Source organism: Oryctolagus cuniculus, chromosome 3 (assembly GCF_051225735.1).
Source record: "Oryctolagus cuniculus isolate XC-2025 breed Fujian yellow rabbit chromosome 3, ASM5122573v1, whole genome shotgun sequence".
NCBI lineage: Eukaryota > Metazoa > Chordata > Mammalia > Lagomorpha > Leporidae > Oryctolagus > Oryctolagus cuniculus.
The window spans coordinates 8,321,927-8,464,520 of NC_142869.1; the positions used below are offsets into that span (position 1 = coordinate 8,321,927).

The window sequence follows — 142,594 nt, forward strand, 5'->3', positions numbered from 1 at the left end:
GTGGAGCCCACCAAGAACACAGGAGCACGCCCCCTGCAGCCTCTCCTGTCCCGGCATCCAGGGCGTGCGCCCCCGGAAGGGGCCAGGGCTCCCCTCACAGTAGACCTGGCTCAGGGCTTCCTTCTCACCGTAAACTTTTCCTCCTGGGACCCTGGAGGGCTCATCCTGCCCACATAAAATTCCCGAACTCAGTTCCTCTTTGGTCTGGGTCTGGCTGACCTTGACTGTGCGTAGGGAGGGGTGCAGCAGGACTTCTGGGGACCCTCCAAAGCTTTGATTTACTTCGCTAACCTTACCTTTAAACCCTAAGGAGGTCGTAAAGGGAATTTGCAGCCTTTGGATTTCGAGAATGTGCAGGCCAGCGAGAGCAAGGGCGTGAAATCAGCTCTTGTAGGGGCCAAGCGCTTGTGGAGCAGAGCCCTCGCAGGGGTGCGGTGCCCACGTGGCTGGGCCGAGTGCCCTCTCCTCCGTCAATTTCTGTTTCATGTGTTTTGGACCTGTTTTAGGTGTAGACCGCGTAGGGGTGTTTTCTTCTTCGTGAAAATGTTCACTTATCATTAAGAAACAGACCTGGTAATGCTACTTGTCTCAAAGTCTACCCTACTGTTGTTCTGATAACTAGTGGTAGCACGTTGTTATTGAATCCGTCTACGTCTAGCTTATCTGTGTCTTTAACGTGCATCTATTGCAAGCAGAATATAGCTGGATCTTGCTTTCTTGTCTAGTGTGGCAATTTTTGCCTTTTAGATGGACTATCACTATATATATACAATGAAGGAGAGAGACACTCAAAGAGCTCCCAAGTGCCCACACTGGCTGGGCTGGCCGGCTGGGCAGTGGCTGGGGACATAATTCAGGTCTCCCATGTGGGTGGCAGGGATCCAACGACTTGCGCCACCACCTGCTGCCTCCCAGGGTGTGCACTGGTGGGAAGTGGAGTCAGGCGCAGGAGCCGGGGCTCTAAGCCGGGCACTCCGGGAAAGGACGGGGCACGCTGGCCGGCACGCTGAGGCAGGCCCACGTACACGTGCATGTTCATAAGCTGAGCCCGCGATCTTGCTCTTTGTTTCTGTGTGTCCTATCTGTCCTCTCTTCCTGGCTTCTCTTTGTCTGTCTGTGTTGGGATTGAGCAGGGATGCTGTGCTGCTCTGTTGTATCGCCCCTGTCGGGTTTTCAGCCACGCATTTTTGTTTTGTTCGTCTTAGCTGTTGCTTCCTAGCGACCCAGGCCATAGCAGAGAGCTGGATAGAAGTGGAGCAGCTGGGGCTCAAACCGGCATCTATGTGGGATGCTGGCACTGCAGGCGGCAGCTTTACCCACTGTACCACAGTGCTGGCCCTGGCCAACTGCTTTTTAAAAAAATTAAAGACAGAAAGAAATTGTCTTTGATGTAAACCCACATGTTTGTGTTCTGGATCTCCTGATTCCACATCCCGTTTCCCAGAGGCGAGTGAGCTTCCAGCAGCATCTCAGTGCAGAGTCTGCACGTGATACCTTCTCTCGGCCGTAATTCACCTGGAAATGTCTTTATTCCAGCCTCATTTAGTGTAGTAAGAATGAAAGCCGCTTCTTTACTTCCACATCACAGTGATCCTTTACCACTACTTTGTGGTAGGAAAAATGCATTATCAATTACTACTTTATCTCACAATGGATGATATGTAGTCCATAGGAAAAAAATTAATTTTTTAAATACTGATGTGTTTGTAAACTCTTTAAAAAAGGTTTATTTTAAAGGCAGAGTTGAGAGAGAGAGAGAGAGGAAGCTTCTTTGTCATGGTCCACTCCCCAAATGCCGGCGATGGCCTGGGTTGTGCCAGGCTGCGGCCGGGAGTCCTGGCTGCAATCCAGGTCACCCACACTGGGAGCAGGAACCCAGAGTCCTGAGCCATCACCCGCTGCCTTCCAGTGTGCACACTAGGAGGAAGCTGGCATTGGAAAGGGAGCTGGGACTTGAACTCAGGTACTCTGATAGGGGATACAGGTGTTCCAAGCAGGGCCTAACCACCATGTGAAATGCCCACCCTGGTTTACTGCTTGCATGGTTTATTTTTTCATTCTTTTATTTCTAACTTATTTGGTTTAGGATTCGTCTCCTGTAGACAGAACATAGCTGGATTTGGTTGTCTACACAAATAGCATCTGCTTTTTGACTTGGGTGTTTTGACTATTGACATTTATTGATGCCTGGATCTTTATTTACCATTTTGCTATGTATCTTCTGTATTTCACCCCTAGTTTCTCATTAGTGCTTTCTTTTATGTTAAATAAATGTGTTTATAATGCCATTGAAATTCTTTTGTGAATTTCTAAGCAACATGTTGAGTCTTTTTTCCTTGGTGGTTGCTTTAGGCATTACAGTATGCATCTTACCACGATTTACTGCGGGTTGACACTAACTCAATTCTACCAAAATCTAGAAACTTGCCTTTAGCATAGCTCAGTGGCATTCCTCCCTATCTTGTACTGTTTTTGTCATCTACATATTCTAAACACAACGGCACAGTGATATACTTAATGCTTTGTACAATGCACGTATCTTCTAAGTTAAGAGAAGAAATTGGCGGGAAGCATAGTTTTCTGCTGTATAAACGGACACATTTCCTCTTTCCAGTACTTTGACTTCTTCTGTGGATCCAACTTCATGCCTGATGTCATCTCCTTTCTCTGATACAGTCATGCGCTGCTTTATGACATGGATACTTTCTGAGACAGGCATCATCAGATGATTCTGTCATTGTGCAAACATCATACTTCATACAACTGAGATGGCTGTGCTGTCGTTAGGTGACATCATCTTACAGGGCCAGCACTGAGTCTGGGGTCGGTGCTGAGCGACGTGTTGTCATGTGGGATGTGACAGTGTTTCTTTTGAGGCAGGCCTGCAAGTAATACCTTCTCTTCTTTTGTGGTAAAATGTCTATTTCACCTTCAGTTCAGAAGGACAGTTGTTCTGGGTATAGAATTCGCCACGGGCAGTTTTCTTCTTTTCTGAATATGTCAATCATCTGACTTCCATCCTAAGAGAGACATAAGCTGTTAACTGTATTCTATTCCCCTGACTAATCTTGCTGCCCTCAGGATTTCTTCCTTATGCATTCAACATATGGATCCCTTTTCATTCAATGTATGGATCCCTTTGCATTCAACTTGGAACTCACTGGGTTTCCTGGGCGTGTGGAATGATGCCTCCATGGAGCCCATCACATGGGCGACTGAACGCCCTCCCCTCTGGTGCAGGGGTCCCTTCAGATTTCTCCCAGAACAAGATGAGCTTTGGGCAGCAGCTTTCATGAGAGCCCAGCTCCCATCTCGTGAGCCATTGCCTTTCCATCTTGTCATTGGGATCGGAAGCTGATGGCCTCCAGTTTCTGCTGTGTTTGGTTCACCTTTGGCTGCAACTCCGGGCTCCAGCCACCATCTGAGACTGTGGTTTCCCTCACTGACCATCCGCTGCCCTGTCGCTGCTTTCTCAGCAAACTCAGAGGAGGACGTTTCTGTCCTTGTGCCTGGCTTCCCCAGATTCCAATCTGCCCCACGGAGCTGCTGTCTGCGAGGTATGGTTCACTCCCACTGTCCTAGCCAAGTCTCAGCAGCCTCGGCAGGCTGTTTGCATGCAGGTCAGTCTTCACCTCGATGTAGGAGCTGTGCTTTCTTTTTTTAAAGGCAGAGTTACAGAGAGGCAGAGCAGAGAGAGAGAGAGAGGAAAGAGAGAGAGAGGTCTTCCGTCTGCTGCTTCACTCCCCAGATGGCCACAACAGCTGGAGCTGTGCTGATCCGAAGCCAGGAGCCAGGAGCTTCTTCTGGGTCTCCCACATGGGTGCAGGGGCCCAAGGACTTGGGCCATCTTCCACTGCTTTCCCAGGCCATAGCAGAGAGCTGATCAGGAGTGGAGCAGCTGGAACTCATACCGGCGCCCATATGGGATGCTGGCACTACAGGCGGTGGCTTTACCCACTACACCACAGTGAACATACTGTTTTTATTCTGTTCATTTTATTCTTGTTACATCAGGAGGAAAGTCTCTTGGCTGGGGGCAGAGGTCACAGGTGGTGAGAAAGACAACCCGTCACTACCTTGCTGTATTGACTGGTCAGCTCTGACCTCATGGGGCTACTGTGAGGATTCAATGAGCTGACACCCAGGCACACTTCGCCCCAAACCCAGTGGGTGGTCAGCGTCCAGCAGGGAGTGGCTCCAACGGCAGTTACAGAGTCCGGGTGGGGAGGTGCCATGATGCTCCCAGCACAGCCAATGCCAGCGAGAATATTTGCTTTTGTCTGTCTTGTGGGGGTGATGGGTCAGGGTAAGGCAGGATTCCCAAGGGCAGCACTGACCATGCGACACCTGATGGATTCTCCAAGTGAGTGGGCACCAAGGACCTGCTGTGTGCCGGGTGCTCTCCAGGGTCTGCGGAGCTGACCTCCCGAGGCCTCGTGGAAAGCCTTAGAGAAACTAGCACTGGGGAGGGGGCAGGGCATGGCACTGCCTTCCACTTGGACTCCAGGATGTACTTGACAGTCCTCACATTTCAAGTTCGGTGATATTTAAAGTGACAGATGGACCAGTGAGACGGTGCTTCCCATGTGCAGGTCACTGTGGCTCCGTGGCAGCCCACTGGTGGCAGGGAGATGCAGCTGTGGTGTCCATGGGGGTGGCCCCCTCACCCAGGTCTGCTGACCTCTGGCGGAAGTTCTCACCATGCGAATATTCCCAGTGGGTGTGTCTGGGTCTTGGACTCCGTCCAGAAAGGCTCCCAGGCTCTCCATCCCTTCCCTGTGGCCTAGGCATCAGTGGGGCATGGACGCTGGCCTTGTGGGTTCGTCCCCACATCTGCAGGTGAATCCCACAGAACTAGCGATTCCCAGGGATGTGCACAGCCCTGATCCAGCCTCGCCCCAGCGTGGGCACCACGAGGGGCCCAGGGGGCTGGAGGGGCATTGCCAGCCAGCAGCTCGCTCTCATGGAAGTGCCGCCCGTGTTTCGGGGGGCTCACTGAGGGCCCTCAGCTACTGCTGCCCCTCCGCACTGCTCCCCAACAAGCTAGCGCTTGGGGGGAAGAACCAAGCCTGCAGGGGTCCCCACGTGCCTCTGTGTCCCAGCTCCACCTGCATCTGCCTGCACGCCATACAGCACATGGAGGGCATCACACTGTATTAGCAGGGAAAGCAGGTGCCAGCCAGACTCCCACCCCCAGCCCGGCCCACCCCCCGGCAGTTCTGGAATGTTCTCCTCGAAGGCCCAGTCTCTCTGATGGGTGCAGGCTCCCTCGGAAGATCTGAGAGCAGAACGGTCCCCAGGGTCCTCACTGCCCCCAGGGCCTGAGCTCTGCTCCCAGACCCGTGCCTCCCTCCCCTCCCCAGCAATTCTGAGCACCCTGGCCCCACCCTGCGGGTGGGTGTGGCTCAGTCACTCACCCGAGGTGTTTGCAGGATGCTGACATGCAGGTCTGCTTCCCCGGGGTGTCCAAGGCCATTCACTAGAAGAATGTCCTGCAAAATTAGCAAATCAGGAAGCGGGTTGAATGTGAGGACGCCCCTACCACAACGCAGGCTTGGCCACCCTGCAGCTCACAGCTAAGCCCCGAGTAGGTGCTGAGGGTGTCAAGGCGAGGGGGTACCAGTGAGAAGCTCAGGGCAGCAGGGGAGGGGGCACCACAGGCACGGTGTTGCCGACACCCCCGGGGGCACCTGGCATGCTCAGGATCCCCCCTGAGTGCTAGCCCAGGTCTGACTCAGCAGTCAGTTGGGCTGCGCTGTGGCCAGGGCTCTCTGAGACCTGGCAGCTGTGCCCGTGTCCCCTGCCAGCCCTCATCCTGGAGAGGTCCCCCTCAGGCCTGGCACAATCCTGGCTCACTCGTGCTGCCCGCCAAAGAGCTGGCAACCTGGCTGTGCCCGGCAGCAGTGTCGGGAGCTCTGGGCGTGAGTGAGGACTGCTGGCATTGATGGAGAAGCTGATGGGACAGGGGCCGGCTTGTTAAGACGAGTAGGGACAGGTGCACAAAGGTTCACCTGCCAGTCGCCAGGAGCTTTAAATGAAATCCAGACCTGCTCTGCTTTGCTTCCGCATAAATGTGATCTGAGCCTGCTCCCCAAGACAGGGAAACAGCCATCGTGTCATTTTGGCCGCTGGCTACAATCGTGCCAAGGACGCTGGTGGCTTGAGAAGGCGGGGGCAGGGACCAGTGCTGAGTATAGTGGGGTGAACATCCCCACGTCAGAGCACCGGTCAAGTCCTGGCTGCGCCACTTCCAATCTCACTCCCTGCTGATGCGCCTGGGAAGGCAGCCGAAGATGGCCCCAGTGCGTGGGGCCCTGCACCCACGTGGGAGACGGGGATGGAGTCAGCTCAAGCATGCAGACGGCTGGAGGGTTTCACACCATGGCGGAGAAGGCACCAACACCTGCTGCATACGCAAGTGCCGTGCAAAGCGACTCCCTGCAGGCTCTGACCTGAACAAGGGGGGACCGCGGAGCATCCTGGCAGTGGGGAATGGGGGCGCAAACAGGTCTTCGCCCCTCTGGTCGGCTCCCCAGCGCCAATCAGGAGAAAGCATCAGAGGCATCCCAGTCCCGCGAGTGTCTCCAAAATGCCTGAGCAGCACTCTTCTCAAAGCTGTCATTCAAAACAAGGGCAGGGGACATCAAATGCCTACTCCTTAAAGTATAAACTTCCAAAGCTTCCAGAAAATGCAGTTTATTAACAAACGAAACAAGCAAATACCACCACCACCACCCCCCACCTAGGTTCCGTCGTTCACTCACACACCTGCTCCTCCCTCTCCCCTCTGTAAGCCACTGGATGAGCCCTGGCATCCGGTACCCAACTGTCACTCGGATCTGTTCCCTTCTCCACCTCGGCAGCTGTTGCTGCACTCAAGGAACTCTACTGCCACCCAGTGGAGCTTTTGGGAATGAGCACAAGCCGACCACAGGGGAGGGAGACCCAGGTGCGGCTGGCCTGGTTCAAATTCTCATCTCCACCAAGACAGCTCCTTTAAACGTTGAAACAGAGTTGGCAGGAAGGATGCTCCCAGACAGGACAGCAGCCAGAGACGGGAAAGACCCCCGAGGACAGGTCTGCATCAAACTGGCTGGTGTGCTGGGCGTGGGGCTCCGAGGGCAGGAGCACTGGCTGTTACCATCAGTGGCCCCAGTTAGCAGAAGCGTGTATGAGGGGGCACCCCAGGACCTGGCGGCAGGTCCCCAAGAGGGAGAGCCCCACGCCGCAGAGGGACTTGGCTAAGTTCGAGAGGCTGCCACGTGGGTTAGCAGTGGTGGCCTGACTTGGTGGGACCCCGCCACCATTTTCTCCATGCAGGTAGACTGTACCATGGGAGGGAATGCCCAGGTACCCTGGTGGGGAGGGGCCTTGGCTCCCCGGGACCACACCCACCCGGCTCCAGTGCCCCAGGGGAGAGAAGGAGGGGGCCAGCTGTGAAGCCTGCCCCGCTGGCTACTGGCACCAGCTGCCAGCTCGGGTCGTCCATGGAGAACAGCCAGAGACTTGGGTGCCGGGAACCTGCAGCCAAGTGACAGGGCACCTGGCAAGCTAGAGCTCATGTGTGAAACCCTCCTAGGCCTGTGGAGAACCCAGGAAATGTTCCCCAGAAAGCCCTGGGATCTGGTTTTGAACTTCACACCACCTTGGAAGGAGATTTTGACAAATGGCAGAGGACGCCATCTCCTGCCTAGAAACAGCCCCGATTCGGTGGAACAGTGCCAGGTGCGGGAGGGCAGACTGACCGTGACCGCCAAGGCCTCCTCCGCCCGTCTCAGGGGAACGCAGGGAGGGGACCGCCCTCATCAGATCCTGGGCCGCACTGGCAGGTGCGTGGCGGAGCTGTGGTTGACGGAAATGAAATCCTGGTGGTCGCAGCTGATGGGCGTTTTAGGGCCGTGTTCAGATGGCTCCTCCTGGGGGGCTGCTGTAACGGGACCCAGAGGGAGGATCTGGGTGCCACGCAGGCTGAATCTGACCTGTCCGTCACACCTGTGGCCAGGGGGTGGGCACCAGGCTCTCAAAGACCACACTCTGCCAACCCAGGAGCTCCTGGCAGGGCAGTGTGCCTCGAGCCGCCCTCTGCTCCCTGAAGGTCACCTTGGGCTCCTGTGGGATTCTTCCTTATCTGCGGTGACCCCAGCGTCTGGCACAGAACGGTGCAGAGCTCTGCAGCCCTCAGAGTTCACGTGACCTTGTCTGACCTTTGCAAATCAGGATGATGGGGTGGGAAATCACCCTCCAGGGCGCCCCTGGATCTCAGTGTTTTGTGGCAAGGGGAAGTGGGCTTTCAGCTGGTGACTGGTAGGAAGTAGAATGGGAGCTGATGCATGAGCACAGCCCTTGGGGTGGCCATCCAGTGACACTAGGACCCAACAGGACCCTGCCACTGCTGCAGCAGCACAACACACAAGCAGACTGAATTAGCTGGCAGAGGTGAGGTGTGGTGGAATGAGAAGGCCATGCCAAGATGGCTGCTGGCAATGGAGCCTTCCTGGCAATAGGCTGTGATTGGATGGCTCCGGAAACTGCCTGGCAACAGGGTGTGATTGGTTAGGGCATAGACTGCCCCTTGACCAGATTGGCTGCCTTGGCTATATAAGCTGCTGTACCAACTGAAATAAATGAGTCTCAGGCTGCTCGCCTGCTTTCACTGACTCCTGGGATCTGTGTGGTGACTCCGCGCCTCTTGCCCCCACCACGCTCCTCAGAAGAAATCCACAGCAACAGTGAGGTGGCACCACTGGCCAGGGCACATCCCCTGCCCTCAGCAGAGAATGGAGATGCTGCTTACAGACAAGGGGTTGAAGGAAACAGGGGGGTGCACATGCCCCCCAAAACAAGGCAGCCCGGCAGACAGGGCCTTTGTCCACCTCGCCTGCATGGTTCTCTCACCTTTGCTGTAGTTTCGTGGTGGTAAGCAGTAAACACTTTTTTGGGAAAGGTAGAGTTAACAAGAGAGGCAGAGGGAGAGAGAGGTCTTCCATCCACTGGCTAGTTCACTCCCTAGATAATCACAATGGCCAGAGCTGAGCCTACCTGAAGCCAGGAGCTTCCTTCGGGTCTCCCATGCAGGTGCAGGGGCCCAAGGACTTGGGCCATCTTTTTTTTTTTTTTTTTTTTTACAGGCAGAGTGGATAGAGAGAGAGACAGAGAGAAAGGTCTTCCTTTGCCGTTGGTTCACCCTCCAATGACCGCCATGGCCGGTGTGCTGCGCCGATCCGAAGCCAGGAGCCAGGTGCTTCTCCTGGTCTCCCATGGGGTGCAGGGCCCAAGCACTTGGGCCATCCTCCACTGCCCTCACGGGCCACAGCAGAGAGCTGGCCTGGAAGAGGGGCAACTGGGACAGAATCCGGCGTTGGGCCATCTTCTACTGCTTTCCCAGGCCATAGCAGGGAGCTGAATCGAAGTGGAGCAGTTGGGACTCGAACTGGCACTCAGCTTTACCTGCTAAGCCACAGCGCCAGCCCCAGTACACACTTCTGCCCAGGTTGGACTGCTAATAAAGGGTCAGGGACCAAGAAGGATCCACTCACCACTTCACAGTCTACATGCATGGTGTAGCACTGACACTGGGGGGAGTGGGGCGGGCCCCTGGCATCCTGTATCAGAGCACTGGTTTGAGTCCTGGCTGCTCTGCTACTGCTCCTGGGAAAAGCAGCAGAGGCTGGCTGAGGGGTTTGGGCCCTTGCACCCACATGGGGGACCCAGAGGAAGCTCCCGGCTTCTGTCTTCAGTGGGCTCAGCCCTGGCTGTTGCAGACATTCGGGGTGTGAACCATCAGATGGAAGATCTCTCTCCCTTTCAAATATATAAATCCATCTTTTAAAAGACATAGTAACGACTTCACTGTGACACCAGGCAGAGCAAGGCCAACATGAGTGTGGGAGTGGGGAGGGAGAAGACAGGTGACTTCCAGGGCAGAACTCAAGGGGAGTGGGCGTTAACTGTTTCCTGCCCAGGCTGTGAGAGCACACGTACCTCTGTGTCTCCCGACTGGGCAGTCCAGTGACACAGACGCAAGAGTCTACAAGGTACCAAAAAGACAGACAATGCTGTTTCTCCAAAATTTTTATTTTAATTTAAATTACAGGGCCAGCCAGATATTCTAAGAAATTCACTTTTCCTCAGGAGAAAGGAAATGCTCTCATGGCATTGCTAACAACTGTATACATCTCCACTTTTTTTCTTAAAGGGTTAAAATCACATTAAGTAACTGCCAAATGTAATTAAACCTTTAACACAAAAGAAACCACTTTTGATATAATAGTTTTGGTAATATGAATATATTAAATGATCATAGCTTCAAATGCAACTGTTCCACTTTGAATGTTTTCACATTGCTTTGTTTAGAAACCAACAGAGTGTGAAGGACCCTCAGCCCCCGCCCCCTGCCCCGGCAGGGCCACCGAGGCCACCCCTCCTCACAGAGCAGGCCCCAGCGCTCGAGTGGGAGCGGCCGCGTTGTCCGAAGCCCCGAGAGCTCTCTGGCTCGGCAAGGAGCGCTTCTTCTACTTGGCACCCGTCACCGCAGGATGGCTTCACACTAAACCCAGGTGCCCGGCATTAGCCTGTGGGAGCAGTGCCACGGTCCGGCCACGGTGTCTTCCTAAGCAGCCCAGAGTGTTCTGTAGGGCTGCTTTCCCCACGTCTGGCAGAAAAACACGACTCCCTTCCCACAGGGTGTTACAAAGATGGGCTCGGGACAACCAGTTACAATGCAGACTGCTATTTTCATGAATTTGAATTCGATGGGTATTTCGGGAACCACTTTCCTACCTGGTATTCCTTGGAGGGGACCTAGAACCTGCTGGAACATCTGTTTACTGGCTGATAAATCATTCAATTAGTAAGAGAGGCTAGCGAAGAATAATTATATGAATTTCTTGATCAGCTACAGCCATGCTGAATTCGAACGGGCAAACTCTGATTGGTAAGTTGTTAGTTGTGATCTTCGTATCTCTAAGATGAACAGATCCCATTCTAATAACTTGATATAGATAAGAGTCTAGGAGACATTGTTCTGCCATGGTCACAGTAACAAAAAAGTGGTGCAAAATCAGTTACTTTATAAATACTGGTAATTTGCAGCATTAAGGAACAGGACATTAAAAAAAATACATTTCCCACAGGACACCTCTGCCCGGAACTCTTGTCCTGGAGAAGCCGAGGTGGTCACCACTCAGCTTCACAACCACGGGACGGGTCAGCTGCTCTAAGCAAGAAGAGGCGCCCGCTCCACGGAGTCTTCCCCGCACGGAGCCCCAGCCTCACCCAGAGACCTGGCAAACTCACAACTCCGTTTTCCGAATGAGGTCGATATTGTGCAGGCGTAGCTGACCCAGTTCCAGGTCTAGAGTTCAGCCTGTTGATGGCACCCCACTAGGGAACTAAATACAAAGGATTGGTTTACTTTTTGTTTCTTTTAATGCTGTGATATTTAAATGTTAAATCAGCATTTTCATGTGATCTGAAGTATTTCAATTACATATGAGCATTCATTTTTTTGCAAAAACTCAGTATTAGGTAATAGTTACATACTACTACAATAACATTCCTCTGCTGTACAAATTAAACCATTTAAAAGAAATGAGCATTCTAAGAATTATATACAAAAGAAACCTGTGAGCAGTGTTGAAATGAAATGCAAGGTGTTGTTGCTAGCTCTACTGTTTTAAAATACCTGCAAAAAGTAAAATCAACAAATACCCTCAACATATCCAGGTTTACAAGTCTCAAGAAAACCAATGTCAGAAACCCTAGAAAGCCGTGAAAAGCATATGTACACTTCCCTCGTGACCCCAGGAAGCTTCACACTGTGAGAAGTTGCTAAGTGTATCAATTTATTCGCACACCACCTTCATCCTCCCCAGAGCCTCCCGCCTGGGACAGGGCTCCCCTGACTTCCTTCGGCGAAGGCCCAGGAGCTGCCGTGAGGGTCAGGTGCGCGCGCCATGCCGCACGCTGTCTTCCACAGGGCAATGCCTACACACAGGTCTAGGTGGACGGGGTCGGCGCCCGCCCCCCTAGCCACCCTCGGCTGCGTGCTGGCCTCCAGGAAGCCAGCTGTGTCCAGCACTCCCACAGCAGTGGAGTCTTTGAGCTCTGAAATGACACAAAGATCAAGGAAAAGCCCACGTGTGCTCTAGTGTGCAAGCAGCAGCAGCTACGCGCTCCAACCTGGACTAAGAACAGAAAGGTCAAACGAAAACCGTTCACTTAACAGCAGATTAGCAGTAATGTTCCTCATGGATCGGGAAGAGTGCCTGACGCTGAACAGCTAACAGCAGGTGCTGAACTTGCATTTAACATTGAGGGTTACTGGAAATCAGGCTTCTTGCTGGGCCGGTCTCTTCAGATCCCTGATCTGTTTGACCAAGTAGGTCTTCTCGTCGTTGAACTGCTCGTCCTCCGTCCTGTCGTTCTGGAACCTGCTGAGGAACTCGATGAGCTTGGTCTGGTTCTTGAGCAGGATGTCCAGGATGGGCTGCGTCTTGTTCGGGTTGGCGACAAACACCTGCACAGGGAGAGGCCGCGTCACTCACAGCACAGAGCGGTGCCCTCCCGGGGCAGGCGGGACATCAGGGAATTGGACTTTGCTTCAGAAGCTCTGATTTTACAACTTGGAGAAAAAACGTTCAATGTTTTAGCACAGGAAGAGTGGACTAGCTCATCCCGCTAGCCTGAAACAGTGGTTGGTGCTGACTACAGATGTGCACTGCAGAATAAAATGAGCAGAAATAATTCCTGGGCACGGGAGGGCTAACTGGATGCTTCTTTTCTTTTACTTGAAAGGCTGAGCGAGAGAGGGCTTGATCTTCCACCTGCTGGTTCACTCCCCAGATGGCCTCAATGGCTGGGGCAGGGCAGAATGAAGCCAGGAGCCCAGACTTCCATCCAGGTCTCCGTGTGAGTGGCAGGGGCCAAGTACTCAGGCTATCCCCTGCTGTTTTCCCAGGTGCCTTAGTAGGCAGCTGGATGGGAAGTGGAACAGCTGGGACCTGAACTGGTGCTCCAATACAGGATGCTAGCATTGCAGACAGGGGCTTAACCCCCTGTGCCACAGTACAGACCCCAGATTTTAAGACCAAGATCCAAGGGGCGGACGTGTGTGGGGTGCAGTGGTTAAGACGCCGGCCGGTGTACTGGCATCCCATCTCACAGTGCTTGGGGATGAGTGCTGGCTCTGCTCTCGATTCCAGCTTCCTGCTGAAGTGCACCCCAGGAGGCAGCAGGAAACGGCTTAGGGAGTTGGCCTCTTGTGACCCATGGTGGAGACCAGGACTGAATTCCTGACTTGGCTTTAGTGGGGCTGGGCCCAACCCTGGCTGCTGCGGTCATATGGGGAATGAACCAGTGGATGGGAGATCTGTATGTCCCTCTGCCTTTCAAATAAATAAAAAGCTTCAAAGAAAAAAAAAAAAAAAAAAAACAACAGAGGGGTAGGGGAGGGGATAAAAACCCCAGGGCGCAGGCATTTGGCCAAGTTGTTAAGGTGCCTGCATCTAACTCCTGGCTCTGGCTGACTCCAGCTTTTCTGCTAATGCAGACCAATGATGGCTCGAGTAATGGGTTCCTGCCGCCTACCTGGAAGTCCTGGCTTGGGGTCCTGGCCTAGCCCTGCTGTCGCAGGCATCTGGGGGGTGAGCCAGCGACAGGAACCTTCTCTATCTTACGGAAGGGGAGAAGGAAGGAAGAAAACTAGCGTCTACAAAACCACTAAGAAGTGGTTTTGCTTTGGGGCCAGCACTGTGACACGGTGGGTTAAGCTGCTGCCCACAGTGCAGGTCCATGTGGCTGCTGGTCCGAGTCCTGGCTGTCCCACTTCTAATCCGGTTTCCTGGTAATGTAGCTGGGAGAGCAACGGCAAGGCCCTGCCACCCAGGTAGGAGACCTGGATGCAGCTCCTGGCTCCTGGCTTTGGCTTGGCCCAGCCCCGCATGCTGCAGCCACTTGGGGAATGAATCAGTGGATGGAATCTCTGTCTCTCTTTCCCCCTCCCCTTTTAACTATGCCTTTCAAGTAAATAAAAACTTAAAAAAATTAAAAAAGAAGAAATGGTTCACTTTGTGATAAGCAATCCTCTAATGTGGAAGATAAACTTTCTTGCACTCAAATTCAGTATCCCACATTTCTAGATCTTTCTGCTTAAATGTTACATATACCACACGAACATGAACACTGAAGACACGGAACTCCATCACTCAGACGACCAGAGTGAGGCTAACACCTGCAATCTGTTTGAAGCGCACTGAGCAGCTCTGAATGAAGGCTTCGTCTTTGTACTCTACCTTAAAAACGTGAAAGGCCTCAAACTGGATGTTGCGACTTTTGTCTCGCAGAAGGTTCATCATTAACTTGAGGTTCTCAGGTTTACTGATGTATTTCGTCATAATTGTGAAGTTGTGTCTATCTAACAGTAGTTCACCGAGAAGCTGCAAAGACATTTAAACAATCATTCTTACATTAGGATTTAAAGAAACAAACATCTTGTAACACCTTTAGTAAGCATATATGAGCAGGGACTCGGAGGACTGGCGAACTGCAGTGGCTGTGAGAGCCACAGGCTGCGAGGCCGGTGGGAGGAGCAGGCGTTGTGCGGCGCCTGGGGATGGGGGCCCTGGGCAAAGCTGGCCTGGCCTCGGATCTGGCTCCCTACTCCTTGTCAGCGCTGTAGCCCTGAGCATGTTGTTTAACTTTCCCGTGCCTCAGTTTCTCATCTGTGCACTGGGAGTGGATAAAAGGTGCCTGCATCTCAAGACAGCGCCGTGGGCGACCAAAGTGTGCGCATGTACAAGGGGCACGGCGGGCCTGAGAGGAAGAGGCGGGGGTCTGCGGGAGAAGCGCCCACGCACAGCTGCTGTGCCGTGGCTCCGCTGCTCCTGGCTGCCTTCTACCCATCTGAAGTCCCCAGGTGGCTGACTTCTAGCTAAGCAGCCTGACATCGTGTTATCAGAGGAGGCCTGCCAACGGCTCACTTCACTGAGCCCCAGGTCCCTGAAGGACTGGTAGTTCTTCAATTTCTTTAGACACAAAATTGAAGAACTGAAAGTCTCAGGCAGGGAACCAGCTACTGACAAAAGACGACCTGCTTCGTGTCTACGCCCAGGGTGCACAGGTGGAGTGGCCACCTCCTTTTCATGCTGGTAATTCTGAAAGCCTTTCTCCTTAACCAACGAGCTGCAATTTGGTCACAGTTTATTGATTTGTGAAACATGGCCACCCTCTGCTCTCGCACACCACAAGGAGGCGCTGCTGTCCTGGCAGTTCTGTCTTGCTGCTGTCTCAGAACGCTGGGGAAGAGCACTATGCCCTGGCCCTTTGGGGCCGAGTCAGAGGAGCAGGGACACTGAGGTGTCCTCCTGTCGCATGGATGTGCAGGGAGGAAGTGCCTCCAGCAGCTCCCAGAGTTCTGCAGAACACTGAGGTGGGAGGGTCCTCACGCACCATCAGAGTCATGGTCAAGTCGGAAGCCCTGGGGCTGGGGCCCAGGCTGAGATCAGGACCCTCAGCACTGACTGAGATGGCCTGGGCGAGAGCAGTCCTGGCAGGTGCTGAGCGGGCGACTTGTGCAGCGACCGCAGGGTCAGCAGACAGCATTGCTGTCGAAGGCTCCTGATGCCCTTCGCTGTCTTTCCAGGGAAGACAGTCCTCGGGGGCCTTCTCCTCAGGGTGGGATGGGGAAGGCAGGCATAGGGCCCTCATCGACATGAACTCCAGACCTCGGAGGGGAAGATCTGAGCAGAGCAGAAGGTATGACGAACCTGGCCGGCAGCACACACACAAGCATGCGCCCCCGTGAACCCTTCATGATTCCCATGGCAGTTCCTGTTGGGCCCACGCACTGACAGAATGGGGCGCAGGCTTTCATTAACTAGCCTAAGAATTTTCTGGAGCAGGGGTCAGCAAACTGTAAAGGGCCAGTGAGTAAATACTTTAGCCTTCGTAAGCCATTCAAATATGCTGTCAAACCTGGAGCAGCCGTGGACAACAGAGAAATAAACGGCTATGTCTGTGTTCCTGTAAGACTTTATTTACAAACATGGGCACTGGCTGCACTTGGGCCACGGCCTGTTGTTTGCCAATCTGTTCTAGAGTTTACATCCTAATTGTGACATTTTTAAGTTCCTGAAGGACCTGTCCATCTCGGATTTGACACGCAGCAGCCAGAGCTGTCCACGAGCCACAGCCGCGCTGAATGCTTATTTAGTTCATGTGAATCCCAGCCTCAAGTCTGTGCCCACTGCCTGTGGGGTCTCTGCATACAAGGGGCTGGGCACATGCAGTGCTGCTGAGCCCACTGCTTTCTGTGGAGACCCTGGCCACAGACACGTGTGTTCCAGCCCATGCCAGCCCATTCCCTTTCCACAAGGCCAAATGCCAAACATGTGTGAAGAGAAATAAACTGCACAAAATAATCTCTCATACCTTGAGTGACTGTCTCTTTGTCACATAATTTTCTGAATGGAGTAATTTCTCATATTCACTGAAAAACTAAGACAAGAAAACATTTATCAGTGTTATTAAAGACTGGCAGCTAACATTATAAAATTCAAATACAAACATTTAACACCATACAGGCCAGCGGCTGCCCCAGCTCCCCTGTCCTCTCACGCTCAGGGAGCCCCAGGTGATGCCCGATGGTCACCTGTGGAAAGGGCCCTTGGACCATCTTCTCTTGGCACCAGCTAGGTCCTAGTGCAGATCCAGTGTTGTCACCCCAGACTTCGCATCAGCTCTTTTTCTTTTTAAATTTATTTAAAAGGCAGAGGCACACAGAGATCATCGATTTGCTAGCTCATTCCCCAAATGCCTGCAACAGCTGGGGTTGGGCCAGGCCACAGCCAGGAACCCCAAACTCAATCTGAGTCTGGAGAGCATCACTGAGGGCATTGGGAAGGTGAATCAGCAGATGGGAGCCTTCTCCCTGCCTCACACACACACACACACACACACACACACGATAATGTGCATTTCCACAACCTTCTTGAAGCTTCGCCCTCTGTGTGTGTGTGTGTGGGCATATGCGCGCTTGTGTATACATGTGTGGGTGTGTGTCTGTACACATGTGTGCTGGCAGGTGTCAGTGTGTATGCAGGTATGTGGACGTGTGTCAGTGTGTGTGTATACATGTGTGTCTGGGCGACGATGAGTTGGAGATGTTCCAAGATTGCAGAGCTGTGACTTTTCGTGCAGGTGGCAGGTCCTGGGGGACGCTGCTTTGTCACCTGTCCCCGTGAAAAGTATCTGTGCTGATGTGTCAGGACGGGTCCTCATCTGCCATCCATCTGTGATACACAGCAGGGAGTGACAAGCTGAGGTCCGTGTGCCAGACCTCGCCCTGCTGTTTTTATAAACGGTCCTCACTGGCCCACAGCCCTTTGTTTGCTGTAAATGGATTTGCTTATATCTTTCGCCCAGAGCTGCTGTATACCACTTCCACGTGGAGGACAGGAGGCTGCCCGACGTGCTAGCAAGCTGGAGCTTCTCAAATAGTCATCAAACTGATGCTCCAAATAATCGGCTCTGCCTTCAACGGGCAACACAAAATACACCTATTTCAAGTTCCTGACGGAAAACGCAGGTTTTCTGCTGCCCCTTGGTCGCCAGGGATGCTCTCCTATGGAGCTCCGTGGGGGCACACTCAACACTCAGTCCGTGCCTTCCTCAAGAATGCGACTGCCCCTCGGGGCGGGCACGGGCAGATGCTGGGGAACACACCCGGCCACGCCCGCACCCACGTCTGCGGCCCTCCTAGATGTCACTCAGGGAATGGCACTTCTGTGGAGCACTGTGCCACTGCAGTGTCACCCTAGGCGATGGTGTCACTTTGTGACACTGAACTGCACTTCCCTTGAAGAACGCCAGTGGGACAAAGCTGTCCCAGGTTCTGTGCCAGAAAAGGCTATATTCTTTCTTAAGAAACCATTTTGCTTTAGAAGTGTGAGTATTGTGGTCTTTGAAAACCAGAGCCAAAGTACACCTCAATGCAAGACTTTCTTTGACTCACCCACACCTCTGCCTCCTCTCCCTCGATCTCACTGCTCCATACACAGGCCTGGGATGTGCTTCAGAGTCTTCTAAAACCCTGTTACCTGTGTCACCCACTAGTACCATGTAGGAAGCTACTGTATAACAAAATTTAATAAAAGACTCCCTGCTTATACTAAGTGTCCTGGAATGTAGCTCATCTGTGTCTTTGGTGGCCTCTGATGTCAGTATGCTGAGAAACCTCTGAGACTGTGTGACAGGACAACAAATGGCTGCTGTTGATCAAATGCTTACCGAGCTGCGTCCCTGATGACACAGGAAGGCTGCTGCTCCCATTTCAAACCAACAACACACACAGAGAAGCACACCCGCACCCAAACACACAGGGGCAGAAACAGAAACAAGGGGCCGCAAGGTCGAAGCCCTTACGAGGGCCGAGTGTGCACTCAGCACTGTTTAGATGCTGCTGGTGGGCGGGAGATGGGGAAAAACACAGAAGAAAGCACAGGCTTTTGCCTACTAGAACCTTATGACTGAATCGAACAGCAAAGAAAACAACGGAGTGCACTATTACTCTAAGTTCCCTAGACATCCTCTCCGATCTTAGACGATGTGTACGTGAACCACAGGGCGGGGGACAGCCGTGCCTCAGGAGACAAGCACAGCTGGCAGAGGTGGAGGACAGGCTGGGGCTGGTATTGTGGTGCAGCACTGGTTGGAGTCCCGGTTGCTCCACTTCTGGTCCAGCTCCCTGCTAACATGCCTGGGAAACAGCACAAGTCCTCGGGCCCCTGCAGCGACGCAAGATACCTGGACGAAGCTCCTGGCTTTGGCTTGGTCTAGTCCTGGCTGTTGAGGCCATTTGGAGAGTGAAACAGCAGATGGGAGATCTCTCTCTCTCTCCCCCTCTGTAACTCTTTCAAATAAATAAACAAATCTTTTTAAAAAAACAAATCTGTCCTCTAATGTGGGGAGCAGCCCGGACTGGACTGAGTTACTGGAATTAAGACTTATTCTATGCATCTGCTCTCCCACAATATGGCGCTGGGAGAGAAGTAAACAGCTTCCGCACAGCTGCCTCCAGTTCAGCTAATAAACTGTAGGACTTGCTCCTGATTGGAGGAGAGCAGCGTACTCGGCGTGTGGGCAGCCGAGTTGGGATTGGCGGAGGAGGACTATAAAGGAGGAGAGAGACGGCATGCACGAAGAACATCTATGGGGAACATCTAAGGGGAACATCTGAAGGAACGCCTGTGCAGCCCCCAGAAAGCCGGCCGGCGGTGTGCCGCTCCCCTGCGGAAGTGGGGAATGTGGCCAGGGGGAACTGCCCTTCCACGGAGGTGGAAGGGATAGTAGCCAACCCGGGAAGAACCAGCAGCAAACCCGGGGAGGGCCGAGCAGACGAAAGAACAGCGCAGGGTCCTGTGTTGTTCCTCCACAAAGAGGGGGAGCGACACTCTAACTCGTTCAAATAAATAAATATTAAAAAAAGAAAAAGAAAAAGCAGAGGACAGGCGACACTGCAGCCCGCGGGGTGCTGGTGTGGCTTGAGGCAGTAATGCAGCAGCACGAGTCCTACACAGCTCTGGGGACACTCACGCCACGAGTGTGACGCTAAGAGCTGGAAGGCACCTTGCCGACGGCTCACTCCAAAGTCCTCCCCTGCACACAGCAAAGGACAGACCTGTAACAGCCCAGCACTCACTCCTGGCCTCGGCCCCAGAGGCGTCAGCACAGCTGGTGCCCACCCACCCCTCAGGGCTGCTCTCATCCTAGCACTGCTGCCCCCTTCTCGCTACCTGTGGGCAGGAACTGACGAAAAAGGAAGAAACGGGAGGGAATCAGGTAACGCGTTCATCTTCCTTTCATCTTAACTATGGTATCACTGGGCAGCAAAATGCTCTCTCCTCCTCTTCCGAAGAAAAGATGCCGAGAGCAAAGCGCTGACCGCAAAGATCCAGTTCTGCTTCTGACGAGCAACACCAAGCCAGCATTCAGAGACAAGAAGCAAGGTAAATATCCTGGAACGTATCATTCTAATCACTCATTTCTGGGAAGAAAGTTGTAATTTGTTATCTGAGTACATTTCATATACTTACTCTATCATAATGCTGTTCCAAAAATTCTGCACTGAGCAACTTGTGTCTTGTAAGTAAATCCTAGAAAAAGAAAATACTTTTATAGTGGTTCTGCACTCAAATTCTTTCAGAAAAGATAATCCTAAAACATTCCACGCCATTTTACCTGATAAAAATGTTAAAAATTACCATATTGAACACTGTAGCATGAACTACACTGAAAACATTCACTCCATACAAAGGAGTGAAATTACAACTCCAATGAGTACTAGTCATGGATCTATAGCTCTTAAAAAAACATTAAGAAACAAATATATAAGGCAATGGAAATATAAAAAGAAAGAGAACAAAACAGTGGAATGGAAGTTAGCGTTAATTGTTGGGGTAAACCATCAAACGCAATCCTGCGCCGAGTGCTCACGGTAGAGAAGGGAAATGTCTTTCGTTAGAAAAAGTTTTGGTGCCGGCGCTGTGGCGTAGTGGGTACAGCCACTGCCTGCAGTGCCAGAATCCCATATGGATGCCAGTTCAAGTCCTGCCTGCTCCACTTCCAATCCAGCTCTCTGCTGTGGCCTGGGAAAGCAGTGGAAGATGGGCCCAAGTCCTTGGGCCCCTGCATGCTTGTGGGAGACTCAGAAGAAGCTCCTGGCTCCTGATGGCACAGCTCCAGCTGTTGCAGAAAATTGGGGAGTGAACCAGCAGATGGAAGACCTCCCTCTCTGCCTCTCCTTTCTCAGTGTAACTCCTTCAAATAAATAAATAAATCTTAAAAAAAAAAAAAAAAGTACTGGAGGCTCTACTTTCTTCCCCCTGAATTCACTCTATTCAGTTTTGTATCTAACGCAATCTTTTTTCAGACAGGATGCTTTTTTAAAAGCCGCAACACATTATAAACTTTGTGCCTAAGTAAGCAGAATGACAGTGCAAAAAATGTAGAATTACCCATCAGTTTAACCAAAAGTCTACCCCGTATTCTCGGGACCAGCCCAGACCTCACCCCAGCTTTCCCAGAGACAGGAATCATAAGCCCCTCCTGTGAGCCTACGTGACGCTCCAGGAGCAAAGACAGGATCGGCTGCTGGGACGGAGAAGTTCGGAATGGATGCGCCCTGGTGAGAACGGCAACTTGGAGTTTCTTTCCTGTTCCTGTTCAAAGGTTGCCCAGGATACAACGAAGTGGTGTATCCTGAAGTACGTTCAAGTTTAACACTGGTCGTAAGCAGCGCTCAAAACTGTTCCATGGTAAATGTGCCAAGTGTTAGAGCTTGAGCGCATGTGGAAACCCGGGAGTCTGAGACCCCGCAGGGAGCTCCTTGGCCACCCGCCTCCGGTTCACATTCTCCCCCAAGGGCCGTGTGCAGTCTGCCCTCCCCTCTGCCTGGTTACCCACCTCCGGTTCACATTCTCCCCCAAGGGCCGTGTGCAGTCTGCCCTCCCCTCTCCCTGGTTACCCGCCTCCGGTTCACATTCTCCCCCAAGGGCCGTGTGCAGTCTGCCCTCCCCTCTGCCTGGTCACCTGCTACTCATCACTCACTCAGGGAGCACTTCTAGGGAACCCCTCTTGACTGCTCACCAGCCTGACAGAACCGGCCTCAGCTGTGACTTGACCCTGTTTGTGCGGTTATTTGATTCAAGTCTCTCCTGTACTCAATTATAAGTTGCATAGGTCACTGGCCCTTGAATTCCTAGCACCTATATGCAGTGTCCAGCATACAGCAAGATCTGAGTACTGAACCCATTCACGAATGAATCATAAAGCCAGGGAACACATCTGCAAATGTCACACGTCACATCAGGCCATCTCCAAAGTGCATTTTTTTTTTTTTTTTTGACAGGCAGAGTGGACAGTGAGAGAGAGAGAGAGACAGAAAGGTCTTCCTTTGCCGTTGGTTCACCCTCCAATGGCCGCTGCGGCCGGCGCACTGCGGCAGGCGCATTGCACTGATCCGAAGCCAGGAGCCAGGTGATTCTCCTGGTCTCCCATGCGGGTGCAGGGCCCAAGCACTTGGGCCATCCTCCACTGCACTCCCGGGCCACAGCAGAGAGCTGGACTGGAGAACCCAGTTTGCTGGCGCCACAGGCGGAGGATTAGCCTAGTGAGCCGCGGTGCCAGCCCAAAGTGCATTTTTATGAAGGCTCCTGATCCCACCCCAAAGGTTTGTTCAAGCTGCTAGGGAGGGCCTGTGTGCTGCAGCTCCTGCCCAGAACAGTGGTGCCTAGGAAGCACTTACCCAGTTTTATTCCACATGCTCCTTGATTAGAAAACCAGGAGGTTGAGTATGCTCCAGCTCAAGAATTTGGCAGAGCGCTACAAGGTTCCCCCAGGGGAAGGAGGAGCTGAGGGCGGGAAGGGAATTTCCAGGATGCGAGCACCTGGGTCCATGGGTCAGATGCCTGGGAGAGGAACGTGTGTGGACTTGACACAGCAGGCATAGAAGGCGCGAACACACATACTCCCACGGCCTCTTAACGTGCTGTGCTGGTCTGTTTGCGGCTGATGTCCCCCTGTGCAGGTGCTACAAGGACAGGCACTCAGAACCTGCTGACCTGAGCAAGGGACTCTGTCGCTTCTACTTCTTTGTGGCCAAACTGTTCTGGAGGCCAGCACAAGGAAGCACAAAAAGGAAGCCACTGCTCACTGTGCTGACATCATCTGTTGAGACAGAATGCCAAGGGCAAGGAAGGGTCTGGGGCGGCTCTGGCTCTCAACCTGGGGTGGTAACTCGAGACGTCAACACGCTATGCAATAGGTTTTTACTGCAGATTTGATTAAAGTGACCACTCACTCTGAAAGATATATTTTAAGTTTTATTTACTTGAGATGGGGAGAGGGGAGAGGAGGAAGTGAGGGACAGGGTTGGGGGGGAGAGAGAACTAGACGTAGATATTCCTCCCATCTGCTAGTTCATTCCCCAGATGCCCAGTTTGGGGCTGGAGGCAGAAGCTGGGGGAATATATTACACATTCCAGGTCTCCCACTGCGGGGCAGGAACCCAATTACTTGGGCCATGACCTGCTGCCACCTAAGGTCTACACTGGCAGGAAATGGGAAACTGGGAGTTGGAGGTGTGAATTAAATCCAGGCACTCCAACATGGGACATGAATATCGTAACCGTCAGGCTAAACACCCTCCCCGAAGAATACCGTTCAAGCAGAAGCAAGAGGCTCTCGGCTGGACACACAAAGGGCACCTCTAAGATCTCCCCATCTATTTGTTATCATCTGGAAACTCAGGAACTGGTTACCAATCTGGCAATCAAGTGTCAGCGGCTTTGAGGTAGAGGAGACTGAAAGGGACACTCTCAGGGCAGTGCAGCAGGTTAAGCCATCACTTGGGAACACTAGCATCCCCTACCAGCCACACTGTGCCTTCAATTCAAGCAGGTACCGGCTGAAGTCCCTGGGTTCCTGCCACCCACATGGGAGACCCAGACGGAGTTCCTGAACCCTGGTTTCAGCCTAGTCTGTCCCTGACTACTGCAGGCATTGGGGAATGAATCTGTGGATGGAAGATCTTTCTCTCTGTCTCCCCTTATCTGTTGGTTTTCAAAAAAAGCAATTAAAAAAAAAAAAAAAAAAAAGAGGAGGACACTCTTTGATGTTAAAATAGGTTTGGAGCCCCAGTGCCATTTGTTAAGGATATTCCATGGTCTGGGGATGAGGGTCAAACATTTGTGGGAAAGATGCAGCAGCGAAGAGCCAGCACCGAGAAGGCCAATTCCATGCTGGGAAAGGAGGTGATGGGGGTTGGGGCTGGCGCTGTGGTATAGCGGGTAAAACCGCTGCCTGCAGTGCCACCATCCATATGGCTGCCGGTTCAAGTCCTGGCTCCTCCACTTCTGATCCCATTCTCTGCTGTGGCCTGGGAAAGCCGTGAAAGATGGCCCAATCCTTGGGGCCCTGCACCTGTATGGGAGACCTGGAGGAAGCTCCTGGCTCCTGGCCTCAGATCGGCACAGCTCTGGCTGTTATGGCCAATTGGGGAGTGAAGCAGAGGACGCAAGACCTCTCTGTCTCTCTGCTTCTCCTCTGTGTAACTTTCTCTCTGACTTTCAAATAAATAAATAAATGTTAAAAAAAAAAATAAAGGAGGTGATGGGGACTTGGGCAATGCCTCTACTTGCAGAGAGATGAGAAGAATCGTAGCTTGAGAATGTGCTAAGAGCTCTGGAGAACAAAAAGCAGGAATGGGTAGGAATCAGAGTTGCAAGTGAAGGGGAAAGGGCAGCAGTCAGCACCTGGTCAGTGACCTGACAACCTCACAGACACACGTGATCCTAGACCAAGTCCAGGAGCTAACAGGGTTTCCGATCTCCTGCCTCTCTGGATTCTGGTGTATCCACAGCCCTGGTGCAAACCAGAGAAAGGCAGCGATCACCTCCCCAGTCCAGCAGACAGAGCAGCCAACTTTTACAGTGAATGATTTTAACGACGTATGTCCTACTTGAAGCCTGCCTATGTCTAAGGACAAGGTACTCAGTCCTTACAGCCGTGTAGTTCCTTATTGGAGCTCAAAGTTAGACAGCTCTTCCTGTGCTAGAGTTAAAACATATCCCAAGTCATTTCCAGAAAATCTCAGTCCTGACCAAAAAAAAAAAAAAAAAAATGGCCACTGTGGCCATTTGGGGAGTGAACCACAAGATGGAAGATTTTTCTCTCTGCCTTTCAAATCTAGCTCCCTGCTAATGTGTCTGGGAAGCAGGAGAGGATGGCCAGAATAAATCTGCAGAACCATTCGATATCCAGCAAATGTTCCTTGTCCTGAAGGAGGCATGCACACAGCTAGTTGTTCACGGACACAGACGACATGAAGGCACAGAGCTCTTTCCTTGGTATTTGGCTTTTAACAGATGGAGAGACGCGGGTCCCTTTATCAGCAGAGCATGGCTGGAGCCAGGCAGCCACATCCAACCTCCTGACCTGCTGGCACCTATGAGACTAGGATGACTGAGCGCACTCCGAGCGAATCCATGCTGGCTGTGGGTACATGCTTTCCTTTCCAAAATGCTTGGGAATCACCTGAATCTCTCTGGGGATTCTACCTTCTTTTATTCTGGAAACTGGAAATATATTTGTTGGCCTCCTAATGCTCTTCCCCATCTCAATCCCTCAAAAAAAAAAGAAAAGAAAAGAAAAAAAATCACAAATATTTGGCCATCTGGTTACTATCTCAGTATCCATTCATTCAAGCTATGACTGACTGACTTCAGGTGCATGTTTAGAGCAGTGTTACTGTCTTCGTAGGATTTAGCAGGCGCTTTACTCCAGGGCTACAGACGAGTCGCATCTGTGTGAGGAGTGCATTCTCTGGGGGCGGGGAGGGCAGGTTGGTCCCACGCTCTGAACAGACAGCGGCCTCTGAGATCTTTCTCCCTGCTGACTGGCGTTTCTCTTGGGGAGGCATGGTGCCACCCTGAGGTGACAGTGGTAGGCCTGTGCCTCTCTCTAGGAACTGTCACAGCTGCAGGCTCTACACTTTGTTTCCTGGACAGCTCTTTGTTTAGGGGCCTCTGTAATGAGTGCTCGCTTTTCCATGTGATGAGAACATGAGAGACACTGAATCCCAAACGGCTCAAAGTATTTCTTCTAACGTCCATCCTTAGAACCCAAGTGCACTTTTTCCAAAGTTTCCCTCCTTCGGGGTGGAGGCTACCATGAAGCAACAGGGCTGCTTCGCTCACAGGGCTCCATCACCACCATTTTCTCCTTGGTGAGAATTACCAGAAAGAAGCAACTAATTGAGACAAAATGATCAGTGAGCCAGTCAAGACCGCCAGACACTGAAAGTCACATTTCATGATGCAGTCAGCACACCTCTCTCACTGGGGAGTCAGTCTGGCCACCCAGGAATATGTCCTCCACGTGGCAGGGGCCGAGCTCTCATTGCTGCTCTTCCATCCTCTCCTGTGAGCCTCCTGCAGGCAGTGTTGCCACTCTCGGGGTCCTGGCTGTCTGACCTTCACACATGGTGCCACTACCTTACCCTTCAGCTGGGTCTGCTGCTTCAGACCAGGGCACCCTTCCATCCACAGAAGCTAATCATGGGCCCAGCCCACCAACTGCAGTGCCACCTAAGACATCATGCTGGCCACTCTGTGTTATAATCCCTAATTCACTTATTTTGCTTTGTAAACTGACATAAATATACCTGAGTCTTACCCTAGGATTCTGACATCATGCTTAGTGGTTCTGGGAGATTAATCCCTGGGCATCTCTCACGTAATGGGCGACTTTATTCTCATTCACTGTGAAGCCCTAACGACCAAGTCCCCAGGCTTTCATTCGCTACTAAGGGCATCCATTCATTCTGATGCAGGTATTCCACCTGGTGTGTGCTCATATCTCACGGGCTCCGCATCACCGTTAAGACCACTTCTCACTGTTCATGGTAGCCTGTTAAATACTGGTTATGTTAAAATAGTCCTGAATAGTCACTTATACATTAAGACATTTTATAAAAGAAAATGCAATATACAAAGGCTTGTCCTCACTGTGAGAAAATAAAGACTACTGTTTATTTACACATTATGTAACACAACACTGAACTACTAAAAATAAGTCTGCCGTGTGTTGTAGAATGGCATCACATGACAGGTGTGTAACACCAACCTACAACACGGGAGGTAAGGCACACAAGGGGATTTAACAGACATGTTCTGGCATGAGCAGAGGGTGGCGGGGGGAAGTGACTCCACTGTCCCCGCAGGTCTGCTCACAATGTGGGTGTCTCCGTCTTCGGTGTGGTTCTAGTATTTGCTAACACGTATTTTCCAAATTAATATGGCCCCTGAGCAGAAGCCAGTGACAGCACCTGGTGTTTAACAAAGAAGCTGATACAGAGTGTCCCAACACAGGAGACAACCTGGGGGCTGAGTGCCCTGTATTTCATGTACCATACTTAGTGAGTAATTTAACGCAAAAGGGGAATTTTGGCCATGTAGGACATGTCTTTTAGACAGACTTTAGAATCTAACTTTCCCATTCTTTCTAAACTGTGACACTACTGCATAGTCTTAAATCACACGTATAAAAAATACTCTCTTCTTTCTTCCCACTAGAGGGCAGCCGTGCGGAGGATGTTAAGCAAAAGCTGCGCAGGCGTCCACCGGACTTGAAAGTACACTGAGAGGTTGAAAGCTTTTGTTACCTTGAATGTGGCAAACGCATCTGAAGCTATGTCAAATGTTGACATTTCGACATATCTGAAGAAATCATAAAACTGCTCCGACCACAAAATGATTTTTGCGAGTGGTTCATGTCTGATGCATTCTCTTAACATTATTCCACAATTCAGAGCTATTTCTGGAGATTCATATCTGCAAAAACAAAAGAGAAAAAACCCAAAAGTGATATCTCTTTTACAACCCCAACATTGAACAGCTTAAGCTTTCAGAACAGGAAGTGTCAGAGCCACGTCCTAACTAAGTGGCTGCGGCAGGTTACAGGGGCCTTTCCCTGGGCGCGGAGCCTGTGCGGGTCAATTTCCCTGCACAGTGCACAGGCGCTGCCTGGTGACACAGCCTTCAGCCCAGGGAAACAGTCACGAGGAGACCATGTGACCACAAGTTCATTATCTAAGCTAAAACAGGTGGAAAGAAGTACTTAAGGTCACAGCGCTTCATATAGGGGTTAGTTTTTACACATGGTGCCCTCAACACTAAGACAAACCCAAAGCACAATAAAAACAATAGAAAACAAAATTCAGAAACCCAGTATTTAAACAGGTCTATTAAATATTTAGCATTGATCTCACTGCTTCAACACTCAAAGCAGTACCTCACGCTGGAGGCAGCTTGTAAACAGGACAGGGCTGAGGGCTTGGTACTAGCGGAGGGGATGCGGGGGCTCTGCACAGCCTCATCTGCTCTCCACACACAGCATCTCTCACCTCTCCCCTCCCCAGGCCTGGAACGAACACCTCAGGGCTGAGCGGGCAGCGTGGTCCCTCCCACAGGCACCAAGTCTGGGCTTCCCTGCTCAAATCCTCCCCTACCTCTTCTGCTTCCTTTCAAACCACACACATTGGCTTAATTTCTTCCCACGCAGATGCTCCTCTGGTTTTGTACAGTCAAATCCTCCATAACTCCAATGAAACAACAAATAGGTCTCTTGGCTAAAAAAGCACTCTTTACCTCATAATCTATTCTAATGAATGTCTGGACAGTGCCTATCTTTGTATCTGTCTTAAAAAAAAAAAAAAGAAAAAAAGAAAAGAGGGAAAAAAAAAAAAAAAAGAAAGGAAAAAACCCTCCCAGTTCTCCTTTCTATCCCCCTGTTTCTATTTCTTGCGCGGGCAAGTCTACCTGTCCCCTCCAACCAGCTGCGAGCATCCACGCAATCCCACCTCCCACCCTGACGTGACGCTGGCTACCCCTCCCCAGAGGCCTGCTCTGCAAGTACTCAGGCACTTCCATTGCCTCTGCATAGCTTCAGCTAAAGGTCTCAGATCAAACCCTGTCACCCTCCACAAAAGAACTTCTCTGAAACATGGTTTCATTTCTATGTATCCATCCCCAATGCTGCAGTAACTTACTCCTGGAGACTTGCAGTCTTTGTTCAAGATCTCTTTTAACAAATATACCCAACTCACAAGTATACCAACAGTATTTCCAGTTTAGGATCTTGCTAATCAAATAAAGGGCACATGTCTGGGCGTAATGGCCACCTGCCCTTGTCAGGTCTACCATTCTGTGGACCCACCAGCCCCCCACCCTGCCATGAAACGTGCAGATCCCTCCTCACTGCTGCCAATCATGTCAGGGCCAGTCCCGTTCCTGCACCTGTGCGCCTGACAACATGCTGTCAGGACACCTTCTTCCGTTCTTCTGCCTACAGAAACACTAACCACCTGAAGTGCCATTCCTTTGACCAATCCCTGTCTTATTCAGCAGCCTCTACTTCATCCTCTGAAATCCTAGAGCAGTAATTTCTTATCTGGTAGTTTTACCCTCCCATCGCAGAAACACTCATCGTAGATCCTCACCAAGATCAGCTCTACATTCCTTCGTAGGGTTGTGGCACGGCGGCCAGCATGACCTGCTCTTGCTGATTGGAACGCCTGCCCCCAAACGGCTGACTGCACACTTCATCTTCGCTGATCTCCCAGAGGCAGCAGAGGACGAGGGCATGAGGGCTCGGGATAACAAGTTGGGCAGGTTTTGACGGAGGCTTGTCAAGATTGTCTGAATGATTAAACCATAACCCAAAGAGTACAAGGCAAACAGTTATGCTGTACAACCTGTTAGCACTAGAGTGGAGAGCACATTAACATGTAAACTGCCAGTAACAAAACCTCCCAATGCAGACTAGCACTAGCAGTAAGACTGCAAATGCAGCATAATTCCCCCAAAGTCTCTAACATTAAAGTACTTTTAGTCTCAGAAGATAATCACGTCGTATGGAAGTAGTCTAAACTCATGAATCTACGAAAGTCTTTGAAAAAGCGGCTGTTTCCAGGCCTGGCAGGAGCCCTCTGAAATCAGCATGGTAGTCTCCTATGCCAGAAAGCAAGGAAGCTGGCACAGACCAATCAGGCCTTAGGAGGAGGATACAGGAGCAAACTGAAAGGGGGCCCAAGAAGGGCAATCTGGACATAAGGAAGTAATGACTGCAGTGGACTGAGAAACATCAAGTATCTACTTTTTAAAGAAGAAAACCTGAGGCCAGTGTTGTGGAGTAGTGGTCAAGTACCGGCTGCTTCACTTCCAATCCAGCTCCCTGCTAATGCGCCTGGGAATGCAGCAGAGGATGGCCCACGTGCGTGGCCCTGAATCCAAGTGAGAGACCCAGATGAGGTACCCGATTCCTGGCTTCAGCTTGGCCCAGACCTGGCGGCTGCAGCCATTTAGGGAGTGAACCAGCAAATGGGCGATCTCTCTCTGTCTCTCCCTTTCTCTATAACTCTGCCTTTCAAATAAATAAAAAAAATCTTTAAAAAACAAAAACCTGCATTTGTAATGTTTAAAACAGCAGCAATTCAATGCTTATCTAAGGAAGTGTTCAGGACACCAAATGATTATACTTAAAAAAATGATGCCTCAGCCCAGCTCCGGCCGTTGCAGCCATTTGGGGAGTGAATCAGGGGATGGAAGACCTCTGTCTCTCCCTCTCTCTGTCTGTAACTCTGCCTTCCAAATAAATAAATAAAATCTAAAACAAAAACAAAATCAAAAGATGCCTGTCCTTCTACAGACAGTATTTTGGAATACGGAGGCCATCATTAAGGAAATGTTCTTCCTTATAGAAGAAACACATTTAATTATGTGGATAAGGAACAGAGCTAGGAAAATGCCACTTTAATCTAGGCAATGATCCTCAGAAGATGCTAAAACCACATGGCAAAAGTCTGATGGAGAACTTCAGAATGGGCAGATTACAGGTTAACAACACCTGCATCCACCGGTCAAAAGCAGGACAACCAGTGCCACCCCTGGAGAGCTCTTGTCCCTAAAGAGAACATGACTCTTACCAAACCATCAACTTACGGTGGAACTTGTTAAAGGAACACACAGAAATGTAAATCCAAAATGAGATTTTTCTAAAGAAATGACCCAGTGCTTAAACAAATACATGGCACGGCATTCTTTTAAAAAGGGCATTAACTATTATAGATTAAAAGACAGTTAAGAACTATATCAATCATATTTAGTTTGTGAACCCTGTTTGGAACCTGACTTATACAAATTAACTGTAAAATGATATTTTTGTGAAAATCAAGGAATCTAGGCCTGTAAATCGTACCATGACTACGTTATGCTGTGTTACATATGTGACGCTGTGCCTGGTGTGTTCTGCCGTGGCGTGTGTGTGATGCTGTGTTGTGTATTATGTGCTGGGGATGCATACTAAGTGCCATCACATGTGAAGAGGGTGAAAAACAGGTAAGGAAGAGAGGAAGCCAGAATGACAGAGCACTAGTAACCCTGCGGTGGGGGGCTGGGGGGTGGGACGTTAGTGACATCATTCCAGCTAGCTGCATGCACAGTTCCTGCAGCAAAGGGTGGGGCGGGTTCTGGCGGACCCCACACCAGTCACAACCTCAGCTTCCCCTTTTCCTCTCTGGAGGAGGCTTCTGCTTTGACCTCTAAATTGCATCCCAAAAGTCTTTAAGTTACTCAGTGTTTAACAATGTTCATGACATAACCCTGGCTACTCTGAAACGAAAACACAGAGAGAGTTAACTAATTTATGAATTTTAACAATCACTGGTTTCTATGGAAAAGGAAATAAAAAAATACACAAAGGCATCTGGAAGCTGCTCTAAGAACATCAAAATTTCAGGCTACTCACTCCATGTTTACACACTCAACTCTGGATTGATACAAACAAAATCAGAAGCCAAAAGTTCTGTATGGCAATATCTGAAGAAGCAACAGGGAGGTCAGAAATAGAAAGGAGGAAGCAAGATTGCTGGCATGCAGCACACGCACTGACTCATGCTTTGTCTAAACAAGTCTGAACTTGGGGGAAGTGTTAAACCACAGAGACATGAATCAGAGCGAGGAAGCTAGAAAGCTGGGGTGGGAGAGCAAGCTGATTCACGCCGCCAGTCATGCCAGTAGCATGCTTGTCCGCCAAGCGAACAGAACACCGCCAGGCCCGGACAAACACATGCACTTCGTCCCCGGGGCTGGTGAACAACTCTGGCGTGAGACAACGGGAGGTTCCCTTGCCAGGTGGGGAGGCTAGGTGCTCAGGAGAAGAGGATTTGGGTTTTTTTTTTAAGTTTTAGTTTTTGGGCTTTTGTTTGCTTTTTAAGCTGACAGTCTAGCCAAACACAAATGCCTGTTTAGTTCTGAAGTAACTCCAGGAAGATGCGCCATGACTCACTAAGGAGAGGGGCTAATGAGTGGACACAGGTAAAAATCAAAGACATTGCATCATAAACAAGTCCCTTGTTGAAACAGAGTGAAGCCACACAGCAGCCACACTCCACTGACAAGGCGGCTTTTCCTGCCACTCCGGGTGAACACATATCCAAAAGAGGGATTTTTAATGCATAACCAATACTTCAGTAGAATTCAACTTTTTCATCTCAGAAAACAGAAACAAAGACAACGAAAGACGTATTTTTTACGACAGACATGTTAGATTTGTGAATTTGGAGGCTCACTGAATTTTACACTCCCCATGTACCGGACATTTTCAAACTCAACTTAGCTCAGACACTGAAGTTTCAGGAGGGAAGTACGTTCAAGATCCAAGGAAAATGAGCTGACTGAACTACAGAGACATGCTTCCCACATTCACCATCCTGTTTTCTCCCAAGGCGAAACTTCCCTTTTTATTTTCAGCTAAGAATATAAATTTTATTACATTGTACATACCCTTTCAATAACATGAACAAAATATTCTGTTGGGTGCAGATGTATTCAACAGTAGGAGTTCTTGTACCAATTTGTCTTCTGAGAATATTGTTGAAAATTTGAGCCACGTCTTTTTTGCCCTATTAGGAATACAATCATTAAAATATTTACCTGACTAAACATTAAAATGCCCATCCACCCACCCAAATAAACTCAAATAAGGACACTACATATTCATAGTTAGGACTGAATATCTGAATTAAAAACAATTAGAGAGAGTGCATTTTCTTATTTTACTGCTCCCTTTAGAACCCTGGATCCTAAGTTTTAATGGTGTACTCTTTAAAATGAACAACGTGTTGGCACTGATACCTCACTACATTCCACATATCATTGCAATCATTTCTAACCTTCAGACTCATGCTGACTTGGAGATGAAAAACAAAACTGTGCTATATGCTCACAGTCTACAGGGATCTGAATCCCACCCTACCGGAACAGCAGCTTCAAAGAGGACGCCTGTGCTGTGCACAGCACATACACTTTAAGGAGGGGACGCTGTGCTACGTTAGTATAATGAGCATGACATGACTGTAAGAAGCTGAGCTTTAATATCAAGTAGACATATCCCCCCGTTAAACGAGATCTGCTCAGAAAGAGTGCACAGATTGAAAGTGAAGGCAATGAGTATTATATAATGCAGTGGTTCAGAGATCAAAACTTTGTTACAGCACTGTACAAAATCAGATGGACATTATTATCATCTAGTGAACTTCACAATCAAGAAGTTGCACAAGAAATTAACAAACGGAAAACTGGACCCCAGGAGAGGCTTCAGAGCAGCCACTTGTTTCAAGGCTGACAAACGCGTGGGAGAGCGAGTGACACGCTAGCTTTCCAGGGCCTACCTAAAGCACACACAGAGATCACCCTGGGGCCTGGTTCGCACAGAAACAGGAACCGCAATCTCGAAGAACGAGTCTCAAGGGCACACGCTCTCTTCAGCTGATATCCCTCAAGTCCCAAATGAATATTCAGCTCTGTGTCCAGGCTGAGGAGTGGGACGGGTGGAGACAAATGAAAAGAACTAGATGTTCCAGTGCGTCCCCAACAATAAAAACTGTTGTTGATGGAATCTGATACAACATTAAAAATACATGAGACCAGCTGTATAAATGGAAATACCCCAGTCTATCTGCTCCACAGTGAGGAAGACATTTTTGTTGTCTTTTGTGATCACCATCACAGCCACATAACCTGGGCCCCAGGTCCTCTCACCCTTCTCCAGCACTCACTCTGGCTTTCTGGCTGCAGTTTCTCCCCTGGGACATACACCTGCCTTCCAAGTGCCTGCACAGACATCCGATCTCTTAGGTTGATAAACACAGGGGCTTAAAACAAAGCACACTTGGAAAAGAAAGTCAAAGAGAGGCTGCCCATGACCTTGCCACGGAGCTTCATTGCCATACATGCTTCTCAGACTAGTATAAAGGACCGTTATTAGCCTACTGTTAGAAGTCACTAAATATCTGACATGACATGATCCAGCTGTGTAAACTTGAGCCACAGTCCCAAATGGTAAAGCAGGCTCCGAGACAGAAAAGCCAGCTGTGCTGTCCACAGCAGCCCTGGTGAGGACTCCTGCGAGCTGCTCTGCTCCAGGTGACAGGCCTAGTAGGACCACAGGCCTAACACTGCCAGAGTCAAGCTTCCTGAGAAAAAACAGAACTTCAGAATCGCCTATAAAATCCCCTGCTATTTCAGTGTTATACTAATTAAAAAATGTAAAAGCTGTGCTGAACAAACGTAATGAATTCTTAACAAGTAAAAAGAGAGACAAACCTAGACATTCTCTGAAAAGCTTTCTATCTCTAAAACTCAAAAACATTCTATAGCTTTCTTCTTTAGATTGTTGATTCCTTGAGAGGCCAGGGCCAATGAGTTATATAATCTACTACAGGCTCTGAAGGGCAACTACTTACTATATACAACCTAAATGAAAAGGCACAATGAGCACCCAAGAAACTCTATAGTGAGGTGAAACGGAGGGAAAACTGGCTGGGCCTGAGACGCACTTGGGTTCCTGCCTGGCCCTGCTAATGAGGTGGGCGGCTTGGGCATGCTCAGCGCAGTCAGGAGCCCTTGAGCCAAGAGCCCAACAGGAATCTTCAGATGCTCCAAAGGAGAGAACATATAGAAAAAGACTATGATTAGTGCACTGTTTTTGAAAAATAAGGAACTGATTTCTTACCTCAAAGTCAATGAGCTGTAAGTCAGCTACCAGGGTGCTAAGGAGCCCACTATTATACAGTTCCTGTGCCAGCTGCGCCACTGCTTCAGTCTGTGGCTCTTTTTCATTTGTGCCATACAGAATTTCTTTCATGGCAACCAGATTTTTGGATACTTCTTCTGTAGCCTGGATTTGGAGGCAGGGTTTGGGTAAGAGGAGAAAAACAAGTCATTTTAGCAAACATAACACACTCACACTTGTTAAATAACTTTTCTGTGTATTACATGCCTGCAGAACCATGTACAAGAGGCAGAGGTGGGCAAGCTCCCTTCCTGCCCTTAGGAGCTGCACACTGTGAAGGTGGGCCGACAAGCCTGCTCCACAGGGACCAGCCAGTGCACTGAACACCGAAAACCCTGCGAATGTGTTGGGTTTCACAGAGAAAAGGGCCAGTCCTTCTCAGGTGGGAGACAGACATCAGCAAAGAGGCACCTGAGCAGAGCCTAGAATGAAGACACTCGGACAAGCAAGGATCAGGGAAAAGGACCAGCATGAGCCAAGGATGAAGGAGTGGGAGAAGGCCAGGGCCTGTCAGGGACGAGGTGTGGAGGGAATGAGGCGGCAACAGCAGAAAACGAAGCTGATGAAGGCTCTAAGTGCAAAGCTAAGGCATTAACAACTAAAAAGCTACTGAAGGGGCTGGCGCTGTGGCATAGCAGTGAGGCTGCCGCCTGTGGCACTGGCATCCCATACGGGTGCTGGTTTGAGTCCCGGCTGCCCTGCTTCTGATCCAACTCCCTGCTAATGTGCCTTGGAAAGCAGCAGAGGATGGCCCAAGTGCTTGGGCCTCTGCCCCCATGTGGGAAACTGGCTTCCGACTGTCTACCTCCAGCCATTGTGGCTATCTGGGGAGTAAACCAGTGGATGGATGACCTCTCTGTCTCCGCCTTTCAAGTAAGTAAATAAATCTTAAAAAAAAAAAAGTGATTAAAGAGCCTCCACTTCTGGCCAAAATGGAGGAATAGGGGTCAGGCCAAAAACTAGCAAATGGGGTAAACCCCATGAAGCAATAATTTTTGAACCCAGGCAGCACAGGACAGCAATCTCCAAGAGAAGGGAAACAAACGAGGGGAGCTCAAAGGCCCGACCTGACTGCCAGGCCACAGCAACGCGCAGGGAAAGCCAGCAGAACAGGGAGTCTCTGCGAGTTGAGAAGGCAGGGCTGGGAACTGGTGATGGGACAGGGCAGGCAGGGAGGAGGGAGCTGCAGAGTGTGTCAGAGCTCTGCAGGCAGTAATGACAGGCACGTCCCTGAGGGGAAAGCTGCCACGGGCGGCGAACAGAGCAGCAGAGCTCCCGCGGGCTGCAAGCTAACTCTGCTCCCATCAGCTGCAATGGAAAAGCTGCTATGCAAGGGGCAACAGGCAGAGCACTGGGAAGGTTCTGCTCCAGTTTGTAGAAAATTAGCCCTAAACTAATGATGGTTCACAGTGAGCCTGGAGAATCCAAACTGGAAAATACCACCAAGAATGGGAAGAACTGATCAACAGAAACAGCCACAGAAATGACAGATGAAGAAGGACAGTCACACCTAAGAGCGCTAATTGTTAAATCAACAACAGGAGTCACTGTGCACCAGCTTCCCAGGCAGGACATTTCCTCAAAGAATGGTATTGTAATTACGGCTAACTGCTTGCAAAAGATGCATCATTCTTGGGTGCTTCTTTAAGTTTAAAAAAAAAAAAAAAGTGAAATTAACTTCGAGAGGCAATGACTTTGAACATCCATTGTCTTGACTGTTGAGGAACAGTTTTTTTGTTTGTTTTGTTTTGTCTTTTCTCTCCATGCAAACTGTTGAACTCTACTTATTATAGAGTTGGTCTTCTGTGTATAAAGTTAATTGAAAATGGATCTTAGTGGAGAATTGGACTGGGAATGGGAGAGGGAGGAGGAGGAAGAGTGGGAGGCTGGGTATGATGGGAAGAGTCACTATATTCCTAAAGTTGTACTTATGAAATGCATGAAATCTTGTATTCTTTAATTAAAAAGGTTTCTTGGGGAGGGGGGGTTAAAAAACAGCACATTAAAAGTTACTACAACTATATTCAATATGTTCAAGAAAAACTGAGCACATTAAACAGAAGAATGGAAGACATAGACTCAAATCAAGCCCTCAGAAATAATAACCACAACGTCCGAGATGAAAATCACCCTGGAGAGCATTGGCAGAGTGTACACACTGCAGAAGAAACAGTTAACGAAGACAGAGCAGTAAAACTATCAAAAAAGAAACAGGGAGGGAAATAAAGATATCACTTCACTGACTTGCAGGATGACTTTTAGCAGTTAAGTGCAGTCCCCAAAGAGGGAGAAGCGTACACAAAATATCTCAAGACATAATAACTGGTTTCCCCAAGTTAAAACTACAATACCTTACAGCCAAAAAGTTGAAAGATCTCAAGCACAAAAGCGGGCAAAAGATTTTACATCAAGGTAAGGAGTAATCAAATTATTTAAATTCAATAATAAAGAGATTATTATTTTAATATTTTATTTTATTTATTTGAAAGAATTACAGAGAGAGGCAGAGAGAGGGAGAGGTCTTCCATCCTTTGGTTCACTCCCCAAATGGCTATAACGGCTGGAGCTGAGCCGATCCAAAGCCAGGAGCTTCTCCTGGGTCCCCCAAGTGGATGCAGCGGCTCAAGGACTTGGGCCATTCTCCTCTGCTTTTCCAGGCGTGTTGGCGGGGAGCTGGATGGGAAGTGGAGCAGTCGAATTCGAACCACCAGCCATAAGGGATGCAGTGTTGCAGGCCAGAGTCTTAACCCACTGCACCATAGCACTGGCCCTGAATCGTTATTTTTTTGTTTTAAATATTTATTTATTTGAAAGGCAGAGTTACAGAGAGAGAGAGATAGAAAGGGGGGGGGAGGGAGAGGGAGAAATAAAGGGAGAGGGAGAGAAAGAGACAGAGACAGAGACAAAGAAAGAGAGAGACAATCTTCCATCCACTGCTTCATTCTCCAATGGCTGCAACAGCTTGGGCTGGACCAGGCTGAAGCCAGGAGCTTCTTCCTGGACTCCCATGTGGGTGCAGGGGCCCAGGCACTTGGGCATCTTCCACTGCTTTCTGAGGCACATTAGCAGGGAGCTAGATGGGAAGTGGAGCAGCTGGAACTCAAACGTGCATCCGTATGGGATGCTAACACCGGGCCACAGCACCAGCCCCAAGAGAAAATCTTAAAGAGCCATTACAGATTAGAAAACAAGAAAAAGAAAAACAACAAACTTCTTGGCACAAATGGCCAAAGTCAAAAGTAGAACACTGCTAAAATACTGAAAAAAAGACCAATAAACTGTCACCCTAGAATTTTATACCCAGCAAGAGTATCTTTCAAAAAATGAAGATGAAATAAAGAGAAAAGCAAAAAGATTTTTATTCCAGCAGACTTGTCCTACAAGAAATGAAGTCTTACTGGCAGAAGGAAAATGATTCAAAATGCAAATCTCATGGGAGACAGTGATACAAGTAAATATAAAAGATTTTACCTATTAACTAATAAAATTCTTTAAAAGAGAAATGGCTAAAGCAAAAATAACAATGTTTTCTGGGGTTATGACATATGTAGAAAGAAAATGTATGGCAACAATGGTTCAAAGGGGGTTAAAGGAAGCACAGTGGCATAAGGTTCTAGCAAGTGTAGATGCATATCCCTAAAGACAACCCAACAAGGGGGTTATAAAACCTAAAACAATCATTAAAAAAAAAAAAACAAAAAACAAAAAAACACACCAACACTCATAAAATAAGCTAGGCATAAACCAACAAAGGAGACACACATGAAATATTAAAGATATATTGAAGCCACAGTGGCCATTGGAGGGTGAACCAAAGGCAAAGGAAGACCTTTCTCTGTGTCTCTCTCTCACTGTCCACTCTGCCTGTCAAAAAAAAAAAAAAAAAAAAAAAAAAGAAAGAAAAAAAAAAAGAAAGAAAGAAAGAAAGAAAGAAAAAAAAAAGATATAGTGAAAACATAAAGGTTGTGAAAACCTATATAAACATTTTTCACCAGAAATACACTTCAGGAAGGTTACTTAGCACAAATTCACAGAATATAAGCATTTTAATGGTACTTAAAGAATCCCTTTATAACCTTCTCACCAAATGATCACATTGCTTCACCTTAAATATTTCCAGTGTCAGTAATGCAGTATTAGCAGATTTCAGGATCAGATAGCTGCCAATTTTATAAGGAGACAAACATTGCCTCACTACACTGTTGGCCCTGGGTCTGTACTGCGAATCAGCTAGTAGCCTAACTTCTCTTGCAGGTGCAGGCTGTGGGTGAAGCAGTGTGCCTATCTACCCTAATTTGTCTTCTCCAGAAAACCCCCTTTCAATTTCTGTAACTATCCTCCTAAGAATGGTAGGGCTAACGTTCTAAGCGTATCCAGAATGGTTATAAGACCACCGAGTCCCCATTGCAAACGTTAATGCAGCCCTAAGGCACCTTTCAGAATTTTTCCAACTATGTCATATAATTGATTCACAGAGCATTTAGGGTAAACTGAACCTCTGACTTTCACAGGCACGGCTTGTTAAAATCCTATTTCTCCAAAGATGTTCTTAAACTGGGATGAAGGATACTACAATGAAGGCTTTAACTCATCGCACTATTTAATCTTATTATCACTCAGGATTATGGAGGTATCTGTGACTTCTGAAGGGCATTCAATACCCCAGCTATTGCTCTTGCATTTGCATCATCTGAAAAATTTCATGGGTATGCTTTCCAGAGCCTACCTCCATCACTGATCAAAATACTGCAAAAGAAAGAGCCATGAATATAACCTATCATGCCTTTCACATCACCATACCCTTTTCAGTGGAGATCTTAGGGCATAGCTGCTCGGTCAGACACATGTATCTATTTCCAAATCATATTCATTTCTGTTAAACATCTTGATAAAAATAAAAACATGCTAGTTCTTCCATATTTTCCAACTATATGAAAATGAAATGAACTTGTTATAACCTTTTTACTCTGCCTATGCTGATTTCCAGTAACTTCGCTTTCTTGCTGAAATGCCAATAACCAGTAACCTCATCACGAAGTCTTATTCAGTACCATGTTAAGGAGTCCTTACCATTCCAAATCTGCTGTTATCTAAGAACATTATTCTCTGTAATGCCTTGAAGATTTCTGATGGCAGTTCATCACCCCATAGGAAAATTTCAAATAATCCAGAATGCAATTTTTCTGGGCAGGAGGCAGCATTTGGCAAGAGTTAAGTTGTTCCCTTACAATCTATTTCCATGTGTTGTGCTTTCAATCCTATTTCACCAACCTTGACCCTTCAGATGACTCTCTCTGACGAGGAAGACTGAGACAATAGGTTCTGTGAACGCATACCTTCTGGCTCTAAGTAGAAGGTCTCAGCCTCCTTTGCTTCTCCAGGTAGACTAAGATTTTAAAGCTCATAGTTACCCTTCATACATCTCCATTTACACTCTTCTTTGAAATCATTCCATGATTTTAACTTTGGATTCAGATCATACTCTTATGCTCTCTTCTGACAGAAACAGACCACTGAGAAATAAGAGGAGACAGCTAAAGGGTACAGATTTCTTTTTGAAGTGATCAAATGTTCTAAAGTTGACTGCGGTGATGATTGGACAAATCTGAACTGAAAACCACTGAATTTTACCCTTTAAATGTAGGTAAACTTTAGGGCATGGAGTTGCATCTCAATAAAGCTGTGCTTTTAAAAAAAAAGAAAAAAAAGAAAAGACGACTGGCAGGAACACACTTAGGAAGAAAGCTCTTTACTGTATTTCTGCCCTGAACAGCAACTGGACTCACCTAGGAAGTCCCTTCCTTTTCAGAAAATAACACTGCCACCCAGCACCAGGCAGACCATTCCACTCTCCTCACCTGCTCTGGATCTCCCCTTGTCATCCTCTCCTTCTCATTATAACCAGCTCCTCCTCTCACCTGACTTTCCCTATCAGTTTTTAAACATGACCAAGACATCCCTTAACAAAATTAAATGAGCTCTACTTTGACCCCACAACTCCCTCCCAGCTACTACTGCCCAGCCCATAATTAAACTTCCCAGAGCATCTGCCTGTGTTTATTAAAGTCCAGGTCTCTTTCCTCACTTCCTCCTCAGCCCAACCCCCTGGGCTGTATGTCATGATGTTTGGCCAATCACCAATCAACTGCACGACACTAAATACAATTTCCAGTGGTCATTGTACCTGGGCTTTTGGCAGCATCTGGAGTTGTGGGTTACACCCTCCTTTCAAAACTGCTCCTCCCTCATCCTCTGACTCAGCACCACCCTCTCTCCCCTCCCATCTCTGTACTTGCTCCTCCTGTCTCCTTGGTTCATCCTCCTTGCCTAGGCCATTTAAGTTTGGGGCAATACTGAAAGCAGGACCAGGCCTTCCCCTTCGCTCTCTCTGGTTTGTATGATCTCATCCACACCCACTGTTTTAATTAAATGCAGATGCTTCACAGATTCCTATCTCATATCCAGTTCTCCTCTCCCAGGCCTAACCAGCACATTCATCAGCCTACTCAAAATGTCTCCACTTGGTTCGTCCCAAGGCACTTCAAACCTAATGCATCCAAAACAGAACAAAAGATCTTACTCCAATGCCTGGCACCCTTCCTTTGTTCTCTACTGCAGATAATGATACCACTGTCGCTGCTGTATTTCAGAACTCTTCCCTTGTCCTCATCCAGCCCCTTAACTAACTTACCACAAACTCTCCCAACTCCATTTATCCCTGCAACCATTACCACCCAAGCCAAAGTTGCAATAACTCCTGGCTAGACTATTAAATAACCTCTGTCTGAGTTCCTTGCATCCCTGTTAAGTCCTCTACATTCTATTCTCCACATCATAATTAGCTTGATCTCTCCATAACACAAATATAATTAAGACATCACCTATGCTTAAAATTAAAATGTTTCAGTGGTTACCTATCGCTTCTTAGGATAGAGAAAACTTCCTTCTTAACATGGTCCGTAAAAGTCTGCAAGGTCTGGCCCTGCCTCTGTAACTGCACCTTATGTACTGCAATCCCTCTCCACCGTCGTGCACTGAGGCTCCAGCGACACTGGTCTTCTCTCGTGTCCCTGCACATGCAGCTTCCTGTGCCCCACGTCCTGGCCAACTCCTGCTCTTCAATGGACTCAGATGCTCAGCTTAACGATTCCTCAGAGAAGTCTTTCTAAGTAAATTCTAGCAGTACAATGTCTTACCATCACGTATTTCTTCATAGTATCCCTCACAACTGCATGTAATTCTACTTTTCCTTGAGATTTCTAAATTACTGTTTCCTTCTGTTTCAGTAGGATCCTGGTGCTTGCAGGTACTCCATGCTGCCCGATGAGTAGTTGAACATCAACTCAGCTAACAATGCGCCATGGCTCACTAGGCTAATCCTCCGCCTGTGGCGCCGATACTCTGGGTTCTAGTCCCGGTTGCTCCTCTTCCAGTCCAGCTCTCTGCTGTGGCCCAGGAAGGCGGTGGAGGATGGCTCAAGTCCTTGGGTTCTGCACCAGCACGGGAGACCAGGCGCCGGCCGTAGCAGCCATTTGGGGGGTGAACCAACAGAAGGAAGACCTTTCTCTGTCTCTCTCTGTCTAACTCTGCCTGTCAAAATAATAATAATATAAAAAAAAGAAACTAAGGACAGAACCTCAGCAGTCCCAGAAACAGACGCTGCTACACCAGTAAGAAACATTTAATTCTAGCCAGAGGAAGAAGGGGGCAGTCCACTTGGTTACTCCTGGAAACAACACAAATGGGGAAGAAAGAAACCACTTTGGACTCCTACCTCTTAACTCCCTGCGAGGCTGCTGGATCATCAAATGGGCAAAGCAAGATCACAATCGAGCTAACCTTTTACCATTGACAAAGGAAAGGGCAGGGAAACATTAAAACCAGAAATCAAAATCTTGGGGCCGGCGCTGTGGTGTGGCAGGTAAAGCCGCTGCCTGTAGTGCTGCCATCCCATATGGGCACCAGTTCATGTCCCAGCTGTTCCACTTCAGATCCAGCTCTCTGCTATAGTCTGAGAAAGCAGTAGAAGATGGTCCAAGTCTTTGGGGCCCTGCACCTGCGTGGGAGACCTGGAAGAAGCTCCTGGCTCCTGGTTTCAGATTGGCGCAGCTCCTGCCGTTGGGGCCAATTAGGGAGTGAACCAGCAGGTGGAAGACCTCTCTCTCTCTCTTTCTGTGTAACTGACTTTCAAATAAATAAATCTTTAAAAAAATCAAAATCTTAGTGCAATATTGGGCAAGAATGGGCCTTCCTCTAAGAATGTACAAAGAAATGTCACCCAAGAGGTAGAAAGGGTGACTGCATTTCAAAGGAGGCGGGCAACCCATGGACGACAACGACTCACAGTGGTGAGCAGAGACGGCTGATGAGCACAGTTAGCACGCACCTGAGCGTGGGCCATCTCGCCCCTGCTGGCCTCACGGCAGCCAGCTACAGCACCTCGTCCCCCACGGAACAAAGGGAAGCCTCTTTCCATGCTCGAGGACACACTGCTGTGCTGGAAATCTTAGGTCGCCCTGTGCTCACGCGGTGTTTTGTTCTGTTTGGGCAACTTAGGGGTTTACAAAGCTAAGTTTGGTTGTGATCTGTCTTGAGATCTCAGAGAAAACTGGAAGAACACACACAACACTGATACTGCTTACCTATGAAGAGAGTAAGAAAAGCACTTTCATTTTCCATTCACTCAATTTCACTTGTTTGAATGTTTGTAAGTCATTTTCCTTTTTTTAAGAGAAAAAAATAAAGAGGATGAAGGATGAGATAAGTAGACCAAAATGTTAACTATGTTGGTACTAACTGCTTCTTATTTCTTCTCTTATTTGAAAGGCAGTTAGAGGGAATGAGGGAGAGAGAGAGAGAGATATCTTCCATCCACTGGTTCACTCCCCAGATGGCTCCAACAGCCGTGGCCAGGCTGAAGCCAGCAGCCCAAGTACGTGGGCCACCTTCTACTGCTTTCTCAGGTGCATTAGCAGGCAGCTGGGTAGGAAGTGGAGCATCAGGGACATGAAACAGTGCCCATATGGGATGGCACTGCAGGCGATGGCTAAACCTACGGCATAAGAATGCCGCCCCTATTTCTTCTTTTCCATCTCTCACCAAACTTTAAAAATTTATCTCTACATATGTAAGTAAGTCTACCAACCACAATGAAAAACTGCCACAAACAACATCGATATAAACCCACACTGGAATGGGATTAACAGTTAGAAAGTGCTTAACTATTCAGAGGCAGATAATGGGAGAAGCAATTGCTAAACCTGGATACTTCCATGGCTAGGTACCATCCACACAGGTTAACTAGCATCATGACAATGACACACACACACAAAAAACTAAACTAAACCTAATCAACCTAACAAAGTCATCCTGATAAGCAGAGATTATAAAAGCCATTTCAATGGATGAGTTTTCGTTTACATGTTTTTCAACTGCATGTGTGACTTCTGTTCCCCATTATAGGGAGACCACAAGCGGATAAAACAAAGTGTAAGAAAGGGGAGGGAGGGAGGAAAGGTGGGAAAGATCACCAGTAAAGTTAAGAAGTAGTTCACAGGAAGGGCAGTTCAGCAGACATCTATGAACAAACTTGGCCATTCCGGTTCTAATTTGACCGTGCCTGGTTCTCTGTCTCCGGCCTGCGTGCATTATGTCAGTGTGCTCTCTGCCTCTCTGACCACATCCTCCTTATCTGCCACCACCCATCTGCCTCTTCACACCTACTGAGTAAGCTGATCACAAGCACAGCCCCTCCAAACTCTACCCTTGGCAAGCTGCTCAATCAGCATATGTCACCTAATCCCCTGGTCCCTTAATAACTATGTTGCCTGTCCTCTTAAGACTGCTCGTTTCAGCACTGCGCAGGCTGGTGGCTCCGTCTCTGGCTGCCCTGCACAACCTCGGGTGTGCTCTACCGAAAATGTTCCCTTTCAGCTTCCAGAGCTGCGAGTGCGGAAGGAAAGGCGACGATTCACTAATACTTCACGCTTCCAACTGCCTCCAGTCCTTCAGTGCAGCTGAGAAACATTTCTTCAGTGGGATGATTTCAACCAGGAGTCCCAGCAGCACGCCTTTCAAAGCCGCCCCATCTTCCTCACGAGAAGTTAGTCTTTGTCGACTCCACATCTGAACATCTAGGTTTACTGCTATAAGACTCTGATTAATCAAAACTTCCTCAACTTCCTTGCTCCATCTTGATATATTTCTGCCTCAAGTCTAGCGACACACTTAAGGAGCTTTTGGAAAAGATGCCCAGTCCCCAGGCTTATTACTAACAAAAGGAGGGGACACACCCTCAGCACGTGATCAAGCGAGCATCACCAGTACTGAGACTGCTGGTGTCATGTGCCCCTGATAGGATGCCCTCACAAGGACACAGCATCATTGCTACCGCAGTACTTCTGCCCAACATGTATAACCCCCACTGAATCAGGCAACACCAGTCAAGTCCAAATCAAGCAACATTCCAAATAACTAGCTCCAACTTTTTCAAAACTGTAGCCATTAAAAAAAAGGAAGCTGGAGGAAAGTTCTAGATTAAAGGAGATGTTACAGCTGAAGGCACTGTGGGATCCTGACCATTACTAGGACAACTGATGGTATCTGGAAAAGGCTTGTGGCTTAGTTCATGTTCAGGTTCTTTGCTGATTTGAATCACTGAGCTCTGGCTGTGTACAATGTTAACATCTGGAGAAGCTGGAGGAAGGAGCCTCTTTGCAGGCATGTTGTAAATCTGACAAGTTCATTAGTCCTCTATTTCGCCTTTTCTCACAGGCAAGGGCCAATTCATGTTAGTTCCAAAGCTGATGGCTCTACCTCTGTGTGCTACAGACAGGGCTCCTAACCAAGAGAAAATGACCTTGACTCAAGTTTCCCCTAGGCAATTCTCCCAGCTGTGTGGGCTCATGGAAACTCTCTGGATTTCTTCTAATTAAGGAGGCAGGGCCAGATGACCCTTGAGATCCATTTAATTTCTTAAGATCTCAAGTTCCAAATAAAGCCCTTCAATTCTTTTTTGTCCTGTCTTGCACTCAACACTCTCCCCCTGCTCAGGCTAACCTGAATGCCTGTCAGCCCTCCCCCCTCTCCACCCAGAGCCTCTGTGTCCTCAAACCTCCCCTCTACCCTGAGCCCACAGCAGCTGGGCCTTCCTTCATCACTGGCTTTAGAGTTCTCTTTCGTCTCCCTCATTTCTCTAACGTACTCAAGAGCTTGGGAAAGGGCTTACTTACATGTCTTTATTATATTCCACCTCCACACCAATGTCAAAGATGACAATTTACACACAGTATGACTCTGTGGTTCTGTTAGCTGAGTGAATTGTTTGGGAGGTGTCTGTCAGCTGAACATGGTGTTCTGAGACAGAAGCACTTGTATGGGCCAGTTAGCCTCATATTATGTTTCATGGGCACAGACTGCTTTCTTAATAGCAGCCAAATGTTTTATAAATACACGGGCAAGAGGAGAACCACGTGATAGAAAAGTCCCCTGTATGACAAGCCTACTCGCTTGACTGGATAATATGGACTGTCCATCACTGCTGACTTGTCTAGGTGAGAGGTAGAGAATTTTGTTTCTTGTTTTCTCACAGCATTTAAGTCATTTGCCCTGTATGTCTCTACAAAGCAGCTACATGTAGTGGGAGTCTAGAGATACCCTAGCAGAGCAGAGCCACAGAGAGTCTGGGGGCTTGGCAGAACTTCTCAGAATCAAGAGTCTGAACTGACAAGTGCAGTCCCTTTGTCACAAGGGGGCAGGCATACTGATCTGAAGCTTCAAAGCCCCACTCATACAACTGAATGATCACAATTTGTTAATTACCTTTAAAAATATATTTAAATTTTCTTAGCTCAGAGGGAGACAAATGAGTATCTATTTGAGAGAGAGAGAGATCCCATCTGCTGGTTCACTCCCAAAATGCCCGTGCAGGGTCAAAGCTGAGAGCTGGGAACTCAGTTTCTTCAGCTGTCATTCCAGCTTCCTAGGTTCTGCATTTGGAGGCAGAGGTTGGAGTCAGGAACCAGAGGCAGGTATCACATCCAGCTACTCTGATATATGACACAGCTTTTCAACCACTAGGCTAAATGCCCACCCTAAGAAATAACTATATGAAAGTATTTAAGCTATAAGGTCAACTTAAACAGTACCCAATATCCCAAAGTCACAGCTAATACTCACCTCACTAATGGCAACGTTAGCACTAACTTCTTTCCCTCCCAGGGTAAGGTAGGAGAGGTAACTATTTCAAAATTTTAAGAGTAGCATCCCTAATAACTTCTCCAAGTCACACCAAGGCTATGAGACTTTATACTGTGTGCTTTTTCTATAAATAAATAAAGAAAAAACAAAGTGGGAAAACAGGGGCTGGCACCATGGCATAGTAGGTTAATCCCCCTCCTGTGATGCTGGCGTCCCATATGGGCGCTGGTTCTAGTCCCGGCTGCTCCTTTTCTAATTCAGCTCTCTGCTGTGGCCTAGGAAAGCAGTGGAAGATGGCTCAAGTCCTTGGGCCCCTGTACCCATGTGGGAGACCTGGAGGAGGCTCCTGGTTATGGATTGGCACAGCTCTGGCCATTGGAGTCATTTGGGGAGTGACCCAACAGAGGGAGGACCTTTTTCTCTGTCTCTCTCACTCTCTGTAACTCTACCTCTGAAATAAATAGAATCTTGAAGTGCGGCATCCCACATGGGCGCTGGTTTGACTCCTGGCGGCTCTGCTTCTGATCCAGTTCTCTGCTGTGGCCTGGGAAAACAGTAGAAGATGGCCCAAGTCCTTGGGCCCCTGTACCCACACAGGAGACCTGGAGGGAACTCTAGACTCCTGGCTCCGGATTGGCCCAGCACCAGCCTTTGTGGTCATTTGAGGAGTGAACCAGCAGATCAAAGACCTCTGTCTCTGTAACTGCCTGTCTCTGTAACTCTGCCTTTCAAATAAATAAATTAAAGAAAAAAGTAAACACCTTACAAAAATATTCTATTTCATCATGATAACGTAAAGCTGCTTACTATTTTTTTCCCCTCCTATCAAGGGCAAATACTTTTAGAGACACTGCTGGTGAGAATATAAATTTTACTGTAAGCAAATTGGCAAAATATATTTAAAAATTATATTTAAAAAAGGTGAAATCCCTCTATTATACTTTCAGGAACTTAAACTATGGAAAGAGATCACAGGCAGTGCCAGTTACAACAGCAATGAATTCAAAATACAATGTATCACGGTTCGGGCGCTGTAGTGCAACAGTTAAAGTTGACACCTGTGATGCTGTTTGGAGTCCCGGCTGCTCCACTTCCCATCCGCTCCCTGCTGATGCGCCTGGGAAAGTAGCAGAAGACGGCCAAATGCTTGGGCCCTGCACCCACCTGGGAGACCCAGAAGAAGCTCCTGGCTCCTGGCTTTGATCTGGCCCAGTCCCAGCTGTTGTGGCCATTTGGGGGATGAATCAGCAGATGGAAGATTTCTCTCCCCTCTGTCTTTCCCTCCCTCTCTCTCTGTAATTCTGCCTTTCAATTAAGTAAAATACATCTTTTTTTAAAAAATAAACTGTATCCCACTGAAGAGGTTAAATCATGATACAACCATAAAATGGAAGACCATGAGAAGCTTGAAAAATAAGTATATTTATACTAACAGGCAAATAACACTCAAAAAAACAAAGCCGGTTACCTAATAGCACAATCCTATACTCATTTACATGTCTGTCCCAGAGTTGGGGGACAGAGAAAGACAGAATCCATAAGGGCATCTCAACATGTTAATGATAGTCATTTCATGTGGCAGTGAATTAAGAATGAGTGTTATTTTTTTCTTTACACTCTTCTGTCCTTCCTGAATTTTTTTGAATGAACATAAGGGTATGTTAGAATATGTTACTTTGTATAGACAGATTTAGAGCTAAATTTAAACGACTAGGCTTAATGAAGGAAATGCAGGTCTCAAACACAGGCCCACATTACAATTTTATGTTACCTAAAAAGCTCTTATGAAAAGAGAAAGAGGGGAAAGGTCCATGTTTGCGCCCCTTCCCTAACCACTGATTTAAAATGAACAGATGTTGACGTAAGAAGAAAGAGTGTGATGACTGCAAAGTTTAGGCAAGGATACCGAGGCAGCACTTCTTAAAGGAGTCAGGAAGAGGGACCAGTTCTAGGGAGGAGAAAGTTTGAGTTGAACATGCTAATTGAAATGCTGCTGCAGCACAGCACCACCGCGTCCCAAGTGTCGAATGAGATGTCTGATGTCAACCAGGTCAGTGATTTCCATACTTTTCTGGGGGTCACTGATGCCCTACTCTCCATTCCTGCGTGCTATCATTTTCAAAGTAAAAAATGTTACACAGATTCCCGATATACAAATTAGGATAAAGTAAAACTTAAAAAGTACACTACGGGAGAAAGAGCGCCTGAGCCATGACTGATTTGTTTCTTCTGAGTATCCTTTGCACATATGTGGACCACTAAGTTTAAAGGAAACACACAGGCACACTCCATACTCCCCATCCCTGCCCCAACTTCTAACTAAAATCCTATCTGCTATAGTGCAGTTCATCAGAAGGATGGACCACATCTCTCTAGAAATGCAGGTAGCAAAGCTTCATGGCTGACAGGGTCTGTTGCAATTGCTCAACTCCACACTGCAGCAGGGAAGCAGCCATAGACCACATGTGAATGGATGGGCCTGCGGTCCGGCACAGCCCCACTTAGGAAACCCGGCAGGGGCCACCTGGGCTGCAGTCTGCTGACTCACGCCCTGAGAAACGTCGGGTGGGCAGCAGATGTGAACCCGGACTGAGTGTGCACAATCACTAAGTCCTCTCAGTTCCCTCTCAGAAATCGAACTTTACATCTCCTTACCAAGTTCATCTTCTGCCCTATGGAAGTCTAACTTCCCAGACAGACAGTCACTCCTATCCCATCTCTGACCTTGCTTCTAGGAACGTAAAGTGATACAGGAGCTCTGGAAGGTCTGGCAGTTTCTTATAAAACTAAATATGCCCTTGCCATATGCCCAAGGAACCGTACTCTGAGGTAGTTATCCTAGAGGAGCGGAAACACGTTCACACAAAACCTGCACAGACATGTTTTAGAGGTTTCATAATTTTGATGTTATTCTAAATGGAGTTATTTATTTTTATTTTTAAAAAAATCTCATTTGAAAGCAGAGTGACAGAGAGTGAGGGAAAGACAGAGACACAAAGAAATCTTCCATCCCCTGATTCATTCCCCAAATGACTGCAAGGGTTGGGGCTGGGCCAGGAGCCCAGAACTCCATTCAGGTCTCCCATATGGATGACAAAGGCCTAAGGACTTGGGCCATCATCCACTGCTTTCTCAAGCACATTAGGTATTGCAGGCAATAGCTTAACCAGCTGCATCACAAAGCTAGCCCCTAAATGGGATTTTTAAACTGTTCAAACAATTTTGAATTGTTCATTGCTACTATATAATTGTCCTTTGTATAGTGATCTTGTAACTTGTGATTTTGCTAAATTCAATTATTCTAGGTTTTCTTTTTTTGAAGATTCCTTCAGCATTTGTTTGTAGATAATCGTTGCCATCTACAAATAAAAAGTTTTGCTTCTTTCCACTCTGAATCTCTCTTAATTCTTCTTGCCTGATTGTACAATCTAGAACCTCCAAATACAAAGATGAACAGCAGTGGTGAAAGTGGACATCTCTTATTCTTGCTTTTAGCAATAAAATGATTCAGCTTTTCATGCATAATGCTAGCTATGAGGTTTTTTTACATACCTTTATTAGAAAGTACTTTTTTATTATTATTAATAGAAAGTTCCTTTCTATTCCTAGTTTGCTGAGTTTCCTTTTCTTTTTTTTAAATCAGAAACAGAGGCTTTTTTCCCCACCTATTGATAGTTTAAAACAGTGAATTATATCGAAGGATTTTTTAACTCTGGACCAGCCTTGCATTATAGGAATAAAATCCAGGTGGTCATGATGCTCATATTATCCTACAGTTAGATTCAGTCTGCCAACATTTAGTTTAGAATTTTTTCATCTATCTTCATAAGGGGTATCAGTCTGAAGTTTTCTTTTTCTTACAGTATTGTTGTCTTAGTTTGGTGTCAGGGTAATGCTGATGGGACAGACCGAGGTAAGAACTATTCCTTTCTCTTAACTTTTCTGGAAGAGCTTGCATAGAAATCCTTAGCTGTTCGAATCCCATGAAGTCTTCTGGGCCTACAGTGTTCTTTACGGGAAGGTTATTAACTAAATATGTAATCACTTTTATATAGGGCTATTCAGATTATTTTTTTCTGAGTATGACAATTTTTGTTTTTTTTTTTTAAGGAATTCATCATTTTCACCTAGAGTGTCAAATTTATTTATATAAAATCTTTCATAATATTCTCTATTATTCTTTTAATATCTGTAGGATCTGTACTGTTAACTCTATCACCCCAGATATTGGTAATTTTTGTCTTCTTTCTCCTGATGAGTCTTAGGTAGAATTTGTATTATTCATCTTTTTATTTTCTTCTGCTGCCGTTGTTTTTGAATTAATAGGTTTCTACTTTGATAGTTATTTCCTTTCTCCTGTTTACTCTGTGTTAAATCTGCTATTCTTTTAGTTTCTTAGGGCGAAAGCTTAGACTCAGCTGATTTCCTAATACAGATATTTAGTGCTATCAATTTCCTGGAATGACACTTTAGCAGCATCCCACTAACTGAAATGCTTCCATTTTTATTCCAATCTATTTTCTAGTTTCTTTTTGGATCCATGAGTTATTCAGAAATAGGGTAGTTAACTTCCAAACATTTTGGGGATTTTCCAAGGCTCTTTCTGTTACTAATTTCTTTTTTTTTTTTTTTTAAGATTTATTTATTTATTTGAAAGTCAGAGTTATACAGAGAAAGGAGATGCAGAGAGAGAGATCTTCCTTCTGATGGGTCACTCCCCAATTGGCCGCAACAGCCAGAGCTGCGCTGATCTGAAGCCAGGAGCCAGGAGCTAGGAGCTTCTTCCGGGTCTCCCACATAGGTGCAGGGGCCCAAGGACTTGGGCAACCTTCCACTGCTTTCCCAGGCATTAGCAGAGAGCTGGATCGGAAAAGGAGCAGCCGGGACTAGAACCAGCGGCCAGATGGGATGCCGGTGCTTCAGGCCAGGGCGTTAATCCACTGCGCCACAGCGCGGGCCCTCTGTTACTGATTTCTAATTTATCTGTAGTCATGGGAAATATGTCATATAACTTTAGCCTTTAAAATGCACTGTGAGGCCGGCACCGCGGCTCACTAGGCTAATCCTCTGACTTGCGGCGCTGGCACACCGGGTTCTAGTCCCGGTCGGGGCACTGGATTCTGTCCCGGTTGCCCCTCTTCCAGGTCAGCTCTCTGCTGTGACCTGGGAGTGCAGTGGAGGATGGCCCAAGTACTTGGGCACTGCACCCCATGGGAGACCAGGATAAGTACCTGGCTCCTGCCATCAGATCAGCGCGGTGCGCTGGCCGCAGTGCGCCGGCCATTGGAGGGTGAACCGATGGCAAAGGAAGACCTTTCTCTCTCTCTCTCTCTCTCACTGTCCACTCTGCCTGTCAAAAAAAAAAAAAAAAAAAAAAAGCACTGTAACTTAGTTTTATAGCCTAGAATGTGATATATCTTGGTAAATGTTCCCAGAATTCTTCAAAAGAATGAGTAGGTGTGTTCTGCTGTTGTTGAGTGTTCTATAAATGTTAATCAGGTCAAGTTGGTTGATGGTATCCTTCTGGTCTAACTAGAAAGTTGATTTTCTGCCTACCTGTTCTATCAGTTATTGAGAGTAGAGTATTGATGTTTCTGACTATAATTGTGGCCATGACTTTTTTTTTTTGCCTTCTCTCAGATTAATCACACATTTCTAGTGATGCTATTTTTATGGTGCTATCTATACTCCGTTTTCTTGGACTGACACAGAGCCATAACTTTATCTATATGGTATATTTATATTAAGATTCCCTTCAACCCCCCTCTCCCCAGCTAACTAACTGACCATTCTTTGATGCCTAATTCAGTCAGGTATAGAATTTTCTATCTTTTTTTATCTACAAACTCTTGTTGACTAAGTGATTTAAGTCTCCTCATGTAAGTTAACCAACAAATAATAGTTCAGACTTGAGTACCATGTCGAGAAACAGAGCACTCAGATCCTGCTACCAAGCTCATGGTGAGTCATCACCAGGTCCATTTGTTATGACTGCTTGACTACTCACGAAAAAACATCCTTGGGCCAGTGCTGTGGCACAGTAGGTTAAGCCTCTGCGTGCGGTGCCGGCATCCCATACTGGTGCTGTTTCTAGTCCTGGCTGTTCCTCTTCTGATCCAGCTCTCTGCTATTGCCTGGGAAAGCAGGAGAAGATGGCCCAGATGCTTGGGCCCCTGCACCTGCGTGGGAGACCTGGAAGAAGCTCCTGGCTCCAGATTGGTGCAGCTTCTGCACTTTTGGCCAACTGGGGAGTGAACCAGCAGATGGAAGATCTTTCTCTTTGTCTCTCCCTCTCACTGTCTCTAACACTACCTCCCAAATAAATAAATAAAATCTTAAAAAAAAATTCCTCTGATCATCCTTAACTACAGGCTAAGGTAATGAACACAAAACTATTTGGACTGTGCCAGGGCCACCAGGACAGGTCTCTTGAGAAATTTCATTTATCTTACTACTTCTCTAACGGCAGCAATGATACTTGGCCACCATCATAGAAACCTGGAGGTACTTGCTATGGTGCCCCTCCTTAGTCACAAAGTCAGTATATACATTGTTACATTACTTACAGCAGTATCTGAGTGAATTTAGCAGAAGAGAACAAGGTGACAGTGTTTCATGTTAATGGTGCTTTCTATTTCATGTTGAATAAATACAAATACTGGGGGCAGGGTTTGTCACAGCGGTTCAAATGCTGGTTGGCACACCTGCAACCCATATGCCAGCTCCTCCATCTCTGATGCAGCTTCTTGCTGAAATGCACCTTGGGGAGGTAGCAGATGATGGCTCAACCTGGTTTCCTGCCACTCACTTGGGAAACCTAGATTGAGTTCCTGGCTCCTGGCTCTGGTCTGGCCTATCACAGCTATTGGAGGCACTGGGGGCGGGGGCAATGTGCTGTGGTGGTGAATCAGCAGATGGAAGATCTGTCTTTCTCAAATGAAGTTAAAATAAGTAAATAAAAACTTAAACAATACAAACACTTGCTAAGCCATGTTTTTGGAAGGCTTCTATTCTAGGAGGAGAAAGAAATAGTAAACAAATACAAACTTCATTATACAGGAAAACAGAGCAAGATAAGGGGGAACAGGGATGCCACAGGGTGCAGCTGCATTTCAAATAGGAGCTGGGTGAGAAGTGGCATCTGAGCTAAGACTTGAAGGTGCCAGGGAATAAGCCAAGTCACGAGCTGCTCCAGGCCAAGGGAACAGCCAGATGCAAAGGCCTAAAGGCAGGAGTACGGCTGGAGCAGAGGAGGCAAAGACATGGATGCCGGGAAGAACAGGAGGACAGAGACCACTGAGTCATAGGCCTGATCGTCTGCGACAGGGGTTGGCATTTATTTTTCTGTAATAGGCAGCGTGTAAGTATTTTAGGCTTTCCAGACTACTTAAGGTCTCTTTCACATATATTCTGCTTTGATACATAAAACCACCTGTAAAGAGCCTTCCATGCACCCAGACACAATCCATCCACAGAACTTCCTTGAGGCCCAGGTCGTTACTCTAAGGAGTGAGAAACGAGCCAACGAAGACGCTCGAGACTTCTGGTCTGAAAAACCCAGAAGGATGGCATTCTGCTAACCACGACCACAGAGACTCAAAACAGTAGGAATGGTACCTGGCGAGTACACAAAAGATCCTGCTGTGACCTGAATGGAAGTGCTTTAAACCTGAAGATTAATTCGGGAGGAAAGGACATCCTAACGATATCTTATCTGCCTGATAACACAGGCCAAGACCAAGTATTCTTTGAGCTTCTGAAGAAAGTTCCCACGGCCTTTTCATACAGTCCAGCATACTTCTTGATAAAACTATTTGTACACTTTTTAAATTAGACACTGTTTTAAAAATTTCATTCTCAAGTTGGTTTCATTTAGCATTTAGGGAAGTTATGAATATTCTATTCATTTATTTACATACTATAATAAACTATTATTTTCCACTGATTCTCTTATGTGTTGTAAACATTTATGAACATATCAATACTATAATTTTCTCTAAAAGAGCTGAATTTGTCATTTCCTTTTTTTTTTTCCCTAAGATTTACTTTATTTATTTGAAAGGCACAGCTACAGAGAAGGAGAGATGGACAGAGATCTTCCATCCACTGGCTCACTTTGCAATGGCTGGGTCTGGGCCAGACTAAAGCCAGAAGCCAGCAGATTCTCCCTAGACTCTCAGTGGGTACAGAGGCCCAAGCATTTGGGCTGTCTTCTGCTGTTTTCCCAGGCACATTAGCGGGTATATGGATTGGAAGTGGAGCAGCCGGGAATTAAACGTCAATAATGGATGCTGACATTGCAGGCAGTGGCTTACACCTGCTGTACCATAACACCTACCCCAGTATTTGTCATTTCTAAGCCATTTTTTAATGTACTGGCCAGAATTTCAAAAACAAAGCTAAATATAACAGGTCACAGCATGCACCTTAGTTTAACAGGACTATCTAACATCAGTTTTCCAGTATGATACTGACATCTACGTCATTTTTCATGGTTTTAAATTCAGTGACTTGATTTTCATCTTCTCATTGTTTTCAGAACTTGGGTCCCTTCTCCTTCTCCACTGCATTAACTGATACTTCCTTTAGAGTCCTGATAAGAAAGAGAATCAGGGGGCCAGCACCCGCGTAGGAGACCTAGAAGAAGCTCCAAGCTCTTGGCTTCAGATTGGCGCACCTCCAGCTGTTGCAGCCACCTGGGGAGTGAACTAGTAGATGGAAGATCTCTCTCTCTCTCCCTCTATGTAACTCTGTCTTTCAAATAAATAATAAACAAATAATAATAAATAAATCTTTAAAAAAAGTGAATCAGAAATTCCAGATTCGTCAAAGTAGTTTGCAAGGACTGCTCTTCAGAGCTGCCCTTCCTTTAAACAAAGATTATTTTTTCCTAAATTTAACAATTTTTTCTTTGCTTTGTTTTTCCAAATAGCAGGAGGTTTGGAGCAGCAGTTCTCAAGCTCGGCTCCACTGACATTTTTGGTCAGGTAATTCTCTGTTGCATGTATAGCATTGACTGCAGCCTGAACTGATTAGGCGACAGCAGCATTGCTCCCTAATGTTACAACCAAAAATGTCTCCTGTCATTCCAGGGGACACCTTGGAGGGCAAAATCATCCCGGGTAGATGATAAGTAGACAAGGATTTCATCAGATCCCAGGAAGGCCTTCCGCCACTTCAGAACTCAGCCCTCTGCCAGCTTCCTGGATCACTGCCACACAGACCTTTCATGAATCATCAGAGTAATTTCCAAGTGTGGATCCTGCGTTCCTTGAGACGTCTTTGAAGGGTCTGTGAGGTCAAGGATAACTTTCTATCGATACTAGGACATTATTTTCCTCTCCCCACTGGATTGCTATTTGCCAGCATTCACGATGCTGGCACCCCGGCATGATTCGGGATGGTGATACCAAACTGAACCAGCAGCCACTGTGTATCAAGATAAAAAAAAAAAAAAAGCCAATTTCAATTAACAATGCCCATGAAGAAGCAGAAGAAAGTTATTAATTTCATTAAATTCTGACCTTTGAATATGCATACATGGGTGTGACAAACAGGAAGTATATACCAAGTTCAGTCAAATTCTTACTGAATATGGCTGATTGGCTGTCTTATGGAAAAGCACTTATATGATTGTTTCAGGTGAGATGAACTAGCTGTTTTTATAGGACACCATTTTTACTTGGAAAAAAATCTGACAAATTATTCAGAACTGAGTATTTAGCAGTTTTCTCAAAATGAATGAAGTGGGACAGGCAGTAGGACAGTGGTTACGATGCCTCTATGACAACCCCTGGCGTTGGCCCCTGATCCAACTGTCTGCCCATACAGATCCCAGGAAGCAGGGGGGATGGGTCCCTGACACCCACATGGAAGACCTGGACAGAGTTTTAGCTCCTGGCTTGAGCCTAACCCAGCCACAGCCCCAGCCCTAGCTATTCTGGGCATTTGAACGAGCAGATGGGAGATCTCTTTGTCTTTCTCTTTGCCTCTGAAATAAAATAAATACTTGAAAAGGCTTATTTTATGTTACTAAATATAATCTATATATTTTACTATATAGGTATGCAAAAAACTAGAATTTGCACAGAAAATCTAAAGGTAGAATTATAAAAACTTTTACAGATTGTGTATTACTTCCAATAAAAGAAAAGAAAACACATCTTCATGCCATAAGTACGAATTTCCCTGCCTCATCAGAACACAGGCAGGGGCCGGCGGTGTGGCTCAGAAGGTTAAGCCTTTGCCTGCAGTGCCAGCATCCCATATGGGCACTAGTTTGAGTCCCAGTTACTTCACTTCTGATCCAGCTCCCTGTTAATGTGTTTAGGAAAGCAGAGGAAGATAGCCCAAGTGCTTGGGCCCCTGCACCCACGTAGGAAGCCAAGTAGAAGCTGCTGGCTCCTTGCTTCCGCCTGGCCTGGCCCTGGTCATTGTGGCCATCAGGGGAGTGAACCAGCAGATGGTAGATCGGTAGATCTCTGTCCCCCTCTTTCCCTCCCTCCCTCCTTCTATCTCTGCCTTTCAAATAAATAAATCTTAAAAAAAAAAAAAAAACACATGCAAACCACAGTCTTAGACTTAAAAAGATAGTAGTGAAGCAGTCTAACCTTCATCTCAGGACAGAAAACAATCTTCTACATAAAAGGGTGGGAGATTTATTCTAATCAAAGATTCATTCAACAAACAACAAGCTACCCAGGCCATGGAAGCAAGTACTATGGAAGACACAGGTATGTCAGAAATGACACACTGGTCGAAGGGCTCATGATCTAGAGTAAGAGACCAAAGTACATCACCAACAAAAACAGGGAGAAGACAGCAGCAGTTCTGGCATTTTCCTAACAGATTCCACAAATGGTGAGGATCTGTTTCAAGGTGCAGGGCTGGGACAGAAGATAACCCAGACAGGCTGGGATAGGGTACTCGATGAAGCCATCAGGGAAAAAGAAATGTAGGAGAGAGTATGGAAACATGAATGGGGCTTTGGTGGAAATGGGCTGTGGGGCATAAGACTCCAAGCAGAGGCAACAAGACAAAGGCACTAACACAGGACATCTGGTATTTAACTTGGCAGTGATTGCTGTGGCCTACAGAATGCCAGAGGGAGGGGCTATAATTCACCAGATCACAAAGGGCCTTGTGTGCTGGGACAGGAGCCTGCTCTGAGGGGCTAAGGCAGGGATGCAGTATAGGAAGTACAAGAAGGTGACTGCCAAGCACCCTCAGGAAGATGACCAAGGTCATCTTCAAAATGGAAACAAAGTTAGAATCGATTCATAACCTTCTAGGAAGTGGAAAACACATATTTGGGGAAAAGCTTCGTTTGAGGGACAAAGGACAAGGAGAGATTGGGGTGAAAGTCGGGTTCCAGACCATGGCGACTGGGTGGATGAGGTACTGGCATAGGAAGGGAGAACCTGGGACACACTCGGGAGAAGATGCTCGCAGGGAGGAGGCAGGCAGAACAACCGACTTCAAAAACAAATAAAATAGACACAACGGAAAGAAGTCTGCAAAGCTCAAATGAAAACTGAGAACAAATCTGGGAACTTATCTGTGAGATGAAGTATAGGAGGAAACGAATGTTCCAGCAGCAGCAAATGCCACTTAACCATATTTTAGAAACCCCAAATGAACTCACATTTGGACTTAATGATGTTCAAAATCACCTCCTCACCACTACATCCACTCCTAATGAAAAGGCTCGGGTGGGAGTGCAGCCAGACACATACCTTCTCTGCCTTTTTGTCAGAGATGTCCTGCTTCTCGAGCACGGCCATGCTCTCCTTCAGGTTCTTCACAATGTCTGCTGGCGACTTGTGAGACTTCCCGAACGGGAACGGCATGGCGGCAGCGACAGAGGCCCGTGCGGCGCTCTGCCTGCGTGACCTGCAACAGAGCATGCGGCTCCCGTGAGACAAGAGTGGGGGCAACCAACAGAAGACAGCCAGTGCTTCCGAAGCCATTTTTGTAAGACTTTGAAAATCAGTAGGAACTGGGCAGCCCACTAAGGTGAGACGCGATCATACAGCGATGTCTCCGAAGGACAGGGCATTCTGCACCTCTCAAATCCCCCAACACCGGGTGAGGATTCTGCTCTTGCTGCTCCCGCTCACAGGCAGCCACTGTGCCTGGCCCAATGCTGAGTGCGTTAGTTCATCATCTCATGGACTCCTTCCAACAATCCCTGAGGGACATGACTGCTCCCATTTATAGGTGAGGTTGAGCAAGGCTGAGAATGCAGCTCAATGTACCAAGCACAACAAGCTCAGATCTGTCCAGATCCCAGCATCCTTAATCCCCACCGAGTACCTCCCCATCAGTAAGTATCTCTATTTCACAGCTGAGGAAAACTGTGGCCAAAAGTTACCTAAGAAGCTTGGCCATACAACACTTAGCAACAGGCCTGTTCCATAGGTCTCTCCACATGCTCCTCTCCCAGCTCACAATGTGCCCCCTAAATACTCCAGTGGGCCACTGCCATGTGCAGCACACACCCTCGTCCTATTCAGCCAGTCTCAGATCTCAGGGCTAGAGGCAGTGCTTTGGACAAATCTACTAGATCCTCAACTTCCTTATGTGATAGTTTCAATACACAGTCTTTCAGCTGAACTGGATAAAACCATGAGAACAATGAACTTCTAGAAGTTTTTAATTTTTTGTGGGTAACAGAAAACAACATTTCAGCAACATAAACCACAATACCGCATTATGCAAAAGGAAGACATACGATTATACTACACTACAAAGATACCATGAAAAACTAAAGTGAACCAGACAGACAATGGAAGGACTTGAGAACAGGCCAGAAGTTAAAATTTCTTTTATTAAATAAAGAAGTCAAACTCACAGGCATTAAACAACTCCATATCAGATACCAAAAGATAACACTTTTCAGAAGAATGTTCAGCATCATTTAGATCAGTGATCTGCTCTCGTGTTTGTGTGTGTGTGTGTGTGTGTGTGTGTGTGTTTTGACAGTGAGAGAGACAGAGAGAGAGGTCTTCCTTTTCCATTGGTTCACCCCTCAATGGCCGCTGCGGCTGGCACACTGCGCTGATCCAAAGCCAGGAGCCAGGTGCTTCTCCTGGTCTCCCATGCGGGTGCAGGGCCCAAGGACTTGGGCCATCCTCCACTACACTCCTGGGCCACAGCAGAGAGCTGGCCTGGAAGAGGAGCAACCGGGACAGAATCCGGCGCCCCGACCGGGACTAGAACCCAGGGTGCCAGCGCCGCAGGTGGAGGATTAGCCTATTGAGCCGTGGCACCAGCCAAGCTCTCGTTTTTTAACTATACCAGATGTCTTCTCCTGAAGTCCCCACACCAAAGGGAGACGAGATAGGTCTCAGATGTACTAACTCTACAGAACTCTTGACTTCATAACTCCCAGGACTTTCTTTGAGCTTTGCTAAAGACTTCATTTGAAGGAAGAACCTGAATTTTTTCCCTTAAGGTTTGAGACACAGTGACTTACATTATCTGTTAACAAACAATAAGTATTTAGTGCAAAAACCATGTAAGTGAATGCCAAAGTCAAGCCTATAATTAAATTATAATTAAGCAAGTATATTATTTCTCAACATGATTTGATATGATCTGTTCTGATCAATCTCTATCCCCAAACATTATCTATACCACTTCCTATAATCCTTTTTGGATCAAATTAAAACCATAGTGTTTGGGGCCGGCACTGTGGCATAGCGGGTAAAGCCGCTGCCTGCAGCGCTGGCATCCTATATGGGTGCCGGCTGCTCCACTTCCAATCTGGCTCTCTGCTATGGCCTGGGAAAGCAGCAGAAGATGGCCAAGGGCCTAGGGCCCCTGCAACCCTGTGGGAGACCTGGAAGAGGCTCCTGGCTCTTGGCTTCAAATTGGCCCAGCTTTGGCCATTGCAGCCATTTGGGAAGAGAACCAGCGGATGGAAGACATTCTCTCTCTCTGTAACGCTTGACTTTCAAGTAAAATAAATAAATCTTTTAAAAAAAAAGAAAAAAAAAAAACACAAAAAAACCCTTACATCTTCATTCACCGAAGAGAAATAGCCTAATACATGTCTTCAATTACTGGTTCTCAAAATTTATGTATGCTTAAATCCACTGTTAGGTATCTTCTGTGATGAGAGGTCTGGAGTGGCTGAAGGAGAGGCACCCCAAACCAGCTGCTGCGTTATTTCTGAAGTCCTCTGGAAACATCCCCTTTCCCCTCTGCGCCTGCACACCACAGCAGTGATGCTGTGCACGGTACTGCTGGGTGCTGGCGGCACTGCCATTTTGCAGGAAGTGTTACGGTGCTACGCAACAAAGATATTTTCAGTTCTGACTCAACAGTGGAAGAGGTGACTTTCCAGGGTAAAAGAGGCTTAAAAAGTCCTACCACACACCAGTGCTGCTCACAACAGAAAGAGTAGAGCTGCCAAAGAGAAACCCAGATAAACACTTCTGCGAGGGGAGAGGAACACGGCACAATCATTCTTCTTAGTGCATCAGGTGGCTAAGACTTCATAGAACACATACTTGTAAACTGAAAGACTTTACAGTTAGCAACAAGAACCCGAAATGAGAAGTGGGCATTCCTCAGGAGGATTCAATCACATGTGTAAATTGACTCATGACATGGTCATATTCTCCCCTCCCTTCCTCACAAATTTTTTACATGTACATTCTTTAATGAAATAGTTAAGTAATTGACTGGGGGCAGGCACTCAGTGCAGCAGTTAAGATGCCCCTTGTGGTGCCCACATCCCATACTGGAGTGTCGGGTTTTAGGTCCTGACTCTTCTGACCCCAGTCTCCTACTAATGCACACTCTGGGAGGCATGCAGATGACAGGTTAAGTACTTGGGTCCCTGCCACTCTGGCTGTTGTGGGCATCTGGGGAGGAGGATTTCTCTCTGCCTTTCTTTTATTTCCTTTTCTTTTTTAAGATTTATTTTATTTTATTTGAACGGCCGAGTTACAGAGAGAGAGAGGCAGAGGCAGAGGCAGAGGCAGAGAGAGGTCTTCCATCCACTGGTTCACTCCCATATGACCACAATGGCTGGAGCTGCACCAATCCAAAGCCAGGAGCCTCCTCTGGGTCTCTCCCACATGGGTGCAGGGACCCAAGGAATTGGGCCACCTTCTGCTTTCCCAGGCCATAGCAAGAGCTGGATCAGAAGTGGAGCAGCAGGGACTTGAACCGGCGCCCATATGGGATGCCAGCACTGCAGGCGGAGGCTTTACCTGCTACGCCAGTGGCAGCCTTTCTGCCTTTCAACTAAAATGAAAATAAATACAAATGCTTTAAAAAAAAAAAAAAAAGAGCAAGAACAATCACATTTCAAAAAATAATTTAGGAAAATTACATAGTTCTTATTTTAAAAAGTATGAGTGCAGTAATTCTCAACATATCCTTCTGTTTCCTTCTAAATGCCCCCAGACTCACTTCTTAACATAATACCTCTGTTTAAGATTGCAGTGGGCACAAAAAAAGAAATAACATTCCCCCAAACTGCTACATCAGAGAATTCTGTTTCTTATATCTAGGTTTGCTAAGTATTAAATATATCAATGTTGTCTGTCAGTTAGTGATCCAACTTTTTAAAACATTTATTTATTTATATAAAGGGAACAAATATCATGTATTTCATATTGCGACCCAACCTTTACAACAATTAACTGGAAATACAGAAAAGTTTAAAATTCAAGAAGTGTGGTGTGATGACCAAGTAGACAGTCAGCAAATGTACCAACAACAGTGCTAAAAGAATGAGTAACGCTTTGAGAAATAAAGTTCTTAGACTAATGTACATGGAGCTACTAAGTATTTAAGTATTGATTTCAGTTACTGAATTTACAATGATTATAATAAAATTAAAGCATCTACTGAGACAAAAATATCTGTCTCAATGCATTGTCTCACAAGCAACACAATGAAATCACAGATGTATCATAGAAGCATGTTCACTGAGGACGTGGAGAAAGAAACCAAAAGTCTGTGGAACAGGAAAAGGGTGGGGATCTAATTTAGTTGTGGTAGTGGCTGGGAGCCTTTCTGGTACCTAACTGCCTCCTTCATTTATACAATGTATAACTCTGATAGACATAAAAACTAAATTTAACGAAATCAATGTATAAAATGAAACAATTCACCCTGAATATAGAAAAGGCACTATTAATAAAACATCTGAATGGAAGGCAGAATAACAGAGCTAAGTGAGGCTGCCAACCTTCTTATCTTCAAAGGCAGGGAAAGCCAAGACAATATGACACATATTTAGTTTGTTACACACATGCATATGCACACACATACATACAAGGCTAAAATTTTTGTTTTTTCTACTTCATTCAGTTTTATTTTTAAAAATACAGGTGAGTGAGGCTGGTGCTGTGGCGTAGTGGGTAAAGACCCCTCCTGCAGTGCTGGTATCCCATATGGGCGCCAGTTCAAGTCCCGGCTGCTCCACTTCTGATCCAGCTCTCTGCTGTGGCCTAGGAGAGCAGTAGAAATGGCCCAAGTCCTTGGGCCTCTGAATCCGTGTGGGAGACCTGGAAAAAGCTCCTGGCTCCTGGCTTCGGATTGGCCTAGCTTCTGTCATTGTGGCCAATTGGGGAGTGAACCAGCAGATGGAAGACCTGTCTCTTGCTCTCTTTGCCTCTGCCTCTCAAAAAAAAAAAAAACCAAAAAAAACAAAACACACAGGTGACTAAACAGATTTCCTGAATCACTAGTTGATTAACGTGGTAATAAAGAAGAACAAGAGGATTTGGAAACAAACACAAATTAGGGTTTTTTTTTTTTTAAAGATTTTATTTATTTGAGAAGTAGAATTATAGACACTATGAGGGAGAGACACAGTGCTGGTCCCACAAACTAGATTTAAAAAGAGTTGAGCTTCATGTTTGAACTCTTGCTTCCATCTCCTGACTCCAATCCATACTTAGAAGAAATACAGAACCACACATGGCCTTCATGCTCAAATGACAGCAAAAGTGCCTCTCACAGCGGAGTCTTTAGCCAGTGCTGCTTCCTCACAGGGCGGGAGATAGTGCCTTCAGAAGAGCCTGGTCCACCATCAGGTAGCACCATTTCATAGCACTCTGTGCCCTGAAGGATGCTTTCACAACACAGGCACCGAGCTGCCTTTAGGACCAGACAATTTCAAGCTGGAGGCTTTATTATCATCAGCATTTCCTTGTGTAAGCATTGCAGGAATTTTAGGCAACTGTAACACAAGAATCAACTGATGGAGGCCCTTTAATAACTTTTCATTGCCTTAAAGAAAACCCAATTCCTTACCAAACCCTTTGGGCTTTTTACACACTTTTTCACAGGGGTCCAGCCACACTGTTGTCCTTTTGGCTCCTCGAAGATGCCAATTACTTACTTCTAAGATATATGACTCTGGTAAAACTGTAATTTTATTCTTATTTTTAAAAGATTTTTATTTATTTATTTTAGAGACAGAGTTACAGAGAAAGGGAGAGACAGAGAGGTCAGTCTTCCATCCTCTAGGTCACTCCCCAAATGGACACAACAGCCGGAGCTGGGCTGATCCGCAGCTAGGAGATTCTTTCAGGTCTCCAACATGGGTGCAGGGGCCTGAGCACTTGGGCCGTCCTCCACTGCTTTCCCAAGCAATTAGCAGAGAGCTGGTCCAAAAGAGGAGCAGCTGGGACACGAACCAGCTCTCATATGGGATGCTGGTGCTGCAGGTGGAGGCTTAGCCTACTACAGCACAGTACCAGCCCCATAATTTAATTATTAAATCTAGATGTTGGGTATAAGGGTTTTTCATGGTTCAACTTTGCTATATGCTCAAAATTTTTCTTAAAACAGTCTAAGTTATGCTTTGGATGTACCAGAATACATAAAGAAAATAGGCAGAAATACATATCACAATTGAAAACATTCATTTAGAATTTAAATACAATTAACTTCCCTGTCTTTAAAAAAATTGTGCAGGACTGGCACTGTGGCATAGTGGGTAAAGCTGCCACCTGCAGTGCCAGCATCCCATATGGGTGCCAGGTCAAGTCCCGGCTGCTCCTCTTCCGATCCAGCTCCCTGCTATGGCCTGCAAAAGCAGTGGAAGATGGCCCAAGTCCTTGGGCCCCTGCACCCGCTGGCTCCTGGCTTCGGATCGGCGCAGCTCCAGCCGTTGCAGCCAATCGGGGAGTGAACCAGTGGATGGAAGACCTCTCTCTCTGCCTCTTCTCTCTGTGTATATCTCTTGACTTTCAAATAAATAAATAAAATATTTTTTTAAAAAAAGTGCTTCATAACTTGCAGGATTTCTTGGGTTGAGCCAAAAGTATCGATCAGAACAAAGCCACTTACAGTGAGACAACTAAAGGAACCTGTGGAAACCCATGCCTACACTTCTCAAACTGGGGACAGGCTCGCTCTTGAAGATAATCAGTGATGTGTGTTTGTATCCAAAAGATGAGATACCCTGGAGGGGAAATCTAGCTTGAAAATGGGCTGTACACAGCATCTAACACGCTATACTTGCATACATAACACCTATGGCGCTGCACGCTGAGTCTGTATGAGATCGTCATGGCCTTTCACTTCCCCTCAGCTGTCAGGCATGGCGCTCTACTAGAGGTTTCTCTTTCCAAGTGCCTTTTCCTTTCCTATTTCTCTCTCCTGCATTAATTCACTAACTCATTTTTACTCTAATGTTGATCCTTCAAGTTTCCATCCTTGGCTTCTCCTTGCCCTGTATTTTTTGCGTGATCTCATCTATAGCTAACAACCTGAGATCTAGTTCCAGTCTACATTCCCAACTGGAGCTTCCAAGATAGCCTCTAGATGACCCAAACCTCATTCTAGTTCTTTTTTTTTTTTCCCCCATATTCCCCTTCACAGTGAAGGAATCCACTGTTGATCCAATCATAACATTTGGTTGTCACAGTAGATTCTACTTAACTCTTTCATGTAGAATCAGTTCACAAGTTTAGTCAGTTCTATTTTCTCAATTTATTCCTACAGATAGCACATGTGGACTCCAATCCCCTACACAAGCTCAGGGTTGTCAATGCGGCCAGTGTCATCCTTAGGGTATTGCTGTGGTTCTGATGTTTGCCCAAACCCATGTGGTGGGAATTTTAATCTCTAGTGCAAGTACTGGGGGTGGGGCTTAATGAGAAGTGTTCAGTCACAAGGGCTCTGCCCTTATGCACTGATTAATGCAACTATAGAACGGACTCCTAGAGGTGCACTGGGTCTTTCTGCCTTGTGAGAACCCGGAGGTCAGCCCCTTTCTGAGCTGCCTGCCACCTTCCAGCCTGTGAGGACTCAGCCTTCACCAGATACCAGATGCCACATCTCAATCTTAGACTTAGCCTTCAGAACTGTGAGGAATAAACTGTGCTTTTTAAAAATCAATTACCAAGTCCCAGGTATTGTTATAGCAGCACAAGCAAACTAAGGCAGAGATGTTCTAGAAAATTTAGTTGCCACAATGACCACTGAAAAATGAAACTGTCATCATCATCATTAACAAAAAAGAAAAAGCACAGCTGCTGTCCCTGCTGTTGCTCCCATAAGCACATCCTTCTGCTAGTTCACATGTCCTGGAGCAGGTGGAGGGCAGAGGTCAGAATAATGAAAATCTATCCATCTACTCCTGCATTTAAGTCCATCACTGAGAATTAAAGAATTAGTTTCTATGAAACTCAAACACTAAAGGTAGAAAGCAAGCATTATTTCAAATGCCTATATTCATCATCATCAGCTTGGTATATTCTCGTATTTGTGCTGTTCAGAAGTAGAGATATGATACTAGAAATGGGCACTTCTGCCTTACAAAGCACAAAGACTTCAAGTCACTGCCTTGTTATGTTAATATTCCTAAGAGTACAAAGATTTACCCCAAGAAAGTGTTGGAGAACATATAGAACACCCACTGGGGAAATAATAAAAGTCCACATTAGGACAGTTAGGGACTGCCCAGCTTCGGCAATCTGCTGTTGGCTTATGCAACACACCCGTATTCACCTATGCACTGGCAAATACCAAAACGTAGTCAAGCGGTCCACAAGCCTAGTACACGAGCATTCAGTCATTCAGACCCGAACTGTGTATTCACTATATTCCACAAACATAAGTCACCAAGAGTGCCTACTACATCTCGTCTCCATTTAACAGGCATCATGGCTGCCCTCAGACCCCTGGTGAAGCACAAAATCATCAAAAAGAGGGACAAGCCTCGCACCAGTCAGATCAATATGTCATAATATCAGATCAATATGTCACGATTAAGCATAACTGGCAGAAACTCAGAGGTACAACAGGGTGTGGAGAAGACTCAGGTCCAGATCTTAATCCCCAACACTGGTAACAGGAGCAACAAGAAACAAAGCACATGCTGCCCAGTGGCTTCTGGAAGTTTGTAGCCCACACTGTCAGCGGTGGGAGGTGCTGCTGATGTGCCACAAGTCTTCCTTACAGAGATCGCTCTCAGCATTTCCTCCAAAGCCACAGTGGAAAGAGCAACCCAGCCAGCCATCATGGTCACTAGAGGCTAGGAAGGGACACAGGGAGGTTGGATAACAGGCACCAAAACACAGGCAGATAGGAGAAATACTCTGTGTTTGTTTTACAGGACAGTGGGGTCACCAGAGCTTGCAACAATGTATTACATAGCTTAGTAAGAACTAGAAGAGTAGCTTGAAGATTTCCAACACAAAGAAATGATAATTTTAAAAGATTTATTTATTTGAAAGGCAAAATCACAGAGAGAGAGAGAGAGAGATCGAGATCCTCCATCTGCTGGTTCACTCCCCAAATGGCCGCAACAGCCAGAGCTAGGCCAATCTGAAGCCAGGAGCTTCCTCCCAGTCTCCTATGTGGGCACAGGGGTCCAAGGGCTTGGGCTATCTTCTACTGCTTTCCCAGGACCATCAGCAGGGAGCTGGATTGGAAGTGGAGAAGACGAGATTTGAACTGGCACCCATAAGAATGCTGGCATTGCAGGTAGTGGCTTTACCCACTATGCCACAGCCACAGCATCAGCCCCTGATTGTTTTCTTTTAAAGATTTATTTATTTGAAAGGCAGAGTTACAAAGAAAGAGAGAGAGAGTGATCTTCTATCTGCTGGTTCCTCAGGATCTCCCATGTGGGTGTAGGGCCATCTTCTACTGCTTTCCCAGGCTATAGCAGAGAGCTGGATTGGAAGTAGAGCAGTCAGGACTCAACTGGCACCCACACGGGATGCTGGCACCACAGGCAGCTACAATGCCGGTCCCCCCTGATTAAATTTTAAGGAAGTACAGGCATTGCCCTGATTTGATCATTATACATTACACACACATACTGAATTATCACACAGAGTTCCTTAAACATGTACAATTATAATAATGTGTCAATTTAAAAAATTTCTACTAAAGGTGAAATATTCAAGAGGCAGTGGGTATTTAGCCTAGTGGTTAAGATGCCCACATCCTATGTCAGAGTACCTGAGTTTGATTCCCAGCTCTGGCTCCAGCTTCCTACCAACGCAGACCCTGGGAGTAAATAATTTGGTTTCCACTACCCATGTGGGAGACCTGGATTGCAAGTTCAGCTCTCAGCTCTGGAACCAGGCCAGCCCCAGCCTTTGCAAGCATTTTAAGGGTGAACCTGTGGAAGGCCAGGTTCTTTTCTTTCCCAAATAAATAAAAAATAATTTAAGAAAGAATGTCTGCTCTCAAGACAACATTCTGGTGTGCACTGATGTGTGTGTGTGTTTAGTGACAATAATGAAAAGCTGCTGAATGACAGCACATTCCTAGACAGCTGTGTTCTAAGACTACACTAACATATGCGTTAAATCTGACTCATAAACGTGGTGGTCAAGTGCAAACAAAAAAGAAACCACACAAAGTAATAACACTGTTGTACAGAAGGACAAATGCAAAATGCCCATGCAATTATAGAAAGCACAGCAGTTACAGACATGCATGCACTTAGAGACAGCTTGGTTTCAGATGCTGGTGTCACCAACCTTAACAGACCTGAGAGTTTTCTAAACTCCATTGCTCATGTCTACCATGTTGCACACCTCACAAGGTGGCATAAGAATTATATTACGTGTGTTTAAAATGCTTACATCTGCATGTAGTAAAATATGCATAAACAGTAGGAGATAGCTTTTTTTCCCTCCTCACCTCTAAAACCTGGTTCATGACTACTATTTCCAGAACCAAAATGGGTAGATAAGGTATTTGTCTAGGCAAACTACATAACAAGGTTCATGCGTTGCAAGGCTTGGCCTTAGTGTGGCCACACTGGGAGGTGGGACCTTCACAAGCACAGCTCAGCAGGAGGTCCTTCAGTCAACTGGGGGTGTGTCTTCAGAAAGGACTGGCTCCCTGTTTTGTAGCTCCCTCTTATCTGTGCTCCAACCATTGCCATCTGCCATGTGGAATACAGCCTTTGGGGGCTAGCAAAAGCCTGCACCATGCTCTCTGGACTTTCAGCCTCCAAAATCGTGAGCTAAATAAATATCTTTTCTTATAAAGTTAACCTTCCTTTGTTATTTTGTTACAGAAATGCAAACTGGATTACCATACTTCAATAAAATCTGAACACCTGACCAAACCTACAAGGCCCCTATGATCTGTTCCTCTCTGTTCTCACCTCTTTCACTCTGATTTGACATTTCTGGACTAGACCTAAGCACATTCCCCATAGCCTTCAGAGAGCTCTTAGCTTCAATTACCAGGACAGTCTCCCTCACTATCACCTTGTCCGGCTCCATATTGTCCCCATGCTCATCACCACCACTGACGTATGTTTATGTGTCTCCTTTCTCTATTAATGTAAGGCCTGTGAAAACAAAGGCTTAGTTCATTTCATTCCTTCACTGTTGTATCCCCAGAAATTGGAAGTGTGGCTCATACTTGCAGAATATTTGTAGAATGAACTATTTGTTTTGATCTTCAAAGAAACAGTGAAATTCTTTTGATATTCATTCCTCAAAGATGTTCTGTTTCTGTTCTACAGATGAATTTTTAACTCAGGCTCAAAAATACTGGATGACTTGTTCAAATCTTATGAAGCTAGCTATAAGTTTAAGAGTTGAGACTTCAAAACTAAGCTTTGGCTAACTCTTAGGCAGTGTCTATAGGGTTATCCAGTAACTTTTATATTCATTACATATTATATTAGTAGCCTTAAAAATGTTTTGCTTAGAGTGGTGCTATGGCGTAGTAGGTTAAGCGTCCACCTGTGATGCAGCATTCCATACGGGCGCAGCTTCGAGTCCATCCCAGCTACTCTACTTCCAATCCAGCTCCCTGCTAATGAACCTATGGAAGCAGTGGAAGACAGCCCAACTCCTTGGGCCCCTGCACCCACGTGGGAGACCCAGAAGAAGCTCCTGCTCCTGGCTTCGGATCAGCCCAACTTTGGTCACTGCAGCCATCTGGGGAGTGAACTGGTAGATGGAAAACTTCTTTCCCTCCCTCTGTCTGTCTGTAACTCTGTCTCTCAAATAAATAAATAAATCTCTAAAAAATGTTTCACTTATAACCGCAATCCTACTTCTAAACAAATTAATGTATCCTGGCGCTGTGGCATAGCAGGTAAAGCCACTGCCTGCAGTGCCAGCATCTCAAATGGGCACCAATTTGAGACCTGGTTGCTCTACTTCCAATCCAGCTCTCTGCTATGGCCTGGGAAAACAGTGGAGGATGGCCCAAGTCCTTGGGCCCCTGCACCTGCATGGGAGACCTGGATGAAGCTCCTGGCTCCTGGCTTCGGACTGGCGCAGCTCTGGCCGATGTGGCCAATTGGCGAGTGAACCAGCAGATGGAAGACCTCTCTCTCTCGCTCTCTGCCTCTCCTTCTCCCTCTGTATAACTCTTTCAAATAAATAAATAAATCTTTAAAAAAATTTTTAAATAAATAAATCTTTTTAAAAAAGTTTTCCTGAAGTTCTCTACTGACATGAAAAGATAACCATAATTCCCTTTATGTGAAAGTACTTTAATATAAATTTTATATATATATATATACATATGTATATATATATATATATATATATATATATATATATATATATATATATATTATGATCCCTACTGTTACCTACCTAGGTAGAAGCACACGCTGACCAGGAGAAAAAAAAAAAAAGTCAAAAGTTAATAAGGCGCCAGGTTCTAGTCCTGGTTGCTCCTCTTCCAGTCCATCTCTCTGCTGTGGCCCAGGAGGGCAGTGGAGGATGGCCCAAGTGCTTGGGCCCTGCACCCGCATGGGAGACCAGGAGAAAGCACCTGGCTCCTGGCTTCGGATCGGCGCAGCGCGCCAGCTATGGCAGCCATTTGGGGGACGGGGGGAGTGAACCAACGGAAGGAAGACCTTTCTCTCTCTGTCTCTCTCTCTCTCTCTAACTCTGCCTAATAAAAAAAAAAGTTAATAGTGAGAATGTGACATATATTTATATTTTTCTTAAGGCAAAGTATTTACAGTGTACATATAATTTAGGCAATTTTCCCTCTTATGAAAGTAGTATTTAAACAAAAAATAATACAAGATGGTTTACTACTAAAAGGGGCCAGGGCTTCATCAAAGTGTAGGAAATATCCAAGATGAGCCTGAGACATGTTGCTCTGGAAAGCAAACACTAACAAGGTAATGCCAAAAAGGACATGGAGCCAACCGAAAGGGCCCCACAGACCTAAGACATACAATTTGGGCATAAATAATAACTATAATGCACTGACATGAAAATTAAAATATCTGCGTATGAGTATCATATTTAATAGGAATATAAGCATAATAAAAGCATTACATTAAAATTATAATTTAAAAAAACTCATGGTCTCCTTGGAGGTTGTGAAGGCAACAACTCAAAATTATTCAAAGAATTGGCAAATAAAAGGAAAGGAACTGCACATTTATCCAGCATATTCTATACACTTTGTATTTTGGTGTTACCAAATAGTTGACATGGTAAATTGTCCTTACAGAAGGACGATGATTCATAGCTAATGAATGTAGAAAGAAAAACAGAAAATTACCATTTTGAAATCCCTGATGAAATAATGGTCATGGCAACAATTGTCAAAGGCCATCAAAACCACTGATGAGGTGTGGGTGTTGTGGTACAGAGGGTAAACTGCCACCTGTGATGCCGCCCATCTATATGGGCACTAGTTTGTGTCCCAGTCACTCCACTTCCAACCCAGCTCCCTACTAATGGCCTGAGAAAAGCAGCGGAAAATGACCCAAGTGCTTGAGTCCCTGCCACCCATGTGGGAGACCCAGATGAAGCTCCTGGCTCATGGCTTTGGTCTGGCCCAGCTCCCGCTGTTGAAGCCATCTGGGGAGTGTGCCAGCAGATGGAAAAACTCTCTGACTTTCAAATAAATGAATGAATGAGTGAATAAATAAATCTTTAAAAAAATTGGTGGAAGGTGGAAGGGTCTTCCAAGAGGGTAAGTGGATACATGGGCTGATGATAGGGAACACGCTGATCTTTGACTAAAAACAGGACAAGCAGACACTCGTGTGTCTCATGATAGAACACAATAGGTAGGAAATATAAGGCATCATCTAAAGAAGTATTTTTTCTCCTTTCTCCCAAATCTGAATCTAAACAAGCATTTAGAGTTACCAGTCAGTATCAGGGGTACTAGATCAAGTCAAACAACATCACAGAAGAAGTCCATCAAACTTAGAACACAGGACATACGACAGGACAAAGGTTGAGTTTCTCCAACAAATCAAATAGCACGAAAGGAAAAAGCAGTGGAGACTATTAAATAAGAAAACAGACTTCCAAACAGTGTAATACAATGCATGCTCTTCTCTGAAACCTGATTTAAATAAACCAAATGACAAAAAGGTATGTTGACAATCAAGGAAATGACACATTGTACATGATTAAGGAATCACTGTTAATTTTATTGGGTATTATAATGAAATATAGCAAATATATATCAAAAAAAGTCCTTATCAGGCTCCAATACTCAAATGAGTGAGTTGGAATTTGCTTTAAAATACTTCAGCGCGGCCCCTCCCAAACAGCAAGGAAGGGGCAATAAATGAGACAAAGTAAACAAAGTATTAGTAACTGTAGAAGGGACTGGTGTTATTGCACAGTGGGCAACCCATACCAAAACCATGATTTGAGTCACACTTGCTTTACTTCTGATCCAGTTCCATGCTAATGAGCCTGGGAAGGCAGAGGAAGATGGCCCAAGCACATGGGTCCCTGCCACCCACGAGGGAGAGAGAGACCTGGATGGAGTTTTGGGCTCCAGGTTTCAGATCAGTTTGTGACCATTTGGAGAGTGAACCAGCAGATTAAAAATTTCTGCTTCTGTCTGTCTCTCTCCCTGCCTCTCCCTGTCTTTCTGCCTTTCAAATTAATAAATCTTTTATAAAAAACTGTCAAAGCTAGAAACACTAAGAGCATGTTTGTATATACTTGAATGTTTTCTTATTTTAAGAAACTGGTAATGGGGAAAAGTTTCTATTTGAAGAAACGATACGTTTCTTTAAATAAGTTATTGCAAAGTAGACTATATAATTGTGTTCTGCTTTGCTTTACCTTCCCCCTTCTTTGTCAAGAAGCCCAAAGTTAAATTTACAAGTAACTGTAAAATGAGCCACATTTCTGACATAAAAACAATTCTTTCTCCTCTGTGGGGGTCTCAGAGCTTTATTATTTCACTGTTAGAATACACTTGTGTTTTCATTTTGTCCACCGCAATTCAACTAAACAAATTCACTTTGTTGATGCCAAATGACAATTCAAAGAATACTCTATAGGGGAAATAGGTACACGGGCAATGCCTTCAACAGCCGATTTGCAGTGCCTCCCCACCCCTACACTCCCCTCTATCCCTTTCTGAAATAATCTTGGAAACGACAGCAATGCTATTATGCATAACTCCTCCTTAGTGACATCCTCTACCTAGAAAATAATCAGCTTAGTCCATATCTCTGCTTCAGACCCTGTCAGAGGCTTCTGATTAATCACCATTAATCATGTTCCTTTTCTATTACGTCTCAGATACATACTGCACAGCAGGCTGAGCTACGAACAGTGTGTCCCACCACCAGTTCCAACCAAGCCTCTGGAGCACAGGTCTGAGTGACTGAGCTTCCCCACACACTCACCCTTTAGGAAAACGCTGCTGTAGCTAAACCAAAGTTCACTTCCAAACATTTTTTAAAAAGAGAGACTGTCAAAGACTTCAAATCTTCTCATCTTTTCAGAATTTGGAAGTGAGGGTAGCCCATTCTTAGTGGAATATTCTCTTAAAGTTAAATGTACCTACTATACTCATCATAAGGACCATTAATTCCAACTCTGCTATGAAATATATCAAATCTCACCTTAATAGTATTCCCACAAGTTTAAATATGTAGAAAAATATCTTAAATTTAAATGAACAGCTTTTGTTCTGAATCACAGAATGAGTACTTAATTAACTGGGCTTAGCAAACATATTTGTGTTTCTCTAAAAAAGGTTTTCTGTTAATCCTTGAAAGTTTATTATACTATACATGAAGAATGTCAAATTATCAATGTTTATAAAATATGCTGTAATGGTACAGTTCACTATTTGAGTGACAGAACAGGATATACCTGCTTATAAGAGACAGCTTTGCTTTAGAAGTTGATTGATTTTAACAGCTCTTGTAAAAAGTTATGTGTTAATTTTACAAAAAGGAATCTCACGTTAAACCTCAAACACTTAGTGAGAGAGTCACAGTACTACTGTCAAGTTTTACTGTGGTGATTTCACTGTACCATGTGGTCATTATGGATTTAAAAAACTAAAGTAATGATAATTAAGTACAACAGAACATTTCAAGCTGCCTTAAATTCTTCTGGAACAAGACAGAGCATGCATAAAGATATACTTAAATAGTGTTAACATGTACTTAAAGATATGGTTGGAGGTGTTCTAATCAAACTGAACACAGCTAAGTTATAAGAGCTTTGTCACTTCATTCTTCTAAGTTCTAATAGACATACACAAACACACTTGATTACATGTTTTCTTTTTAAAAGGTTGCTTTTGGGGCCAGCGCTGTGGCACAGTGGGTTAAAGCCTCAGCCTGCAGCGCTGGCATCCCATATGGGTTTGAGTCCTGGCTGCTCCACTTCTGATCCAGGTCCCAGCTCACATGCCTGGGAAAGCAGCGGAAGATGCCCAAGTGCTTGGGCCCCTGCACCCTTGTGGGAGACCCAGATGAAACTCCTAGCTGGACCATCCCTGGCTGTTGTGGCCATTTGGGGAGCGAACCAGCGGATGAAAAGACCTCTCTTTCTGTCTCTACCTCTCTCTGTAACTCTTTCAAATAAATAAAATAAACCTAAAAAAAAAAAAAAAAAAAAGTTGTGGGGCCAGCAGTGTGGTGCTGCAGGTTAAAGCCCTGGCCTGAAGGGGCCAGCATCCCATATGGGCATTGGTTCATGTCCCAGCTGCTCCTCTTCTGATCCTGCTCTTGGCTATGGCCTGGGAAGGCACTGGACAATGGCCCTGGTCCTTGGGCCCCTGAACTCGCATGGGAGACCCAGAAGAAGCTCCTGGCTCCCAGCTTCAGATCAGCACAGCTCCGGCCGTTGAGGCCATTTGGGGAGTGAACCAGCAGATGGAAGACCTCTCTCTCTGGCTCTACCTCTTTCTGTAACTCTATCTTTCAAATAAATAAAACCGATCTTTAAAAAAAAAAGTTGTTTTCAATGGGAATACTCTAACAGAATCATTAATAAAGTCAGGTTTAAAATATTAAATTTATGTCTTTATGTTTCAATTTTTTTGCAAGAATGTTTGGCAAAATTTTCAATATTTTTATCAATAATTCCACAAAAACATCTTCAACTATGTCTTTTAAATTTATCATGAAAGTAAATACACCATTTCTTCGTAATTGAAACTGTTGGACCAACGTACTTCTTTTCTGAGTCAGCATTTGTCCCAAAGACAGATTGTTCTGTAACTATTTCAGCAAAAAGACCCAAGCCCGGGGCTGGCACGGTGCCAGCATCCCATACAGAACACTGTTGAGTCCTGGCTGCCCACTTCCTCCAGTCCAGTTCCCTGCTACTGTGACTGGGAAAGCAGTGGAAGGTCACCCAAGTACTTGGGCTCTTGCCACTGGTGTGGGAGACTCAGGTGGAGTTGTTGGGTTCTGGCTTCAGCCTAGCTCAGCTGTTGCAGCCATCTGAGGTGTGAACCAGTGGATAGAAGATACAAATCAATTAATCAACCTTTAAAAATGTGCATTACACATGTATTATTATGCACAGATCTGAAATTTTTCACACCAACCCCCTCCTTTTAATCCATCTCCCCTCCAACTTCCTTAAGTACCTCTTTTCCTTTCTGTGCAGACCTGTCCGAGGTTACTCCATCTGAAGGCACCTGCCCAGCTGTGCCTGGAAGTCATGTATCCCATGAGGGAAAGAACTGTGATTCCTTGTCCTTCTCCCTACTAAGCAGAGCTGTCTGACTCACAGAAGTCAGAGCTTAAACGCCAATTCCTCATCTTTATCAAAACTGAGGAAATGATCTCCGATGTGCCCACCTTTCAGCTATTCACTACTAAGGAATGAGCAAACATAAGGCGGTTCTGGCCACAAAAGACCAGAAACCATTCTGCGCAGTCTGAATAGCAGACAGCAGAGTAAAAGGAAGCCAAGGGAGATCCTGAGAATGACTCAGATACAGCAAAGGCAGGTCACGAAGACCCCAAGTCAGCAGAAAGAACATCAACCAGCAATGCCACCAGCAGCTCCCAGGGCAGCCACACCAGGGCCCAGTAATCCCTGTGCTCTCCAAGACGCCGGATTTAAAATGCTATCTTCCTGACCTTCTCTTCCTACCCTCTCTGATCAACTGACTTTAATTGCTGATCATATCACTGATGACAATGAACATATTTTTAGGCCTATGCTCTTAGCTTTCCAATTGCTTTTCAACACTGTCACTTTATGTACAAAATTTTCTTTTTTCTTATAGCTCTCTATATAAATCTTTTTCTTTATAAATTTTGGATTTTCTACTAGGCTCACAACTGCCTGCCTGGGGCCAGCATTGTGAAGTAGTAGATTAAGCCACTGCCTGCGATGCTGACACCTTGTAATAGGTGCCGGTTTGAAACCTGGTGGCTCCACTTCTGATCCAGGTCCGTGCTAATGCGCCTGGGAAAGCAGGGGAGGATGGCCCAAGTGCTTGGGCCACTGCACCCACGTGGGAGACCCGGAAGAGGCTCTGGGCTCCTGGTGGCTTCAGCCTGGCACAGCCCTGGCCATTGCGGCCATTTGGGGAGTGAACCAGCAGATGAAATATCTCTCTCTCCATCTCTCCCCCACCTCCTGTATCTCTGCTTTTCAAATAAACAAAAAATAAATCCTTAAAAACTGTTAAAAAATATGAATGCAAAATTTCTTATTCAGAGATTAGCCATTATTTACAATGAAATAATGCTATCTTTTTCTGAAATAAGCTGTTCTAGTAGAAGCTCATTTAACAATCTCATTACCCTATCCAGTTTGAAGAGTAGCAGCTTTCATCATAGCATACTGCTTAGGCAAAAAAGTCAACCAAGGAGTCCACTTCAACATATATGACTCTTCTCCAGTCAACCACCTACTGAGAGTTTGGGGTGGGGTTGGGGCAGTATCACAGGATATTCTTTATATATTATTATACTACCTAAATTGTATGCTCTGTTAAATTTTTGTTTATAACTTATTTAAATTTGATAACATTTTTCAAAATTATAAGCCCATGATTTGAGGGTATTTTAAAAACTAAATAGCATGCTTTTTAGAAACGGATTCTATATTAATGAAGTGACAGAATTTCTATTCCTAGTCCTCATCCAAATCAGTGGCAGTAAGTTGACAAAATACACCATCAAGCCTGGACAGGCATTTTAGTGTGTATCAAGCAGAAACATTTTGATGCAGACCTGTGTCTTCATGTCCTAATAGGCATGGAGGCATCCATGGCTATGGTAAAGTGGAAGGGACAGATGGCATGAGAAGAGAATTCAGAGCATCTTGAACAATCTAATTAAACAAGGTAATATGAGGATATTTCTAAACACTTGTGGGAAAAATGCAATTAAAAGATAAGTTTATTTTGGTGTAAAAAAATCCTGGCTGGCGCCGCGGCTCACTAGGCTAATCCTCCGCCTTGCGGCGCCGGCACCCCGGGTTCTAGTCCCGGTCGGGGCGCCGGATTCTGTCCCGGTTACCCCTCTTCCAGGCCAGCTCTCTGCTGTGGCCAGGGAGTGCAGTGGAGGATGGCCCAAGTACTTGGGCCCTGCACCCCATGGGAGACCAGGAGAAGTACCTGGCTCCTGCCATCGGATCAGTGCGGTGCACTGGCCGCAGCGCGCCGGCTGTGGCGGCCATTGGAGGGTGAACCAATGGCAAAGGAAGACCTTGCTCTCTGTCTCTCTCTCACTGTCCACTCTGCCTGTCAAAAAATAAATAATAATATAAAAAAAAATCTTGAAATCCACAGGGCTACCACTGTGGCATATGGGTAAAGCTGCTGCCTGCCTGTATGCTGGCATCCAATATGGGTGCTTCGTGTTCTGCTGGTCCTCCTCCAATCCAGCTCTCTGCTAGTGGCCTGGGAAAAGCAGCAGAGGTTGGTCCATGTGTTTGGGCCCCTGCTAACCATGTGGGAGACCTGGTTTTGGCCTGACCAGCCCTGATCATTGTGGCCATTTGGAGAGTAAACCAGCAGATGGATCATCGATCTCCGTCTCTCACAAATTTTTTTTAAAAAAATCTTAAAATTCATGTATAGTTCTTTTCATAGTATGCTTTCCCACAAACTTTTGACGGTACCTCATATATAAATTACCATCTAGACAGGAACAGGGCGAGAGGCTACATTATAGGTGAAAACAAGATGAGCTTTGGGGGAGCTGACTCAATCATGGGATGCCCTCAATTATTCTCCCACCATTATATTTGCCATTGATGCTCTGAGTGTGGTGTTCTAAACTTGATCTCACATTCCAAATGTGATTTGATCAGTCAGGACAAGCTATCCATGTGTTTCATAAATGCAGTCTTAAACTTCGTTATTAGTTTTAACAGTCTTATTACATGGCTGAAAGTCTTTGTTCTGGGGCCAGCACTGTGGTGCAGCAGGTCGAGCTGCTGCCTGCAACACGAGCATCTCGCCCTGGATGCCCTGCCTCCTATCCAGCTCCCTGCTGACGCCCAAACAGTTGGGTCCTGCAATCCATGTGGGACACTCAGACGGATTCAAGGTTCCTGGCTGTTGAGGCCATTTGGGGAGTGATCCAGTGTCTGGAAGATCTCTTTGTCTTTGTCTGTCTGTCTGTTAAATAAATAAAACAATCTTAAAAAAAAAAAAAAAGCTTTCCACTGAGCAATTTAATTGACCTAAGTTTTCATATTTCATATTTCAAGTTCTGCATATTTCATAGTGAGCCACATCTTACCCATTGTTTCGTATTGCATTTAGGGTCCTTGCCTACAGGACTGAACAATCATTCCTATTAAATTCCTTTTGATTTAGGTTCAGTATGATATTCAGAATGTTTCCTTGGACCTTGATTCTGTTATCCAGAGTACTATTAGTGTCCGACCAGATTCCAACTACAAATCTGATCAGCAAGTCACATAGGTGTTCCTTCACTCTCTGCTCAAAGTACAGACAGGAAAATGAAGACACAGCACTGGAACTTTCCAACTAAAGCCAGCCATCAGACTGTATTCTGTGCGCAGTTATTCCAACAACCAGGAGGCCACCCAGCTGCACTACCACCACCAAGGGTGTCTACAGATTTCCTGGTCTCCAGACTATATACTATATATACTATACTATACTATATACTATACTATACTATATTCTATACTGCTCCCCCACTGCCTCCCCTCCATTTAAATGCTGATTACAACCCAAGACAGGATGGGGCCTGCAGTTAACAAAACAAAGACTTAGGATCAATCTGAGCATCTCTTTTACTAATAATCTTACTAATAACCTTATTCACAATGCTGAACCCCTCAAATCATCACAAAGGTTTGATTGATTTAAGACTTGAAATTAAAGTTGCATCATTTAGAAACATCTTTACTACATCACTAACAGGTTTCTATGAATAAAGGTCTTCTACCAATATGGATCTGTGATCTTTAGTTTTATCTACATGATTTATTCACAAGATAGCCTAAAGAATTTAGACTTACAGTATCCTATTTTTAGAATTAGTTTCAGAACCTGTGAACTTCAACTATTTGACAAATTACCAATGTATTTAACAAATGAAAAGTTTACCAATGTCTGCATTTTAAAAATATACACTTTCTATCTTCAAAGAGGAGTTATAATATATATTTCTCATCTGACTACCACATTTTCTCCAGTTAATAGATTTTAGTGGCTATGCTTATGGGATAGATTAAAATTGCCAAGATCTGAAGAGGGTGTGGTTTTGGTACCCCCTTTCTTTATGAAATGGCTAAACAGAAAAAAAGTATAACTTATTTTTTCTTCTGGTTATTCACTTTGCCAAAAGGTTGTGCAAGCATGGCGAGCATCACTGTCTTACCCATGTTTTGGTAAATAAGAAAAGCAAACAGCCAATCCTGCTTTTAAAAAAATAGTCCCTTAAAAATAATGCCTTATTCAATTCAATCCTTGAACTGTAAACAAATAAGAAAATTTGAAACAAAATTCAAATACAGAAAAAGTCTTTTAGAAAATTATTTCGGCCGGCGCCACAGCTCAATAGGCTAATCCTCTGCCTAGCGGCGCTGGCACACTGGGTTCTAGTCCCGGTCGGGGCACCGGAGTCTGTCCCGGTTGCCCCTCTTCCAGGCCAGCTCTCTGCTGTGGCCCGGGAGTGCAGTGGAGGATGGCCCAAGTGCTTGGACCCTGCACCCCATGGGAGACCAGGAGAAGCACCTGGCTCCTGGCTCCTGCCTTCGGATAGGCGCCGGCCGCGGCGGCCATTGGAGGGTGAACCAACGGCAAAAGGAAGACCTTTCTCTCTCTCTCTCTCTGTCTCTCTCTCTCACTGTCCACTCTGCCTGTTTAAAAAAATATTATTTCGGTTTTAGAGAGTAAAGGCAAATTTAAAATGCTATGGTTCTAAAACGCTACACCTGAGAGTGGTGAAATGATTTTTATTTTTTCCTTTTAGTCATGTTGATGAAGACCTGTGTTTGTTTGTTTTTTACAGAGAGTTAGACAATGAGAGAGAAAGGTCTTCTTTCCGTTGGTTCACCCCCAAATGGCTGCTACAGCCGGTGCTGCGCTGATCTGAAGCTAGGAGCCAGGTGCTTCTCCTGGTCTCCAGTGTGGGTGCAGGGCCCAAGCACTTGGGCCATCCTCCACTGCCTTCCCGGGCCACAGCAGAGAGCTGGACTGGAAGAGGAGCAACCGGGACTAGAACCCAGCGCCCATATGGGATGCCATCGCCACAGGCAAAGGATTAACCAAGTGAACCACGGAGCCAGCCCCCTGTTTTTTGTTTTTGTTTCTTAAAAAAACCACCAACAATTTTTCTTTTAAAAATATGTACCCTTTTTCTACAGGATCAGATACAAACCTGGAAAACCACTCTCCTTCAGGGTCCACGCCCTGCTATTTCTGCTCTGGCCAAACGCCCACAAAAGCATAATCACGCCACAAAACCAGCCTGCAGCAAACCACCATAGTTGGAGATTTAAGGTTTGTTTTCTTTGTAAACCATTCAAAGGTTGCCATTTGGTCTATTTGGTATATCAACTTTTTCCAGCAGAAATATCTAGAGTCTCAGAATGCAGGATCACACAGGACACTCCACCCACTCAAGGGTGATTTCTCTGAGAATTCTCAGTAAACCTGGCCTTGCATACTCTACAGCAACACACTAACTGGCTTAAGAAGGCTTCACTCTAGGTTGGAAGATTCTAGATGAAGAAATGGGAGTTAAGAACTGTTGGACTCCAGAGGAAACTACTGAACCTCATTTGTCAGCTGACTGGCATGATCAAATGTAAAAGCTCTGCCTGGATCTGAAGGAAAAGGTTCACAATGACACTGCTAAAAGTCAGTTCACAGACCACAGGATAACCTGGCCTGTAAGCATACTAAGAAGTGGGACATACTCATCAAGTATGGTTCCAGGACACAGACTGTATCTGGGGAAGTAGGGGTGCAAGTGGCACGCATGCATGCGCAAACGCGCGCACACACACACACACACACTACAGAAGATTAATACATACCACATTACCAGATCTGGTATGAAAAAACTCCAGGTAAGTGAGATGGGTATCAAGTGCAGAGGACAGACAAGGCACTATACCAGACTTCAACAGCCTTGTAGACGGAAAAATTCAGATAAAGTCAGAAAATGAAGTACGCAACTGACTGGAGAGCTTTATGCAGTAGTCTGAATTATAACGAGAACAAAAATTATCTTGTAATTTCATCGAGCTCTTGTGAGTAATTATGCATCAGGTGAAAACCTCACTGTAAACTCAAGTGCTGTGTACAGAGCAGTCACATGCCTTGCTTTACTGCTCCAAGAACATTCCACACTTTATGGAGTGGTGCTTTCCAGGTAGTGCTGACATCACATGACAGTCAAGCTGCAAAACTTGCTTTTAACCTGAAAACTGCATCTATAAGGCACAAGAAAAGCATCTCCTATCCAAGGGAACGTATAAAGTTAGGTTTTAGTGAGAGGCCTCAGGAAGAGCTATAATGGGTAGAGTACCTTAAGTTAAAAATGTCTTTCCCTCTGCAAAAATTCAGAGTAAGAGATTTCATTTTTCCTTTACTAATTCAGCAGAAGAATGTTAATAATTGATTGTGATGACTAAATATTTGTGAAAGTACCAGGTAATCTGCAAAAAAAAAAAAAAAGATATTATCATTTCTACACATAACTCAATAATATTGTCTCTTGATTTTGAACTACAAGTCCACCTCAAAAACTTTGTGGAAATGGAATTAAAAGATTGCTATTTTAGGGCAAAAAATTCTGAAATTCAGGGTTTTCGTAATATGCATTTTTCACAAACTTCTTGATGATCCCCCACACAGGCTGGGTTCCTGTTAAGTATATCTCAACCGTCACTGTGGTCTGAATAGGAAGTTAGACTGATTATCATTTCCTACAGGTGTTGTAGGGGAAGGTGGGCGCACAGGGCGAGCTTGTTCCCTAACAGGATAATCCTGATTTGAAATACTTTCATCTAAAATGACATCAGCTATGATTCTGGTGGTAACTGTTAAACCTTGTTCTAGCTAAACTAAGGTGTAGAGCAGGGGAGGACCCACCTCCTCTCCAGCCCATCTACCTCACTCCTACCAGGCTGGACACAGTGGTAAAAACCGTTACTGCTGTTCCTTCCCTATGTCTGCATTACGCAGAGAACTACTTTCTCAGGAAAGTCCGACCCAGGCTCCACGTTGACACAGAAACCAGACGTGGAACCAGGTGCTGGGTGAGCTCCTCGGTGTTCAAAGGCAGGCAGGAGCTGGCAGTGCTGCCCATCGGCTCAGCCAACTACTAGCCCAGAGCAGCTGCCAGAGGCAACCTCAGACCTCTCTGGAACCCAATGTTAACAGAAGTTCAGAGGCACAAATAATCATACAGACCAAGCATTAGGAAACAACTGATTTATTAAACTGTCCTTGCACCTACCTGCTACTATCTTTTCTGTCTTGTACTACCATATCCTAAACGTGAACTCAGGTACTTCACTTCGGCAGACACTCTAGAGCTTTGAGGAAAGTATACAAAGTATCCCAAGCATGCCTAAAGAGCAGGGCTCCACCTCCGGACAGCTGTGCTTCTGAGTGGCTGGTCTGCTTCTTATCTCACCAACAGGCAGACTTTTCTTGCTTCCCTCTTTGTTCCGGCTCATCAAACTCACGCAGCTAGCATAAGAGACATGCATCTGCTCGTGCACTGTGTCCCAGCAATCATTTTCTGTGTCCTTCCTTATTTTTTTCTTGCTCCCATCTAACTAATCTGGGGGAGGTGGAGAATGGGAAAGGGAGAGGGAAAAAAGAGAGAGAAGGAAATATATATATATATTTTTTCTCTATTTCCCTAAGATGGTAGGCAGGAAATATGAAATGAACTAATTTTAGTGTAAGTGTGGTATAGCTTTTAATCTTACCACTAAGATAGATTTGTTACATATGATAAGATCATGAGTGTCAATTTTCCTGCAGATGTGTAAATAGGTAAAAATGCTAACGGGGACATCCTGTCTAGAGAGAGATTACCAAATTAAGTCAGAGAAAGTGCACCAAAGCAATCAATAAGCATAGTGTACAGCAAAATAAAAGACTTGTATCATTTTTCTTAAGAGTGAAATGTAATTTCTCTCCACCTGCAGCCCCACCCCTGCGTCCCTTGTATGGTGATCTATCTGGTGCCAGCCCCTCCATGGGTCAGAGAGCCACTACCAGGTCCTGTGTGCAACACCAGTCTTGTTGCTGTCATTCTCCTTCCCTGTAGGTAAGGAGAGACAAAAATATTTCCAAGTTTATTCACCAATGTTTCAAGCCCCTATTATGTGTGAGGCATTACAGACATTAAAGTCTAAATGGCTGCCTTTACAGAAAATTATTTTTTAATCAGGTATATAAAATAGATTCAACAAGGGAAAAACAGCACTCATAAATTAAAATAATGGCTGAGTTGTATCTGGAGACCACTAACCCACAGTCTGCTCCACTCTCCAGGGAAATTAAGGAAATCAACAAGAACACAAGAGGGATGAAGGTGGTGGGGGAGGTGACAGGCGAGGAGAACAAGGGGAACAGACAGCAAGCTCAGGGTGATGACATTGCCACCCAATCAGATACTGGTGGCTTAGAACAGAAGAACAATAATGCAACAATGCAAGACCACCTTCCACCCGAGGGTAGCAGACACTCCAGTCACTCCTTCCACTGTTCCGGGAAAGTTGAGGAAATTTAAGGGCAGGGGCCTTTTTTTTAGGGATGGGATGCCTTTGGGATCCTGTGGTCCTCCTCCAGACCTTCAGGGTATCTGTGGCCAGAGGGTCTGCTTCTAAGGTTAAAATGAGAGATAAAGTACAAAAAGAGGTTGATGTGGCCCAGGGAAGGCAAATAATCAAGCAGTCCATTAAGCTTGTCTTGGATAGCTAAGCCAATCAGACAGGAACAAGAGAACAGTCACAGCCGCCTTCTACTCCCCCCAGCACCATCTCCTGGCAACTCTCCCCACCCTTACACGGTGCCGTTCTCCGCTCTCCAGTGGGAGGTGCTGTCGTCCTACGTGAACCACACTCACGCTGGCTCCAGCAGAGCAATGCAGACATTTAACAGTGAGGTCCGTCTCTACCCAAGGGCTGAAGTTCCACACTCGGAAGACAGGAAATACAAATGGCCAGCTTTTCAGCTGGAATAAGCTGGCAGCCTGTACAGGGAGGGCGGGGTGAGTAGGAAACGGACCATCTTCATGGTGTTTGCGTTCCTGAAACCCGGTAGTGTCTCTGCCATTTCCCATACCTGGAGTGTTGGACTCTTCCATGAGATAGAATTTTATTAAATCTTGACTATAATGGAAAAAACAAGAGCGTTCCAATGAATACAAAGAGTACCTCCTAGGCGTCACTGCTCTAATCCCCAGACCTAGAAAGGCAGCTCCAGGGCAGCTCCCTGACATTTTTCTTACTAACTTTTCAGAGCGCCTGACTAGCCTACCAAAGACAGAGTGGCACTGTCTTATACTCTTCCATATACTCTGGAAACTTAACTTTAGGGATGGAAATCTGCAATGGTTGAAGAAACATGAAGAAAATAAAAGTGTAAAAATGGATAGGCCTATTTATTCTCACAAATTGAGACTATAAAGTTCAAGATTATACAAGCAAATACAAACTAAATGCAATTTTCCTCCAGTCATCCTAAATAGAACTCCCAAGATGACCTCGTGAAACTCCTGATTCTTCCCTTGGTTCCATCTGCTGTAAAACTTGGAAAGGATCAGAAAATCAAAAATTAGAAATTACACTCATAGGGTCAGGCTTTTGGCCTAGTGGTGCAGACGCCTGCACCTCACATCAGAGTGCCTGGTTTTGATTGCCAGTTCTGGCTCCTGAATCCGACTAAGGCGGATTCTGGGAGGTAGCAGTGACAGCCCACGGGAGGAGGCTCCTGGTTCAAAGCCTCAGTCCCAGCCAGAGGTCACTGTGGGCATTTGGGGAGTACCAGTGAATGCGGGCAAGCTTTCTCCTTCAGAAGCAAAATTTACATTAACAAGTACATGAAGATTCTTAACAGTCCTTTCTGTGACCTCTATAGAACCTAATAATTTATATAGAATCTAACTTTAAAAAGTAGTGCTCCCCATCTCTCAATAGTTTCTGAGAAGCTATATATGTGAGAGTGGAGGTAGAGGGAATTTAGGAAAAACAAAGTGTGCGTTAGCATCTCGCCTTCCGAACATCTTAGCCAGAGGTGCTAAGATGTTCTTGTCTGGAGGGAAGAAAAGGCAAAGCAATCCACAGAGAACTCTTTTGGTTCCAAAGAAGGACCAGCAAGCTGTTACGGCTCTAGAGTCGGCATCAGAGCCAACCTCCCTTACAGGGAGGCACCAACCAGAGCTGAGAGCCTCATATCCTTAGCCAACAGAAAGAGGGGGTGGGGTCCAGAACGGCAGTTTTGCAACCGTGAAATGGTAAGAAAACAACTGGTCACTAAGGCAATCTGGAGACTGAAGGAGGCACAACAACATACAGGCGCATCGTCCCTTTCAAATCAGGAAATTTGTTCACATCATAAATTCTGACACTCTGGGTTCTCCAGAGAACCAGCCAACGTTTCTGTTTATTTCCCAATCTAGCAAAGCAAAGAACCCTCTACTTAGAGAAGAGCCTGACAGGGTTACCTGCACATAAAGACTTGTTAGTGATGATGAAAAGAAATTTCTCATGGTAATATTTGTTTGCTCGAATCAGTACACATTCACAATTCACTACATCTTGGTAACTCTTAACCTCCCACTAACCATACTGATCCAGGTCAGGCGATCAACTTTACTGCCGCTTCTCCTACAGGCACACACTTCATTATCATCATAATGCATCCATCCTGGTCTCCTGATGAGGCGGACAACAGGCTGATCTAATTTCCCCAAGCTCAGTCTTTCAATATGAGCTTTTTTTCTTTTAAAGATTTATTTATTTATTCAAAAGGTTGAGTTACGGAGAGGCAAAGAAAGAGAGAAAAAGACATCTTTCATCAATTTGTCCACTCCTCAGATGGTCACAGGACTGGGCCAGGCTAAAGCCAGTAGCCTGAAACTTCACCTGGATCTACCACACGGGTGCTGGGGCCCAAGCACTTGGGCCATCTGCTGCTGCTTTCCCAGGCCATTAGCAAGGAGCTGGATCAGAAATGGGGCAGAACTGGAACCAGTACCCATGAGATGCCAGCGTTGCAGGAGGAGCTTAACCCATTGCACTACAAGGCCAGTCCCTCAATCTGTTTTTTTTTTTTTTTTTTGGACAGGCAGAGTGGACAGTGAGAGAGAGACACAGAGAGAAAGGTCTTCCTTTGCCATTGGTTCACCCTCCAATGGCCGCCACGGCCGGTGCACCACGCTGATCAGATGGCAGGAGCCAGGTACTTATCCTGGTCTCCCATGGGGTGCAGTGCCCAAGGACTTGGGCCATCCTCCACTGCCTTCCCGGGCCACAGCAGAGAGCTGGCCTGGAAGAGGGGCAACCAGGACAGAATCCGGCGCCCTGACAGGGACTAGAACCCGGCATCCCGGCACCGCAAGGCGGAGGATTAGCCTAGTGAGCCGCGGCGCCGGCTCAATCTGAGTTTTTGTTGTTGTTGTCATTGTTTTGTTTTTTAACCAATGAACCTTTAAGCTATTTTACTCTGGCTTATGTGCCTTTATATTTGAAAACTGTAACAAATACAATTTTCTTACAGACACCAAGGGCCATTTTTGTGTATTCGTCACAAGGTGGGACATAAAATGAAGATTAACAGGGACTGTGTGTGTGTGTGCACATGTGAGCTTGAAATAAACATGAGATACAAGGTGTCTCCTAAAACCAAAACGTGATTATAAGACTGACTTTGATAAAGCTGACACTATAAAATTTCCGAGTTCTGCTAAGAGATAATCTCATCAGCGCGCTGTTTATCACTAAGATAGTCTCAGCACTCACTCCACTAACTACGGGTTCATGACATTGCATCAAACTGGGACCAATAAAATCAGTGCAGCACAAACTGGAAGACTTAACTTGTCTGAATATCTTTAACAGTTCAAAGATTCAGAAGTAAACTCAATTTCCATCTTCCATCTAATAGCTACCAATAGATATTTTTTAAATAACAGTTTTATTGAGATAATTCACATAGCATAAATTCACCTATTTGGAATACACAATTGTTTTCAGTATATTAAGAGTTAAACAACCACCACCACAATCAATAAAACAAAAATTTTTAAGACCTTGGACACCACTTACAGTAAGTACAACAAAAGGTTTTATTTTTTCCTGGCTTACATGAAATGAACACCCTGACAATCTGGATCCACATTGAACCAAACCATTTCTCAGACAGGTCCTACTGGCAGTATAATAAATTGTCATCTCGAGTCTTATTGCATCCTGACTAGCATTAAGCATGGCCGCTTTCTGAAATCTCTACTGAACAGCACCCCTATTATCTGTTTGTGTTTATTTTATTTAGCCACTATCTGAATGGACTGTTCATTTATTGAGTGCTTTAGCCTTTGGCTTGTTTGAAAGGTAGCATGCTCTAAGGGTCTGGAGAACAAGCTCTTATCAGGCGCCAGTCTGAATCCCAGCTCTGCTGTGTGGAGAGGTATATTCCAAAACCACTGAACAAAGCTTTCACCTTCTTTTAAATAATTTTTTTTCCTTTTATTTATTTCAAAGGCAGAAGTACAGAGAGAGGGATCATTCATCCATTCGTTCACTTCCCAAATGGCCGCAATGACCAGGGCTGAACCAGACAAAAGCCAGGAGTCTGTAACTCCATTTGGGTCTCCCATGTGGGTGGCAGGGGCCCAAACAGCTCGGCCATCTTCCACTGCTTTCCCAGGTGCAGTATTAGCAAGGAAGCAGATCAGAAGTGGAGCAGGTGGGACTCAACCTGGTGCTCACATGAGATGCCAGTGTCAACAGGCAGCAGCTTATCCAGCGGTGCCACAATGCCAGCCCCCAACTCTGCATTCTTACTGAAGTCTTTTTCCTTCTTTTAAAGAAATATTTATTTGAAAGGCAGAGTTAGAGCGAGAGAGGGAGGAAGAGAAAAGAAAAATATACCATCTGCTGGTGTATTTCCCAAATAGCCACAATGGCCAGGCGAAAACCAGGAGCTAGAATACCATCCACGTCTCCCATGTGGGTGGCAGGGGCCAAGCACTGGGGCCGTCTTCTACTGCTTTCTGGTGCATTAGCAGGGAGCTGGATTACAAGCGGAGCACCTGCTCATATGGGATGCCAGCATCACAGGTGGCAGCTTACCTGCTGTGTCATGATGGTAGTCCCATTAAGTCTTTTTTCCCCTCAATTAAGTTTATAGTTTTCTTCATAGAGATCCCAAATATTTCATACAGAATTCCTCACCTTAGGCATTCATGTTTTTATTGCTAGAAGAAACATGATTTTTCTCCCAATATTTTTGTAACTATCACTAGCAAAAAAAAAAAGTTACCAATTACCAAATACCTTTACATGGTATATGGCCATCTTAATGAACTCTTATGTTTAGCTCGTTAGTTGGGTTCTCGTGATTCTCCTAGGTTTAAGATCATGATCGTATGCAAATATTGCTATTTCCACCATCACCACCCCAAATACCTTTTATTTGATGTATTCTTGCACTGGCCAGTATAATAGCAAACGTCAACAAAGTTACTGGGCATCCTTGTTTTCCTGCATGATTTCAAGAGTTCATAAATCAGGAGGAACTGTTAATTAGCACTGTTATTTGGCTGACATTGGGATGAGCTAGCCCGAGGGTTAAATACACACTGATGCCATACTTCAAGGATGCAAAAGTAGACTCTGTGGCTTAGTCACAACTAATCTTTGGGCAGACTATTTCACTTCTTGGCCTAAACTTCTTAATCTATACAATGAGGGTAATAATAATAATAATAACCTCTTTTTTAGAGTTTTGAGACTGACTGAGATAACACTGCTTAGAACAGTAAATACCAGGAGCTGTCTTCCTTGACAATTTCCTACTTAATTAAAATTGCTGGTGCTTCATACGAACTTGATCTCTTTTTGGTATTTCCCTAGGATCTAGAAGAAGTGAGATAGGTTTACTAATTTTTTTTTTCAAATTTTTAAAAAGAACATATAATTTCTATACCACATGGCTCTGGAGCTCCCACTCCTCCTTTTGGTTGGGAGGCCACGGCCTTTAATATATATTTAATACCTTCATGATTAACCATCTGCCAAGAAGTTCTGTTTCTTTAGGCAACTGTGAAAAGCAATCAGTTCCATTTTCATCATGAGACCTTTCAGAGTTGTGCATGACATACACATTTAGAGTCAGTGTCTCTCTGGTCACTTTCTATGGCCTGTTTTCAGGATTTCTTATTCCTTACTCTTTTCAATGAGTAACAAAAGCCTTTGTAAGATACTTTAAAAAAAAAAAAAAGAGATTTTATTTATTTATTTGAGAGGTAGAGACAGAGAGAAAGATCTTCCATCCGCTGGTCCACTGCCCAGATAGCCATGACGACTGAAGCTGAGCTGAGCTGAGCTGAGGTCAGGAGCCAGGAGCTTCTTCTGGGTCTCCCACGCAGGTGCAGGGGCCCAAGCACTTGGGCCATCTTCAACTGCTTTCCCAGGCCACAGCAGAGAGTTGGATCGGAAGAGGAGCAGCTAGGACTCGAACTGGCATCCATATGGGATTCGGGTGCCGAAGGCAGAGGCTTAGCCCACTATGCCACAGCACCAGCCCCAAGACACACTCTTGACCTGTTTACACATCCATGGGTGTCTGCATATAATATCCTATGCTAAGCATACTGACCCCTTTGGTCTAGTCCTCCTTTCCCTGCATTTAATTTAAAAGTGGGGGAGTTTCTGTAGGATAAAAGAACTAGCATTCTCCATCCTTCTCTTCCCATCAACTCAACTTCCACTTACTCTACATGAACAAGACCAAGATAAGGTCTTGGGCAAACAATGGGTTATGAGTAACCTTAAAGAACAAGGATGAATGATTTTTAACAACATAACACCAGGAAGTATTTGCTTTGCTTTGTGTACATACAGGAAGATGTTACCAGTTCCTAGTTCCTTCTTGCCTAATTGAGAAGACAGACACAGGGATGCAAGCTATTCTATCTGCAATTAATATGCCATGAACAGCTTGGGAAAGCATATTAAATAGCTACATACAAGTAAAATCACCTTGTAAAAATACCAAAATGACTATCAAGTTCTAGAAGATATTCCAACTGAAATTGTGTAACATTTTTCAGATAAGCTCAAATAGGGAAAAAAATATGAATTCTTTCAGATATCCATCTCCTGCCTACAACCTTATCTAAGACCCTTAACGGAATCTTATTAGGAAAGACAATAGTACAGGAATGGTAGCTTCTAGAAATCAATGCCCAACTAAGGACTCAGTCCAGCTATCAACATCAAGTTCAGTCTCTGTGATCTGTGGATCTCACTTTTTGCTTTTTTGGGAAAAGAGTACTTTAGTCGCCAATCTTCCCCCACATGGCTTCATTTCTTTATGGCCCTCAAAAATCACAGACAGCAAGAAAGTAACGTGACTGTTCTCTTAGTGTCCTGGCATATCACACATGCTCATCTGGTTTTCTATGGAGGCTTCCTTTGTCCTAGGGTAACTCTACATTTCAATTTCTCATGGCAGAACTAGCAGGGTACAGTCGGCTACAAGTTCAAGCTCTGTAACCAGGGTTTCAAATCCAGGGTCCCTTCCAAGGTGTATAACTTCATCCAATTACTTAGCCTCCTTTTCTCCACTCCTCACCAGGAAATATGAGGGCAAAAACAGAGTAGGTACAGAGTTAAGTGGGATAACTATTGGCAAGGATCTTCAGCAGTGTTCGGCAGCTAACAAACGCATGTGCTATGTTAGCAGTTATTTATTCTTTTTGCCTCATTCTTTCTGCTCATACAAACACAGAATCTATGCAGTTTTCATTCTGAACTGTTAAGTGTTAGAGAGGCTGACTGGAACCTCTTATTTCAGCAACTCCAAGCCACATTGCAGACAAATGAGTAAAAAACAAAAGCAAAAAACAAAGCACCCAAATTGAGGGCTGCAAACTTCAAATGCTCCACAGGTAAGATAAGGAGCAGTTATGTTTAAGACAACAGGGAATTTGGCCTGCACCATTGTTAACCTCCAAATGTCACCTTGTGAGGTCAGGACACAATTTTTAAAAAAAAATTACTGAGTATGGAAGAACTAAAAAAGCTGAGGAAACTAGGATAAAACAAGAAATAGCAACTTTTATTCCTTTAAGCAGATTAAGACTGCAAAAATGCTAAGTTAATCAATGATACATGGGCATGCACATGTATGTAATTACATGCAAATAATAAAAGATTACTCCAAATTTAAGACACTGTTAAAGAAAAAATGTTTTATACGATAATATAACATTTACAACTATGAGGCAAAGAAACTTTTAGGGAGTCCGGTCCTTTTGGCTATTTTAAAACGTAGTATTTCAGAGGACTGATATCACAACAATATTTCCAGCTACATATCCAAAGAGTCCAGGTTCACATATAAACTGCTTAGACACTTTTAAAGTCATAAAATATTTCTGAAACTACACTGCAGGAAAAGTTTGAGAGCTTCGGTTATCGTAAGTTATGGCGCACTGTGCACTTGCAGAATCCGAGAAGACCTACATGCAGCATTCTCACTGAGTCCTCACAGCTACTTTATGCACAGGATCTATTCTTGCTACCTTACAGATGAGAGAGGCAGGAAGAGACACACATTAAACACCCTGCTCAGCCACACCAACCAGGATTTAAATTCAGAATTCTAACACTAGCCCAAATTCTTAAGTCTACAATGATCTTCAGTTTTCTCACTTATAAACAGTATCTATGACATATCCTCACTCTAATATCTTAGAAGTTTACAAATATATGCAACCTCAGTGTTTCTTAAATTGCGTGGTAAACTATTTTGGTAGATCATAACAAGCATTAACAGAACAGAAAGTATTAGAATGTGTTACACATAGTAAGGCCTATGTATTGTTTCATCAAATTCCTTTTTCAGTTTTCAGAGCATACATGCATTCTGAGTCACCGATGCAAATTCTCACTGTAGGTTTAAAAAAAGTTTTAAAAAAGGGCGGGGAGGGAGCTTGAAAAGTGTTCACTCTTTTCCTCAACAACACTGAAAATAACTCATTCCAACTTTAGTTGAATTCAAATTCTGGTATAGGTAGGTTATCACCCTAATCAGAAAGCAAATGATTTAGAAGCCATACTAATAAGTAAACAAGAGGGCTTTCTAACCCGTGTTCCAGGAGGGTTCTCCTGAAAGATCTTTGTGGGCATTTCCTGGAGAAGGAAGACATTCTTAACACCAAATAAAGCTGACAAATTGGGCAATACTGTTCCCTTTCTGGACAGTCAGAAGTCACACTATTAAAAATTTCTTACAAGCTCTGCAGAAAAATCATACTACAAACACCATCAAAAAAGACAGCAGGTGATGGCTCAGGTTGGGTCCCTGCCACCCACATGGGAGACTCGGATGGAATTCAGGTCTCCTGGCTTCTGTCTGGCCCACTCCCAGTGTTGCAGGCATTTGGACAATGAGCCAATGGATGGAAGACCTCTGTTTTTCCCTCTTAGTCATTCAAATAATAAAAAATCTTAAATAAAATTCCAACCTTTAAAAAATACAAATATGCTTAGCTGTATTTAACCCAGTTTTTTTGGTCAAGCTAATATGCACTCTAGCATCTCTCCTAATGACTAATTTCTCATAACACCAGCATTCTGAGAAATACAATATAGGAATCACCACATTGTGCAGAACTTAGCTGGGAAAGGGGAACCCCATAAGCTTTAGCTGCCACAGTAAGTAAATCACTGCCAAATAAGCACAAAAGTAGCAGAAATAAAATAAAAAGAAACTGTATTTTGGTTAATCATTTTCATCATAAATCACATAGCTGTGTCAATTAATACTTATAAAAACAACATATTATACTCTAAAAGCACAAATTGAGGGAAGAAAGAGAATTGATATTTGAAACATTAAAAAAATACCTCAATTCAAATAAATCACAATCTAGAGACAAAACTTAAATACACAGGAAAAAACTTATACAAAACACCAACAAAGGCTGAACAGAGGGTAAAATCATCCTGTGTGCAGATGGAAACCAAAAGATCTGCATGGACAGTTCCTGTCTCCCCGCTGGAGGGTCCACAAGTCAATGGCCTGGCTGCTAACAGCCACCAAAGCAGGAAGAGCTGTTTACCTAGACTAGGAACCCTTGGAGGCCAGCCACTCAGAACAGCACCTAGCATAAAGGAGGAACCATGGATGCTCCTGGCAGGTAAACGGCACCCTCACCTCTATCGGTGATGAACCCAGGCTGGCAGAGACCCTGCCATCTAGGCCAGCCCTCACGGCAGCCTGTGGGCAGAGGACTGCCACCCAGTACCACAACACTGCCTTCAGCGTGTTCTTTACATTCTCAAACTTGATTTGCCATTTTCAGTCTTTTTCCTACCCTCACTGCTTTTGGTTGACGTTATTCCCAACGTCACAACACAACTGTGACAACGCAACTGATGGGAGGCTTGAGGACTGGTAAATCATTAGCCTGACTCACTGAGCTTGTACTTTACAACCACATAACATTTACTTCTTAACGATTTACTCACAAGCGCAAAGGCAGAAATTTGAAAACACACACGTTGATGTTATTCACATTCCCTGGAGCAGAGAACTTCCTCCAGTGAAGTAACTCCAGGCATCTGATCAAATGAGGGGAAAGGAAAAAAAGCTGCAGCTCGGTCACACCCCACCAAGGTCTCCTAGAGAAACAGACTCCACAAGCAGAGAGGGGCACCTCACATGGGAGAAGGCGAGCCCACATCCCAGACCACGGAACAGGAGCACACGGGAGGAAGGCGAGCCCACATCCCTACAACGGAGCAGAAGCACACGGGAAGAAGGTGAGCCCACATCCCAGACCAGGGAGCAGGAGTACACGGGAGGAAGGCGAGCCCACATCCCTACAATGGAGCAGGAGCACACAGGAAGAAGGCGAGCCCACATCCCTACAATGGAACAGGAGCACACGGGAGGAAGGCGAGCCCACATCCCTGACCACAGAACAGGAGCACACGGGAAGAAGGCGAGCCCACATCCCTGACCACAGAACAGGAGCACACGGGAGGAAGGCGAGCCTACATCCCAGACCAGGGAGCAGGAGCACACGGGAGGAAGGCGAGCCCACATCCCTGACCACAGAACAGGAGCACACGGGAGGAAGGCGAGCCCACATCCCAGACCAGGGAGCAGGAGCACACGGGAGGAAGGCGAGCCCACATCCCTGACCACAGAACAGGAGCACACGGGAGGAAGGCGAGCCTACATCCCTGACCACAGAACAGGAGCACATGGGAGGAAGGAGAGCCCACATCCCTGACCACGGAGCAGGAGCACACGGGAGGAAGGCGAGCCTACATCCCAGACCAGGGAGCAGGAGCACACGGGAGGAAGGCGAGCCTACATCCCAGACCAGGGAGCAGGAGCACACGGGAGGAAGGCGAGCCTACATCCCAGACCAGGGAGCAGGAGCACACGGGAGGAAGGCGAGCCCACATCCCTACAATGGAGCAGGAGCACACGGGAGGAAGGCGAGCCTACATCCCAGACCAGGGAGCAGGAGCACACGGGAGGAAGGCGAGCCTACATCCCTGACCACAGAACAGGAGCACACGGGAGGAAGGCGAGCCTACATCCCTGACCACAGAACAGGAGCACACGGGAGGAAGGCGAGCCCACATCCCTGACCACGGAGCAGGAGCACACGGGATTAGAGGGGTTCTCAATCTGGACCTCTGAGTATAATAATGAGATGACTGGAACCCAGAGGGGTGGAGCTGCTTGTTCCTAGTGACAACACGATTAGTCACCGAGTCAGGACCCAGCCCTGATCTTCTGATCTCCCAATGTATCATGGGCCTCCTATCTGCTCTGTAAGATTAGTAAGAAAACGAAAAACTACCTACTAATCTAACTAAACTATAAATCACTAATCAAATTATGGTTCTGTACAACTAAAGCATTTAGAATAAACCACGTCACTTTGGATTATAATATGTGGTTACTCTTTGGCAACCTATTAAAATCCTCATTAGGTTTTCTTTAAGGACCTTCATTCTAAAACGCTAAACCAGTAATCTCCAGAAGAAACCGAGATCCCATGGAGGAAAGTCCAATTATTTCACATGAGAAGTCAGACCCTATTCCAGGGAGCCACACATTTTGGAGAGAAGCAGACCTGGTTTCAAATCCTGACCCTGTTCGCTTTGGTTTCCCATCTGCAGTGACGCTGGGAACATACTACTGCCTCAAGGGTGTGTCTGACAGTAAGTGGTACCCAAGGATAATTTGCTCTCCCAACCTGCTACTAATTTTTGTTCAGCTCCCTTGATTCTTTGTCTATTTCAACTTTCAATTTCATATAACCCCTGTATTATAAATATTAGTATATACACCAAACCTTAAGACAAGGACTTTGTGCCACAGAACATTTAATATACTCTGAATACCATCTCTGTAAATTTTAGTGGAGGAGCCAGTGCTGCGGTGTAGTGGGTTAGGCTGCAACCTGCAGTGCTGGCATCCCTTATGGGCACCAGTTCAAGTCCCGGCTACTCCACTTCTGATCCAGCTCTCTGCTAATGCACCTGGAAAAGCAGCAGCAGATGGCCCAAGTGCTTGGGCCTCTGCATGCCTGTGGGAGACCCAGGAGAAGCTCCTGGCTCCTGGCTTCAGATTGGCCCATCTCCGGCCAGTGTGACCATTTGGGGAGTGAACCAGTGGAGGGAAGACCTCTCTGACTCCTTCCCTCTCCCTCTCCCCATTCCTCTGTAACTCTGCTTTTCAAATAAATAAACAAATCTTTTTATTTAAAAAAAAAAAAATCTGAGCAATCCAAAAAAAATTTAGTGGAAAGGTCCAAAGAAGACATTACTGCGTTAAGTTATAAAACTCAATTTCATTCAAGTAAACTGGACAAAAAATGAAGAACACCAGCCTCTAAATCTAGTTCTGTGGCTAATAAACTACACAGTTCTAGGCAAGAACTCTGCACCACAGAACGCTCAATCAACCCTGCTCCAGCTGCAGTGGCCCTCTGAGCTCCCACCTGCAGAAGGAACCCGTCCAACAGGGCTGTTTCCACCACCAGCTACTTACTGCGTCCAGTCCTGTTCCAGGAACATCGGGATGGAGTAACTCATTTAATCCCAGAACTCTCTCAGATATGGTCTATTATTACCCCATCTAAGGAATCTAAACCAGAGAGGTAAAGAATCGCCTAAGGCTATATACAGCCCACAGAAGGATGGGCAAGGGGTCACTCCACAAGGCCCAGCTGCCCTGCTTTTAACCACTAGATAACACTGCCTCTCCAAATTTTATAAATCTCAGAAGGGCCCTTAACTACAGACCTGTCAACAGAAACCAGTTCCTGCTACTTCTTCCATCTGCCTAAATACAGCTGATATTGAATCTGGGTGGAGGAGAACAGTGACTAACACGTTAACAGTACTTTGTAAAAGAGCAAGCTGCAATTCATCACACAAGGTTATAAAGTAGCACCTTCATCAAGATCAAGCCACAAAATGTCTATTTTGTTTTTCATACAACACTTAATCCAAATGACCAAAGTGTTGTGACGTTTCAATATTACCATACTTCCTAGGCCCTCAGCAACTTACCTGCTGGAGAGTGTTCCCCAGGAATAATCACCATATAAAGGCGGACTGCCACTAAGTATCGGTCTGGGTAACCAAGCACATACACACATAATACGCAAACATACACCGACAACTTAAAGGCTCTATTCTGAGTCTGGGTACCAAGATCTCACGTTAGATACACCCTGCTAAGAATTACGCAAGGCAATAGGTATGTGCTGGATGCAGCCAACACAAATGGCCAGGGCTGGCTTCACGTCTCTGCTTTGCACCTGACTGACCTCTCGCAAGGCTCTGCATGCTGTACGCCCTTCCTCTACTGGCTCAACAGCACAGCTGCCACAAATCACAGTTCTGCTGTCCCTTCACGAACCCTTCCACATCAGAGAAAAAGTTAAAAGCACAGTGGGACTAGGAAGTTCAGGGAACCAGAAATGGCATAATGCAGAGCCGCATGCACCCAAAAGAAACCACCAGCAACAAGCTGTTTGCCTTATTTCCTTGCTGCCCACCTAAGATCTCTCAGCCCCACTGAACTTTTTATTTATTTACTTATTTATTTATTTGAAAGGCAGAGTTACAGAGAGGCAGAAACAGGCAGAGAGAGTGACAAAGGTCTTTCATCCGCTGGTTTGCTCCCCAAATGGCCACAATGGCTGGAGCTGGGCTGACTGGAAGCCAGGAGCCAGGAGCTTCTTCTGGGTTTCCCACACGGTGCTTTCCCAGGCCATAGCAGAGAGCTGGATCAGAAGTGGAGCAGCCAGGACTGGAACCTGCGCCCATATGGCATGCCAGCACAGCAGATGGTGGCTTTACCTGCTACGCCACTGCTAGCCCCAGAACTTTTTCTTACAATCCTTGGAGGGCCTGAGAAACAAAAGCAAAACATCCAGCATTTTATTCCCAGAGTGATCTACTCCACCAGTGATGGTGGTGAAAATACCTACCCGCCCTGCTCTGCTCTGCTAAGCAAGACCAATACAAGCAGTGTTTAGGGTCACTAGGGACACAGAGTAACAACCCTCACCCAGTTCTTGCATCAAAGAAGGGCTCCACGAAAGTCTTCTCTCCAACAAAAGCCGAAAGACTGAGCAATTTTGAGGCTGCTTGGCTTCATCTGCACTGATCTTTAAATCAATTAAATATCAAGCCATGAAGCCGGCGCCGCGGCTCAGTAGGCTAATCCTCCGCCTTGCGGCGCCGGCACCCTGGGTTCTAGTCCCGGTCGGGGCGCTGATTCTGTCCCGGTTGCCCCTCTTCCAGGCCAGTTCTCTGCTGTGGCCCAGGAGTGCAGTGGAGGATGGCCCAAGTGCTTGGGCCCTGCATCCCATGGGAGACCAGGATAAGTACCTGGCTCCTGCCATCGGATCAGCGCGGTGCGCCGGCCACGGCGGCCATTGGAGGGTGAACCAATGGCAAAAAAAGGAAGACCTTTCTCTCTGTCTCTCTCTCTCACTGTCCACTCTGCCTGTCAAAAAAAAAAAAAAAAAAATCAAGCCATGAGAAATTAACCGAGAGGTTCACAGAGATGTGATCTTTCCACAGGTTTGTCACACAACAAAGTTTTGTTTTACCCAACAAAGTTTTGTCTTTGTCCTTATTAATCCACCTATTCCTATTTCAATAGCAACTGAGGGCGTCCATAAGCTCAGACTCTTAATTAAATGTCCACAGGAAAGAGGCAAATGGACTTTAAAGAGAGCTGAAACAGGAATGCCACCAGACGGGTCACCAGGCAGCCTGGGATGAAGGCCTGTCCTGCTCTAGATGGTACTGAGGGGGAGGGCTGGATGCATTTTTTTTTTTTTTTTTGACAGGCAGAGTGGTGGACAGTGAGAGAGAGAGAGACAGAGGGAAAAGTCTTCCTTTTCCGTTGGTTCACCCCACAATGGCCGCTGCAGCAGGCGCACCGTGCTGATCCGAAGCCAGGAGCCACGTGCTTCTCCTGGTCTCCCATGAGGGTACAGGGCCCAAGCACTTGGGCCATCCTCCACTGCACTCCTGGGCCACAGCAGAGAGCTGGACTGGAAGAGGAGCGACAGGGACAGAATCCGGCACCCCAACTGAGACTAGAACCCGGGGTGCCGGCGCCACAGGCAGAGGATTAGCCTAGTGAGCTGCAGCACCGGCCGGATGTGTACATTTTTACGGCAGATAGCAAAACTGAATTTTCAGCCACCAATCTCCTGGAAAAAAGGGCTCTTGGAAAAGTGTGGCAGCAAAAAAAAAAAAAAAATCTACAATTCCACAAAATTGATTTAAAAAATCTTTAGTAAATATTCCAAACTAATAAAGATGCAATGTATTTTTTGTAAATCTGCAACATACAAATAAAGTTTCACATAAAATCAGATCTCATATTTAAATTAGATTTTCTTAGGTATTCCATTAACTTTATGAAAGTTTACACAGTCTAACTCAGCATTTCACTTTACGGGATTAGAAAGAAAACAAGAATCTATTAACATATTTCAGATTGCAAAGCATAAGATGAAAAACACTTAATATGAGAACCTGCAGGGGCCAGGGCTGTGGCGCAGTGGGTTTAAGCCCTGGCTTGAAGCAACAGCATCCCATATGGGTGCCGGTTCGAGTCCCAGCTGCTCCACTTCCAATCCAGCTCTCTGCTGTGCCCTGGGAAAGCAGTGTAAGATGGCTCAAGTCCTTGGGCCCCTGCACCCACGTGGGAGACCCAGAAAAAGCTTCCGGCTCCTGCTGTTGGATCGGCACACTCTGGCCATTGCAGCCATCTGGGGAGTGAACCAGCAGATGGAAGACCTCTCTCTCTGTAACTGTCTTTCAAATAAATAAAATAAATCTTCACACTTGATCTTAGCCAAAAGGCCGAGAAGCGATTAAATAAAATAAATCTTAAAAACAAACAAACAAAAAAGAACCTGCAGTCTGGGGACCTGTAGTCTGGGGCAGGCATTGCAGCACAGTGGGTAAAGCCGTCAGCTGAGACGCCAGCATCTGTTATGGGTGCCAGTTCGAGCCTCAGCTGCTCCACTTAGGATCCAGCTCCCTGCCCATGCACCTGGGAAAGCAGTGGAAGATGGCCCAAGTGCTGGGCCCCTGCACCCATGTGAGGCTCCTGGCTTCGGCCTGGCCCAGCTCTGGCCATTGCAGCCATTTGGAGAGTGAACCAACACATGGAAGATTTCTCTCTGTAACTCTCTTTCAAATAAATAAAATAAATCTTGAAAAAAAAAAAAAAAAAAGATGCGAATGCACCTGAGTGAGCTGCCCTGCAATAAACGTCACAGAGCTTGGTCAGGCAGTCAATCACTTCACGACAAACTCCCCTAACCCCGAAGAGCCACCGACAGAAAAACCAAACCCCGGCTTGGAGCACTGGGAGAGCCTGTTTTTGGGGAGTGGGAGGGGCAGCACCCCTCCGACACAGGGCTCTCGACACCCCCTTGCATCCCTCCTGACAACTCGCATCCTGCCAAGCACAAGCTTCACGCAACAGCCCCAGGACCCAACCCTGCAGAGAAGTTAGGACGCACACTCCTGTCAACCCTGTAACACATTTAAGGGGCTTGTCTTCCTCGGGAAAAACATTTTATATGAAGATATACAACCACAAAAAAAAATTTAATGAGATGCGAGGTCTACAAAAAGTTCATAAGAAAATAAAATGAGAAGTTTGTTTTGGAGCAAGATTTTTGCATGCACGCTTACTGTCCACGAGACACGTTTCCCAGGGTCATTCTGATGACCCCGGGGATTGCACGCGCAGGTGAAGAAGAAAACAAAACACAGGCAGAGACTGGAGGGGAAACACGCGAAAATGCGAACAGCGACCAAACCGAAAAGGTAGACAATTCACAAAAGCCCTTTTCGCAGGGCTTGCTTTTTCCACCGACCACGGTACCACCGACCAGCTGGGAAGCACTGGCAGTCGCCCGTCACACCCACTAAGCTCACCTCTGAAAGCTGCTCACAGAGCAAAAACCCCAGACTCCCAGGCAGCCGCTTAGTACTTGTTCCTCATCCGGGGGAGGGAGTGGGGGGCAAAAAAAAAAAAAAAAAAAAACTACAAAATAAGCTAAACTCTCGCTTCTGGCCTTCCGCGCCTGACAATAAAGCCACCGCTGCCTTCCCGTGGAGAGGCGCACGTCCGCCTCCGCCCACCGGGCCGCGCCGCCCGGGGGCCGCCTCGAGCGGAGCGCCGGCGCGGCCTGGGACACGCGGGGCGCGAAGTTCGGGCTGCGCGTTTTAGCCAAGTCACCGACAGCCACGCCGCCGGCGCGCACCCGAGCCCGGGCTCCGGCCGTCTCGCGAGAGGCGCCCCGCGTCCACCTGCACACCCAGGAAGCCGCCGCGCTGCACCGCGTCGACTCCGGGCCCGGCCTCCCGCTCGCCCCTTTCACGGGCGCGCCGGGAACATCCTCTAGCCTACATTTCCGGGCTCGTGAGTCACCGAGAACCGCCGCTCCAACAGCTCCTGCGCAGGCCCCCACGCCTCTGGAGCAGGCGACCCCGGCCAGCAAAACCCGCGGCCCGCCGGTCTACACCAAGCAGCCTTTTTTTTTTTTTTTTAATACCTTTGTCCTCCTGCACCGCCCCCACCCCAAGGCCTTCAAGACGCTGCCGCCCTGCCTCGCCCAGGAAGCCCGCCAGGGTTTCTGCCGGGCGGAAGCCATCGATCGGTCGGGTCCCCCTCCCCCCGCCCGGGTACCCTGCTACCCCTCGCAGGGTCTTATCGCCTCCTTCCCGGGATCGCGGTTGCTGGCGGACGCGCCTTATCTCCCGCCCCAGAGCCCGGGGAGGCGACCGCGGGGCCGGCTGCACCTCTGAATGCATCCCCGCGGCGCCGCCCGCCCGCCCGCCCGCAGTCAGCACCCGGGGCTGCTGCAGCCCAGCTCGGCGGCGCTCCGCCGCACAGGTCCCCATCCGAGAGCCGCCGAGGCATCTCCCGACAGGACCCCCGCCGAGGCGCGCCCCGCCTCGCGGCACCGGCGTCTCCCGGGCGCCGGGGGCAGTGACAGTTAGCCCCGGCCCGCACCGCCCCTGCCCTCCCGAGAGCCGCGCGCGGCCCCGGGCGCAGAGGGCAGGGCCCCCGCCCGGCCGCTCCCGCCGCCCGAGAAAATGGAGGCAGCCCGGGGCCCGTGCGGGGCCGGCGGAAGCCGGGTCACTCACGGGGCTGGGCCGGGCCGGGCGGCTCCCTCTCCGCCTCCGCGTCGTCGCCGTCCCCGTCCTCGGCGGCCGCCGCCGCCTCGGGCTGCTCGCTCGGTCCCCGCGGCGCGGCTCGGGCGCTCGGCCCCTCCGTTGTCTTCCGCCCGCTCCTGCTCCCGGCGGCCCGGGGGCGCCCGCGGTGGCCGCCGCGCGGCTGCGCTCGCTCGGGCTGCGGCTGCAGGCGCTGAGCGGCCCGGCACCGCCTCCGCCTCGGCCCTCAGCCCCGCTCCGGCAGGCTCAGTGTCTCTCAGGCCCCGCGCCCCGCGCCCCGCGCCCGGCCCGAGCCCGGCTTTGACGTGCGCACTGCGCAGGCGCCGAGGGCGCGTCGTCGGGCGGCGCCGCAACGCCCCCTGCGGCCGCGGGCGCCCCCGGGCGGCCGGGCGGACTCAGGGCGCGGGAGCGGGAAGGCCGGGCCCCGAGTCCTGCTTCCCTGGTCAGGCCGGCTTTCCACCAAGACTCCCCAGCGAAGCTTTATTTCCGCGGAAGGCCTGGAGCCGACTTTGTGCAGACCGACTCTCCCCTGCCTGCGCAGAGGGGCAACAGTTCAGCGCCCCAGCGAGGGATGGGCATGCAATGAGCGGCAGGGTTCAGTCTGGACTGAAGTCTCAGCTCTCGCATGGTCCACTTCATGTCCCCGTGCCTGGATTTCCGCACACATTAAAATCCGAAAAGGGTAATAATACAGGGACCCGAGCCCAGGCGCGTGCGGAGGAGCTCGGACTGCGGAGGCCCGGACAGAAAGACACCGGCCATGTCTGCTTTTGCTTCTTCGTAAATGACCGAGTGTTTCTGAGCGCCTATTGTATGCACTGTAAGTGGAGGGGCTGTGTTCCCCACCCCCCCACCCCCGAACCCAACAGTGAATCCTGGGCGGCTTTGGGTGCTCCGCAGAAAGCCAGGGCTGGGTGAACAGGGGAGAGAGGCAGGAGGGATGTTACTTATGCTCCTCTGGGGGCAGCTACTTGAGGAAAGTGAGGGCCTTGGCCCTTTGTGCAAAGCGGACAGCGTGCAGGAGGTGCTAGGTGAGTCCCAGGGCGAGTGCGGAGCCCTGCGGAGGGGCGGGGGGAGCACGGGGCACCCAGACCACGCGGAGGATGCGATGCAGGGTTCTGAGCAGAGAAGGGGCGCCGTCTGACATTTCACAAGGATCCCCGCAGGCTGAGTCCTGCAGGGAGGCCCCGAGAGGCTGCTGGAGCCGCAGGTCCAGAGAGGCGGGCGCAGGGCAGGGGAGGTGCACGGAGGTGGCGGGTTCCAGCCGCATTCGAAGGCCGGTCTGCTGGGGCTGCGCTCAACTTGGTTTTTCTCAAGCAGCTGTGAGCTAGACTTTGGTGACAAGGGGAGGACTTCCACAGAAACGGGGGGGACTTCCTTTGGCGGGATCCTGCGCCCAAGCTGCCCGCTGGGCACAGAAGCGGGAAGTTGATACCGGAGCCCAGCGAGCGGTCAGCCCCGGAGTCTCCGGAGTAGGCTCAGGACCCCATGAGATCATTTAGGGAGTGAGTGGGAACAAAAGGCGAGGCCAAGGAGCAAGCTGAAGGGGCCAGCCCCGCGAGATCGGGAAGGGAAGACCAGTAGGGCATTCTGGGAGACCCGCAGGGGATTCTGGGAGGCCAGCGGGGGATTCTGGGAGACAGTGGAAGATTCTAGGAGACCAGCAGGGGATTCTGGGAGGCCAGTGGAGGGTTCTGGGAGGCCAGTGGAGGATTCTGGGAGACCAGTGGAGGATTCTGGGAGGCCAGTGGAGGGTTCTGGGAGGCCAATGAGGGATTCTGGGAGGCCAATGAGGGATTCTGGGGAGGAGGAGCCAGATAGCAGCGTATCATCTTCTGGTGGAGCAGGCCGCCTGCCCACCCTCCGGGGAGACTGGGGTCGGCCCTGGAACCTTGGCCTCAGCACTGGGGACAGCGCGTGACCGTTGAGGGCTGTTTCAGTGGGCGGCAGTGGGAAGGCGGCTGGAGCGCTCGCTAGAAAGAGACCAGAAAGGATCCCGAGAGACCGGAGTGAGACCTAGGACGGATCTAGACGGTGCGTGCCGACGACTTTTCATGGGTTTGGCTTCTAAGAAGGAACAGAGGAATTGGGGATGGGAGAGTAGCAGGAGAGGGATGTGGAATCAAAATCGGCTTTTTGTGTGATTTTGTTTTTTCGGAAGACAGCTGTGACCGCATGTTTAAACACCAGTGGGGGCCGGCGCCGCGGCTCACTAGGCTAATCCTCCGCCTGCGGCGCCGGCACCCCAGGTTCTAGTCCCGGTTGGGGTACCGGTTCTGTCTTGGTTGCTCCTCTTCCAGTCCAGCTCTCTGCTGTGGCCCAGGAAGGCAGTGGAGGATGGCCCAAGTGCTTGGGCCCTGTACCCGCATGGGAGACCAGGAGGAAGCACCTGGCTCCTGGCTTTGGATCGGTGCAGTGCATGGGCTGCAACGCGCCGGCCGTAGCGGCCACTTGGGGGGTGAACCAACGGAAAAGGAAGACCTTTCTCTCTGTCTCTCTCTCTCACTGTCTAACTCTGCCTGTCTAAAATAAAAAATAATAAAAATAAACATCAGTGGGAAAGGTTTAGCACTGGAAATCAAGGGTTCCACGTGTGGAAATTAAGCCCCCAATGTGTGGCATGGAGTTGGGGGGGAACTTAATCCAACCATAGTGTTTAGGGGTGGGGCCTTTGGGAGGTGATTGAGGATTAGGTAAAGGCAGGGGAGAAGCTGGTGGCTGTGTGGGAAGAGGACTCATACACGCGTGTGCACACACATGCACACACACACACGTGCGTGTATACACCAGTGGGCTCCCTGTCTCTGGCCTTGTGCTGCCCCGTGCGGGGTCTGGCCTTGGCTGCACGCCTGGTGGGGCTCTCAGCACCAGGACTGCCGGGCAGCGTGGGCACAGAGGCAGGGAGCCAGGTGGGTGAGGGGCAGGGAAGTCAGTCCCGAGGGCCTCTGGTTCTTCAGCGAAGCAGGAAGCAAGTGCTGTGAGAAGTTTCTGGGGAGAGCAGAGGTGTGCAGGGTCATCTCCGGGCTGCTCTGTGTTTCTCACCAGTCACACTTTGCTGGGAAGGTGGCAAGCCGGATTCTCCTATAGTCATTTTTGCTCCATAATTCCGTGGAGGGCTAAGGGGTGGGGCGGGGTGCGCAGGGAGCACTGGGAGCAGTGGGAGGCACTGGTGGGTCAGAGGATCTGGGAATCAGCCTTGTTTGGGGAGCGAGCAGGAAAGGAGGAGGTGCAGGTGGACAGCCAGTTGCCTGCGCAGCCTCTCTAATGGGAAATCCTGTTGAGGTGCAGATTGGTCTTAACATGTGGGGAGAGACCCCTGGTTCTGCATGATTGGTCCTAATATGTGGGAGAGACCCCTGGCTCTGCATTTCTAATAAGCTGGGATGGGGGGGGGGTGCTAGTTAATCTTCTTATTGGCATGATACCAAAACCTCAGTAAATGTAACTATACTAGGCTTGCTTGTGAAGATGGCTAGGTAGGTAGGTACGTAGATGAAACACCTAAGTAAAAAAGATGAAATGTAAATAAAAAGGAAAGTCCAACCCAACCAAGCAGCTTATCTCAAGCCTGTTGGGAACACTTAGAAAAGCCAGGTGGTCCTGTAAGGAGGAGGCCTGCTGGGCCTAGGAGGCAGTCTGGGTTCAGAGAGACACCAGCTGGGGAACTGCCCCGGGCTGGGAGGGCTGCTGGCTCGCCCCTGGCTCTCTGCTCCTCTCTGCTGACTGTGGGAGTGGGGGAGGCCATGACTGGCCCTCTATCCTAGTCAAGACTCCAAGGGATATCTAATTTTGAAACTTTGTTCATTAAAGACTTTACCCCGCATCATTTAAAAAGAAACTTTTGTAATTTATTTTTATTTGAAAGGCAGAGTGATGGAGGGAGTCAGAGACATAGACAGAGAGATATTCTATCTGCTGGTTCACTCCCCCAAATGCTCATACAAGCTGGGCTTGGGGCAGGTCAAAGCCAGGAGCCTGGAACTCCGTGCAGGTCTCCCTTATGGGTGGCAAGGACCCAGGTACTTGAGCCATCACCTACTGCCTCCAGGTGTGTGTTAGCAAGAAGCTGGGTCAGATACAAAGCAGCCAGGACTACAACTGGCACTCTGATATGGGATGTAGGCATCCCAGCTGGCAGCTTAACCTGTTGTACCACAATGCCCAACCTGCAATTTTTTTTTTAAATGCAGGTTCTTTTAGTCTTTTTAGTCCCGAAGAGCAGTTTTGACTGTGCCAACATTCCACCAAAATAAGCCTGGACTATTTCTCACAGAATAGAATGCATGGGAATGGCTAATCTCACACCCAGGGTTTTGATTCCTTTGCTTTAAGGGTCAGAGTAGGAGTCCTGATTAACCTCTTAATGGGGATAAACTCAACAGAACTGAGATTTGTAGCAACAAGGTGGCAGAAATTTCTGGAGCAGGGGTTTGCAACAAATTCTGAAACTAAGCTGGAAGGAACTGTGGCATTTGACCTCTTGAATTTGCCTGGGGGAGACACCTTCTGAACACTTCTCTTGGGCTCCCTGCAAAGCCCTTTCTACTAACATATTTGTGGGCACAACCATTTTCTAGGACATTGCCCTACCTCTTCATCTTGAAAGCTGGCAGAGTGCCTTTGTTCTCCTGTGCTCTGCCCCCAGATGGCAAGGACCTAGCGCATGGTCCTCATTCTCTGCCCAACAGTGTTGGGTCTGTGTAAATTTCCACTCCTCTCATTTCCCTTTCTCTCCCCTTTAGAGTCAGGGAAGGCACCTCCCTGCCTTAATCAGATCATCTTCAAAAGGACTTTGGGCCCTGACTCATAGCTGCCCATCCACCCACCCCACCCAGGGCCCGAGTTCTCCCAGGCAACACAATGGCACCCATCTGGTCTGTTGGATCATGGTTCCCTTGTAAGCTCTGGTCTGGTGACTTTCACTTCCGCTGCGCTGCAACAGCTGCGTGGGCAGCCCCGCCCCGGACACTGCCGGCACTGGAGCCACTCTCCCTTTGAAGCCGGACTCTGAGCTCTGTGTACTGACGCTTCCCACCACCTGCCCTTCCCATACCCTCACACTCGCCCCGCCTGCTCCAGAGCTCCTCGAACCTGTTTACTCAACTCATTCTTTATTTTTTTTTAATTTTATTTACTTGAAAGGCAGAGTGACGGAGAGATAGAGGGAGAGACAGAGATCTTCCATCTACTGGTTCACTGTCCAATGGGTCACAACAGCCAGGCTGCAGCCAAGAGCCAGGAAGGAACCCCATCCAGGCCTCCCATGAGCGTGGCAGGGGCTCAAGTACTTGGGCCGTCTTCTGCTGCTTTCCCATGCGCATTAGAGGCAGCCTGGCGTGTCAGAGTGAGACAGCAGTGATGTGAGGGTGACGACGAGGGAAAGACACGGGGAGACCCTTTGTCGCCGACTGTGAGGCGGAGGAAGGGGGTGTGAGCCGGGGCAAGAGGAGCCTGTAGACACTGGGAAAGGCAAGGAACTGGACTGTTCCCTAAGCCTCCAGGAAGAGCCAACCTCGCCGACCCTCACTGTGGCCCAGTGAGACTGGCTTTGGACTTCTGAGCTGCAGAGCCGTCCTCTCCTACAGCCATGAGACTGAAGTCCACACACATGTGGTGATTTCTCTGAGCGGCACGAGGAAATACACGCAAGGTTGTGAAAGGTTATTCTTTTACCCACTGTGTAGTTTGCCTGGGGAACAAAGGTTCTGTATTTGACCAGAATAACCTTCTCTGGTTCACGCTGACTTTATGATAGCCCTTGATTATTTAAGAGAACAAAGTTTTCTCACTTAGGAAAAAGTCAGATTCTTCATAATCATGTTACCCCTCTCCTTTCTCTCTTTTTTCTTTTTCTTTTTTTTTTTTTTTTTTTGGGGGACAGGCAGAGTTAGACAGTGAGAGGGAGAGAGACAGACAAAAAGGTCTTCCTTTTCCACTGGTTCACCCCCCAAATGGCCACTACGGCCAGCATGCTGTGCTGATCCGAAGCCAGGAACCAGGTGCTTCCTCCTGGTCTCCCATGCGGGTGTAAGGCCCAACCATTTGGGCCATCCTCCACTGCCTTCCCGGGCCACAGCAGAGAGCTGGACTAGAAGAGGAGCAACCGGGACAGAATCCGGCACCCCAATCGGGACTAGAACCCGGAATGCCAGCACCGCAGGAAGAGGATTAGCCTAGTGAGCTGTGGTGCTGGCGAGCCTTCTCATTTGTTTAAGAAATAGATATGGTAACTCTAAGTTGTCAAGTATTGTCCCTTGACATCTTTTAATAGTTTGCCTTCCTCACATTTATTTTTTAATTTTACATATTCATTTTCTTTCTTTCTTTCTTTCTTTCTTTTTTTTTTTTGAAAAATAGACAGACAGACTGATCTTTCATCAGCTTATTCATTCCCTAAATGCCTGCAGCAGTGACGGTTGGACCAGGCCAAGCCAGGAGCCCAGAACTCCATCCAGCTCCATGTGGGTGACAGGGAGCCGTCACCCGCCGCCTCCCTGGTGTATTAGCAGGAAGCTGGAAGAAAAGCGAAGTAGCAGGGACTCCAGCCCGATGCTCCCGTAGACAATGTGAGCCTCCGAATGCCTGCCGCTCCCCGTAGATTTTTAAATGATATGTTTTGTACCTAAAACTGCCTTTGATGTTTCCCAGAGGAAAAACACTAACAATTTGTCCTCTTACTTCGCACAAAAGAGAATCATTGGAAATGCTTAGTTGTATTTGATTTGTTACTTTTGATGAGTTGTGTAGGAAGAGTTGTGGAAACAGAAGAGACACTTTGCTTTCCTCAGATTAAAGTTGTATGGTAGGCCAGTGCCGCAGCTCACTAGGCTAATCCTCCACCTGCGGCGCCAGCACCCCGGGTTCTAGTCCTGGTCAGGGCGACAGATTCTGTCCTGGTTGCTCCTCTTCCAGGCCAGCTCTCTGCTGTGGCCCGGGAGTGCAGTGGAGGATGGCCCAAGGAGGAAGCACCTGGCTCCTGGCTTTGGATTGGCGCAGCACACCGGCTGCAACACACTGGCCGTAGCGGCCACTTGGGGGGTAAACCAACGGAAAAAGGAAGACCTTTCTCTCTGTCTCTCTCTCTCACTAACTCTGCCTGTCAAAAAAAAAAAAAAAAAAAGTTGTGTGGTAGAATGCTATAAAATACAGGTTTTCAGGAATTGTATGCTATGTGGGAAATTCCTAGAGACTTGTCAATGCCTCGTTGTCCATGATGTGCTTTTATTTTTTTAAGATTTATTTATTTAACTTGAAAGTCAGAGTTATACAGAGAGAGGAGAGGCAGAGAGAGCGAGGTCTTCCATCTGCTAGTTCACTTCCCAGTTGGCCGCAATGGCTGGAGCTGAGCTAATCTGAAGCCAGGAGCCAGGAGCTTCTTCCAGGTCTTCCACGTGGGTGCGGGGGCTCAGGGGCTCCGGCCATCTTCCGCTGCTTTCCCAGGCCATAGCAGAGAGCTGGATTGGAAGTGGAGCAGTCAGGATTCAAACTGGCACCCATATGGGATGCCGGCACTGCAGGCGGCGGCTTTACCTGCTGCGCCACAGCACCAGCCCCTCATGATGTATTTCTTGGTGCTGCTTTCCCAGATCTTAGACAACCATAGTAGAATGTTATCAGTCATGATTTCAGCTGTTTCTTTAAGTGGTAACCCAGTCACAGCTTCTTTGATTTGAATCTAGTGTCTCTGAGGCCAGCAGTTTTCATTTACCAATGGAGTGTTATTAAACTTAAGATCTATTCTAAATGTATAAATCTCTTTACTTGAAATGCTTTTATGTATCTTTATATAGTCTTAATGTGTTTGAACATATGTTTAGTAATGATAAATTATGTACCAATATTATTATTATATATCTGAAATTTTATATTATATATTGTTATATATCTGAATTTTTTCCTGTAAAAAGATTGTTTTTTTTTTCTTTTTTAAAGCAAGAATTACAGAAAGAGAGAGGCAGAGATTTCCATCTGCTGGCTCACTCCCCAAATGGCCACAATGGCCAGGCCCATGCCAGGTTGAAGCCAGGAACTCCATCCAGATCTCTCACTTGAGTGGCAAGGGCCCAAACACTTGGGCTTTCTTCTACTGTTTTCCTAGGGGCATTATCAGGAGCTGGATTGGAAGTGGAGCAGCCTGGACTTGAACTGGCACTTATATGGGGTGCTGGCATTGCAGGCGGCAGCTTAACCTGCTGTGCCACAATTCTGGCCAGTTCTTTTGTTTTTATAAATTATATACAACATCTCCTATTTAAAAATAGGGTTATCCATTATGTTAATAGGTCTATTTTTTTTTTTCTTAATTTGAGAGACAGAGGAATAGAGATAGAAAGAGAACTCCCATCTGTCGGTTCATTCCTCAGATGCTTGCAATGGCTGGAACTAAAAACTCCGTCTAGATCTTCCACATGAGTGGCAGATCCCCAATTACTTAAGACACCACCTGCTGCCTCCCAGGATCCACACCAGCAAGGAACTAGAATTAGGATTGGAACTGGGATTGAAACACAGGCACTCCAATATGGGATATGGTGTCTCAAACAATGTCCCAACCTCTAAGCCAAATGCCCACCCCTTTCATCTAAAACATTTTAGGCTGATTTTACTGTTTTGTTTTGCACGTCACAGAAACAACCAATTTTCCATGTCAGTTGTACCATCCTTGTTATGAACTCTGAGCAGGTCCTTCACATTTGAAACTTGTCAATAATAGGTTAACCACAGTCATTTCATTTTGCCATCTACAGATAGTTTTTTGTCTCACTCTGGTACTTCCTTGAAAGCTCTTACAGTCAACTGCAGACCACAGCGTCTCGTCTTCCACCAAGAAGGGGTGTGTCTGGGCAGTGTGGTCAAGACCTCTGCTGGGTACGTCGGGGAATAAGCTTGTGACAGCATCATGTAATCAGCTTTGAGGCCATACCAGTACACTGAGTCAGGATTTCTAGATCTCCAGCTGAGATACCAATGAATGCATGAGATGAATAACCCAAATCCAGTGCATCAGGGATTTATTACCTGAGACTGAATGAACTATGATCAAGGATTTTACTTGAAATATATATTTATAGGATATATTTATTTATCTGAAAGCAGAGTGACAGAGAGAAAGGGAGGGAGGGAGGGAGGGAGGGAGAGAGAGAGAGAGAGAGAGAGAGAGAGAGAGAGAGAAATAGTTCACCTGCAGATTCACTCCCCCAGTGCTTACAACAACCAGGGCTAGGCCAGGCCAAAACCAGGAGCCAGGAACTCCATCCAGGTCTCCTGCATGGGTGGCACAGACCCAAATGCTTGGGCCATTATCTGCTGCCTTCCCAGGATGCACATTAGTAGGAAGCTGGATCAGAAGCAGAGGAGTTGGGACTCCAATCAGGCGCTCCAATCTGGGCTGTAGGCATCCCAAGCAGCAGCTTAACACACTGTGCCATATATTGTGTTTGGAGCATTGTTGATATTACTTTGATGCCCTGTGCCCTGGATGCCTGAGAAACCTACTTTTCCTGAGCTGTCTGTAACTCACAACAGTTTTGGCTATACCTTGGTAACCAGAGCAAACCATGTGTGACTATTTTATTCTCTCTCCTTGACTCCTCCAAAGTTCAGAAATTCTCATTAAACATTCTTTTAAAATAATTTTTGTTTGTTTGAGAGGCAGAGTGACAGAGAGAGAGGGAATGACAGAGAAAGAGATCTTCCAACTGCTGGTTCACTCCCCTAAATGGGTAGAACAGCCGGAGCTGGGCCAGGCTGAAGCCAGGAGCCCAGAACTCCATCCAGGTCTGCCACTTGCGTGGCAGGGGTCCAGGTACCTGGGAAATCTGCTGCCTTCCTAGGCCATTAGCAGGGAGCTGGATTGGAAGTTGTACAGCCAGGACTTGAGCCTTTGCTCTGATATGCAATGCCAGCCTCGCATGTGACAGCCCAGTCCACTGTTGCCATAGCACTGGCCCCTCAGTGAGCATTCTCAGTTCTGTGACAGTGTAATCATTTGCACAGGTTTCCTGAGAACTTGTTTTCCCTGTTAACAGGACATAATTGGAGACACCGATCACATACTCAAAGCTTTGCTTGGAATATCCTATTTGAGAACAAGGCTCATTTAACCAGGCATGACCCGACACTTTTGAGCAACTAGGGTTGTTTTTATGGAGCCAATGCGTACAAGATCTGGGAAAAGTGGCCTGGAACCTGGCTTGCAGAGTTCCCAGCCTTGCAGGTGAATAAGGAAGGTCAATTATTGGCAAGCCCCTGAGCTTCTAGATACAGTGCCTGGGGGACCCTGAGGAGTGGAATTTGCTCAGACTGATAGGTACCAGCAGTGAACGTGATGTTAAGTTCTTGACTTGATTTCCCAACCTCAGGATCCGTTCAGAATTCCTTCCTTCCCAAGGCTTCCAGCAAAGCAAACAGAAGGAGCTCAAATGGGAAATGACCATCCTCGCCATGAGACTGGTCTAATTTTGTGACCAAGAAGAATCTGTCTTTGAGATTATCCTAATGAAAAGCGAGGTGACTGAAAAGAGAAATGCTGTGTTTCCAGACTCCTGGTGAGCAGACACCAGCCCTTCTCCTTGCCTCTGAGTTTTCTCATGCTTCTTTCTACACGGCAGGTGGCCGGTGACTATGCAGGCTCTGTCTGATGAGATTAATGGACTTCCTTCTCATACCCCTTGTGGATAAACCAGTTTGAGTGCCAACTTTTCAAGTGGACTGGATCCTGTTGTTGATCCTTACCAAATGTCTACTTCCTCCGGTTTTCCTCATATCTGACTATTAGGGAGCATCAAGGAGTCCATGGAAAAATGGAATTAAAGATAAAGTCATTTTGGTGCAAAAGTTTTGAACTCCATGCATATTTTCCCATAGTACATTTTCCATGAACTTTTTGAAGATCCCTTGTACACACCCTTCCCAACAAACCTGACCCATTTTCCTTCCTACAGCCTGAACTGGCATCACCAGGAATTAAAACCTGACTGCCCAGATCCCTGTCAGGACTCTGGGCTGCCTTGGGGGTGGCCTTGTCTCACAAGATATGAAGTTCTGAGAGCTGAAGCCCCATGACTTGGCCTAAACCTCAGGAGACCCAGCAGCTTAGCAAACCATGGACGAGCCATTGGCTGGACCACAGAGGAAGTCCATCCGCCAGAAGGCTCCAGTCCTCCATGCCCTCCTGGGAGGAGTAGCAAGACCGTGGATACACAAAGTCATCAACATCTCAGCTCCGTCTCAGAGACTCAGGGAGCTGTGCTGAGGGGTTTTCTTCTGCTGACCCCTTGGAATTCACAGAACTGGTTCCTTCTCAGGGTTCAGCTCCTGGCCGTTTGCTTTAATACTGCTTCTACGTTATTACTTTTCTGTTTCGGACATCCATCTTTTAGGATGCCTGGGTCTCCAGGACCCTCAAGCAGCTCAGCTGTCAACAGATGGCTCAACAGCTTTTGTGGGAACAGCAGCAACAGGAGTCCTAGCAGGACTGTGTCTTAGGCGCCGGTTTGGAGATTTGCGCTTTCTCCGAGCTGTTAGTGATGAGCGACATTCACCCGGGGCCAAAGCTGGGACTGACAATGCCGAACTTTACCCGAGCCTCATGCAACTCGGCAGCGATGGTTAGAAACACCACCCTTTTGAGTTTCAGAAAGAGCGAGCCAGCCGACCACAGAGCGCCAAGCTATTCTCTCGATTCCTGATAGAAGACCAACCTCCATCCATCCCATGATGCTCTTGCCTACCTGCCTCTCTAAGACCCCAGGCTCCCTGCCTCGTCTTTGAGATGTTCCTTGGGAACGGAACTTCTCCTTATCTCACTAGCCTGAATGAAGTCACTTCCTTAATGATCGGGTAATTTTGTGTGCCACAGCCAGTGAGTGCCTCCTTTGGTGGCGGCAGCCAGCACCTCACCCATGACTGTGCTGCTGGAGGGGCAGCCACCTGTGCCCCGGGGCTCTTTCCAGTGCTCCTGTGGCTTAACCTGTGTGCAACCACTTTTCAGAAGCTCAGGACGTGAGCCAACCCAGAGAGGGATGCCTCGGTTAGTGGAGCAGGTGGAAGGGAAACGCCTGCCTCCCGTGCTGACTGAGACAGGAAGGAGTCAGTCTGAGATACTTCTGGGCTGAGACAGTGGTGACACATGCCCAGTTATGCCTTTATTGGAAGGAGGAAATAATATCCAGCCTGGACAGGTATTGGGTAGAAAGCAGGCCAAGTCAGAGCTGGGCTGGGGCAAGTGCTGTAAAATGTGCAAGTTTTAAACCCACAGATCCCATCTCATTGCTCTTCTCAGTGGAGAGAAGGCAAGGAGGGCTCCCTTGGGTAGCATGTGCGTGGTCAGGGGTGTTTGAAGGCAGGGATCAATGGGATCTCTCAGCTCTGTGACTTTGCAGGGTGGATTTTAGCAAGGGCATGTGATGTAAGGACAAGGAGACCCTGATAATGTCACCATTCCATAGCCATCTCTTGTTGCCCGAGAGGAACCCAGGAGTTCCTGGATTCTTTATTGTCCGTTTCCCCCGGTGAAGTAAGTGTCAGGGATCTTGTCTGTTGCAAGATCCCAGGGACCAGCAATAACCAGGAAGCCCCTAAGAATTCTTAGGGCCCTTGGATGTTGTGTGTGGTGTTCCCAAGCCTAGCACAGTACTTGGTACCCGGGAGGCATTTCATGGTGCTTGGGCATCTGTCCTTCCTGTGAATCACATGTTCTGGGTCTTATAAAGGATGACAAAGCAAGAAAGCTTGCTGGGTAAGACAGGGGGATGGGGTGACTCTTGTTACTTGGACTTGTATACACAAAGTTTTAGCCAAGTGGTTGCCTAGAACCCTTTTGGAAAACTCCAGTCACTGGGAGTCAAATGCCCACTTTTAATTAGCCAAGGCTGGGTTTTCCCGTCTCAAGCCGCAGTGCTCAGCCATCAAGGCCACCTGCTGCAAGTCCCGTTGAGTTCATCTCTGCCAGCCTTTATGCCTGTCTCAAAGTAATTTGTGTGCTGGGAGTTGGCTTTGAACAGAGCGGATTCTTTGAAAAACAGGCAGAAAAACCAAAGTCCTTTAGCAATAAGGTAGTCCCATATACGTGGCTGGGAGGTGTCCAAGCCAGGCAGCCCCAGGAGGATTGAGTTAGTGTAGGTTTGGATGAGGGCAGAAGAGAGCAGGTTCTTGGTTTCCGGGGGAGTTCGTGCTTGCTTGGTGGGGGTGGGGGTGGTGTGTCCAAATTAAATTCCTTTTATTTTGAGGGCAGCCCATTGACAAGGCAATGATGGAAAAGTGAAGTTTTGGATACCAAAGGGAACCAGAGAATTTTGATGTCATAAGGGTTTGTTACTGAACTGCAAATACCTGGTCAAGTCAACCTCAAGTGAATTGACTGATATTTGGGGGAAGGGATGCTGACTGACATGTGATAGAGATAGACCTAGGAAATAACCGTAGGTCAGGGCACCAGCCGAGCACAGCTTGGCCCCTGCCCCAGGAAGCCTCGGAGGCAGGAGGGCCTTCTTTGCTGGCACACACAGACCCACACTTGAACTGTTCGCCCTAAGAAAGTTCAGCTTCACAAATGGACTGGATTGGTTCCATGGGTTGAAAATGGTGAAGTGAATGAAGGTCTGTTACTGGGATGGCCTAGACTAGGGTCACCAAGACAGGGTCCGAGGCCCGGTAAGAAACAATGGCTCAATGTGTTCACAGGGGTTTGCACGAGGGAACAGCATAGTTACAGCCTAGCCTCCCTTCTTACTAGGTGGATCTCTCTGGGTGGTCCCTGTCGTGGTCCTGCACGGCCCTGTTTCAGCTTCAGTTGCCAGTTTTCTTTCTTTAGAAGAACATTAGTCCCTGGTGGGCACGTTCAAGTACCTCTTAAGTCCCCACGGTAAGCTTCTTCCAGGTTGTCTTGAGTGGAAGACCTGAACTTCAAAAGATGGATGTAACCATCTTGCTCTGCTTTGCTGTAAGTGGGATGGACGATGCCTACCTAGGATCGTGTTGGTTGCAAGAAAGTAGAAGAGCTCCATGTCCAAGTAGCTAAGTGAGGATGAGACAAGGGCTTCCGGTTAGGTGGGGCTAGGAGCAGTGGGACATTGAGCAGAGATCACAGGTAGCAGTCAAGGGGCTCTGTGGGTATGCGCATGGCAGTGGTGGGATGCCCCAGCATCTGGGACCCATCTGTGCCATGCCACCTGTGCATATTAATGTAGCCCAGCATCCTGAAGGCTCCCTGGCACCCTGAAATCTGTGGTGACAAGCATCAGATTTACCTGCATAGCCAGATTCTTTGTGGGTCTTAGAGCAGGGAACCGGGTTTGGGTTGCTGGCAAAGGACTTTGTTCTTGGGGGCTGGGAGGAGACAGAGGACAAAAACATCTATTATTAAGCTGAGGAAAATGCTGTGGTTGCCTGTCTGGCTGGTGACAATGTGTGGTGGGGGTTTGTGTATATGAGAGTGAGTATATGCGCACAGTTGTAAAGGAAGTGCAGCAAGAGGCGACCCCTGGCTCTCATCCTGAGACCCACTGACTCACCCCAAGCAGTGCCTGCCGGGCTGGAAGGCAAGAAGAGGTGGTGCTCTGTAAACCTGGCCTCTCCTGCTGAGTCCACTCCCTACCAGAAAGAATGCGCTGAGTCTGCCAGGTGGGACCAGCTCCAATGCGGGCATGCATAACCTCCCACTGAAGGGCGGCCAGTGACCTCTGCTGCCTTCTGGAAGAAGACGGACCCAGGGGTCAGGGCTATGGGGCCAGTGGCAAGTGGCAGCCATGGCTGGAATTGAGCCTTCTCACGATTCTGCTGTGATGGGAGAGTCTGGGGAAGCTGCAGCCACTGTGCTATCATCCCACTGCTTGTCAGAAGGGAGCGTTCAGACCCTCCTAGGATGGTACAGAAGATGGGCTCTGTCTAGTCCAGGCACGGTCCAGGCAACAGCGTTAATCATGACTCATGCCATGAACTGGCGCGACAGGAATGCAGCTGATGGACTTGGCCGCTGGCCCTCACTTGCCATCAGTGCCCCAAGAAGGAGCTGCAGTATCTCTAGCTATTTTAGGGCTGATGCAGAAGATATCTTTGTATTGCCAGTGTGCGAATACCATGTAATAGTACCTAAGGTACATAAAGTGTGCTGGAGAGGGCCCAGATCAAGTCAAGTCCATCACATTGAAACCTGATGTCTCCCAGGCCAAGGAGCCATGTGTACAGTTGCCGTGTCATGGCAACCTTTGCAAACCCGGCTGTACCCAGCCGTACCAGTGCCACCTCCATGGCACATTCCATGGCCACTCCCAGGATCGTTCAGGAACATTTCCAGCCAGTCTGGGAGCCAGCCCAGGGATATGCCCTTTGTAGTAAGTCTTGGACTAAAAGAGATAAAAATTAGTTACACAATGTATGAAGCACCAGCAGTGTAACATCTTCACTCCATGTGTCTAGTCTGACTGGCTCATCTCGGTTCTTGCCGCCAACACCATCCTAGGGAGGCGTCTCCCACCCTGTTTACATTGGAAGCATAGCCAGATGGTTACATCCGTCTTTTTTTTTTTTTTTTTTCATGAACAGATAGGTTTATTTCAATAAGTTTGAAACTCTTGCTTTTATGCAAGCGTACTACAGTAAGTATATCGGGAATTGACAATGCCCTACACTGTCAAATGTATAAAGTTATGCATTTGTATACAAATGTATAAAAGTTCCTTTTGCACTTTCTTCAACACTGTGTTGTCCACTTCTGCTTTGACCTCTGCTGAGTCGACCCGGGCTGCTTCTGCGGGGACTCTGGCATCTCAGGTGGGGAGGGGGCGAGGGGGCCTGAAGTAGACCTTCCCCACGTCATAGACAAGCCGCCATGGCCCAGGACTGGTGTCTGGGGTTACACATACCTCACCCCACCCCAGAACACAAAGCTAGAGTGTGGGTAGATGAGGTATCTCTAGTAATGTAAACTCTCAATAAATGCACTACTACTCCTGATCGTAATTGTATGCCCCTGGTTAAAATTACCAGCCAGATTAACTCTAACACCATGGAATGTTTCTAATTAAAATTACATTAAGACAGGCTGATTTCTGACTAAGCATTTCAAATGAAGTTCCAGCACTGATTGCCCTAACCAAAATCAGCTCCAAAGACATCTTGATCATATTAAAGCACGGATTATGTCATAGAAAACATTTGTAAACATGTGGCTCTTTGCCAAGCTCTCTCGCTTATGATTAAAAATAAGTTCTACGTTCTTGTATTATCTGTTTTCTGAATACCAATCTCCCATACAACTTTATTTAGCAGAGTTGGCCACACTTACACAAAACTGAGCGTTTTTACATTTGATTTATTCTGCCTTAGAAGTCACAAAGCAATTGGCAATTCTGCCTCTAAAGCAATTCATTAATAATTCCCTTGCCCCAAAATAATGACCACCCAAGTCACTACTTACACGATTTCTGCGTAAGCTTATTTGTGCTGATGTTTCCAGTGCCCTTCCTAATTCTTCTAACTGAAGCCTGCGGAACCACAAACATCTGATCTCCTGCAGAACCTCTCCAGATCGATACAGATCGGATTTTGATTTTACTTTAAAAATTACTCCATTCCATTAGCTAATGAGATGCTTTTATAAAAAACCTTTCACAAACCAAATTAAACTTTCAAATAGTAAACTCAAGTATATGTACTCAGGTAATCACACACCTACAGTATTTTAAGATAATGGGTATGGTTCAGATGGAACAGGGTGGCACCTGACTCGACAGTTAAGAACCTGCATCCCTTAGGGGAGTGCCTGGGTTTGAGTCTCCGCTCTGCTAACAATTCAGCTTCTTGCTAATGTGTCCTGGGAGACAGCAGGTGATGGTTCAAGTACTTGGGCCTCTGCCACCCATGTGGGAGACCTGGGTGGAGTTCTGGGCTCCCTTGGCTATTGTGGGCATTTGGGGCATGAATCAGCAGATGGAAGATCTCTCTTTCTCTCTCTGTTGTTCAGCATTTTTTTTTTCCTAAAGATTTATTTATTTGAAAGGCAGAATTGCAGGGGTGGAGGGGAGAGAGAGAGAGAGATATCTTCCATCCACTGCTTCACTCCCCAGTGGCCACAACAGCTGGAGCTGTGCCAATCCAAAGCCAGGAGCCAAGAGCTTCTTCCAAGTCTCCCACATGGGTGAGGTAGCCCAAGCACTTGGGCTATCTTCTACTGCTATCCCAGGCCATAGTAGAGAGCTGGATTGGAAGTGGAGCATTCGGGTCTCGAACTGGCACCCATATGGAATGCTAGCACTACAGGTGGAGGCTTTACCTGCCACACCACAGCATCGGCCCCATCAGCCTTTCAAACAAACTTTTAAAACACAGAAGGCCAAATTGAACACATCCCTGTGGTGGTAGGGAAGGGAGAGGAGCAGAGAGCTGAGGCCAGGGCTGGGTTCTCAGCCCCTGAGCCCATCTGGGCAGGCTTTCCCGATCTCCCGTGCACCTGACACACTTCCTTCCTTTAACAGTCAACAGGGAGGAGCTTTGCCCCAAAGTGTTGTCTCCATCTTCCGATTAAAAAGAAAAGTCGTATTTACAACTTCCAGCTTGACAATCATCAAGGTCTGTGGTTTATCGACTTGGGTCTCTGGCTCCCTGGGGCCAAGGACTCCTTCTTCTCCGGGATGCTGTGCTGTGCCCTTGTCTGAGTCATCCTTGAGGCTGGATCCCTGCACTCACCCCCTGCCCTTTGGTGGGGCCTGGAACCAGCACCTCTGAGATTCCCGTCACCACAGGGAGGTGCCGACGAGGGCACGGACTAGTACTTCACCTTCAGGTTTCCTTCTCGGCGTCTTCTCTCACTCTGTCTCTTTCTCCATGCCTCTGTCTGTCCATCCACCTCTGCCTCTTGCTCTCCATCCTTCTGTCACTGTGTCCGCTTCTCTGGCTCTCTCCTCTGCGTCTCTGCCTCCCTCTCGCTGTTAATCTCTTTTTGCCTCTGATTCTGTCTCCCTGCGTCTGTCTCTGTCTCCCTCCGGGCTCGGTCTTCGGCCTTTATCCCGCCTCACTTGCCAAGTCAGTGCCCTTTGCCAGGGCACCTCCCAGGCCTACAGTGACAGCCGTGTGGAATCTGAGGGTAGAAGCCAGATGGCTCACAAGGACTTTGAAGATTCTGTTTTAAAGTCATGGGAGTAAAAGTAGTGATTAAAAAAAAAAAAATCCGTGCATGGGTCCTGTGCCAGGGGCATCTCCTATGTTGTTTCTGACCCTAAACGAAGAAATGAGATGCCTTATTCCGTGGCACCCAAGACACTTTGCTTGTAGGACCACCATTATATCACATCCTTTCAGACAAAAGGCCCACCGTCTACACCGCAACCCGCCCTTGATGGCTGCCTGCGTCTTCATTTCAGCCATGCTGAGACGTGCAGGGACAGAAAGGGCATGGAGAGGTGGGGAGCAGGGTGAAGGCAGACGAGGAAGCTGAGGACAGAGGAGCCCGGAGCCTCCTTCGAGGGGTCGGGCTGTCCCCAGCCTCTGTGTCAAGCTTGGAGGCCTTTTTCCTCCAGCAATATCTGCTTTCCCACCTGCTTGTCCCCAGGAACACCAGAAGCCCCCTATCACCGACTGGGGCGGGGCACCTGTTCAGCACTGGAACTGCTGCCCCCGAGGCCACCTCCCCATGTCCACCACAGAGCCTGGTACGGGACTGTGTGTTCCGCGGCCACTCTGAGATTGCTGGCCGTGGTGGGGTTGGCATGGAACAAGCGGGCACTGGCCGTGGCCACCAAACCCACCGCGGTGCTCCACTTCTCTTTTTTAAAGGATTTATTTATTTATTTGAAAGGCAAGAGTTAGAGAGAGTGAGATTTGATCTGCTGGTTTCACTCCCCAAATGGCCACATTGGCTGGGGCTGGTCCAAGCCAAAGCCAGGAGCCAGGAGCTTCTTCCAGGTTTCCCATGTAGATGCAGGGGCCCAAGGACTTGAGCCATCCTTTGATGCTTTCCCAGGTGCATCAGCAGAGAGCTGGATCAGAAGTGGGGCAGCCGGGACTTGAACCGGTGTCCATATGGGATGCCGCTGCCCCAGGGGCCCTTTACTGGCTACACCCCAGCACCAGCCCCTCTCCACTTCCTGTCCTGGCTGGGGAGAGAGCCACAGCTAAGGCAGCTGAACTGTCAAGGTGGATGTGGGGCTCTTTCACTGCTTCTGCCCACCCCACCTATTCTTCTCCGTCCACAGTGGCCGCCTCTCGGGTCCCTGACTCAATTTTCCTCGTCCGCCTCCACGTGTTTCCCTGGAGATGACCGGGGTCTCTGTGGCTGAAGCGAGCTGCCATGTGCTTCCCTGTGTGCATTTGGCAATGCAGGCCGAGCTTACTAACACCTGCACACACAGGAAGGGCTGTCCCCGCAGCCCTGGGAGGGTGAGGGGCCACACACGCAGTCCCCACCCGGCTGGAGTCCACAGCCCGGTGAGCGAGCAGAAGTCATCAGAGCAGCTCAGAAATTAGTGGAGATGGGAGGAGCTGGGTTGGAGCAGGCACCCCCAACACACACACGCTCACACACACACACACTGTACGCCCCCTCCCCCCCACTTATGGTTGAGGGTGGGGCCATGTGGTAGGTGCCCGCCAAGGACCCTGAGTGGGCATGCGTGTCCCCTCCAGGCACAGCCTGTCAAAACCGGTTGTCTCGCCAACCCTCTGCCCACGCTGATGACCTTGGGCCCCCGCACTACCCAGCCCACAACGAGCCCAGAGTTCCCGAGAAAGAAACCGGAACTGAGTTTGTTTCCTGAGATCCTGGGTTTGACTCAGCGCCTGGTGGTAACCACCTTACCTAACAGGGTCACACGTTCCTACAAGGGGTGACACGTCAAGAACGAACCAGTCGGGCAGGCAGTGTGGCGCGTGGGCACCCACATCCCCTGTCATGGTGCTGGTTCCAGGCCTGGCTCCTCTGCTTTCAACCCGGCTCCCTGTTATGCACCTGGGAAGCTGCAGGTGATGGCCCTGGTACTTGAGATCTTACCATCTGCATGGAGACAGGGATGGAGTTCCAGGGTCCCACAGCCTGAGCAAAGGCCCTGTGGTCAGAGAGCACTTTGGATGCGCAGTGCTGCATCTGCTCCCTGTGCGGCTGGTTTACGGAGGGCACCCTGGGGTGCACGCTGAGGTGGCTGCTGCCTGGCTCTCCCACAGCAGGGGCTGCTCTGCCCTCCCCTCCTCAGCCCCTCACAACCAGTCCGCAGCCCCCTGGATGGGGTCTCACTCATAGTCTGCCTCATTTCTCACCCTGTTCAGTTCTGCTCATGGGCCTGGGGACCCTGGGGAGGGGGAGGGGCAGCAACTTAGAAGCTTGTCCCCAGCATTGCTGGGGGTGGAGCCAGAACACAGCCTGGCAAGGGGGCTGGCATCAAATGTGAGGCCCCTGGGTGGGAGGCTGGGGCATGGGCAGGGGAGGAGGGCTGTGGAGGGCCCCTTGTGTTCACTTTGCAAACCCAGCCGGTGAGCAGCAGCCCGGGTGGCCCAGTTGGTCTCCCTGGGGTACCCCAAGGCCCAGATGGAGTTCTGGAGGCCGGGCGGCCACCTGGTACCACTCAAACTGCTGGCACCCCCTCCACACACACCCTGCTCCCACGTGCCCCCTCGGCCTAAGCAAGCCTGCCCCTTCCATGTCAGTGCAGCTCCACCTGTCGCACACCTGCCCCAAACGCCTCCCCTGGGAGTGCAGAGTCAACCCTGGCCTGGCGTCCAGTGTTTTCGAGCTGTGGCCTCTGACCCCTTCCTGGACCTGCCCCCAGCTCCACCTGACTGCTGTCCCTGTCCCTTACCAACTCGCGTTTCCAGGACAGGATTTCAGACACCACAAAGGATGTGGCGAGGCTGCTCTCCTCTCTGCCTAACCTGGCCCAGCCCCGACTCTGCCTCCACGTGCCACCCCGGCAGCAGCATGCCCACCTCAGGCAGGGACCCGCTCCGCAGGGCAGCCCCGTCCCAGTTCTCAAGAGCCTCTTGCAGAGACCAATGACTTGGTTCTCTCAAGGGGACCTAGTGGGAATCTGCTGGGGCAGTGTTTTCCGGAAAAGATTTATTTCCTGATAACAGGGGGGCACATGTATCTGACTCCACCTTTTCTCTTTCCTCCTTCCTGGACGGCAGAAGTGAGGGCTGGAGCAGAGGCAGCCATATGTCAACTATGTTTGTCTGCTTCTAGATTGATTATGTGTCCCCCCTCCTCGTTTAAGCCACTGAAACCATTTTTCTTTCTTCCTTCCTTTCCTTTTTTTTTATTTTTTAAAGATTTATTTATTTACTTATTTGAAAGGCAAAATGACAGAGAGCGTGCTTCCCTCTGCTGATTCACTCCCCAAATTCCCACATCGTGCAGGGCTGGGCCAGGCGGAAGCTCGAAGCCAGGAACTCCATCCCCATGTAGGTGGCAGAAACCCTAGTACTTGAGCCATCACCTGCAGCCGCCCAGGCATATTAGCAGGAAGATGGATTGGAAGCAGAGGAGCTGGGACTGTGGCCAGCACTCAGATGTGGGATGCTGGTGTCGCACCAGCCCCCTGAAGCCATATCTGCTGGCGACAGGTAAATGTGTTGCTGTCACCTCTGCTCCCTGGGAGCACCAACTCCAGATGCTGGGACTGGGCCTTGCCCAGAGCTGCTCCGTGCTACAAATGTTACAAAAAGGGCCAAGAGAGGCGCCTCAGCTCTTTGTCTCACACAAAAGAAGGATTATCCTGCAGACACGGCAGTGAGAGTAAAGTGGGATTTATTCCTGCAGGAAAGCTCCCGCCAGAGTGGCAAAGGGGGGGGGGGCGCCAAGAGGGAAAGACCCAAAGAACCCCACAGCGCTGGGGGACCAATGTCAATCAACAAGGTGGGGACAAACTCCACAAAAGACCTGGTTTACAATTCTCCATCCTGTCCGGCTCGCTGAGGATTCAAAAAACCATGGTAAATTTGTAAAAATTTGGAGATTCCTAAGCAGCCGGACACTTTGGTCTGCTACAGAGAATCTTGTGGGGGGGAGCAGGCACCTCCTATTCCAGATTTCTACCAGGGGACCACCCTGACTGCCTGTTACCTCTTTGGCTTCTCAGACACAAGCACCTGATTGCACAGGTTACCGCCTGCCCCTGACTCTGCTCTTGACCTTGCTGCCCTGCGGACAATGGGCGCCCTGAGAAGGAGCCGTGCACTTGGACTTGCAATGCTTTTCTGGTCTCCAGCATTTCCCGCCGGCACGAGCGGTGCTGTGGCTGCTTTCCCTGTTCCACGCAGACCCCTCCCGGCTCCCGTGTCCCCAGGACGGTGTCGCTCCTCGTGGGCAGGGGCAGTCCCTCTGCAGGTGCTCTCTGTCCACGTGGTCCGGGCTCCCCACCCTGAACACCTGCCTCTCATCCGTACTTTCCTGTCCCCCCCACACACCGTGACTGCCCCAGGTGAGCAGAGCCCCAGGGCTCCTCTCCATCCTTAGGATCCTCGGTTGCAGGAGACCACTGCCTGAGCTTCCGGCTTCGGCCCCGCCCCCACCTGGCGGCTCCGCCCACTCACCACTCACTCCTCTGCCCCGCGGTTCTCTTCTCTCCCTCCTTCTCTTAAGGTTGAAGACTGTGGCCTGGGGGCTACAGGGCTCTGACAGCCGGAAACGCCTCGAGGGACCCCCACGTCCCTCGGGATGGCGTGGGCCCTGTTTCTCTTCCACCCTCCTGCCCTAGTCGGTCCCAGGCACAGGACAGGCCAGAACCTCGGGCCTCTGAGTTTGGACCCGCGCAAGGGAAGCTTCTCCGCTCTCTCGTCGTCCTCATTCTTCTCTCCTTACTCATTCTCAAGCCTGCCTCTGTGTGTCACCTCTGCCAGGAAGCCTCCCTGTCTGACAGCCTCAGGCGGAGCCACGTGCCCCACTGGGCACAGCTCTGTCGTGGAACGTATCACAAACACAGCACGTATCACACACACAGCACGTATCACACACACAGCACATACCACACACACAGCACATACCACACACAGCACATATCACACACACAGCACGTATCACACACACAGCACATATCACACACACAGCACATATCACACACACAGCACGTATCACACACACAGCACATATCACACACACAGCACGTATCACACACAGCACGTATCACACACACAGCACATACCACACACACAGCACGTATCACACACACAGCACATATCACACACACAGCACATATCACACACACAGCACGTATCACACACACAGCACATATCACACACACAGCACATATCACACACACAGCACGTATCACGCACACAGCACATACCACACACACAGCACATACCACACACACAGCACGTATCACACACACAGCACATACCACACACACAGCACATACCACACACACAGCACATACCACACACACAGCACATATCACGCACACAGCACGTATCACACACACAGCACATACCACACACACAGCACATACCACACACACAGCACATATCACACAGACAGCACATATCACACACACAGCACATACCACACACACAGCACATACCACACACACAGCACGTATCACACACACAGCACGTATCACACACACAGCACATACCACACACACAGCACGTATCACACACACAGCACGTATCACACACACAGCACATATCACACACACAGCACATATCACACACAGTACGTATCACACACACAGCACATATCACACACACAGCACATATCACACACACAGCACGTATCACACACACAGCACGTATCACACACACAGCACATACCACACACACAGCACATACCACACACACAGCACGTATCACACACACAGCACGTATCACACACACAGCACATACCACACACACAGCACGTATCACGCACACAGCACATACCACACACACAGCACATATCACACACACAGCACATACCACACACACAGCACATACCACACACACAGCACGTATCACGCACACAGCACGTATCACACACACAGCACATATCACACACACAGCACGTATCACACACACAGCACATACCACACACACAGCACATATCACACACACAGCACGTATCACACACACAGCACATATCACACACACAGCACGTATCACACACACAGCACATACCACACACACAGCACATACCACACACACAGCACATATCACACACACAGCACATACCACACACACAGCACGTATCACGCACACAGCACGTATCACACACACAGCACGTATCACACACACAGCACATATCACACACACAGCACATACCACACACACAGCACATATCACACACACAGCACGTATCACGCACACAGCACGTATCACACACACAGCACATATCACACACACAGCACATACCACACACACAGCACATATCACACACACAGCACGTATCACGCACACAGCACGTATCACACACACAGCACATACACACACAGCACGTATCACACACACAGCACATACCACACACACAGCACATATCACACACACAGCACATACCACACACACAGCACATACCACACACACAGCACATATCACACACACAGCACGTACCACACACACAGCACGTATCACGCACACAGCACATATCACACACACAGCACATACCACACACACAGCACATATCACACACACAGCACGTATCACACACACAGCACATACCACACACACAGCACATACCACACACACAGCACATATCACACACACAGCACGTATCACGCACACAGCACGTATCACACACACAGCACATACCACACACACAGCACATACCACACACACAGCACATACCACACACACAGCACATATCACACACACAGCACGTATCACACACACAGCACATACCACACACACAGCACATACCACACACACAGCACATACCACACACACAGCACGTATCACACACACAGCACATACACAGACAGCACATATCACACACACAGCACGTATCACACACAGTACGTATCACACACACAGCACGTGTCACACAGCACGTATTACACACAGCACGTATCACACACACAGCACATATCACACACAGCACATACCACACACACAGCACATACACAGACAGCACGTATCACACAGCACGTATCACACACACAGCACGTATCACACACACAGCACATATCACACACACAGCACATACCACACACACAGCACATATCACACACACAGCACATATCACACACACAGCACATACCACACACAGCACATACCACACACACAGCACATACCACACACACAGCACATACCACACACACAGCACATATCACACACACAGCACGTATCACGCACACAGTACATACACACACAGCACATACCACACACACAGCACATACCACACACACAGCACATATCACACACACAGCACGTATCACACACACAGCACATATCACACACACAGCACGTATCACACACACAGCACATACCACACACACAGCACGTATCACACACACAGCACATATCACACACACAGCACATACACAGACAGCACATATCACACACACAGCACGTATCACACACAGTACGTATCACACACACAGCACGTGTCACACAGCACGTATTACACACAGCACGTATCACACACACAGCACATATCACACACAGCACATACCACACACACAGCACATACACAGACAGCACGTATCACACAGCACGTATCACACACACAGCACGTATCACACACACAGCACGTATCACACACACAGCACATACCACACACACAGCACATACCACACACACAGTACATACCACACAGCACGTATCACACAGCAGTATCATCCTCTTGGCTGCTTGGTTGTCTCAAGAGACTTTGATTCTAACCCTGCAGGCTGTTTTCTCACACAGTCCATGTATTGTTGGGCTCCCTTGCACACATTCTAGGGCATCAGTTCTGCAAAGTCAGGGGAGCTTTGTTTTCTCTGCTGCACCCTGGAGCCTAGGACAGGTGCACGGTAGCTGCTGAAGTATTGTCAGACGAACGAATGAAGTACCAGGAGCCAGATCTGTGCAGGGTGCTGGCAAGTTTACCCCACACTGGCATTCAGAGACTGCTTCCTGCAGCCAGCACGCCTAACTGGCATCTCGGGGCACCAGCCAGGTAAATCCGGGGGGGCAGAGGAAAGAGGGCTTCCAGGCAAAGGCTTAGAAGGAAGCAGTGCCCGTGAGCGGGGGTCACAGCTGAATGGCTTCACCATGAGGAAGCAGCCACAGCTGATGCAGGGGAGGGGAGGGCACCAGGCAGGTGGATGCTGATGGCATGGTGACGCGCAAGCCCCCACCCCTGCGTTGGAGCTTAGCGCGGGACTGGGAGGGAAGGGGACTAGGGTATATGGTGGTCTCCTCCTGTAGGTGGCCAGCTGCCCCACGGAACCCGGGGCACCTGGGAACTCTCCGTGATAGGACAGAGGCTTAGGACGGTGGTCGACCCAGGGACAGTGGGGGTGAGGGCCTCGTGACAAGCCCGGCGGATGGAACAGGTTCAAACGCCGGGCCTCCAACCCGACTCCTTGCTTCGGCTGCCTTGGCTCCTGCGCCTGCCACACGGCGCTGGCGTCGGGCGGGGGTCCCCAGTGGAAGAAGGGCCTCTTGTTCTCCGTCAGGAGGGCGCCCCGGCTGCTGGGCGTCTGCACAGCCTGCAGAGAGCCGCGCCCTCGGCTCCCCGCAGAATAAACGTCCCGTTCATGGCTCAGGCCCAGCTGCGGGCTCGGCGGAGGCCGCTCCCTGGGGAGCCGGGTCTGTCCGCAACCTGAACTCGGCTTTCTGAGCCCTGGGTGCTGGACTTCGGCCCTGAGTCCTTTCCTCAAGTGAGTTCCCCCTGGACCAGCGCTCACCAGTGGCAGTCCCAGTTTCCATCAGAGATTTCTTGTGATGCTGAAGCTCGAAGGCCCCGCGCGCCAGCGTCTGGGCTGCTTTTGTTCCCAGAAAGCCTCTGGGCCCCTGTGCCTGGTGCCCAGGGCCAGCTCTCCAGAGCCAGGTCACCACCTGAGTCCATTCCGTGCTCAGGGCGGAACATCCCGGGGGAAGTCTGCCTGGAGCTGGTACTTGGTGCCGTGCCACCATAGTGTTTCGCTTGTGCCCTAAGTCTCCTGCGACAGCGCTGCTCTCCCCCCAGCCCCCGGCAAGTCCCCCAGCTCCTTCCATGTCTGGCTCGTGCCCCTAGGATCCAAGGGGGAGCTCAGCAGAGCTCAGCCTGGCCAGGGTGCACTGAGAGCCGCGCCCCAGGAGGGACAGGGGGCGGGACGCAGTGAGAAGGAGAGGGGGTCCCTCGCCCCTCCAGCTTGCTCTGGGGCTGCCTGGTCTTGCCCCTCTCTATGCCCCAGCTGCTCCCTCTTCCCTGGGCTGGAGGGGCCTGCCCTCCTGCCTCCACACAGAACAGGGAGAGCTGACCTTGTTGAAAAGCTACCTTGGGGGTGGTGGAGGCTGTCAGCTAGACTCTCTCTTTTCAAAGCAGTAGCCTGTCGAGGGACTGAATGCTGGGGGTCCTCATACAGCCTGGATGGCACCCGGATTTCTTTTTTTCTTAATTTTACTTCTGTACCAAATCTTAAAATCTCCCTAGGCAGATGGAATGCAGACTAAAGTAGAAGTTCAAGTTCTCATTAATATTTTTCAAACCCATGGCCTGGTTTTCTATCCATCCATTTCTCATGCAGAAGTACAAAGTTCTTGATCGAAAAAAAAATAAAAAGAATAGAAGGAAAGAACTAGAATCTCTCCCTTTTCCGTCATAAACAAAGTTTTCTGGATAATGAATGATTCAAACAATGAAGGAATCTCTTCTTTTTTTTTTTTAAGATTTATTTTATTTCTTTGAAAGGCAGATTTACAGAGGGAGAGAGAGGTTCTCCACCTGCTGGTTCATTCCCCAGATGGTTGCAACAACCAGGAGCCAGGAGTTTCACCCGAGTCTCCCACATGGGTGGCAGGGGCGCAAGCACTTGGGCCATCTTTTTCTGCATTTCCCAAGCTGTTATCAGCGAGCTGGATCAGAAGGGGAACAGCCAAGACAGGGACCAGCACCCATATGGGATGCTGGCATTGCAGGTGGCGGCTTAACTCGCTACGACACGACACTGGCCCCCCGCAGGAATCTCTTGAGGGCTGTCCGTTAGTTCTTCTCCAGTCTCGAGTTTCTCCATCCCGGCCTCCCCCTATCCCACACAGCTGTCCTCTACAGTGAAGAAGAATGTGGGGTATCTTCCTCTTGTCACCTGCTACGGAAAAAATCCTGCTGCCCCTTGCCCCGGGAGACAGTGCCAGGGTCTCAGGACGTGACCTGAACGTGCGCTCCATCCGCACAGTTGCTCCCGGGTCGGCGGTAGAAAGGGCAACAGGACACAGATGGGAGGGTCTCAGCCTTCCCTGGCTCCTCCACCCCAACTCTGCCATCCGGACAGTTGCTCAGCGGCATGGATGCAGCAGGAATAAATGACATGAAGATACCTGCCCGTGCTCACCAATTATGTGGCACCTGTCATGTGAGATCCGAGGAGAAAATAGAATCTCTTGCTCTGTGGGACTGTGTGTTTGGGGAACACAAAGCTCGCACAGGAAAGAGAAGCCCAGAGTTGCAGGCACAATGGGCTACATGCCAGGGCCAGCGTCGGCTTCTCCGTGCCCCTGCCCATTCCAGTGTGCATGGGGGATCGCATTGTCCTGCCCCACCTCTGGTGCCCCAGGTGGTTAAGAGCCTGGCACTTGGCTTCTGGGTGACCAGTTCAGGTCCCTCCTGGACACAGTAGCTACTTCCTAGCTGTGTGACTTCTGATTTAGTTTTTTTAAAAGGGTTATTTATTTCTTTGAAAGGAAGAGAGAGAGAGAGAGAAAGAGAGAGAGAGAGAGATCTTCCATCCACTGGTTCATTCCTCAAATGCCTATGGCAGCCAAGGCTAAGGTCAGCCTGAAGCCAGGATCCAGGAATTCTCTCTCATCTCCCACGTGGGTGACAGGAACCCAAATACTTGGTCCAGTTGTCAGCTACCTCCCAGGCACATTAGCAGGAAGCTGGATGGGAAGCTTAGAGTAGCCAAGAAGTAAACCAGGCACCGTGAATTGGAAGGCAGGCATCCCAAGTGGCGGCTTACCCGGCCACACCACAGTACCTGCTCTGCGTGACTTCTGTTCATCCCCCTGAGCCTGGGCTTTCTTGTCTACAGATCAGGAACCACACTGGTGCCTACATCGCAGGGCTTTGTGAAAGTGAGATGAGATCGTGTCTGGGACAGGCCCAGCTCAGCACCTGCATGCCAGGGACTGGGGATCCTATGAGATTCCCAGCTTCAGCAGGGTGGCTGTGAGGAAAGGGGGGAGAGTCTCAGGCAATGATGGTTGGGGAAACAAGACAAACCCAGGGGGGAAAGTGGAGGAGGACCGGGGCGGGGGGGGGGGGTCATCTCACGATCAGGTAAAGGCTGTTTCTTGCAAGACTGGGTTAGGGCCAGTGGAACCATCCCAGCCCCATACAAGTCCGGAAGATGGGGACTTTGAAAACGCTACTGCCACCAAGGCAGAGTTGGCGTTTGGATTTATTAAGCACCTACTGTGTGACAAGCAGGTGTTTATGGGACAGCCGTGGCTACACACAGCATCATGTTGGGAGGTCTAAACATCTGACGGAGACTTTTGGAGACTTGCTGCTCAATGTGCGTTTCTAGGCTGAAAGCTCACTTGCTCCTTGTGATGAGAACCCAATTTAGTTTTTCAGAACAAACCTAGGCTTGGCGTGGAAAGGTTTTACCCTGTCGTCCCTGACCCTCCCTTATTTTTCTAGTCATGCAAAGCTTCTTTATTTAGCAAAAAACAAAATAGTACTAGTATGTCTTTTTGCCTTTTTAAAGTCAAACAGCCATTAACCTTGGTTTTGTGGTTCTGTAGGAGAATGGACCATTCTTCGGCGAGGCAGCTGACATACTGGGGGCTGGCCGGTCGGGATTTCTGCACGTCACGTTCAGGGAGAGAGAACAGGAGAAGCGTGAACAGCTGTTGTGCACACGTGCGAGGTTTGTGAGTGCTGAGGGCCCTATCTGCATTTCTAATGTGCCTGGAAATGGCGAATAAAACAGGAGGAGGATGCTAAGCCAATGCAGAGAACGATTGGAGCCCGAGGAGCGGGCGCTTCCTCTCCCCGCGGCTCTTATGAGACCCTAGCTCAGGGCCTGGGGCCGCAGGCAGCGTCCCACCTCGCGCTGTGCCCAGCCCACTCAGGGGTCTTCAGAACGGAGCATTGCATTGCGCCCCAGGGGCCTGCAGTTTCTGTTCTCTGCCCTGGTGGTCCCCCTCTGTCTCTCCAGGATTTCATCCTCAGCCCTCGGGACTGTCCCAGAGCCCACAAGACGCTGGTGCCCTGGCTCAGAGACAAAGAACCTCTCACCTTCAAGACTCCTGAAATGTGTGTCCTTTTGGGGACCTGCTGCATAGACCCCCCGAGAGGCCCTGAGCAAGCCCCTGTGAGTCCCAGGTCAAGCAGAGGGCTAGGAGCTGGGGCAGAGGGCCAGGTGCCTGTCCTCGCAGGAGAGCGAGGGTGGGGGTGAGTGGGGGTGGGGAGGTGGGGTGGAGAGGCGAGGAGGCGGGCTTGCAGCTTCCCTGAAATGATGTCAGCCCTTCCTGATGGAAGCTAGGGGGGTGAGGGGCGCTGAAGCACTGAGCTCTTGACCTTACACTATTTGCTCACCGTCGACTCAGCCTCCAAGTCGCACCGCTGCCCCTGTGTCATAAAGCGCTCATTCATTCGTTTATACTTCCATGCCTCCCATACTAAGCGCTTATTTTGGGCGTCGCGTTGTGCCAGGGCCTGGGACACTGGCTCCACTGTGGCTTCTGACCCCAGTTGCCCCCACGCACTGGGAGGGGACGAGCTCTCTTGTGTGTGTGTGGGGGGGGTGGGGGTGGTCAGGGCAGGTAAAAGAGAGACTGAAACTGGCCAGAGGGGGGTGCTTCCTGCGGGGTGGGGGGTGGGCACCGCGAGCGAGGGAAGGCGCCCTGTGACCCACGCGCGCATCCGCTGGGACGAAGGGGATTAGTGGGCCTCGGTCAGGCTGGGAAAAACCTAAAATTAGCACAACCAGCTGGGCCGGAGCTGTGCGGGCCTCCTCGGGTTTCAGCAAGCACGGGTGTGTGCAGCAGTGGCGTGCTTCGCCTGGGTCACGGCAGGCAGAACAGGGCACCTGGGGCCAGGCCGGGCAGGGACGCGGCTCCCCAGGCCTGCAGGGACAGTGGGGGTGGGTGGGGGTCCCTGCCCTTCCCCTCTCCTCCTTGACACTACTTCCTCTGCAGCTTCCGTGTTCAGCACCACAGGGCCTGGCTTCCTCCTTGGGAGGAGGCTGCTCGCCTGGCCCAGTAACCAGGCCTCACTCAGCACACCAGAGACAGCAGCAGGACAGGCCCAGCCGAGGGCAGGGGCCTGGACACACAGCTTCCTGGCGCACTGGCAGAGGAGCAACCAGCAAACCTCGCTGTCACCACTTGACCCCGTGCAGCCTCCCTGCTGGCCCTGCCTGGAGTCCCACCTGCAACACCGCAGGGCAGGGGCTTCCACGCAGTCTTGGAAGGCGCTGCAGCTGGTCTGAGTGTGGGGCTGTGGGGAGCAGAGGGAGGTGGGAAAGACGGCCCAGCCTGGAGGCGCCAGCCGGGCAGCCTCTTTGGCGCCCCACCCCCCCAGTCCCCACGTGCAGTCTTGCTCGTGCCCTGCACTCCACTTGGTGTCTCCCAGGCTCAGCTGCGGAATTCCTTGCTTCTCCCTCTCAATGGGCCTGCACCCTGTTCCCAGGAGAACACCAGGCTCTGCCCCTCCTTGCCTTGGGAACTGGGGCAGCCTGAGGGGTGTGTCTTGGGTCAGCCTGCAGCGGGCGGTGAACTGGCCACCCACAGGCTAGATACGCCCAGGTAGGACACCACAGGGTTTGTAAACTCCTTGAATTACATGTTTAAATGCCTCACTTGAAAACTGGGAGGTTTCACATAAAAAATGATTTCAGGCTCCTTTTAGAACCTTCGAAGAGGGGAGCGTGTTTGGTCGCCGGTGTCCTGTATCAGAGTGCCTGGCTTTGGGTCCCAGCTCTGCTGCCAGTCCAGCTTCCTGATTAAGTGCACCCTGGGACATAGCAGGTGATGGCCCAAGGGCTTGGGTCGCTGTCACCTGGCTTCAGCCCAGCCCCACCCTGGATATGCAGGCATCTGGGGAGTGAACTGTGGAAGATCTCTCTATTTCTGCCTTTCAAATAGAATGAAAATAAACATTCTTTTAAAAAATTAGCATTTTGGGGTTACCACCATCCCCAATTCCTGGGACTGTCCTGGTGTCGGCAATGAAAGTCCCTCCTCCCAGGAAACCCCAGACTGGCGCAAGCAGCCCTGGGGGGCCACGGTGGCCTGGGTGGCCACGGGGGGCAGGTGGAGCCGCCCCTCTAGTGGGGCTGAGTCACACTCCCTTCCCCAGAGCTCGCTGGCCCTGTCATGGGCTGCGTTGTGTTGCCTTGCACATTGGTGGGCCGAAGTCCTAACCCTCAGTTCCCCCAGAATGTGGCTTCTCTGGGGAATTGGGTCACTGCAGACGTAATTCGGTAAGATGAGGTCACTCTGGAGTAGGGTGGGCCCCCCGTCTGACTTCTGTCCCTGAAAAAGGGGAAATGAGGGGCCAGTGTTGTGGCTCAGTGGGTTATTGTTACCGCCAATGATGCTGGCATCCCATTTGTGTGCTGATTTGAGTCCCGGCTGTTCCACTTCCTGTCAATCTCCCTGCTAATGCACCTGGGAAAGCAGCAGAGGATGGCCCAAGTGCCTGGGCCCCTGCACCCACATGGGAGACCAAGATGGCATCCTTGGCTCTTGACTTCAGCCTGGACCCATCCTGCCTGTTGAAGCCATTTGAGGAGCAAGTCAGGGGATGGAAGATCTCTCTCTCTCTCTCTCTCCCTCTCTCTCTCTCTCTCTCCCTCTCTCTCTCTCTCTTTCTCACTCCCTCCTCTCTGCCTTTTGAATAAATAAAGTAAACCTGGAAAAGAAAAAGGGGAAATAGGAACACAGACATGCGCAGGAAGAATGGCACGTGGAGATGAGAACAGAGCTACGTCTCTAAGCCAGGGAGCACCCAGGGCCGCCTGCAAACCACCAGGAGCTCAGGCAGAGGCCTGGGGCGGCCCCTCTGGGGGCCCTGCTCACACCTGGGCTGCACACTGCTGGCTCGGGCACATTGCTGTTGCCCTGAGACTCCCAGTGTGTGGCACTTCTGCTACGGTGCCCCACACAGCTGCTGTCTCTTGAGGTCCAAGGTCCCACACTCACCCAGCAGCCGCAGATCCCCAGATGGATGAAGTCAGGTGTTGATGACATCATTCTAGGTGTCCTGGGTGGGGAGGGGACCGTAGACTCCACCCCTGGAGGAGACAGCATCCCCAGGGTGCAAGGACTGCAAGTGCCCCAGCACCCAGGAGGTGACCAGAGAACCCAGGGCGGGGAGGATGTGGTACAGCAGGGCTGACACCAGGTGCCCAGCCTGGGCAGAGATTCCCCCCACCTCAGTGAGTCAGGGCAGAGAGAAGCCAGCGGCGACCCTGGTGCACAGAAGCCTGGGGCCCCTGCCAGGGCTCAAGGCATCGAGGCCTCCGGGGCTCTGCTGGAGGAGAGGAGCTGTCGTGGGTGGGACCGGAAATCCGGGCCAGCTCCTGGAAGGAAGGTTGGCTTCAGAACGCAGCGGGTTAAGGCACTGAGGAAGTGCGTTATTGACCCATTGCACAGATAAGGCGACGGAAGCTGTGGCAGTTAAAGCTCCCAAGAACAACAGCTGGGAAGCAGGCAGAGCACCAAGGCGGGGCGGGGGTGGGGCGGGGGTGGGGTGGGGAGCAGCTGTCACAGCAATGTCACCCTGCACCCATCCCCCCCATGAGCAGCTCCTGGGACAAATGAGGGCTTTTCTGTCAGTTCGCACCACCACTGAACACCACCCACCTCCTACTTGGCTTCTCCATCGGAAGTGCTCCGTCTCATTCTCTCCTGGTTTCCCGGAGTGGCTTTCAAAGGGCAGGTTTGGAGAGTGAGTATTTGCCCCGGCAGTCAGAATGCCCATGTCCCACCCTGCAGTGCCAGGGTTTGGCCCCTGCCTCTCGCTCCTGCCTCCAGTTTCCTGCCAATGCAGACTGTGGCGATGGCACAAAGGGGTTAGGATCCTGCCACTCCTTGCAGGGGAACTGGATTGCATTCCCAGATCCTGGCTTCAGCCTGGCCCAACCCTAGCCATTGTGGGCATTTGGGGAGTGAAACAGTAGTTGGCAGCTTCCTATCTGTCCTTCTGTTTCTTTCCACCTCCTCCAAAATAAGACAAGTCTGAGACACATGCCCAGTAGCTCATGCAGAGGGTCCTGTGAGACCACGGCCCCCTGCCCATTTCTTTGGGTCTCCTTAGGGTCATTCATTCACTCTGTACAACTGAGGACTCGAGGTGCAGTTCTGGGTACTTGGGGTTTAGCAGTGAACAGAATAGACCTGGTACCTCCCTCAAGGTATAACTCTTGTGTCTGGAGGAAGCCCACCCAGGGCTCTTGGGGGAAGGGTATCACTGACAAGTGCAAAGGCCCTGAGGCAGGAACACACTTCCTGAGGGGCTGGTGTGGGACTGGGGTCTGGCAGGAACCGGGAGCCTGGGAACCACTGTGAAGGCTTGGGGGACAGTGGAGGACTTTTAATGTGGGAAGAGTGAGCCGTTGGCTGCTGTGCCGCAGGTGGGTGTGGTGTCCAAGCACACAGAGGGAGGCCAGCCAGGAGCCCCTTGCAGCCCACTCTGGTGGGTGGCGACTCAGCCCGGGCAAGGGCAGCATCTGCGGAGGCAGGAGCTCTCACTATCTGGGTGGAGTAGATGGAAAGAGAGGCAGAGCCAGAGAGGGGGGTGCTGGCCATCGGTCCGAGCACCCATCCTGAGATGGGCAGGCTGTGGGAGGGGGAGGCCCCCTGGGGAAGGTTGTCAGGTTGGATTTAGGATCTGTCAGTCCCGCATGCCTCCAATCACACACCCACGTGGAAGCTGCCTGAGGAGCCAGGCTCAGGCTACAATTTTTGTCCAAGTCAGCTTTAATTCCTGCTCAGTGCTCACTTGCCTCGCTTGACCCACAAGCTCTGGGCCACAGGGCCCTCCACGGCTCCACCCTGTGATCCCTAGGTGGGGCGGGGCAGCAGAGGGGGAACCTTGGAGGAGCAGCGATCAAGAGCGGGCACATCCCTGCCCTCCTCCACAGCGCTGACACCAGGTCAGGGAGCTGCGAGTGACAGGAGAGTGCCTGGCCCTGGAGAAACGGGGCTGCGTGGATGCACGGGTGTGCGGGAGTGTGCGTGAGCCAGGAGGGCCCAGGACAGAGCGGAGCAGGAAAGCATCCTTGCTGCAGCCTGCCCGCCACGCAGGCCCCCAGCCCCACAGCCCCAGGCCCTGCCCCTCTCCGTTCTGCACCCTTGAGAGCATGAGGGGCAGTGCCCGGCCAGAGCTCCAGGTCTTGCCAGGCAGGGCCTGGAGGTAGCACCTGTCCTTGCCGTCCAGCTCTGCAGGGAGCAGTGCGCTGGGTCCCCGCAGTGCCTGGGTCCCCTCCCTCCTCACTGACAGCGCCCTGCTTTGGGCGTGGTCCACGTGCTTGGCTAAATACGTCCCAGGATCCTCTGTGGAGCTGCTCATGCTGATCCGTGTCTGCCGAGTGGGGTAAGATGGGAGGTCAGGGGTCGATGTTTAAAAAGGAACTGACTCAGCTGGCACGCTGATCGCCATGGGTGACTTCCTCTTTCTTCCCTTCTGCCTTCCTGGAAGGCTGCTTGGAACCCTGGAGGTGCAGCAGCCACCTTCAACCATGAGGATAAAACCAGGACATGAACAATAGGGGGAGGAAGAAGTCCAGACCCTGGGGGCCAGTGCAGTGGTGTAGTGGGCTGAGCCTCCACCTGTGGTGCCAGCATCCCATATGGGCGCCTGTTCGAGACCCGGCTACTCCTCTTCTGATCCAGCTCTCTGCTATGGCCTGGGATAGCAGTAGAAGATGGCCCAAGTCCTTCAGCTCCTGCACCCACGTGGGAGACCCAGAAGAAGCTCCTGGCTCCTGGCTTTGGATCGGCCCAGCTCCAGCTGTTGTGGCCATTTGGGGAGTGAACCAGTGGACGGAAGACCACCCCCCTTCTCTGTATCTAACTGCAGCTCTTGAATAAATAAATAAATAAATAAATAAATCTTAAGAAAAAAAGTCCAATCCTTAGCAGATACTCTGAGCAGCAGTAACAGCCCTTGGCCCTGGACCACCAACTCCTATTTTTCTGCACAAAACCAATAGCAAACAAACAAATCCCTTCTTTGTCGAAGCCCCTGTGGCTCTGGTTCTGAGTTACTTGCAGCTGCGAACAGACCTGATCCACAGCCCAACCCGCGAGAAACCAGCAGCTCCTTTAGAAATCCTAGCACCCATCCCAGCTGGCCCCAGCCCACTGATGGCCGTCCTGGGGCCAGGCCTGTGCCCTGACCCCACCACACAGAGGTGACAGCTCAGAGGAGTGCCAGGTGTGGGGCCCAGGCTCAGAGAGGCCAAGTAACTTGTCCAGAGTCACAGAGCAAGGAAAGAGCAAAGCCAAGTGTCAGAGTCACACCTTCTGTCTCGGGGGTGTGGTTCTCCTCTGATACCGGAGATGTGGGCGTCCGAAGCTCACGGGTCCTGCTGTGTTCCCCTGGGAACGATAACAGACAACAGGGGGCCCGTGTTGTGGTGTTGAGGTGGGTTGGTGGTGTTGACGCCACTGCTTGTCATGCTGGCATCGTATATCAGAGAGCCAGTTCCGGTCCCGGTGGCTCCACTTCCGATCTAGCTCCCTGCTTATGCACCTGGGAAAGCAGAAGATGGCCCAAGTGCTTGTGCCCTGCACCCACATGGGAGACCTGGATGGAGTTCCTGGCTCCGGCCTGGCCCAGCCGTGGCCTTTGCAGCCATCTGGGGGAGTGAACCAGCATATATGGATAGTAGATCTCTTTCTCTTTGTGTGTGTATGTGTGTGTGTGTGTGTGTGTGTCCCTTTCTCTGTCACTCTACCTTTTTTGGGGGGTTGGGGAGGAGATAGAGAGAAGCAGATTCAGGAAGGCGGATCTCAGCAGAGCAGGGCCCTGTACCCCCCTCGCATGCTGCTTGGTAGAGAAATTAAGACTGTGCCTGGGGCAGAAAAAAGAAAGAAACTAAAAACAGCAGACAACACATCAGCTCCTTGGAGGCTTTGTCGAATCCTGTCCCAGGGTGGCCTTTCCTGCCCACACACCCTGCTCCAAAGTCCCATCCCGACCCCTGACTGCCCACTGCCTGCCTCGTTTTTATTCATGGGTGCATCCTGTCCCGTTGAGGGCACTGCTTAATTCACTTCTAGATCTGTAGCTGGGGTCTCGGGCATATTTGCCCACAGTGAGTTCCACGCGCCCAGGGTGAGCCTGGCATAAGGAGGTGTGTGTTGAGCCACAGTGTCTCCTGGGGGCTGAGTTGCAGCCTTTAACACACTAAGGTGAAGTCCCGACCCTCACCACCTCCGAGTGCGGCTGCCTGTGGAAGCTGGTCTTTCCAGAGGTGAAGTTAAGTGAGGCTGTGAGAATGGCCCCTATGCCATGTGACCGACTGGTGTCCTTTAAGAAGAGGGGCCTGGGACACTGACACGCACAGACGGAGGCCACAAGAAGACACATGGACAAGAGGAAGATGGCGTCCTGCCAGCCAAGGGCGGAGCCCCAACCTGCCCACACCTGGTCTCGGACTTCCGGGCTCCAGAACGCTGAGAAAGCCCATCGCCGTGGTCTAAGCCACGTCTGTGGCATGTGGTGGCGGCCGTGCTGGCACACCAGCACACCATCCATGCCCAGTTCAGTTCCAGGTGTTTGGTGTACATGGGTCATCTCCTTGGGTCCCCAGCCATGCCCCCTAAGAGGAGGGTACTCATTCCTCAAATGCAGCAATTGAGCTAAGTGGTGATGAGGGCACCTGGGGCAGGCGAGGTCTTGGGTTGCTCAGATTCGTGGGGCTGGGCAAAGGGACTTTGGATACTTGCCCTGCCGGGGCCCCTTTTTATCTGGAGCTTTGTGGGTAACTAGGCCCATCCTCCACTCTCCCCCGCCCCACCCCCACCCCCACGCACCCAGGTCCAGCAAAGCACCTGCATCTGTCTCTGTGCCCGGCCTGTGATCCGGCCAGCAGGGGAAGGGGAGTGAGACGCCTTTGGCGGGGAGCTTTCTTCTGTGTCCGTCATGGCACCTGGTCTGCCGGCACCGACACCCAGGCCCACCCAGGAGGCAGACTCTCCAGGGTGAGCGAGGAATCAGGACGCCAGGGTGGTTGACATTCACGCAGGCCCCGCTGCTCGCCTGGCCTCATCCTGAGAGCATTCCTGAGAGTTTCTCGTTCCATTTTAACAGTCCTGTGGGATGGGCGCGGATAGTGTGACCATTTTACAGACAAGGAAACTGAGGCTTTGAGAACTCAAAGTGGGGCTGGGATCCTGTCTGACTCCAGTGCTGGCTCTCTGGGCCGTTCACGGGCACCAGCTGTGTATGCTGCCCTGGGCTGCCTTGCGCTGTAGCTGCCTAGGAGCCTTCTCTGCTGGGCAGAGAATCAGGAAGGAAGCGAGGGCGAGCAGACGGAAGCTGCAGCGGGTGTGCCCAAGACGCATGATCTCTAACCTCCTCTGCCCACAGCCTCTGCCCACAAGCAGGGGCTGGCCCCCTTGGCTTCCTCTCTACCACTCTGGGCAGATGTGTTGATTTCATTCGGTTTTTCACGTATGTAGAGGACAGGGCACGGGGAGGTGCCTGCTGCCCAGCTCTGACCTGGGGCTGGCTCTGAGATGCCCTGGCAGGCCACGCCAGAGGGAGAGGGCGGTCCCCTGGGCAGGAGTTGCCCAGGCCCTTCCTAGAGGAACAGGGACAGCCTAGGACAAGCCTGAAACCAGGGGCAGTGGAGTGTCCATGGCTGGGGCCCAGAGGCGGGTGGACGCGGCGGCTTTGGTGGGAGGCCACAGGATGGAATGAGGCCGCACAAGGCCACACCTGCTTCCCCGGGGTCTGCAGAGGCCTCAGGGCTCCAGGTGCAGATGCCTGCCCCACCTCAAGGGGCAAAGGCCGTGGGTTGCACTTCCCGGGCCTCTTCAGCTGTGGGCCCCAGGGCTGGGCTTGGCACCAGCTGCTGGTGGAGGCCACAGCACAGGGAGGTGTTCCTGTGTGTTCCCATGCCCCCAGACCACAGCTTAGCCTACCTCTGGACTTTTTTTTTTTTTTTTTTAGATTTATTTATTTACTTGGAAGGCAAAGTTACACAGAGAGAGGAGAGAGAGAGAGAGAGAGAGAGAGAGAGAGAGAGAGAGAGAGATTCACTCCCCAGATGGCTGCAACAGCCGGAGCTGCACGGATCCAAAGCCAGGAGCCAGGAGCTTCTTCCAGGTCTCCCATGCGGGTGCAGGGGCCCAAGGACTTGGAAATCTTCTACTGCTTTCCCAGACCATAGCAGAGAGCTGGATTGGAAGTGGAGCAGCCAGGTCTCGAACCAGTGCCCATATGGGATGCTGGCGCTTCAGGCCAGGGAGTTAACCCGCTGCACCACAGTGCTGTCCCCCATGGACTTTCTTGAGAAAAAGCGTAACTGCCTTCCCTCATGCCC

At 48.6% G+C, this 142,594-nt stretch overlaps 1 protein-coding gene, 2 long non-coding RNA genes and 1 other non-coding gene across 9 annotated transcripts; 2 read left to right on the forward strand and 2 right to left on the reverse strand.

The window, feature by feature from the left end:
- Positions 1 to 10,056: 10,056 nt before the first annotated feature.
- CAB39 (calcium binding protein 39) lies at positions 10,057 to 103,314 on the reverse strand. 4 transcript variants are annotated; one of them, XM_002712517.6, is made up of 9 exons: positions 102,978 to 103,314; positions 58,620 to 58,776; positions 34,627 to 34,791; positions 32,397 to 32,515; positions 27,218 to 27,386; positions 20,091 to 20,150; positions 16,429 to 16,494; positions 14,292 to 14,435; positions 10,057 to 12,517 (listed from the first exon to the last, which is right to left on the reverse strand). In XM_002712517.6, exons 2-9 carry the CDS (start codon positions 58,731 to 58,733, stop codon positions 12,329 to 12,331), a joined length of 1,026 nt encoding a protein of 341 aa, XP_002712563.1. In that variant the 5' UTR covers positions 58,734 to 58,776; positions 102,978 to 103,314; the 3' UTR covers positions 10,057 to 12,328. The 4 variants fall into 4 exon arrangements, with proteins under 4 accessions (XP_002712563.1, XP_069926181.1, XP_051704068.1 ...); XM_070070080.2 differs by lacking the exon at positions 102,978 to 103,314 and adding an exon at positions 101,763 to 101,952; XM_051848108.3 differs by lacking the exon at positions 58,620 to 58,776 and having other exon boundaries at positions 102,978 to 103,088.
- LOC127491918 (small nucleolar RNA SNORA29) lies at positions 80,211 to 80,349 on the forward strand. The gene has a single exon (XR_007920845.1). It is a non-coding gene; the product is annotated as a small nucleolar RNA SNORA29 (small nucleolar RNA).
- A 76-nt stretch (positions 103,315 to 103,390) lies between the features above and the next one.
- On the forward strand, positions 103,391 to 119,220 carry LOC103348900 (uncharacterized). 3 transcript variants are annotated; one of them, XR_011387064.2, is made up of 4 exons: positions 103,391 to 103,824; positions 109,362 to 109,570; positions 111,752 to 111,872; positions 113,033 to 119,220. It is a non-coding gene; the product is annotated as an uncharacterized LOC103348900 (long non-coding RNA). The 3 variants fall into 3 exon arrangements; XR_016231859.1 differs by having other exon boundaries at positions 103,392 to 103,824; positions 111,788 to 111,872; XR_016231860.1 differs by having other exon boundaries at positions 103,392 to 103,824; positions 113,366 to 118,699.
- LOC149127255 (uncharacterized) lies at positions 110,208 to 120,975 on the reverse strand. The gene is made up of 2 exons (XR_016231861.1): positions 120,781 to 120,975; positions 110,208 to 110,458 (listed from the first exon to the last, which is right to left on the reverse strand). It is a non-coding gene; the product is annotated as an uncharacterized LOC149127255 (long non-coding RNA).
- Between the last annotated feature and the right edge of the window lie 21,619 nt (positions 120,976 to 142,594).

Excerpts from the sequence above, each read along its gene's own strand:
- CAB39 (XM_002712517.6), bottom strand. The coding sequence starts at position 58,733 with ATGCCGTTCCCGTTCGGGAAGTCTCACAAGTCGCCAGCAGACATTGTG. Across the intron at positions 14,436-16,428 it reads CAAAGAGACAGTCACTCAAG|CTTCTCGGTGAACTACTGTT; the intron begins GTATGAGAGATT and ends ATGTCTTTGCAG. Across the intron at positions 12,518-14,291 it reads AGGCCTTTCACGTTTTTAAG|GTGTTTGTCGCCAACCCGAA; the intron begins GTAGAGTACAAA and ends CTCCCTGTGCAG.